The sequence below is a fragment of the Lipophrys pholis genome (assembly GCF_963383615.2).
Source record: "Lipophrys pholis genome assembly, chromosome: 18".
Taxonomy (NCBI): Eukaryota; Metazoa; Chordata; class Actinopteri; order Blenniiformes; family Blenniidae; genus Lipophrys; species Lipophrys pholis.
In genome coordinates this window covers 20,842,257-20,981,907 of record NC_137646.1, presented here as the reverse complement: position 1 = coordinate 20,981,907, position 139,651 = coordinate 20,842,257, and the positions used below count along the sequence as shown (strand labels likewise).

Sequence of the window (139,651 nt, the reverse complement as noted above, 5' to 3'; positions counted from 1 at the left end):
GTAAATATTGACCCAGTGTCAATGTCACCCTGTGTGAGGAGCGTGCGCCTGTCACTCAGTGAGAAGCTGCAGGAGTGTGGGGGGGGGGGGGTTGTCATGGGCTGGAGGGCACACAAGGACACATTCTGCATGTTATGACATCTGCGTCTGTACCGCATGTCCTCTGCCGGGCAGATAATGTCAGCAGAGGAGGCGAACAATGCTGCGCCAGTGACTCATGACATACGCAGCATAAATCTCAGCTCATTGGAGCCGCGGAGTGGCCCCCGGTTTAGACGGGGTCGTCTCTGGAAACAAACATTCTCCGCTATCAGCGTGCTTGGTGCTTTGGAGTTGGGTGGTCTAAAACTTGTACTGCATGTACAAACATGCTGTTATTAAAATAAAAGGGATTTATTGAAGGAACACAGTGAAAAATATTCCACTAATTAAAGACCCACAAAAGTTTCCAGATTGTATTTCATGTTTATGGCTGAAACATGTAACAAAGAGAGTCGAGATTCCAGTTTCGGTTTATTAAGATGTATTTCTATTACTAAAAGACTTTTCTCAACTTCTCACAGTTTATGTTCACTGTACAGATAATACTGTGGGTTCAGACAGTATCTACATCACAGGGTTGCATTGAATGTTTTAAGAATTAACTCGATGACAGTGAAGTCAGATTTATTAACCACATGTGCTGTATATGGCCACTATCCATCAATCCATTGATGGTCGGCTCAAATTGGCTACAGCACCCCTCAACCCTAACCTTTAAAAAGTTGTACAGAAAATGGATTGATGGGCATTTCAAGGTCAAACTAAAGTTAGGGTTCGAGTAAGGGATTTGAGAGAAACCCACCGACACGGAGAGAACATGCAAACGCTCCCTGAAAGCCTGTTTGGCAATCCGATTCGAACCGGGACATTTTTGCTGTGAGGTATCATCAGTAATACCGACTGCAACAGTAAGCTGTCTAAAGCTCTTTAGTCATAAAGAGTGGAAATGTGTGTTATTTTACCCGATTGGAGATGTTGTGGGACTCTTTAACTTAAAATAGTTGCATTTATTGATAATGAAAACACAGATAAAAGGCCCAAGCAAAATAAAAGAATTAGAAATTGTATGAAAAATGTAATCAAACTGGTGTGCCGGTGTGTTTCAGGTGTGACAATACAGTGCAGATCCAGCAGGTCCCGAACTCTGACCACTTTTGTCTGATCCTCCCCCCGAACCTGAAGTCTGCCATCGCCGCAGTGACATACATGGCCGAGCAGCTGAAGAAGCAGGACACGGACGACACGGTATTTGTTCCGCCTGCTCCTCCCCGAGCACAGTGTGTTCCAAACATGCCCCCCGGCCACGTCCACGTGTCACTGCGTTCATACAGTGGAGTGCTGAGTCAGTGCCTGCTGTAAGTGCTTTGTGTTCTCCCTGCAGATGACGGGAGACTGGCAGTTCATCGCCTTGGTAGTGGACCGCCTCTTCCTCTGGTTGTTTGTCATCATCACCACCCTGGGAACACTCGCCATGTTCCTGGACGCCAGCTTCAATTACACACCCGACAACCCCTTCCCCTAGTGGACATCACACACACAGCTGGAGCTTCATGCACCATGTCGTCGTCACTCCATTTGTACTCCTCCTTGGTGCTTTCCAAGATCACCGGATCTGACTTTCCATAGACAAATATTCCAAAATGCATGTGGTCAGCGTCTGACATGTTTCGTAAGGTCACCTCTGCGTACAGAGTTGATGCACGACTCCTCTGACACACAGCAGGCATCATGACAAACATCTTTGTATGTAGTTTGGTGGAGGTCGAGATAACTTTGCATTGTTTCCATTTTCATGTATCTACAACTTTGTGATTTTCTTTGTTTGAGTCTAAAATTTTGAAATACATGTTTCTCAAAAACGACTTTGTTTATTCATTATAATGTTGGACACAAATGGAACTTTGAATTTGCCCTGCGACACAGATCTATGGTCCCTCTAAGTGCCTGTAGTGGTGAATTCTGTCCAGGAGGGGGCAGTGACATGTTGTTAAGGATAAAGATAAACTCAATGTAGGCATGAGAATCCCATGCAATGAAGACATAACATTTAAAACGTGATCAACATGCTTACACCTCTGGGATCTCAGAGAGCGTTGCTGTAAAACAGAGCTGTAATTTATGTATGGATGTGAAGTGATATATTTATGATTTGTACTGACCACACAACCACATTTGCACAAATAAGGTACATGGTGTTTTAGGTCACGGAGGTTTAAAAGTAGTATAAAACAGATCTGTAATGTGCAACATAACACTTCAGTTCAAGCAACTGGTATGTTTCCATCAATTGACACATTTTCCATTTATTCATTTGTCATCTGCATCTGATATATTCAGGTTCCGGGTCACGGGGACACAAATTAAAGTCACCTGTGCGTGTGTTCACTTTGTGCTGAACTGAAAACTTTTTCCAGGTTGTACCAGACTTTCGGACCAAGTTAAATTCAGCTCCCTGCATGGTGGATTAAATCTAGTTGAGAAGCTGGATAAGTCTACACTTTCAAAATTCATTCATTCGGGCTCGTGCTGTGGTTTCACAAGAACTACATTCAACAATATAGAATTTGTTATCATTTCCATTCAATCTCATAAAATCAATTATATACTCCTATAAGAAACACCCACCCCCCAACATCAAATTCTGCATAACAATTGGTTGTTCAAGCTTAGAAGTCTCAAAAATAAAACTACAGATTGAGCTTTCTTAAAAAGTGAAATCTAGTCTGAGTGTTGCAGGACAATGTTTTAAAGTAGTCAAAAGTACATGCTTCATTGATCAAACGGAGTGTGGTTGTTTGCACCTTGACATCCAGAATATAATTAGGTCTCCTTGTTCATGCGTGGGTTTTCTCTGAGTATTCCAGTTTCCTCTCACAGGCCCAAGACAGACGAACGTGAGCATGAGTGGATGTCTTTCTCTCTGCGCCTCATCCATGATCACGACGCATAAAGGGTGTACCCAGGGCCATTTCTGGATACTCTGGGAGCCCGGGGCAAGAGGAACCTCTTGATGACAATTCCCCCCCAAAAAAATTATTTCCTCTTTTTAGAAAAATAAATACAAACAATCCACATTAAATGTATAAGAGCAAAAAAAAAAAAAAAAAAACCTCAAGAGCATTTTCTTTTCTTTCCCTTCGAAAGTTACACTGCAGGCACTTTCATGCTCACTGACCATCAGCATGAAGCCGCAGAGTTTGCCACTGTGCCTATTGTACCCAAGCTGTCCAAATATGTTGCGACTCTGCATGGAGCACCTGCCAACCTCTCGAGAGAACCTCTCTATCGTTGCCGCCGACGGAGCACGAGAAGAATGAGCCCACAAGTCCAAGAATGGACAAAAGCCAAGCCTGCTTTCGTAAGAACACCTAAGGTCTGGAGGACAGGCGGACGCAGAGAGTCGGGCGCCATCCCCCTCATTTGCACGCCCTGAGCCTTTCAGGGAAAAGTCGCGGGGCCAGTGTGTTTTATTGCTAATGCCTCAGTGACTTCCAAGGGGCACTTAAAGGACTCCAATCATTGGATTCGCAGTCCACTTGCTCACTTCAGAGCCAGAGGAGGCCTCACTAACAGGAGGGAGAGCCCCCGAGAGAATGTTGTTAGTGCCCTTCTTTGGCTGATTTAGCTGTTTTCTTCTTCACCTCCCATTGAGAGGTGAGCAACGGCTAAACCAGCATAACAAATGTGTGTTTACGCCTTTTTTTTTTTTCTTTTTTTAAAGGAGTGTCAGAAAAAAAAAGAGGAGCCGCAGCAGAGGGTGGGTAGGGGGGAAAGTAATGTTCCTTTTTGTGTTCTTTGCCAGCCCGGGCCGAAAGCAGCCGAGAGGACATCGTATAAATCAGGTTACTGGTAGCAACAGCACTGGTAGCCCCGAGACTGACCCTGATCTCTCTGCTCATCCTCTATTCCAGCACTTTGTGTTCACCTTCAGAGTTTTCATTCGTCCGTCCCTGCCCACCTTGATCCCAACACTGTGTAACCTCACCGTTCCTTCCCCCTCCTCCCCATCATCATCATCGAGTTCTATATTAAACAGAGGCAGATTCTTGAGGCTCGGGGGTCACTCCTCCCCAGCAACAATGGGGCATTTGTTGGCTCCGGCAGCAATGACTCGAGGCCCATCCTGAAAGCCTGGATACAGTACAAGAGAAAAGAGTTATAGTGAGAAGAAGAGAGGTTCCTGGGAGTGGGTGGAAAGGGTGAGAACGTGAGAAAATGAAAGGCGGGAGGAGGCGTGGAGGAGGAGGGGTGGCAGAGCTGCAAGATCGGTCCAGCATGATTACATGTGAAATAGGTAATCCAGCCAGTAAGTGAGCACATTCCCATTAACCTGGCAGTGGGGATAACTTCCTCCCGGCTTATAGGTTATTACTTCCTCTCCCTCCGCTGTAGGGCTATTGTTTAGCAGCAGTGTGAAGTCAGACGCACTGCGGAGCCAAGCTGATCTCTGACACGGACAATGACTGTTTTGTTTCTCAGTTTTTGTCCATTCACTGAAGGAAACAGTTACAATTGGCCTGTTATAAAGTATTACAGAAAATCCCTGAATTTATCCATCTTAAAAATTGGCTTGAAAATTATTACTTTGATTTAAAGTTCCCCTGAATTTAATTGTATTATGTTTTCATTGTTTGTTGATGCCACTATAGAGGAGAATGCAATAAGTTTAATGAGTTTTTTTTGTTTGTTTTTTTTTAAATCAATTGACTCTTCTGGACACTGATTGTTGGTGTGATTACACGTTTGTCCTAAAACAAAGCTCTTGCACTCCAATAAGTCTTTACAGCACCAGTCATTGACAGAATGTATCCCCTATTCACTTCCCTGAACCTTACTATCACAACTTAATGGCTGACCGAAATCTTGAATGGATTGTGATTTAAAAACCCTCAAAACTATATCAAACATTGCAGGGTCCAAAATGTTGTCGCATTCTCAAGCGTTCATCCCCACCAACAGACTAATCAAAGACACCTCACTCATACTCCGAAGCTCTCGTGTTTACACCTTGTAGGGACATTGCATTGACTCAGATTAATTCCCTGCAGACTGACTCAACATCCAGCCATTATTACAACTTACTCTTCTGTCCTTAACATGTCCATCCTAAGCATAACCTCGATCCAACCATAGAGGCTGTCTTCATTTATTGTTTGAAATGTCTCTCTCATGGGGAATTGCTTTTTGTCCTTTCCAGGATGACGACTCTCATGTGAGAGTGTTGACAGATTTAACATCTTAACGCAGGGGTGTCAAACATATGGCCTGAGGGGGAAAACTCAGCCAGCCACAGGATCTGTAGGAATACCTGGAAAATTACAAAAATCAAGTGGAAAATATGAACCGCAATTCTTAAAAAATTTAAAGTAATCAATTTTTTTCTCCAGGGCGTCACAGTGTTTTTGATCCACTACCAAAAAACAGCAGTTTGACTAAATTTTGCAAAATGAATTGGATTAATATGGAAATCATACTATTAGACTATGAAGGTGAATTTGTGCAGACTGGAACAATTTGAAAAAAATGCTGGTTCTTCAAATAATATATTTAATAAAGAGTAAGTGAGCTGTTCATAATGCTGTGGCACTATTGTGCACAAAGCAACTGGAAGTTGTCAATATTTATACAGGATTCTTCAGATCTTTGCTTTGCTGGTCTTTTGAAGTTTGATGAATCCTCCTGACTGTAGCACATATATGTGCATCCATCAAATCATATAGAGTGAAGCAAACAGTGTGTGCAGGTGTATGAAAACTTTTTTTTTCTTGATTTGGACAAGCAAACATTTGATCCTACTCCAAAAAATATTAAAAATAGTCCATAATGGCCAAACATATCAACAGGCGTTATATTATTTGGTGGGACAAGTGAATGAATTGTTGACTCAAAAAGGTAGTACTGCTGTAAGTAACAACAACCTTCAGCAGGCATTATTCAGAGATGTCCTCCAGGTTTTCACACTGAACTGCTGAAATGTTTTTGACCACTACGTCATGCAAAATTCCTCCATTTGCAAGATATGCCTGTTTCACATTTCAATATATCAAGAAAAAGAACACCCAGGGTAACAGAGCTACCCTACCTACCCCATCACTCTACAGGAGAATAGTAAAATCTATACTTTACACACGGTCAGGCAGATCTGTAGATGGACGGATTTAAGTATGCACGAAAAGGTCCTTTCACAGTTATACTAACATATTATCAATTTGCATACACAACCCATCAAGTACAACAAGTATGCACAAGTCAGTTTCCTAAAGCATAATAACTCTATAGGTCTCTGATCAGAAGAGGAAATAAATAAAAGCTTTAAAGGGCACCTATGTAAAATTTAAGTCATGCACCAGTTGTACATCAGGTGGTGCTGTTGAGTCATTTTAGCACGTCTGTCTTTCACCTGGCTTCAGAGTTTGGGCTTTTTACTTCTTTTTGGTTGTAAGTAGAATCACATCAAGTGAGTGAATCGTGTCCAATATAGACCGAGGGTTATCAAATATTTTACGATGAAAATGTTGAGTATTACTACTATGAGCAACCTGGACATACAGTAGCATCGAAGTGTATCATCATCACAAGAATTGGCTGGATTTAGCTGAGAGGATTAGAGATGGCGTGGAAACACAACCTGTTGCTCTGCTGAAGGCAGGGGGAACATTTCAGTGCAGATGAGAACTGTGTGTCCATGAATCAGCAGGCAGATTAATGTCACACCCCCTTAACACCATCACCCACATCTTGGACGCCCATCCCCGTACAGACCCCCGACACACAACTCTGAGGCGACACGGACACAACTCATTGCTTTTTGTATGATTTAGTGGCGATCCCAGACATTTTTGAGTGAAGGTGATATCTATACGGGTTCTGTTTAGACATTTATTTACAGAAAGGGGGGGTCTTTTTAAAAAATATATATATATTATTTGAAATTACATAAGGATGGCCAACTCCGGTATCCAGCTGCTGGGATTTTTCCTCTCATTAATTGGCATTGTGGGACTGATCATCGGGACTGTTCTGCCGCAGTGGAAGATGTCAGCATACATCGGGGACAACATTATAACAGCAGTGGCCATGTACCAGGGACTGTGGATGTCATGCGCTTTCCAGAGTACCGGACAGCTCCAGTGTAAAATCTACGACTCCATCCTGCAGCTCGACAGTAAGTGACACGTTTTCACCCCTAAAGCGGTCAAGAAATGTAGGAACTACTTTTTCTTCTTTGCATCAAACTGCTTCTCATGCGTGTTCAGCACGTGGGGCGCTCACCTGTATCTCAAAGGAGCGCACCGTTACCACCTTCGCGCGCGTAATTACGCACCATCTGAAGCGGCAGAAAGTAGCGGTCTCGAACTTCATATTGTTAAAAAATTTTTAAAGGAACAGTAAGGAATTCCAGCAGAGACAAGTTTGTTGAGAAGCTAGATGTCACTCCAGGAAAACTCACCCCTCCGCCTTCTGTGACTCTCACATGACGCATTGTTCTAACGACTTTCTCACCAAAGTCCCGAGTCCCATTCTCTAATCACTGAAAAAGTATATATTATATATGGTATGCGACGATGTTTTTCGCAGACTAAAAAAAATACACACAAATTGACATTGAAACACCATTTTATTAACCACCTGTTGTTCAGTAGTAAATAACTGAATATTATGCCAGAGGTTTTCAGACTTACAGAAATACCCCTTCAGATAATATGGGGTTTAAAGCTGGTTGTAAAACACATTCTCTTAGTAGAATTGTGACTTCAAAGTAAAGTTTTCCTGAAACTCTATGGCTCATATAGTCATTCAATGCATTATGTTTTTTTGCGGCATGTTAGCTTGATGTTGAGCTGATCAGTTTCCATTAACCTTGTTTTTTATGATTGAAAGAAAATTATTTTACAAATTTCATGGATTTTACATTTTCTGAGTTGAAATGGATTCAAGATGCATTGATCTGGGCTGTAATCAGAAGTCAACCTGAATGTTTCACCAGATTTGAAAAAAGAAAAATATATATTATAATTTAGAAGGTCAAGAGAGCTGTAAATCACTTAAACATTTGGGAATATTTCGGAGATCCAGCTGAACTTCAGCCATCCAATGAAATTAACAATTGAAGGAAAATATAACCGTTCTAAATGTTAGATGTGAGGTAAGAGTATGGGTGTCAAAGAGATTATATGTGTGAGCCATGTGATGGACTGGAGACCTATCCAGAGTTTTATACTGCCCTTACCTGATGATAGGTGGGATTGACTCCAGCTTCCTGTGACTTTAACTTAGGTGCAGTGGGAATGCAAGCTGAGGTAGATGATTGGTTCAAGTGATTGCACATGACATGAAACAAGTGATGAAGCAGTTGAATTATCTCATTCAGTTTTGACAGTTTTACTGGTTTGGCTCTTTCGGTCCACTTTGTTCTTTAGTGTGTGACAGACTGAATGGAGATCAGTGTGATGTGACTCCAGACCAGGATACTCGGCATCCTGCTCTGGATTTAGTGTATAATCCAACCCATTGTTTCCCATTTCTCACTGCTTTATATTCCGTTTCATATCCTCTGAATCCTCGGTCTCTCTCCACCCATCCCTCCATCCTTCGCTGTAGGGGTGTTGTTTGTTTTGTTCAGGGCAGGGATGGCCTAGACTGGCACAGACTGGTTCTAGGTGGACAGTGGGGGTAGAGTGAGAGAGGGAGAAAGAGGGGGCTCCCTCGCTGATAGGTTTATAGGGTGAGTAGAAGCGGGTGGGGGATTCTGACAAATAGGACAGTGGTGTTTCAGCATGCCTCCACAAACTAGGGGGGGGGGGATTCAGTGAAGGTGAAAGGCCGTGAGATGTTTCTCCTCTGTGTTTGTGTGTGTATCCCATGGTTTCTCTTCCAGGAAAGGCTCACATTAAAGTCTCCTGACAGGCGAATGTGAATGTAATTCACAACCAGCGGACACACACATAAAGCCTCTCCGATAGTCCGCAGACTGTTTATTAGTCTTTGTGTATCATTTCCTGGTTTGTCCTTGCAAATTCACCTCTTTCTAAAGGGATTATGTGACTTTGTAAGTTTGCACAAATAATTTTTCTTAAATCCTGCGATCTAGAAAACAAAAGGCTGTCGATTCACTGTCTGCCACAAAAACAACAAAACAAACACATTCTCCCCTTCCACGCTCTACTTAGCTACTCAGTCACTTTTCCCTTTTTCTTTTCTTCCTCTGCACACAGGTTCGCTCCAGGCCACTCGCGCCCTCATGATAGTTGGCATCATCGTGTCCATCGCAGGCCTGGGTGTGGCCTGCATGGGAATGAAGTGCACCACCTGCGGAGGCGCCGATAAACTGCGCAAGTCCCGCGTTGCCATGACGGGAGGCATCATCCTGCTGGTAGGAGGTGAGGAAACCAGAATTATATAGCGCCACATAGACTGACACAGATTTAGGTTTAGGTAAGATAAAATAAGTAATATTAATTAAACTGCCCATAAATAAAAAGTCCAGGTGTGATGGTTTATCAGAGCAAAGTGAGCTTAACAAGCGACACAACACACATTATTTACAAGGAGGAGTTATCGAGTAATCAAGGATCTCCCATGGTGCTCTGTTGTGCACTTTGGCGGAATGAGTCTGTTGCTGAAGGAGCTTCCGCTGCTGGCCAGGACCTCATGCAAGGTGAAAATAATTGTTCAGGATGGATCTCAGTTTGGACCTGATCCTCCTCCCCGAGACCACCTGTACAGAGTCCATCTCCACCCACCACCACATCGCCAGCCTTTCTAATGAGTTCGTTGAGCCTGAAATCATCCTTAATAGCTGGGAAGCAAGAATATCTTCCACAATCACTTCAATCCATGTTCAGAGCTTTAATGAGAACACTTAATCTGATGCATCATTGGTTTGAAGTGATGTGTGAAGTTGGGACACGTCATTGTCGAAGATTAAACTTAATTTGAACAGGAAGTGTAGGACTAAAGTTTCCCGGGCTTGATTTCACTTCAGGCGTGTTTCTTGTATGTTTTTTTCAGTACAATCTGAAACAAATGTTAGACTATATGATTTCTGACAAAGCTGCGAGGGTTCTGCTGGATATCGAACAATCTGCATCGGTGGGCCAGATTTTTAATACAACACTGTACCCAAGGGGAAATGTCACGTTCATCCTGTTTGCAAAGCAAGATAAAGGTATAAACACACAAATTGAACTGTGAAGATGGTTATTTCCATCACCTTGAAACCCCGAGTTTCAATCCAGCCCATAGTGGAACTTTTTCTACTGTCAATGCATGAACTAGAAAGTTAAATCAGGCCATTTCCAGGGAGACAAAACCCACAGTGTAGGAAGGGAGCAAGTATCTGACGATTGATGCATTCATATTATGTAATTTTACGAAAACACGTTTGCTTGGATCTCCCACACAGCGTACAATAAGTAGGAGGCGATTTGATCCCCAGTCCAAAAAGCTTTGCTCCCACACGCCGTCCTGCAGAGGTCATTAGACTGAATGAGTCCGGCCCTCCTGGCCTTGCTTCCAACATGAGAGGTCTAACAGGATCTGAAGAGCGGAGAAACACTAAAAGCTAATTGTGCCGGAGTCAAGAGGGAGCCGCCCGGTGACTATAAAGGGGATAAAAGGATGTCTGCTCCCACTCGGGTTTTGATGATGTGCTGATGGACTGATTGATCTTTCAGGGCTCTGTGCCATCGTGGCTTGCTCCTGGTTTGCTCACAATGTCATCCGGGCTTTCTACAATCCCTACACTCCTGTCAACACCAAGTAAGTGTCTCTAAGAACCATGTTTTGGTGGTGGTTTGCTGTACTTCAAAGCTTTAAAGTTAGTGGATAAATTCACTATTTCAAAATGGTCTAAAACCGATGTTATTCACAATTATTCTAACAGTTCTGGTTCAAAGATTCTCTTAATTCACCATTAAATTTGCTAATGCATTATTGAGTGCTACTCTGCAATACAATATCCTAAAGGTGCACTTTTGCACTTGCAGTGGTTCTCTTAAAGTATTGAAAGATTTTTCAGATAAATGCATGAGTCTCGTGAACTAAATAGGAGCAGAAGAGGCTTTGACTTTAGGAAGGAAGGAATACAACAACATCAACAGCAACAAACAAGAACGAAAATTCCAATTTGCAATTGTTAGTTTAGAAGAAAACCTGATGAGACGCACAAGTTGCCTGATGAATTTTCTATCATAGTTTATCGTTTTGAAATATTTTCTCTTGTTTGCCCGTACGGTGTAATCTATTGAAACAGACTTACAATTCATATTAAATTCATACTTTCATGTAATAATGAAATGCACTTTCAACAGAGATTACCACGCAAATGACTTTTTATGATCTGCAGCTCAGCCTCTGACTTTCTTATCTATACAATGCAAGTTAATATTATTATTACAAATAGAAGAGCAACTCCTCCTATACGATGTGAAATAGATCCAATAATTTGCTTAATAATGTTCCTCTGTGATGATAAAAAAAAAAAAAAAAAAACATGTTGCTAACTTGACTGCATGGTGTGTCGACATTGATCTTTTAATATCCGAATCAATTCTAAAACGTTTGCTGTTGGGAGCGTCAATAGTTTCATATCGATCCGCTCATCCATCACAGTTTCATCTTGTGTTGTTTGGAGTGGGAGAAATTCTTTTCAAGGGTGCAAATCGTAGCATCCTGAGTTCACTTAGATTTTACACATCATCCTAACCGGTTTGTGGAAGTAACACCGGCCATCACGTGGCACAGAAGATCCGGAGGACTGTTACTTTGTTGCCTAATCCGAAGTCCATTTTGTATTTTTATCGCTTATATTTTGATTGAGTTTACTGAAATGTTGAAAATAGTGTTTTGTTTTGCCTTTTCTTGTTGGAAAATGTTTCTCTCTACCTGATGAAGGATTCTCCTTTGCGTAAGTTTACTTTGTGACTGTCATTTCTAACCAGATTTGAGTTCGGCGCTGCCATCTTCATCGCTTGGGGCGGCTCCCTCCTCGACGTCCTGGGTGGGTCCATGCTGGCCGCTTCCTGCCCGAGAAAAAAGCAGGTGTCCAAGTACCCGTCCATGGGCAGCTCCCGCTCCGGCCCGCCGAGCAGCGCTAAGGAGTACGTCTGAGCTCTACTTCGGCAGGGAGGAGCAGTAACGAAACAACAGAAATCACAGGCAAGGCAAGAAGTACTGAGAATGGGACTTTTTTTTTTTTTGTTCAGGCAGGCCTTTGATGACCCCCTTGATTATCATGCAGCACTCTCGATTGTGTCATGAAGGATGTCTCTCACCCCGTCCACACATTCCACAATTGTTTACAAGTAGTCCTCACGAATACATTATAATTGGATCCCCTGACCTAATAGACAAGCCCTCAGGGTGCGACCTCTCGAGTTGTAGCCTAAATGGTGGACCCCTTCCAACACTTGCACCCGCATGTCAGAACCAGCATTTATTAGCGTTTTGCCGTGTAATTGAAAGTAATCAATTTGGCTGCGACCCGTGTCCAACACAGACGTATGGCGACAATGCAGCGTTTTATATTAACTCTTGTTACTAAAATAGATGTTGCGATGAGCAGGGCGTGACTTCACACAGGGGACTCGGTGTGTAGGGCGACCTTACGACACGGGGCTTTTACTACAACACTCGCTACAGGCACTGCAGCTCTTCATACCAGTCTGTTACAAACCCTGCTCCGATATGAAATATTTCCTGTCACAGTCAATCTGTCATTATCAGCGCATTTGTTTCTGTATCAGCCACTTTCCTATTCAACTGTCTCTATTTATTTTTGTCAAGGGTAGATTGTTGCTCCAGTTTAGATGCACCTGAGTGATAGTAAACATTTGTAGCTTCCAGAGACGATGGACTCGTTTTTTTTTTTTTATCAAGATAATGCTCTGTACAATGTCTTCTGATTGTTTTTTTTAAAATATAATAGTTTTATATACTTGGCTTTTCTAGCAGACCATGTCAAAATGGAAAATATTTGTCCTGCATTTGAATAATAAAGATACTGCAACATTGTCAACCCTAACCCTGTTTAATTGTGTAACACCAACATAGTTAAAAGTGGTAAATAATAGCAAAAAAAAAAAATGTATTTATGATTTCGCTTGCTGGATTTTTACACTTTTCACTTCAACGATATAAGGTTTTATGAAAGTATAATCTTGTATTGATGATTTCCTGATCCACTGAACTGATACAGGCGAGCAAAAACCAAACAGAACATCAAACATCTTCCACAAAGATTCATAGTTTATTTCCCGAGATGCATCATGAAAAACTCCACCATTTCCATGCAGAAGAAGTTAGTCACAACCTGAACATCGACCTCTGGAGCCAGAGAAAGAGCTTGTGAAATGCAGCGTTTCCTGGAAAAAAGTGAACTACTAACAATTTTCACAGCCAGCGACGTAACATGACATCAGCACGAATGTCTCAGCCCAAAGGCTTTAAAAAAAAAAAAAAGAAAAAAGAAGAAGTAAGAAAACCAGCGATTGTCTCAGCAGTGATCTGCTCGTTTTCATGATCTCATACTGTCATTAGTGTTCGACACCTCCCTCAATTAGACCAACCTCAACCTCAAAACACACCATTATGTGCTCAGAAAGCAGACTGAAAAAGAAATTGTTTTTGTTCATAATTACAGCTCGGCATGCCAGTGAGAATTACAACGCATTGTCATTTGGCATTTCGTGAAATAAATGAAACTGTACATCATTTTCCACACAGCCGGGCGGAGCCAACAGGGAAACCCTGCCATTGAAAACAGACAAAAGCCCCGTTATTCATTCAGTAGTTGTCCAGTGGTTGTTTTTTTTTTTTTCCATTTGTTTTTTTTCTTTAGTGCTGAGTCTGCAGCTCGAAGCTCAGGGAAACGATGATGCGGCATAATCTAGTAGAGAAAAACCACAGTGGTGGTGGAAATACTACTTTGTAGCCCTTAATTAGCAGGATCACCGGTTACGTGTGTTTTTTTTTGTTGTTGTTTTTCGGGAGGGGGGGGATGCTTGGACAGACTTCATGCATAGAATTCTGCAACATGTCACTGCACATAACAGGCATTCCCACAAAGTGCACCATCTGGAAGCGTGAGAGGAATTCTCCGTAATAAGAGGACTCGAATAGCGATATCCATTCAGAAACAAGTAAAAAACATGTAGAAGCCATAACAACACAAGAGTCTCATTTTGAAACAATAAATAATCAACAGTTTCTTTTTTTTTTTTTCTTCCTGTAACTAGCTCGCTGTCCATCTGCTGGATTTAATAGTACACCACACGCACCGGGTGCGGCGGCACAGAATGATAGTCATTGCACATCCAAAAAGCTTAACATCTCACCCGCGTGATACACATTAACAGGCTCGTGTTCCCCGACGCAACCGACCCGCAGACAATCAGTGACCCTCACCGGGGGAAAAACAGGCGGGCGGGAGGCCGCTTCTCAACTAAACCCTTCCATTTTTTTTTTTTTTTTTTTTTTTTTTTTTGCTCAGTGCAACTTTTAAGACGCGTTAGCCCTTGTTTAAGAAGCTTTGAAAAATACAGACGCTCCTCAAATCTTTCCTCGAGTCCTGATAGCCGACTACTTCCGAGGTATAGAGTAGAGAGCAATGCAATATGATTCGTTCACAGTCTGACCAAGAGGTTTAACTTTAAATAAAACACTATGTACAATCAGGAGGCGGACGTCGCTCGGCGCTAAACGGGCCCCGCGTTTGGGAGCCTTTTCGAACGAGCCGTCAGAAGAAGCTTCAGTAGGACACTTGACAGGACCAAGGCCAAGATCACTGACAGGGGTGGGTTCGGCGTCCCGGAGAAGGGGGATTCAGTAGACTTCCTGTTCTTTTTGGCACTTCTCGGTGAACTTTAGGAGATGGGCGACAAGGAGACGGGGCACTGCCCGTTGTTGTTCATGATGTCATCGAGATCTTCATCCTCCAGGTCCACTGAGGAGGAAGAGGCAGAGGGACACTGATACCAGCCGTCTCAAAGAAGAGGTTTCCAGAACAGATATTTGATCTAAAAAGCACATTTAATCCTCAAAACGTATTTCAAATACCACATAAAAATACATAAAGTACAAAATGTGGGTGCAGATCTTTTTCAGCAGTCCTCTAATCAAAGCCTAAATGAACTCACGGAGTAAGTAAATCAGTATTTTTCTCAATCCCAGACACAAGACGGCACTTATACACTGATTTTTTTTTAAAACATCTGCTTTATCTACAACAATGACTTTCACTTCTTCAGCTGATGCTACCTATTGTCGGCTTTTATTGCTTGAATCGTTTTTCATCATTTAAATATAACTCAACTCCGTAACAAATTACATCATCCTTTATTTTTCACCTCCAGATGAAGACGAGAGGGACGAGGAGTTTGGGCCACAAGTTTGAAGTTCCTATTCTAAGATATTCTTAGATATTAGCCGCATTCAATTAGTTGTTTTTTTTCTTTCAAATGTCATTAAATAGTGAGAACCGTCAATTATTGCAACAAAAAGAGACAAAAATTAATCAGAGAAAAGGAAGTTTTAAGTGTTTCAATAAAAAAAGACCAAAAACAACCAATAAAATACATCAGCCGTCACATTTTTTGCACAAACCATTGAAAAGCTTAAAAAGCCTCTTTAATCTCATTTGTTCTCATGAAAAAAGCAGTGTATTAAAGTTGCATTCTCTGATCTGTACAATCTGTACAACCACATTATCTGACTTTGCAATCTGATTTGAGAATTAATGCCCCACAGAAGATAAAAAAGTGTTAATGTGTGAGTTTCAGTAGTGCTTTTATGTTGATTCTGAAGCTTTCGGACTGAGCTAAGCAGGCAGACTTACCCTGTTTTCAGTTTTAATGCTAAGCTAAGCAAACTGGCAGGAACAATATGAGAGGGTGTTTTTTTTTTTATCTGGGCAATAAAGCAGAAGTGGATATTTTTGGAAACACCACTCTAGTTTAGGGATCTAGGCTGACTTCCTATTATACTCAGCTGTGTCATTAAATGTTAGAAAGCAGTAATTAAAAACACGTTTTTTCATCTCTTTGTGGAAGTCAACATAAATATTAGTTTATTTTGCCTAACTCAGTGGTTCATATGTTGAGTAACATTTCTATCTAAATTTGTGACTTTATTGTCTAACATATAATACAATTAAATAGCCTACTTCACTATATGAGGTCTTGCACATCCTCCTGTAACTTCATTAATAAAGAGATGTCATAGGCTATAAATGTTATATTCCTGTTTTTTTTTCTTCACTTATATGAAATCCACCCCATCAACAAACATTTCTACATTTGTAAAGGGGAAATAATAATTATATCATTGCTGTGTTTATTATCAGTGGTTCATAAATAATAGGTTTGGGTCTCAGTTCTGATCAGAAACACGGTACGTTTTTATTCTGGACTGAAAAAACCAAGACTTTTTGATTTATGGTGTGATTATTTACATTTCATGGACAAACAACCGATCAATCCAGATCAATCACAATTATCGGCAGCCCTGAATAAAATGTGATATGATTCAGATTTACCATTGTAAATGTGTTTACCTTTCGCCTTTTATCTGGAAAATATCAGTGTGATGTTTCGTCTGGAAACAGTACACCATTTACTCCACATGATGTGAAGTACATCACTGGAACAAACCCACAAACTACAGCTTCTAGAATGAGCCTGAGTCAAAAAGTGCTGATTATGGTCTGACAATAATGGTATGTCAAAGGTGGACACAGTGTAGGCGGCTGCATTTATAATACAATACACAATTGTTAATTTTTGTAAAACTGATATCAGCTGTCTTTTTGTTTTTTACTGTTACTGTAAATTGATATTGAGCCCAAAAAGAAGAAAATGTTCCTCTAGTCAACAAAGGTCTTTTTAAAAGGGAGGGTTGCACCAGCGATGGTTAAAACACTGTAAAATCTGTGAGTACTAAAATTAAGCTTGGTTTTTAGTAGTTGTGTGAAAATAACTGGACTTGTTCCATTATTTTTTGTAATGTGAGTCGATATTTGAATAACAAAGAAAAAAAAATGGAAGAGATCTATTATTTTCTCCCCATTTCTGTTAATCTGCTTACAAAACTTTACTTAAAGCTACAACCACTTCCATATCCCAGCACATGGAGCCTCTAACAAGTCATTAAAGGTGGGGCTGTGCCATTATTCAACCACCTGTGACTCACTGAATCAATGGCCTACATTCACAGAGACTCAGCAGCGTCATAAAACCCAACTGTGTAAAATCTGCAGTATCTGAGAAAATGTTGTATTTATTGAGACAGGTGAGTATTTCTTATAGGAGCATAAACACTTGTGGTTGGCATCACAAAAGTTTCCGGAAACCCCAGTGTGCACCTGATTGATGCATGATTAGAATTAATCTTGATCAGATTCATGCCATTAACAGACTTTATTTAGTATATATGGTGCTTAAGGGAGTTTATTTTAAGTTTTAAAAATGTGATGTAACATTATATTGAATATTGTGTTCGTTAGGGTAAGGTTTTAGTGTTACAGATTAATATTTAAACTAGCGATACAGTAGAAACTAAACTGAAGCTGGACTTTACTGATTGAAATTCTTAGAAATCACAAAATGAATGATTGTAAAGTGTTAACAAACATTCTATTGGTGCAGAATTACACCAAATTGACCATTTCTGGCATTAAAATGGAAAACTTTCTCAATGGATTTGTGTAAAAGATTGGCAACACACTGTTGAGTACCACTTTTGTAAAAATAAATAAATAAATAAATAAATAAATATATATATATATATATATATATATCAGAAATTGGGCTTTTGAACAAACCATGTTAGAAAGGGGAGACTTAAATATAAACCTAAATATATCAATTCAGTGTGTGTGGGTGTGTGTGGGAGTCGGGGTTAACATTAACAGCGACATGTTTCTCAATGTTAAGCTTATTTGGTTTACCTTTTATTCTTACAGGTAATCTTGTCGATTGTATCCACAATGGTCCATTTGAAAGAGACACGTTTAAATGTCACTTTTTCTTTATTTGAAACTGCTGTAATGGTTTTATGTGGGATCATTTCTAAGTTAAAACCCTGCCACTCTCCTCTCACCTTTCTTGGATCGGCCGATCTGTCCCAGTTTGGGGGCCCTCTGACCGAGTCTCTGCGGGTTGCTCTCTCCGCCGTGGCCGTTGACCTGGGGGTGTCCCGGGTTGAACTGTCCGGCCGGGCCGGGCTGCCTGGGCGGCCCGCTGGGCGGGATGAGCTCGGGGATACCTGAAGCTCCGTACATCGCTGCAGGAGGCGTCGCTTCTTTACTTCTTTTTTTTTCTTTCTTTTTTTTACCGGATCGGCCGCTAGATGTCCGCACAGTCCAGGCTTTGCGTCGTGTCGAGGAGCCTCTTACTTCCGCAATGGCATTCAACAATGAACGTATGGACAAACAGACGGGGAAATGTTTGGGGAAACGACGCACGGGAGCGTCCTCGATGCCTGTCAATGAAAGTAAACACGTCCGTCAAAAATAGCTCTCACGCGTCACGGAGCGCGCAGCTTCTGGAAAGTGCGCACCGATACTTCTCCGCAGTTTTTTTCTGAAACAAGCGCATCTGTTTTCATCTCTATTACTACTAACAGGTGTAGCAAACGCCTTGCCGGCCAACACAACAGCACAGCGTTGACAATAACGTGACAACGGGTGCGATCAACGACAACGTGCTTCTCCAAGTGGCTCGAAAAGCAGCGAAAACGGACTTTATTCTCCACGATCGCTCAAATATACTGTCTCATAAAACAAATATGACCTCACCTGTTTCCTTCGAGGCCCGCAGTAAAGAGCTGAATCCCGTAAAAGCTGCTTCTGAGAGCCGTGTTGTTGTTTATCAGCGCTGTCTCTCTCTCTCCCTCTCTCTCTCTCTCTCTCTCGCTCTCTCTCTCTCTTGGCTGAGCACCGAGGAAGCGTCGATTTAAAGGGCCCTCCCGTCGTTTTCTCGGCCTTGGGGATTTCCTCGTATTGTGTCTTGCCTCATAGCGGCATGTGGACGTCACTGTGCGGTTGATATAAGCGACAGTGCTGCTGACACTTTGGATTACACCGTGGAGGTGTGCCAAAGTTTCGAGGGCGCACTGCGTAATTACGCACCTCCCGTAACAAGAGAGAGTGACTCCGGCGCCAGCCAATGGCGGGCGGCGTTCAGTAATCCGCCACACATAACAGGAGGAACGCTTTGTGTCAGAGTTGGTTCACGCTTGTTTGGCCACTTTACTGTTAACCCGAGGCCCTTCTGGGAAATTATACTCCAATACAAAAGAATGATGTCATAATCACATGAGTCAAATTGGTCACTCCTTCTCTCGTTTTGTCTCTTTCCACTCTTTTTATATTCTTTAATCCCTTCATTCTTTTTTCTTTTTATTGACTTCCCCTTCTCTTCCTTCCTGGAATCCCTCATTCTCTCGTATTTCTTCCAATTCATTCCTTCTTTTTTCACCTCCTCCTTTCTTTCTTCTTATTCCTTATTTTGTTCCATGTATTAATCCTTGCTTCCTTCCTTCCTTCCTTCGTTTTTCTGTGGACTGAGTGATACTGAACCACTTCCTGTATATCTAATGTCTTATTTCTCCCATCCTAACTTGTTGTCGTTTATTCTTTCATGCTTTTACTGCATCAAGCATTGAGTAATGTTTATTTGTGTGGATCCCGGGGGGAGATAATGTGTGTGTGCGTGCGTGTTACCCTAACTAACACAGTAGTAATTTATAGTAAATCGAATTAAACAGTGAATATGTAAATACAGTGATGGATTGACAGTAAATAAACACAATATATACACAGAGAAAGGCTTGAAACTTGAAAAAATACCAGCAAACTTGTAGAGTTTAATGGATCTGTAGTGTTTTATGGTTGAGTGTGTTGCTGCTGTAGATAACGACATCATGGAGGTGGGGGGAGACACCGTTCAGAACAGACTTCAATTTTTACCTAAACACTCAACTTACTCAGTTATCCCTGGATATCATTTATTAAATTCTTTTCCCAGGAGGGTAAATCCTCACCTGTTCAACAGCCTGACAGTCCGTTACTGATTATAATCACATGCTGGCAGCCCCCATAACTTTCAGAGTTTCAGCAGCATTCGAAAGATTCTCCAGATATCACACATCAGGGAATAGAATTGGCTTTTGTTATCATTGGTTTGAACAGACATGATGTTGTGCAGTTGCTGCTGGAAGTTTCTGTTTAGGGGTTGAAGCCTTTTTCAGTGTATTTGTGAAGCCTTTAGGAGTCAGTATCTCATTCCAGAAGACGGCAGGGAGAACAGGTCATGTTCAGTGTGGGTGAAATTCTTTAAAAGACGACTAACCTTCCTATGCAGTCAGCGTAAATGTCTCTAAAGAGAGGGAGGCGTCTGCAGGTCATTCTGGTCTCTAAATTTCTACTGATGGGTGACATTTCAAGTAGAGGTGAGCTGGGATGTAAAGGCCAAATGAATTGAATGTTTCCCGCTTCTTAAGTCTTGAATTAATTCCTCTGTCTTTGTGGTATCATCAGTTTGTCAGAACATCTTGCTCCCGTCTGTAGTCCGTTTTCCTGTCGTTTGATATGTCTCCTGTCGTGGCGGTGCCATCGACTAATGTCACTATAGTGTTGTTGGTGTGGATGAATGAGCAGTACACACTCCAACCAGTTTTCATTTTTAAAGCATCTTTTATATAATAAAATGATGCACAATATGTTAAAAACAGATCTTCTCCCATCCTTCCACAGACCCAGCACAACAAACATCGAGAGGAAACACGATCACATGGAGCCCTCAGCAAAAAAACATAAAACACTAAAATGTAACCAAAACAGATTCAATGAAATAGATAATAATGCAACACAAAATATATAGACAAGCTAAAGTGTATTTTGTAGAGAAGAGTTCAATTAGAAAGTGACAATAAATATTATTTAAGTCAACCGAGAGACTAACGTGAATAAATTTACATCAGTCAAATAAAAAAACCAAAGACATCAGTTAAAAGCCAAATTAAAGAAGTGGTTCTTGAACCTGTTTTTTCCATAAAATATCTTCAGTCGGTCCAACAGGCTGCTTCATAAACATGGGGCATGATGTTGGAAAGGTTGGTTGGTGGGGAGTAATTCAGGGATGGTGCAGGTTTACGTTTCTTTGAAGAAAGAGAGCATCTTTTTAGTCTTGTGCAAAAGTGTGCGCATCGTATACCTTTATTTTGAAGCTTGATAAAGAAGAAAACACGTCCAATTCTTCTTGTACAAAATATAGAATATGCATGGAAGATGGTATCCAACAATGTGGAAGGATTTTCTAATCTTTTAAAGAATAAACACAGAGAGAATAACCCAGTGTTGTATTGTCCTGTTCTTAATAAAGGGCTTTGGGGGTCCATCTGTACAAACTTAGTATCATCAATGAATTAAGACAGGATACAAAAATTGGACATTGCTGTGGTGTTTGTGAGAGAAAAATAGGATGACACAAAAAGTATTTGAGTTACAGCCACAAGGAAAAAGTGTCACAACTTCCAACAATGTTTGTGCCATTTTCATTTCTGCAGACTACACAACATCTTAGGATAAGTTCCTGTTACAGGCTTCTGAAGGACCCCCCACCTGGTTTCTACTGAAAAGATGTGACTGGAGCACATCTGATGGAGCGAATGGTTCATTCATTTACGCCGTTGCGGTAATAATCGCTAAACCGACTGGAACTCAGGCGAAAGTCCATCTATGCTTTTGCGCCACACTGCACCTCCATGCAATGTTATGTATTACTGAATGTTATCTCCATGTCCATCACATTTTAGGGATGAATCCATGCATGTCTGGGAGAATAATCATCACCACCCTCCTTAAAAACAATCCCCTTTTAGACAAGCCAAGACTGATGCACAAATGAAACCCTGCAGACCCACATGAATGATTAACTGATATAAAAGTATGAGAGTTTCTCTTTTCTTGTATTTCAACGCTGAGCTTTCGATTGGAGACATCATGGGCTCGTCCAGGATCGTCGGCGCGACTCTTCTGCTCATCATCCTGGTCGACAACTTCCGCGACAGCATGAGTAACAAGTTGTTTTGAAGTTATTCTGCAGAGATTTGCTGCCCCAATCTTCTTAGATACCAAAGTGATGTGATGTGATTTGTGTTTAATCTTATCCACATCAATGACATCTTTTGTTTTTCAGCTCTTTCTGCTGGATTTCCAGTAACTGCATTGGAAGTCCGTCGATGCAGATGCACACGTAGGTATTGTCTGGTTCCTCTGTTCTCGAGCTGCTGTCTCTCCCTGCTTCATGCCAACTGTTAGCATTAGTTTGTTTTTTTAAATTTAATAAAGATGATTCTGTCAGAAGCGTGATCATCTTTAAATCTATTTTCTTCTTATCTGATGTGGAGAGCTTATAGTTAAAAGCATTAGACTGGTGTATATTCAGTAAGTACGTATTTCTGGTCTTTCTACTATTTCAAGCAAACACGCATGAAAAGCTGTCCACATTGGAGTTTCACAGCAGCTTTCTGTTCTCATTCCAGATCATTTTAATGGAAAAACATTTAGAAAATGTCCCTCGCCGCTCGTGCCCACAAACAATAAAGAGAGAAAGCGCCTGATCAAATGCATCTGCAGCAACATGAGGCGACACAGTAAGTGAGATGTAATAAGATGTGGGAGTGAGCTGGAGAGAACTTCTGTTTCGTGCACAGCTTTGTTTATTTTTGTGTTTTTTTTCTTACCTCGCAGACCTTTCGCGGTTTCATGCGATCTGCACAGCCTCGATGATGTATAATTTCAATCCGATCCCCCTGATGTGAACCAGCACGATAATTCTGAGGGTGGAGACCTCACATCTGACCCCTCGCGTCACAGCCACATCACCTGAAGGGCACAACAAAGCAGTTCAAGTCACCTGACCATTTCACGAAAGAAGAAGTAACACAAATGAATGCATATCTTCTTTAAGTTGATTGAGACATGCAAATGCTACTTTTTTTCCATAACACTCACATACAGGGTGACGAGCAAATACAAGTATGACTGCAGACACATGACACACGAACATTGCAGTAATCACAGTTCTGCAGAACTTATAATACCCTTCAATACAATTTTCGTTGAGATTTAAACGATACATTAATTTATTTAGGAGTTGCAGGGTGTTGGGTTGAACAGCCTTATATTGAATTTGTGCAGTGGCTATCAATAGATAAGATGAATTATTCAGAAATACTACACGATTAGGTTAAGCATTGAGTGGGTCAGCTGTTTTTTTAAGGTGAAATCTAAGGAATGTGCCAGCATCTACAAACCTTGTTTATTTTGTTCACTTGATGTATTTGTGTCATAATAGCAACAACTGAAATTATATGGCATTAATCTCTATATCATTTAGCCATTTCTTTTCTATGTTGGTAATCAAGTCATGTAGTATTGTATGATTTTTGTGGACCTTGTGTGCTGGTTATTGGGTCACTGTGTTATATTCATGCTATAAAATGGGTTTGTTATACAATGAGGGAAAATTGACGCGCAAAGCTGAACTTTCAGGACATTCTCGAAACAAAGCTTCTAAAAATGCCTCATGTTAACTTGCCAAGTTTATCATACTTCACGATGATGTAAAAAGTCTCAAGTTACTTGGTTGTGAGATTGTGTTGAGGTTAAAAGTTAAAAACTGTAAAAGTTTCTAACAGTGCTCCATGTATTTTTTTTTTTTCCGAAAGTGTATTGAAATTAAACGTATGCATGGATACCAGTAAAAATTGTGGACTGTGTTTATTGCCTTTGTATATGATTAACTATTTAACAGCCATGAAAGCTTAAATTGTCTTGAGTCATATCAGATGAGATAATGAAAGAATGAACGTTCGTTTGCAGGTTGGATGATGTCAGATTTCTTTATAGGTTGTATCAGGTGACTGGGAAGTTGAATATACTGCATATATCAGAGCCAGGTAGCGTCCCTCTTTCAATCAGATGCTCAATCCAATCAAGAAAACTACTTCATTCAAGCAGTTTTTAGGTTTTAGGGTTCCAAAGTGTTATTGGACTCGATTCTGATTGGGAAGGACGTTAATGTGCAGCTTGTTTTGCAGCTAAAAAACAAAATGAAAATGATGTTAATCTCCCGTGCCATCAGGAGTGTCAGCAGCAGCCCTCATGGAAGATGTGACTGGGATTGCTTGATAGGGGTGGGATTCATTTGACTGCCCTGTTTTGCTCACTCGCAAAGGGACTGTTGACGACGCATCGCTCAAGAAAAATATGTCGGCACTCAAACAGCACCGTCCAAAAAAACAAAACAATGGCAGGTTTGTAGACAATTTGTACACAATAAAATCTTAAAATCATTCCTAAAACAAACAGTGACGCCTCGGGACAGGATGATGTGTTTGTTCCTAGGAGATACCGTTAAAGGAAGCAACATTTTAGAACAACAGCCTCATAAATACAAATGTGAGAAATGGAATTGTAGTCAAGTCAGGAAAAGTCAAAAGAACACAAAGTCAATTGGAAAATTAAATTGAAGCAAAAATTAGATTTAAATGATAGTTTTGGTTCTTTCTTGTGTTCATCATTGACTTTTACAAACTGTTTGGATCTGGAAAACCTCCAACCATAGTGGCATCGGATTCACCCCTGGACCAACGATCACGTCTGCTTTGGTTCATCTCAGCTTCATTTGGTTGCAAGAAAGTGTAGAACTGAAGCTCAGGACTTCTACAGAAGTCAAAATACTTCTAGATTGAAAAATCAAAGGGGGCCGAGAGTAAAACCATGGGGTACTCCACAGGGTGGAGGACAGACTCATAACATGGATTGTGTCGGTTTGGATATAGTTTTAGATAACAACCAGCAACCTGCAGGTCAGCAGAGTTGTCATGGGAACAGAGTGTCTTGTTTATTGACTTGACAGTTTCTTATTTATACCAAAACACTGCAGTTTCACAAACAGCTCCGACATACAGGTGTAGGTAAATGAAGGAAGACGAAAAGAACGAGATGAGTTTGTCTCCGGTGCCTGGATAGATTAACTTTGCCAGGTAAGTCTTCTCTTTCACCAGTGGTGGTTAAACATTCTGAGTTAAACTTCGCTGTGGACCAGAGCGCCGATGTAAATCATTCCTCTGCGGGCTGTTTCACAATGCGAGAGAGGCGCTCTGGTTAAAGAGGCCAGAGCCGAAGAATAACTCAAGTCAGGAGACGGCAGTGTTTAATCCTTTGTGAGGGAGGGGCGTGGAAAATTTGCTCTCAGCTGCTTCACTGGACTTTCTCTCTTATCGTCCTCACTGTCGTCCGCCGGGTATCTGTACTGGAACGATAGTGCAAAGTTTGATGACTTCCGGTTTTCTCACTGGTGCAGGGATTTATGTGCAGTGCAGGTACAAGCAGTTCAGAAAACAGGATCATATACTGCTAATTTAAATTGCCAGGGAGGCTTGTGTTAACTCCCTCGGGGCCTGAAACATGGGTCAGACGAGTTTTTGGTTAAATATTTGTAAAGACCATTTCCTGTAGCTTGTGTCAACTCTGAAGTTTTACGAGTAAACCATCTCTCTAATTTTCTCCAGACACTTTGAGACGTCCTAACACAGTAGCGAGTATATTGCAGCTGTAAAGAAAAGTAAGAAATCAGTTTCTCATGGACAAAGTCTTTATATTTCACAGTAAATTGGTTAATTCTATTTAATAGGGTGCAATATTTCAACTTTATCCTATCATCTCCACTGAGGATACTTTATTTTAGACAAACACGTGTGTTGTTGAAATGTTTCTGTTCTGATGCGTATGGGAAGAAATCATGGGAGGACATGTGGGTAAAAACAAGTAATTGTCCCTTTGTTTATATTATGCCCCCTGTCTGGGTTCACGGGCAAAACATAAAGTAAAGACAGAGAGAGCGGAATACATAACAAAATCCAAAGTATTCATAGAAATTCACCAATGTAAACAAACAGGAGAAGCATAACTTGAGGAAACTTTGTATTTTGAAACATCCATAAGAAAAATGAATCATCTGTTAATAATATAGAGTAGACTAAGATTTTATTCCCGTCTAAAAACAATGCTGCAATTCCTTCATGCAGCAGCATCAAGGAAACATCTGACTGGTTTCAGATTTGATCTTTAGCTGAGTGCAACGACCCCAATGTCAATAATAATTCTACTTGATAAGGAGAAATTATTCAGACCTTTATTTATTAGCGTTCTTACTTCAGACCATTGTGCGACGCTGTCTGTTCAGTTACAATGATCTTTGATACTTTAAATGTTATTTTCCCTTGGAGAAAAAGCTGCCATTCTGTACTCCTTTTCACATGGTGATCAGATTTGTTGTATTGTAAGTTAACTTTTTGTGATAATATCTATCATATGAGTCACTTAATTCAACGCCCCTACTTCCTCTATGGTCACAGATTGACAGTCATGTCCCGACGGCCGATCCAGACTCAACCGCAGAGCCGATTTCATGAGGGAGGTCAGTGGAGCACCGGCCTGTGTGAGTGCTACAAAGACATCGGAGACTGTAAGTGTGTCTCAGGGGTCATCGACTGATCCACTATGGCTGGCTGTTAGAGGGAAGTGTTGACTAGTTGTCTCGTTTCTGCAACCAAGGAGTTAAAGTGTGTGTTTGTGTTGTCTGCAGGCTGCTTGGCTCTGTGCTGCCTCCCTGTGTTCACCTGTAAGGTGACCAGTGCAGTGGGTGCTTGTCCCTGCCTGCCTCTGCTGGACTGTATTGGCTGTGTGCCGCCGGCCTCCCTCGCCATGAGGGCCTCCGTCAGGGAGCGATATGGCATCAAGGTACAGTATTACGTCTACCTCATCAATGACTATTCTTCATCACCAATTCATACGAGTATCACACCATTGGACTTGGGGCTGATGAATCTGAATCACAATATTTGTCCCTTTTGTGTGCTGACGATAACAGGATCACAGTGTGATCATTCACACTGTCTGGTTTCCCACATGGGGGCTGTTTATATCCTCAGTGGAGTGTTTTTACTCATTTTGATTACTCTAAGCAGCTCCAAATTCTTAGTTTATTGGTCGTCATTCATTGCTCAGTTAGATAGATTGATTGCAGTTATTGGTATCATCAGTTCCTATAAATATTGGGTAGCAAGGCCCATCCCCATTTTCTAATAGGATAATAACAATATATATGAATGAGGAAATGCAATCAACTTTAATTTTTCTGGCTCTTTGGCTGAATTTACACAGCAAAATCACTAGATTAGGTTCAGATTTCACTATAAAAGCTTGTGTAGTTGTGTGTCTCATTATGATGGACTGTACATTCACCCAATGCCAGCTGGGATATACCCCCCTGCCCCTCTTCAAGCCTAAGTTGGATAAAGCAGGTATAGAAGATGGATGGCAGGAACTGCTGAAGTAATTTAGGAAACCTAACAAGGCATTTCAGTCTAATTAAAACAAATTACAGAGCGACCGTGGTTGCAGAGCTTCAATTAAACTTGCCTGATCAATAGTGTTAAGATCTGAATGGGACCTGTTATGTTTGGTGTTATTTTCTCCTACATACTGTTTTTACATTGTAATCTGATTTTACCATCTTCTGAGCAGGTAAAGACTTGGACTCCTTCTTGTTATTCATGTCAGCTTTGACAGCGAGTCCTGCATCCCAGGTTGAAAAACATTGTACAACACTTCCATGCAGTTTCATAACATTGTTGTGCATTGCTTGATTGGCGTTATATGCCAGTTTTTCAAGTTTTTTTTCGACATGCTACCGCGTTTTAACCGTTCATTGCACCTTGTATGGCAGCAACTCAATTAGATTTCTTCGTACGTTTGGTTTTCTTTTTCATCTGAAACTATATGACAATATCACAGAATGGCTATTATATACTCCAGTGACATGAAGGATTTGACAGTTTTGTGAAAGCAGAAAAACGTAAGAATCCACAAAAGTACTTTAACCTGTGGTGTTCATGTCATTTATAGCGTAGTAAGGTGTCTCCTGTAGTCGTGATCTCGTAATAAGTGCCAGATCGACTAATTCCTTGTCACTGGACCACATTCTGCCTTCAGCTAAATTAAACAGAGTAATTATAATCACAGCTGAGGCGATAGAGACATCCCAGTGATGCAACACTGTGAGAGTACACATGGGAAATAGCCGTGACATTTATAGAAAAACTCAAAGGTACTATAGCAATGCAAACTTTGTTAAACCCAAATCTATTATTAACACTGCTTTTATTTTGTTGTCACACTCACTGAAAAGCTCAAGCTTCTCCATTTTTCAGCTTCTCACCTACCAACGTTCATGAGAAAATGCTCACTCTCTTCTTGCGCAATCAATTCCACTGTCGTGATAAAGAGATACGGTGCCATGCACCTCGCCTATCGGTGGTCATTATGTTATGACGGATCTGTGTACATCCACACGAAATCAGGTAGTAATTACAAGGATGGTCCTGAACAAGAGCTGTAAATAATCGAATGAATAAACCGCAAGCTGTTGCTGCTCTGCTTTCCTGCTGTGCTGTTTGTCCACACGTTCACCCACGTGCGTGACTACACATCAGGTCTCTGTCACCCATCAGTGCTCCTCTAACTCAGAGCAGATGTTTCACATGCAAACGGCACATGCCAGAGCGAAAGGTGCGAGCTCTGATGGGCCGGATAAGCTCTGCCTGCCCGTTTCTGGGCCGCCGAAGAGAAGCACAGATAAGGGATGGAGGTGGTGGGAGTGGTTGGAGGCCAGGCAGGCAGAGGCTGGAGCGCTGCCATCAGAGAGGAGGCGGCTGGTAATGTTGTCCTCTCCGGAGGTGGAGTGGGCCGTGGATCGCTGTCAATATTGCAGAGCATGAGCTCGGAGGATGCCAGAAGTTCTTATGAAAACAAATCACAGCATGTAGGTTGTTGTGGAAGGAGCTAACGCTGCGTAGCGTTGAGACTAAAGCTGCAGATTCGGGCCAATTAGATAAAAGTTTTCGCAATCCCTCTGTTGTTTCGGTTTACTTTTCAGGTCTCTATGTTTTTGCAATGCTGCACGTAAATAAAACCATCAGGGTTACTCGTACTTTTGTGTGTTTTTTGTGTCTCTTTATGCTCCTTTGGTGTCTATATATGATTGTTTTTGGGTGCCATTATACAAATTTCTGGTGTGTGTGATTTTGATATTTTTAAGGATAATATCTGTTTCTTTTGGATCCCTGGTCGTTCCCTATTCTTCGTTGTGTAGATGTTTTGTTTCTATGTGTAGTATCTGCACGCCTGTTATTTCTTTAGCCTCTATCTGGCCATCTTGCATCTTGGCTGTCTCTTACTGTCTTTTTGTTTTGTTTTTTGGTCTCTGGGTGGTTGTTTTGCAGCCCGTTGCACTTATTTTGTATGTTTTTGTGGATTCTTCTTTACAACTCTTGAAGTGGTCAACTGACACATTGCTGTGTTTGTTCATTCCTTTTGGATTGTTTGGGGGGGATGCCATTTGGGTTGTTTTCCATTTCTGCAGGGGTATTTGTCTCTCTTGTGTTTCCTTTTGGTCTCTTTGCAATTGTTTTGCATCAACTTGTGGCTCTTGTAGTGGTCAATTTCAAAATAGTTCTACATTTTTAAACAACTGATGGAAAACTGCACAAACCAGGAGGCTGGTCTTCTTTTTTTTTTCTGGGCTGGGCTTCTACAATCTTCTTTATTTATGTTAAATGTAAATGCAGACTTTATATCAAGATCAAGCCTGCAGGTTGCATACAGATATATACATACAGGCCTGTTCACAGGCACATACTGATCATTTTAGTCATCGTTGTCACCTTCCTACACTGAATCCACAGGGGAGCCGGGATGACTGAGAGAACAATACTGTATCTTTCAATAAAAATCAGTACACCCATTATTCACATTGTACTTTTTCAAAAGATGGGTATGTCTGCAGTCATGAACTAAAACCAAATTAGGTGTTTTGCATAAGGAACAAAAGGGACTTCTTATAGAAGAAGGCTGAGACAACCAAAGACCCGACAGGAAATGTCCCGGTCTGTTGGAGACAATAAAGAGTAGCTCTTCAGTAGCTTCTGCGCTGATGAAGGTCCTACTATAGCACTTAACACACAATTGTATCAGAATCATAAAGCCTTGTAGGTGGAGAGATGGTAGTGTGGATGTCACCTCCCACATTGAATTCACAGCATGCTTGAATGGCTATTAATCACAGTGCTGAAGCCCACAATTACAATCCTATCAAGACAAGATTAAAGAATAATAAGTAACGCCATCATGAAGAAAGAAGAAAGATCAACTCTTGGATATGTGCTGACTCAGCCTCATGAAAGTCACATGCTGGAGCTGCGCATAGAAGATTTTCTACATGCTGCTTACTGTGTCTCTCAGACTTTATTGATTTATCAGATCTCACCCACCAATGTTTTCCAGCCCGACACTAACTGGCAAGAGTTGTTTTTTTTGTTTTCTTTCTGTTGCTATGAGCAAAGACTTGGCTGCCTGAAACTGGCTGTGTCCAGAGGGTGGATCCTCACCGAAACACAAGAAAACAACTCTCTGTCTTGAAGCTGCTTGCTTCGTGTGTTTTACACTTATGGATTAGTGGTGGCTTAAAGGTCGTGGAAACAAGCTTGTCGCTGAAAGTTTGTAAATCCCACTGCCACGTCGAGGTGTCCATGAAGATTTCCTTTAACCCCCAAAACTGCTCATCAGGGAACCAGATCACATGAAGAAGTCGCAGAAATACACACTGCATGTTTTTTTTTACATAAATTACACTCTCGCACACTGTCTGCAACAATATAATGTGACTTTTCTGATCTGTTGTATTGCACATCATTAACAACTAATAATGCAATAACTTTATCCATTTTAAATATAAAGAATAACTTAGCAATAGTGTTATGGCATATTTGAGCGATTGCTGTAATAACGTTTTGCCAATATTATGATAAGTTATTCCATTAAGGAGTAGCATTTCAAGAAAATAAATGACTGAAGCCAAGATGGTAATGATACATAAAGAGGACTGCAGTTTGTTTTAATAAGTTTGGGGTTTTTTGCAGTTTGCAGAAAAGCTATAGTAGATGACAGTTGTCATACTCATTAAGTGAGGATAAGTACTGTGCAGCAGTTTGTTACATTATTGGTCGCTACACATGTCAATAAAAACATCTCCTTTGCACTTAAATGCAAACGTTCATCTCTTTGTTTCAAGCCTCCCACCTGAGTTCAGGCCGCTCTCTGCGTCTCTTGCAGGGCAGCGTGTGGAGCGACTGCCTGTACGGATGCTGCTGCTACCCATTATCCTGGCTCCAGATCTCCAGGGAGCTGAAGAGAAGAGCAGCAGCATCCCACTCCACCTCCTCCTCTGCATCCTCCTCCTCGGTCAGGTACAGCGCTCTGACCTCCCTGCAGGGGGCGCACTTGGTCTAAACACCAGCAGATCTTGGTCCTCCAGAGTACAGGAGTTGGATTTAATCACACTTCCTCCAGTCTGCAGCCACTCCCTGTTACCTCAGAGGACTGAGCAGACACAATGAGTCCTGCAGCGAGGAGGAAAGTTCAGTTTGTTCCAAGATGAAGTGAATGAACTTTGATTAAAAAAAATCTAAAAAATCATTCCAGAGCTCTTCTTTAATGGGCTCTTTTTAAAGAAAACAAAATCCCATTTCATGGGTTCATTCAGCAGTGAGAAGTAATACAGATGCACAAAGGATTCATCAATAATTAGAGATTTTAAAGGTGAACAGAAAGAGTCCAAACTCTTGAGCAAAATCTTCCAGGAGCATATAGGAAACTTTTCTGAAGTGATAATGCAAAAACGATGTGTTTTGACTTGAAATGTCGTCATGTAAATGGGGCTTTGGCCTCATATAGCACACTACAGTCAGTTTGGTGAAATGAAACATTCCATGTTGGCAGGGGGAACAGTTTATTTACTGGCACGGCACTGAAGTTATTATGGAGGGTGACTTTGCCAGCTGACCTTCAATATTGTCTGTGGCTGACTCTTCTGTTTTTATCCCCTCTTGCAACGCTTGTGTTGTTCCTCCTTTTAAACTTCCTGTGACGAGCAGACACCTTCTCCCACATGTATTTCTGCACACATAATCCCCTTCATCGCGCTCAGCATATTAAAAAGATTACTGAATCCAATATTTGTTCAACATCTTGAAGTGCTTAGAGTTAAATTGTATGCATTTTGTTTTCTTGATAAACCTTATTAGGCTGAGGATGCCATGAATGACCACTGGATTTCAGTTGAATGTACAAAAGGGTTTTATTTACACAACTAAAAAATCTAATGGGACAGTAAAGTTGTTGTGGTGTATACCTCAGCTTTTTGGATATAAAATTATATGCATTCCCATTTCATGCTATGCCTTCTGTGTTTTTTTTTTTTCCTTCATTAAGTCCCTCTGGTCAAGAAATGTTTCGTTTTCGACTCTAATGCTTCGCCAAAAAAAAACCCATAGCTGAATCAAAGAAGTTTGTTATCGCCTGCATTTGCTCGAAGGAGAAAGCTGCTTTGAACTCGCTAAAAAAAAAAGTGAATATAAATATCTTGAGGGTCATTTCTGGCCAAGTCTTCAAACCTCCAGGCCACAAACACTTGGGATGAACTTTAAACTCCATAAGGACAAAAAAGACAAGAGAAAGAAGTTGTTGTTTTTTTTTTTGTTAAAGTTGGATTTCCACACTGCTAAATGATTTCAATGACATTCATGTTCATGTTTGTTTTTTCATGTAAGCAACAGAGTGCTACTTTTCAACTCGAGGTATTTCTTAAATCATCCCCTTTTTTATCGGTAGTTGTACATTTTGCAAATCCAATTTGCACTATTGCTACATTTAAATCCATCATCTGACCACCTGTGGAAATTAAAGATCCAGTATGGAAAATTAGTGCACTGTCAATTTTGTGCACTGGGTGTCAGTAATACGGAAGAGTTTTAGGGCCACTGAAGAAAAAAAATAATTCGGAGACTACAAAAAAAACAAACCTTCGTAGCCCCAGAAAAAGTCAAAAATCAAAGTCGAGATTTTTTTTTTTCACGGTGGAAAAAAAAGTCTGTCCATCCACATGCCAGCACGTGTGACTGCTTCCTCAAAATGCATATCAGGCGGTTTAATGAAGTGATGAAAAGATGCTCCAGGACAGAATCCCGCTCATAAACACGGTGCAGTTATCATCAGTATCAGGACTAGAAGAGACGGAGCAGCCTGCTGCCTGGTTCCGTCGCGGAAGTTCGTCGAGTACGAAGGACAAAGACACGGATCCCGGGCTGCTTATTTAAATGTTCTTATTAATCAAGGAAATCCTGTGTAAAATCACATGTCCATAAGCAGTGAGCAACCCGATATAGTCAGAATTAAGTGATTTAACGTGAATTCACATCTACGGGCAAATGATGAGGGATGGATAGACGTCTCTCCGTGAAGAAAAAAAATCTCGACTTTGATTTTTGACTTTTTCTGGGGCCACGAAGGTTTTTTGTTCTTTTTAACCTCCGAATTTTTTTTTTCTTCAGTGGCCCTAAAACTCTTCCATACTGTAATGAGTGACTTTAGCACCCAACTTGTTTTCACTGTTGTTTTTTATTTGTGTTTCTGTTCTTTTTACTGTTCAGTGTGCATTCTTTTTCTCATCTTCAGCATCCGTACGGACAAGACAACAAGTATCCCATGATGAAACATTCCTGTCTATATCATTAAAGTGGCGCTGCAGCCTAATTCAACACTATTTCTGCTGAACTGTTTGAATGGATTCTCCAAAAACATTCAATATTGTGATAATGATGATGTGCAAACACCAGACTGATGAGAATTGAAGGAAACGTCTGAATCAACAACATCTCCGTGAACGTGACGGTACACTTCAACCTTTTCACACAAACAAATTGCGAGCATAGTTCAGACGTGACTTCATTTCAACTTGCGATATTGTCTGAGATTTATAAAAGGACGCGAGAGGGACAGATGTCTGATGTTAGATGTCTGGTGGCTGACATTTGGTCCGGAGTCAGACTGGAAAGACCGGTCGGTGTCGTGTCCCTCCACTGTCCCGTCTCGCTTAGCAGCAATACAAGATGTTCCATCGTTTGTTTTATTTCATGCAAGACAGTTTATTAGTTGCACGACTGCTTGGTTATCTGGTGATAGTCTGCTTAATCCATGTCCGAAAGAAAGAAAATATTTGTGAAAACTCAACGTAAGCTGCAGTTTTGGTGTATAGTCCAAAATGATGGATAAACTTTATAAATTATATAAATGATTTTAAAAGTTAAAAGATGTTCTAACGAAATAAATCTACATGAGAAATGAACAGGGGGAAAAAAACAACAGCAGGCGAATGAGCAGCATGGTGCAGACTGATGAGAACAGACAGCTCCGACTACAAAGTTAATGAGGCATCCAGCGAGAAGAGAGAAGAGAGAAGAGAGAAGCAATGAATGACAGTTTGAAAAGAGAAAGTTTGTTTTACTGTGCAATTCTCAGCAAGGCAGAACTTCTGCAGTTATGAGGCAATGATTTGAAAAAATTTAAATAAAGGGCAATAACTAATTGGATTTTTATACATTAAGCATGAAATTATCCAAAATAATGTCTCTTGGAAGATTGACATTTGTTGTTGTGGACAATAAATGTATTTTTATAGAAAATGAAGCAAATCTAGTCTAATCAGAAGACTTCGGGTGATTTAAACATCCCCCGACAGTCTTTGTTTGTGTGGAAAAGGGAACTAATATCATCTAAAATCAGTTTGAATATATTAATTTTGTGCTGTAGTCATGTCGGATAAGATCAATAAGACGGCCATGACCCAACCCCGGCCCTTCATCATGTCGTCCACGTCCAACGAGTGGTCCTCCGGCGTCCTTGACTGCTTCCAGGACCTTCCCCACTGTGAGTGCTTTGCTTTGTTTTCATGCAGAACGAAAACCCGAGCACATTTGACAAAGTCCAGGACATCAGACGACATGTGGACGCAACGCTTGGTACACGTGCAGTGGTTGAAATGCACACTCTTGTGTCGGTGAAACCTGAAGCTGACGACACCCTTATCACTTTGTGGAATTTTAGCATGCTATTAAAGGGTGGAAAGGTGGCATGTGGGTGTATTCAAGGATTTGTGCTGACCCCCAAACCATTCTGCATTCTGACTTGTTAACAGAGTCCAACAGTGATAAGGCGTCTTTACGAGGCCCAGAAGCTCAGCTTGGGATGTATTGTGGCTGATATTATCCAGCTGTGATCTCTAATCAGCACATCTTTGTCTCAGGTTGCTTTGCATTCTGGTGTTTACCCTGCTTCACCTGTATAACGGCTCACAAGGCCGGCGAGTGTCCGTTGCTGCCAGTGCTGGATGCTTTCGGGGTCATCCCGCTGATGACCACGGCCCTCAGGGTGTCGGTGCGCCAGCGATACGGGATTGAGGTGCTTACACAGCGAGGCTTTATCAGTGCTGGAACACCAGCATCAGAGTCACTGCCACATTCCGTCTTTATCTGCGATCAGCCTTCGACCTGTTCACCACAATCTGTATTCACGCTTCCCACAAACATCCAGCAATTCATGTGGCATGGTCGTTAAAGGAGGTCACACACACTGTGGTCTTCTCCGATTAAAGACTGGGAAAATATAACAAATTTCAGGCCATGCAAATCTCTCATGACCACTGAGAGGGTGTTTGCTGCGTCATGCAGTTTTGCATGTTTACTGTGTTTTGTGGACTATGCGTCACACTTTTAAATTTTCTTTTTTAGGTTTTTGGATGTCCGTGCAATTGATATATTACTGGTATATACCATCTGGGACCACTAGGTGTCACTGCATTACAACAGAATGATGCTACGGTGCCACTGAAAAAAACATAAATTATCCAACTGACAGAGCAAGTGAAGCTACACGGCAGAAATAAAAAAAGAAAAATAAAAGAAAACAGCCCCATTTAGACAAAGTCTGAAGTGAAAATGCTTCGTTGTTGTTTCAGAATAATTAAAAGTTTATACTGTTTTGAAATCGATGTCCGTTTACACCGAATCGTCAGAAACGCTGAAATCAGCGTAGAGCCCATCTTGCCACCCCGTCCTCTAACTGTGACTCTGTCTTCACAGGGAACGGTCTGTAAGGACTGCGTGTACGCCTGCTTCTGCGGGCCCTGCACCTGGTGTCAGATATCCAGAGAGATCAAAACCAGGACGAAACCGCTCACTGCCATCAAGAATTAACTTAACTTTTATATGCAAGCAGTACAAAACAATTAAAGAGGTTCAGGGACTGCAGCTCATGAGTCATTCCGGGAACTCAACAGTTAAGTGTTATTAAATATGGAGCTTAACTGTGCTCTGCTAAAAGGTAAACGCATTCTGTAGGAAGGGACTCAAAAAGATGAGCTGAATAAATCAACCATGAATGTGCTCACAGACCTTTGCAAGCTTTATTACCCCTTTTATTTTAAATTTGGTTTGATTTTAGGGAATAAAGTTGTTTGTGTTTTTACTGACAATTTGTCCGTCTTTTTATTTTCACTTCAGCGTGATATTCAACTTCAATGTCGTACAAACTAACTGCATTTCTCGAGTTGCATCACTGAGGTCTTCCACAAACAGTTCCAGTTTAACTGTTTTATTTCACTTTCAATATGAAAAGGTAAAAAAGAGTTTGCAAGTTCTGGAATTTAACTATTCTTGAAATTGAATCCCCAAGCTTGTGTACAAAGTTTTCCTTGGAATAATGTTTGATTATTTACATTAGTTGAGCTTAATATGCTATAATTCCCCTCTTCCATACTTCTCTGTACGGACCATCATGACAGTAACGCTGTTTTTCCATTAGTTTTTGTCGTCGTGCAGCGCTAATTAATTTGTGCATTATCCCTCTATAATAAAGCAACTTTCTATGCATGAATGCACATAGTGGTGCCATCTGTAAATGAATGTTATCCATGTAAATAAAGGAACAATCTTACCTATTCAAGGGTCATTCAAGCTTATTAATGCAATATAAGCATGCAAGAGCCAGAAGTCAAATTACCTACATAGAACTATTTAACCTCCGGTGTGAGTTGGTACAAACAAAGTTTGAGTAAAAACAAGAAAACCACTTGAAAATACCCTCAAAGGCTTGACTTCAACTCCAGCGTCAGGGTTGCTTGAAATTCCAACATGTGTTTTGATTAATAGTAAACAGTATCTGAGAAAAGCCTGTGAACACCGTCATGGGGATCTAAATGAGCCATATCATGACGCGGAACAATTGGAGGAAGGAAAAGCTCTGAAACCAGCAAACGTCTTAGCAGCTTTGTTCACATGTTTGTGGGCAGGAGGTCAGCTTTGAAAGGGTGCAATGAATGTAGAAACAGCCCCATGAGACACACAGCGATGCCTGTTTTTTTATTCGGGCCTTCCTGATTTGAGTAATCACCATGGCAACGGACGTGTTTGGCAGCAATGTGCAGCTTCAGTCTCTCAAACCCTGACCGGTTGTAATTTAGATGTCTCCTCCAGAGCATAATTTCATTTGGTTTTATTTCATAACACCTTCTCATCCACCGGTGTGTGCTTGTATTGAGAAAGGTCATCTGAGTCTCGCCTTTTCATGAATGAACATGTGGTGCTTTCATGAGTAACTGGGACCTGGGAAAGTTCCCAAATACCAGTGGGAAGATTGGATCTGAACCTAGACAAAGGCATGGTTGACACACCCTGATTACATTATGGTAAAATACCTTTTTTATATATATATATATGTATATATATATATATATATTAATGTAGTGTTTAAATGTAGGATAGCTTTTTTTTTAAGCCTGGTTTTCTTTCATAGTAACATCTTTAAATGGGTGCCATTCCTTTAACTTACATGAAGTAGTGGAATCAGATTGAGCTGCACGACAGAGGATGAACTCCATCCTTCCTATTGGTTGTTTCCACTCTGACATGTGACCAATCACATGACTCTAAAAGACCAGCTCTTCTGCTTTATTTCACTGTAAGTAAGATCCGGCTTACTGGCTTACTCTGTGGTTTTGCCAGAAGACTCATAAAAAATATGCTTCTCTGCAGCTCATTCTCATCGTGAATGATGAACACAGGCACTGATCTGCAGTTATTCTGCCAAACAACAGCAGTTTATTAGACAGGAGCTGCATGGCTGCGATTCTGTGAGCTGCTGTTACCTCGAACTGACTCCTGTTCCCTAGTGCACATTTATATAACTCCAGAAAGGCAGAGGAGAGCACGGGGGAAGGCTGCGGTTCACTGATATGACTGTTGAGCAGTGGGTCGTGGTGTTATTGTAATCACCACTTTATTTTTCCTCCACAGCCCGACCTTGCTGTTTCCTCCTTCACTCGTTCCCCAGCCACGCCTGTCTCACACTTCATGGAGAGGGTTTCTCGTCCAAAGTAATAATTACCCCAAAAAAAAAAAAAAAAAGTAACCACACTGGAAAACCCTGAAACTGAGTAATAATCTCAGATTTATGGTGGGAACCTTAAAGTGTACTGCACACAAATAGACCTTGAACAAGAGGTAAAATCTGATGACTTGATTTTACTTGAGTGGATCGAATTATTCAAGGTGTAGACTGACATAAAAAAAACAATCCCTCTTGAAATATCACACCATCGTCAATCTCGAACCAGTGAAATGTGACCTTTGTTATGACACAGGAGGCACAGACCTTTGAGAGTTAATTCTGATTTACGTGCTGGACTCTGACCTGTTTGTAAAGGCCCTCTGTGTGTAACAATTGTGTCCGTGTGGCAACAGAAACATCACATTAGTGTCAACTCAAGCGGAAGGAGGTGAGTTTTCTCTCTTTAATTTCCAACAGCATTATTTTTACTTTTATTGTCTTGCAGTCACGCCTACTGTACTTTCCAATAGTGTGTTGTGTATGGGACAGCAAATAAAACAATGACATGAGTTCACTTTGATTTCTAATCAGTGTCATCCAACATAATGTAATTGCCAACAGCTGATCAGGCAGCAATAAAAAAGAAAAAAAAAACATGTCAAGAAAAAAATCTACAGCACACCTTGGAAAATGTCTTTCATATGTTGATGAGAGTTGTTGGATTTTTCATCTGTAAAAATGCCTTGAAATTCAGTAAAAAAAATTTGTCCAATCAGAGAGCAGGTACTTAAAATCACTTTATAATTCAAACTCGCTTCAACTGTTGTCATTTCATAACGATTGGTCTTTAAAACTCCTAGTTTAAAAGCTCGTAACTACAGAGGACAACTAATGTACGATCACATTGTGTGAAGAAAGTACGACTGGTTTGAGAGAAACATTTGAGAAACCGAGTGACTTTCACGACTCTCTGGTGACTTTCTTGCCAACGACCCACACAAATACTAATGTTGCTTTCCAGTTGAAAAATAAATCCAAGCTGTTGCCAAGCAGAAGTTATACAAGAACTGCCTCCTTTAGTTTGATATCCTGAGGATATTTCTTGGGACAGCTTCAAAAAGCCAATCTTTCTTTTTCACGATGGCTGTGCAGAATGTGGTATGTTAACAGTGTATTCATATTTTCACAACACAAATAGATATTTTCAATGACTCTGCATGCAGGTCTGCAGCGATATTGATTGTGTATAAAGTTTATCTGAGACGCTCGTATTGTTGTCTGCCTCGCAAAGCAGTGATTTATCGAGTGCGATGAAGTGACATCATGCTAAATTAGGGAATGAAAACATCAAGGGCAACTAGAAAGCAACATATAAACATAACAATGGGAGGCAGTTTCAACCACACGCCCAGGAATTACCAATCCCACCACTATAAATACTGAACTCCAGACTATTTGGTTGAATACCATAAAGTCTTCTAGCTGAGATGGGAAATGTCTTAAACTTCAAGTTGAAGCCATAAGGATTATAAATATACACCATTAAATTGGAAAATTGCTCTAGTGAATATCATGAGAAGCAAGAATGGATCAGGAAGTCTTTTTAGTGAAAATATTCTAAATATAGTCGAATACTATAACTAGTCAAACTAATTTGAGAAGACCCGTTGAGTTAGGAATTATTGTCAGTTCAAAGTTATCTGACCTTTTATGGAACATATTCTGGTGCCTGCTTTTGGTTTTTAGTGGGATAGTTTTGCCCTAATTGAAAACTACACCTTGACAAAGACGTCTGTCTGGACCAATGAGGAATGTACAGGATAGAGATAGAAAAATGCCTGAGAGAATTCACCTAGTTTGAGAGTCGTGAAAAAGATATGGCATGGAGAATGTGGGTTTCCAAAAGAGGATTTATAGGTGATTAGGATGGATTGAGTGAGAATAGACATCTCTTAGATCTGCAGGCAGATGTCTTGAAATGATCACATCTCATGTCTGTTCCTTTAAAAAAAATCAGGTTGACCTCAAAACTGTTCTCAGAGATAAGAAACATTTGCATTTGTAGCCCACCTACATTCAAATGTGATCACTGTATTCAGAATCAAGGGTGCTAGTGAGTACCATTTGTAAACCAAAAAAAAAAAGAAAAAAGAAATACAGTATATGCATGTAATTTGTTACATTGGGCTCAGAGGTGCCAGACACTGTTCTATTGATTTGCAGGTATAATATTAACTTTTTGCCGTTTCTTCTAGGAAATGTCCAACGCACTCCTTTTATCCCTGACACTGCTCTGCCTGCTGTTGCTCAACCCTCCCTCCTGCAGCGGTGGCAGGATCCTGGTCGTGCCCGTCGATGGCAGCCACTGGATCAACATGGAGGTGATCCTCCAAGAGCTGCACTCCAGAGGCCACGCCATCACGGTGCTGCGCTCCACCAAGAGCTGGTACATCCCCAGCAACTCCTCCATTTACACGTCCATTAACGTGCCCATGCTGGAAGATGAAACAGACAAGGAATACTATAATAAATTACTCCAAGATGTTATGCAGTGTCGCAGTTACCCTACTTTCCTACGTACGTTTTGCCAGCGGCGCTTGATCACGAATATGTTGGGAATGGGACACATGATCCTAGCGAGAGCAGTTACCTCCATGTTAGATGACCCAGTTTTATTGAAGAGACTACGAGACGAAAAGTTTGACTTAATGTTAACAGACCCAGCTTTGACAATTGGAGTTCTTCTGGGTAGCTACCTCAAACTGCCAATGGTTTTCAATGTGCGCTGGATTAATAGTGGAGAAGGTCATCTTACTGTCGCTCCCTCACCTGTCTCTTATGTCCCGGTATCAGGAAGTGAGCTCGACGACCAGATGGATTTTCCAGAAAGGACCACGAACATGCTACACTATGTCTACAGCGTGTTTGAGCAGTATTTTGTAATCAACCCTTCCTATTCAGACATATTCCAGCGACATTTCCCTCCTGGAACTGACTTGCTGTCACTGCAGCTTGCAGCTGACATCTGGCTGCTGCGGACAGACTTCATCTTTGAATTTCCTCGGCCCACCATGCCGAACGTGGTGCACATTGGCGGTTTCCAGTGCAAAGAGGTCAAGCCCCTACCTGCTGAGTTGGAAGCCTTCATGCAGAGTTCTGGGGAGCACGGAGTAGTGGTCATGTCTCTCGGGACAATAGTGTCTGCGTTACCCCGGGAGACCACAGAAGCCATCGCGGCTGCTTTCGCCGAACTCCCTCAGAAGGTAGTTTGGAGGTTTGATGGCAAACCGCCCTCATCGCTAAGCAATAACACCTTGCTGGTGAAATGGCTCCCTCAGGGTGACCTCCTAGGACACCCCAAGACTCGCCTATTTGTAGCTCACGGAGGGACCAACGGCATGTATGAGGCCATTTACCACGGCGTCCCCGTTCTGGGTATACCCCTCCTTTTTGATCAGTTTGACAACCTACACAGGCTGAAGGTGCGCGGTGCAGCTCGGGTAGTAGAAGCCTATTCACTGTCCAAAGAAAACTTTGTGGATGCTTTAAAGGAGGTTCTTGAAAATCCCTTTTACCGCAACAACATCCAACGTCTCTCGCAGCTACATCGCGACCGACCGATCTCTCCTATGGACAGTGCGATCTTCTGGATTGAGTATGCCATCAGGAATGCAGGAGCACCACATCTCCAGCCTGTTGGTTTTAAGCTGCCTTGGTATACTTACTTTTGCCTAGATGTAGCCGCTTTCTTTATGGTCGTGACTGGAACCTTTATCTGGGTTTTAGTCTTTGTCTGCAGGAATGTTTGCTGCCGGAGTTCCAGGAGAAAAATGAAAAAAGAGTAATTCAGCCAAAGAGGACTCATTTTATATGCTGCTAAAAAATCATCCAATGTGTTTGGAGGTTAAACTCAAGTTCAAACTTCAGGTCTTTAATCTTTATATAGCAAATGAGATCTGCTCTGATATAAGAGGTTTTAAAAGCAGGAAAGTTTAAACAATAGTTCATTCCAGTGTTTTGGGTAAACTTTACCACCCTTGCCAACCCACCATAATTGTTGTCATGCCTTTACCTGAAAGAAACATATTTGTGTTCAAAATAATAAAACTGTCAAAATTTAATCTGAAACGCTTCTCTACTATGATTTACAATCATCTTTGTCACGTCTGCCTACTCTCTTTTCTTCAGAAAATAAAGGCCTTTCTCCATGTTTGATTTGCTGTGAAATCTTTAATTAGACACAATCAAATCATCGTTTTGACTCATTGCTTACTAACAGGTTTCTATATCAAACATTTATGCTTAATCCATAATTCTGGTATTCATGAGCCGAAAGCCAAACAGCTGCACTAAACCAGTCCGCATAACATTAGTTGTTCTACTTTTCTATGTTTTACTTCTATGAACGTGACTGCCAGTTCCTCAAAGTGTGGCTTCCTGTTGCAGGATACTCTACTGGTGATAAAAAAAAAAAAAAAAAAAGAAAGAAAAAAGCTCACAGGCTTCATTCTCATCTCTCCATGCGCAGGCTGTCTGACATGACAAGATTATATTTGTGCAGAAACAGAGACAGTTTATCGGGCTGCCTCTGCTATGGGACCCTCTGCAGGGACACTTTCCTCTCCAGCCGATGTGTTCAGGTTCAGCGAGACTGACATGAAAAGAGCCCCGGAGAGCAGATAGTGGGAGTGAAATCCTCAGTGGACAATTTAATTTTATCAGGAACCCTCTTGGGTCATTTAATAAATAAGAGATTTGTGGCATTCAAAGGAAGTGAGTGATTGGACCCTCCTCCCTTTGAAACCATGTGGTAAAAATACTGACTAACACCTATTGTCTTTAAATCCCCATTCTTTACTCAAACAATTTGAATTGTGTTTCACTTTTCCTCCTTGTCGCGCTTCAGAAAGGTTCTCTGCAGTTAAATTCACCACACAAACTGCAATGTTGCTTTCACAGAAAGAAAAAAAAGACACTTCAAAAGATTCCTGTGGTTTTAATCTCATCAGTCAACATTGACTTGAAAAGCAGATGCTACAGGCCCAGAGCTACACACACTCGGACATACACATAAGTTTGAATCATTGTGAGAGATTTTGTCACTCGTTCGGTGACCTTATTCAACCCTAACCTTAACTCTGACCCGACAAATCATATCAAATGTGTCCTCAGCTATTGTTGCATTTATTGTTTTGGCTGCCATTGTTAGCGCCTGATGATAATGTGACACCATCTTGTGGTAAGTGATCAGTATGTCTATACTCAAATGGTAAATTTGTGAGAAATAGCTCATTTGATGCATGCAGGCTCCAGCGGAGAAAGTTTTCTTCGTATTTGCAACCACGAGAAATGGTCACCGCTGTGAAACAGAGTTCACTTCTTCTTTTGAACTCCTAAGTGTGTGTTTACTTGGATAAAATGAAGTTCGTGACAACAAACAATCCTGAAAGCATGCCAGATAATCTTCACTCACACAATCACATCAATACTCAGCTTTCTATCTTTTAGACTTTTTATCCAGGTTAGTTCGAAAGGGCTGGAGCAAGTCATTCTAAAGCCACAGCTCAAGTCATGAATCTATGCATATGAATATGGGGACTTCCACATTTGTCATCAAAGTTTGTACGGTTTATTCTCAGTCTGTGGCCCCACAAAGAAACTGATACGAGCCATAGATCTGTATGCACACATGCACACAACTCCATGCATGACTTATGCCAATTTACTCACCCTAAACTCAGCCAAAAATAATTGTGTGTATATGCATATCTTTTTTATTTTTAACTCTTTAAGAAATGTTTATGTAAAGAGACCAAGTAAGGGATAAAGTGTGTCATGGATCAGAGCCAACAACAAACAATCTAAAGGGCATTAGCGCACACTATACATCAGTTCCTCCCCTCCCTTGCCTCTCTCCATCCTTAATCATGGTGACTACTACTTCATCACAATAGAGGGGGGCACAGAAAATAAGAGTATGTTTTTGTTCTGGAGCAGAAAGGCGTTCTCCTGTCTCAGGATGTTGCCTTTAAAGCTGAAGAAGTGGGTTTCCTGCGGAGGAAACGATCACTGAATAGACGAGGCTCTGTCGAGACAAATTGTTCCCAACATTTGGCGAACACAGGTCGCCCAGCCACAGCGGAAAGCACACTGTTTGAGGCAAAGTCGGTCTCAGTGCTTTGAGGGGTGAGTAAATTTTGTTTGTTTTTTGATTTGCATTTTCATTTTCTCGTGCACCTGTTGACACTGAAAGTGCAAGTCCTGACTCCATGTGCTTTGCAGGTGTTTGTTTCTGTCGATGGAGCCAGGATCCTTTGAAGAGTTAACGGTTTCCATGAGGACACACACTGAGGTTTTCCACGGTGGAATAGATTCATGAGTGTCAAACAATGGACTCAAGATAATCAAATGCATGAAGCTCACAGCAGAAGAGACTTTTTTTTAAAAGGCGGTGGTTCTTTGACAGTCAGTGCCTGGTTGAGGTCACGTTTTCTCATGTCAGGCGCTTGATCACCAGAGACATGTCCAATGACACCTGTGACCTCCCTTTGGACACGGACACATTTGGCCTGACTTGTATGTATGGCCTCATCTTCTCTTTGGGACTCCCCAGCAACCTGCTCTCTCTCTGGGGACTGTACCACCTGGGCCGTTCCGGTGGGGGAGGCTGTCAGCTGGTCTACATCCTCAACCTGCTGCTGTCGGACCTCCTCCAGCTGCTCACGCTGCCACTGTGGATCCTCTACCTCCAAGGGGCGCACCGCTGGCCTTATGGACAACTCACCTGTGAGCTGGTGGGCTATGTGTTCTACGTGAACGTCTACGCAAGCGTGATGTTCCTGTGCCTGATAGCGCTGGATCGCTGCCTGGCCATCGTGTACCCACTGAGCAGCCGTGGCGTGCGGACCGTCAAAGTGGCCGCCGTGTCGGGTATAGCGGTGTGGACTCTAACCTTTCTGTTCTGCCTGAGCGGCCTGCTGCCGTCTGTGTTTGACTCTGAGCGGCTGCTGTGTTTGGAGCAGTACCCCGTCAGCCCCAAATACGCTCACTTCAAGATTGCCACCGTGCTTCTGGGCTTCCTGCTGCCATGTACCATACTTGGGTGAGCTTAAAAAAAGAATTCCTTTTAATGTATTGTTTTGTTTGTCCACATACAATAAGAGGCTGTGTTACTGCAAGATATTTTTTAATGTTTTAGGTTTTCCAATGGTATCCAATAAGACTGAAGTGAGGACAAATGTTTAAAAATCCCTTGGTCACATGTTTCCATGTTTACAAGTGATAAAGTTCAACAAGGAAGCCTCAACCTTTCCTATGTTTGATGGATATTGAGTATTTTAATATATCTTTTCTAAGAAGGTTCTGCTTTCCTCCTCAGATACACTTCAGCCCACATCGGCGTGACACTCCAACGATCCCCGTCCGTTTCAGATCAAGAACGCCACAAAATAGTGGGAGTCCTCATCGTGATCACCATCAACTTCATCGTCGTGTTCGGACCCTACCACCTCATGGGCGGATACAGATTTGTGTCCCTCCTGTTGACAGACGAGCCGTGTGGATTTGAAAGATCAATTTTCCTCGTCTACCGCCTGTGCTATGGCCTTACCAGCCTCAACACCTTACTCGATCCCCTCTTCTACATCTTCCTGTGCTCTGATGCTCGCCTGGAGCTGCAAAGGTCCCTGCCCTGTTTAGGAAGAGGGCAAACTACCCAGAAGAGCCTGACCCTCAGTACCAGAGCGCACCCACACACCCAGAGGGAGAGTGAGACAAGACACAGCAGCCTCCTGGCAATATAAGTTTGACTTGACCACAAGTCTGACCCCTGAAGTTTAGTCAAAACAATTGTGCCACCCAGTGGAAATATGTGTTCAGTTTATACACAATATAAGCTCTTCCTTTCAATAAATCCACTATAATGCCTGAGAATGTTTCCAAAGCCTCATCCAAAGAATTCTTCTCATACTATTTTTTTATTTTTTTGATCATCTTTATGCTGAACTGTTTTGAATCAACAGACTTCAAGGTGGGAAAAACTTTGCTTGCCCAACAGAAAGATGAAAATCCAGGTTTTACTTTCTGTCAAAACTTCACTTACCAGCCCATAAGAGTATGAAAGATGTTACTTATAATATGTATTTATTCTTGTCTGGTCATTGCATGGAAATAAAGAATTGATTGTGGATTAAACCCACTTTTGACTGGTATGTTTACAAATGTATAAAATGTATTTATGATCAGATTTTTGGAGTCAGTTACTTTAAGATAAGAATTGCTGTGCTTCGTAGTGCCTCAATGTTGAGTCAGCTCAGCAACGTCTTTGCACCTTAATTTTATCTGTTAGTGTGGGACTGAGGGGGCAATGGCAGGCGTTATTGTATGTCTTACTTTGTTCATTACAATGCGTGATTTGGCAGAAATATCATACCCAGGTTTTTTTAAATGAAGGACGACAAACAATCGGCTTTTAGTCATTATTTATTATGTTATATTTTTTTATGCTATTTCCAAAGTTGCTGAAATTGATCTGATGCACTGACATGAATTTGATGCGACTAACAATGAGCAAACAGCCTCAGGACTGCCAAAGCAGTGAAATTTTGCTATATAAGTGAAGTCCATTTGCATGAATCCCTCACTTTCAAACAGATTTCAATTAGTTTTCGACTTGTTTTGCATTATTCCCAACCCGTAACGTTAATAGATTTTAACTCTTATACTTGGTACATCTCAATAAATTCTAAAAGTCTTTTCAAAGTTGTTGCTTTGTTCTTTAAAGAGTCTGCTGAGTTGAAATCCAAAACAGGAACACCATGTTTGCAGTAACTTCACACGTTCACAAATGCTAAATTTAAGGTAGATGGTAGAACTACTCAAACTATTCATGCTTGAATATCATCATTTCACTGACACTCAAAGTTGCATTGGTTAAGCTTCGGGTGTGTCCAACCCGCTAAAACCATGATGGAATGAAGCAATAGGGAAAAAACAAAAACACACATCAGCATAACAAGGTCATATTTTTCAAAGTGAGTTATAATACAGGAAAAAAAAACAGGAGGCATGAGAACTAAGCTCTTTTACAAATAATTTTGCATTTGACGGAAAGAAAAGCTTACATTTGCCACTATTACAGCTTACGAAGCACATTTCATGTTGCTGAGACTTTCCTCCTCTGTTTCCTGAGTTGAAGTTACAAGAGAATTCTTTTGCCTCAAAGCAATCTCGGACATCTTGACGGAGCCGCGACTTGAACTGCGGCATCGTGCCAGCTCAGCCAGGTCTTCAACCAGCACGCTCTCCATCACTGCGCTGAGCGAATGTCTTATCGTACTGCACAGGTCGGGGCAGCTGAAGACGTACAGGACGGGGTTGAGGACGCTGTTGAGGAAGCCGATGGTCGCCGACACCGGAAGGGCTTTAGCTACAAATGACCTCACGGCGTGCCCGCTTGGGGCCATTATCTCCATGACGATGAACAAGTGGTACGGAGCCCAGCAGAGCACGAAGCTCACCACCACAGCCACCACGAGCCGGACGAAGCGGTACGGGCGTCTGCAGCCTCTGTGCGCCAATCGCACATTCACGGCACCGTAGCTAAAGATGATGGCGAGCAGAGGGATCACAAATGCAAGAAAGAGCTTCATGAATGCTAAACCCTGCTTGCGCTGCTCACATAAAGTTTCCAGGTTATTGTTCCCACTAGGTGGGAATTGAGCATAATTGTAGTAACAAAGAATCCTGCCATCGGCGAGGGGAATGGTGTCACGGAACAAGTAGAAGGGGATTGTGCAAATCACGGCCAAGACCCAAATCCCCATACATATCCCCTTGGCGAGCTGGATGGTCCTGTAGTTCTGGGCCCAGACGGGTCTCAGCACCACGAGGCAGCGATCCATCGACACGACGGCCAACAGGAAGCCACTGAAAAACATGTTGAAGAAGAAGATGGAGGAGTAAATGCGACAGAAGGTCGTTCCCAGAGTCCATGTGTTGCCACTGGCCATGTAGAGGGTGAAGAAGGGAAGAAACCCGGTGGCCAGCAGGTCGGAGGCCGCCAGGTTCAGGATCCAGATGCTGATGACAGAGCGACGCACGTGGAAACCCACAACACCGAGGATGAGCAGGTTCTCCACGATGCCAATAGTCGACACCAGACCGTGGAGGCAAATGGTAAAAATATTCAGGGAAGTCAAATTGGCTGCGTGGTTTATGGTGGGACTGGTGATGGAGGCCGTCTGGTTGGAAGGACAGTAAATCATCGTGGAAAGAAAAGGTTCCTGATGTTTGTATTGACGGTGTGGCTTCACGGTGGAGATCTGTGGAGATGAGCACATGCAAACTGAGGCAGGTGTAGACGGGTCTCTTCAATCAATATAATTCTGTAGCAAAATGAATGTCTATTATTGAGGTCAGTTCGTCTTAATTCACAGAGTAGGTCAGAGTAATATAAAGTCTACAGACGGCAAAAGTGGTTAAATTAATCATCATGGGCTGTTTTTGTCAATTTGGGAAAATGACTTCACCCTGGCTCAACTGTATTTTATTTTGTTTTATGCTTTACAAATATCTTGTGGGTGTGAACACGTATTACACCTTTAAAAAATTGTATCTCTAAAGGAAAATACTGCAAGAAATGTCTGCAAGTATAACTGACGTCTTAGAAATCAAAAACAGTCAATCCAATGACCTCAAAGTTACAGCCCAGATAGAAGTGGAAAATGTACTGCTGTTACATTAAATCATTCCATAGTGTCTCAGCTGAGACAGCACACCTTTAATGATGAAAAGCCCATTGCCACTTAGAGGAGGTAATTCATTTATGCATGCTGATCAGTATCATTATTTACTGGGAAACTTTATGAAGTACCCATGAGTTTGTCCTCCAATGACAAGTCAAACGCTTCTTGAAATGGACGGTTGGCGTTTTCAGATTGTCTCATTCAACTTTAGAAACTTGATAATGATAGAATTGTAATATAAAAATATATATAATCCCTTTGATTGTAAAAATGGGAGATGAAAACACTTGACCAGAAAAGAATTTCTTACCTGCGCGGGGTGTCGGACAGTCTGATATAGTTGTGTTTAGTCTGATGTTATGTTACAGACAGAAAGATTACACAGCTCTCCATACAGTAACAGGAAACACAAAACCTCAAAACGAACCAAACATCTTCACAGAAGTATGTGTCAAACCAGGCGATATGAATTTTTTTAGATTCGCCTGTTAGTAGTTTAATGCAGGTCATTTATGAATGACCATTGCACATTACCTCAACAAAGAAAGTAAATCACTCACAATAATGTTTGAGTCGGTTGAGTTATACTCTGTTATTTTTACCAGATTGTACCAGATTGTGATCTCTAAAAACTTAAAAGCTTGGTGTGGAAACGCATCCATGCTCCAACAGGAGCTCTTCAAAAATTGCCCTAATGTATGCAGCAATCTTTTCATCATCTCATCAACCCGACTGTCCCTCCTGAAGAAAAGCATCCCCACAGCATGATGCTGCCACCACCATGTTTCACAGTGGGGATGGTGAGTTCATGGCGATGTGCAGCATTTGTTTTCTGGATGTTCATTAGGGGTATCGGAGTAAAGGGTATGAATGCACGCCACACTGGAGCCCATGGCACAGGCTCGACAAAAAAATCCTTTATAAGGATGACACCTTTGATTTCCACCCTAATTGCAGAAGTTAATGTTTATATTTCAACAGGTAGAAGTCTCTCAATGTTTAAATCAATTGATATAATTCTAAAAATGTATCTACAATATGACTACTTGTTTGGACGAATTAGCCAATAGCACGCAATGAGGGATTCAGGTATTGATTGAGTTATCATAAATGTTCTGGACAGCCGGTTTTGCAGCCTGTGGTCTCGTTAGGAACAGCAGAGTTGCATTGTTGATTCACAAAAAGAGGATGTGCCAGTCAAACCAGCTTTTATGATGGAGAGGCCTTCATATATATATATAAATAAATGAATATATATATATATATATATATATATATATATATATATATATATATATATATATATATATATATATATATATATATATATATATATATATTTATTTTGCATTTTTGAAGGAACCAAGAAGTTTCCTCCTAACTTTCGATAAAAGATTCAAACTGCTCTATTTGTTATCTTTTACAACTGTTGTATCATAACCTTTTCCATTAACACAATGTGAATGTGACTTTGTGCATATGTCTGTTTTGTATGATTACCACCTGACTTTTTCAATATACTGTTTGAATATTTTTAGAAAGATTGGCATGAGCCTCACAATGTCGAAGACATCAGATATACAGACTATAACCACCAGAGAAGCTACCAAACACAAGTACGAGTGAGGTTGTGCATTAGCGTCAAAGATTATTTTTATATCTAATACTTAAGAAACTGATGTTTGTGTGATACCCGGGCTAAGGATGTTAAAAAAAACAACCCTCTGTTTTGGCTGTGTTTTACATCTACAGACACAATGTTATACAGCGGATATACGAAAGACTTAAATATTTCCACTTCCATGTGCATCTTATTCTGCTTTGACATGGTGAGAAGAAGGAAGTTATCACTAATAATGGTCGATGGTTTGTTGTTGAGCAAACAGCAAGGGGCAAACTGCTTACTTCTGCTTTTTTGTTCCACTGTGTTTGGCCACGCGGGTGGAAAATTAGAGTGAGAGAAGGAAGGGCCTTCTCACAGCAATTTGCTCATTAAAGAAAAATACTTTTTGTTTATTTACCTAAAGCTCTCAGTACGAGCATCCTAACGTCAGTTGCTTTATTCAGTCGTGCATACTAGATCTGACAACTTTGCCGTGTCTTGTGGTTGGCATGGTGTAATAAGTAGGAAGCCAGAGCTTCCCTTAAGCCACCCATTCTCAGTAACCCTTCAACACTGCCACATACTGCAGTTCTACGTTTTGCAAATGCATAACTTCTTTAGTTTTGTGCTTACTGTGAGCTACTTCCCCTTTTCTGGTTTTTGCTAAAGTTGACTTTGAAAGTCTGCTGCCTTTCTCAGAAATAGTCCTCATTTCAATGGGAAAAAAATGCTGTAAAGTTTTGCTTTAATAGTCGGCACATAAGGTTTCAAACTCAAGGAGCCACTGCTTGCACTGTTATCTCAATAGAGGACCAACTCAGAGTTTGACTTGTACAACAATATGTACATTTATTTATTTATTTATATGAAATATCAGAAACTGCTAAGCAAAACCGCAAACAATGGGCACAGATCCCATGCTGGTGGCTCAAAGGAGGACTCAAGATGCCACCATAAATGGAACAGGAGCTCAACTAAATGCCAACTTAAAAAAAAAAAATTATAAAATAAAGTCCTCAAGATCACAGGAGATAATGAGGCACGACAAAGCAGGAACCACGAACACAGAGTGAAACTGTGTTAACACACAGAAACACAGACAAGCAAACAACCAGCGTACACAGAAGACGGCCAATATATACCGCAGCCCCCAGGTGAAGACAATCACACACTCAGGCACAGGTGAAAGACATCAGGGAACAGCAATAAGACATGACGAGGCAAAGTCAAAGAGCCTGAACGTCTTCTTTATTTCTACTGCTATTTGTTTGGTTTTTTTCTCAAATCAAATTCAAACTTTATTTCAGATTTTAGCCAGCAAGGGAAACACTGTGCCACATGTGTAACGTACTGTGTTTCCCGTCAGATCCAATCTATGAATGGAGTCTTTCTGATGGCAGAGTGGTGGAATATTTTCAGAGACGAAGCTCTCGGGTCACATCAGAGTGAGCTTTGTTCTGCTGGACTTCTGATGCTGGGAATCTCTCAAAACAGCTGAAGACAAGTAGAACGATTACTCCATGCCCCCCCCCCCCCCCCCCCCCCCCCCCCCAAAAAAAAAGAAGAATGTTCTTTAAAGATCACCATGTTTGACACACTAAGAACACAATAACCTAAGAGTACAGATAAATCCAAATTATACTGGAGAGAAGTACAAATACATCCTGAAATGTTCACGTTAATGCATTTTCCCCAAAGTGTGTGCAATCTGAATTTCTATGCGTTTGTGTTTTTGTCCTCAGTCTGTTGTTTCTCGGGATATCTGTAGCATTTCGCATGCATGTTTTCTCAAACTCACCCTCATGGTTTTTGGCTTTGGTGATAATGCTTGTTTACTTGTTTATCAACATCACTGATCTTTGCTGCCACCTGCTGTTCAGTTTTGGTTCCCAGCTTAGTTTATACTCTTGATACTGTACGATCACTTATATTTCACGACACAGATGGACATTTTTCTGTTTTATGTGTTATCATTCAGTGTTTAAGCACTTTTCCTAATATTGTGGTGGTTTTTAACCTTCTACCAGTTCATATTTCAAACCAGGCTGCTTTTTAACTGCTCACAAACAGCTACCAAAATGTTGTTTTAAAACTCCTATATATATCTCTGCATTGCTGTATGTGTTTTTCAGAGTCGTGAATCTGATCAGAAGTCTCCAGCTGAAGGTTCAGATCTTTATATGGGTCTGTTTATATGTGAGAGATATCTTATGAGTCTATGGAGGGAGACGGTTTTTCTCACTTGACGTATACTTTTATTTTTGTGGTGAAAGTTCTTAATCAGCTCCTCATTCACTCGCTAGATGGCAGCACGTGCTTCACATAACAAACTGATCCAGTGCTCTCCAACTAGTTCAGATAGTGAGACAGTGTGTGCACAGACCTATATTCGGACTGTCGTCCAAAGTTTGAGTGTTTGTGTACATGCTTTGTATATTTCACCCCCCAAAAAAAAGTTAATTTCCACATTTACTTCACTACACTCAGATTCTGAAGAATAATGAGGAACTGTTCTGTTATATATGATGAGAAGTCACAAATCACAGCTCAAGAAATGCTTATTCAGTAGCACTACTTTATCGTTTTTGATGTTTTTATACTGCACTTATAAACTGGTAATTAGCGAGAAAGTACAGTTACCACAGGCGAGCTCAGCAGTGTGAGGTCCAAATGGCTGATTTGAAGCAGTTAACAGTGGGTGTTTACGTTAAAACTGGGATCAAGTCACACGGAAAGTCGTGTGATGTCATGTAAATAATAGATCAATATGGATTTTTGGTCATTATTCAAAGTTAATTCACTCTTGTAGTTTTACCTCGTCACTTGCTTTTATTCAGGATGATTTTCTGCGTCGCCACGATGGAAACAAACTTTGGAAGATTCTCAGTTTGTTCCATCAATAATGTCAATCGGTGTCTCTAACAAGAGGAAACGAAGACTCTATCATCTTTAACGACCCACTCATAATCATTCCTCAAATATATAAATATATTGTTCGGAAATATTGTATTGCATCTTTCATCGTGTTATTTCTTCATGGACTTGACAGTGTGTAGCTGGTGGCTGTGTGTGACTCAGCAGTGCAGATAAGACTGCGAACATGCAAACAGTTCACTTCAGCAGCAAAGAGACAGAAACTGTTTATTTCCACTGCTTCTATCTGATCTGTTTTTTTATTCAGAACACTGAAAACTTTAATCCAAAATCAGAAGCACCAGGGATGATTCAGCTTCTTTCGTGTCCTTTTAGTTTCCTCTTCTTTATCTTAAAGATGCGCATCATTGAAAACAAAACTCCTCCAAATATGATGTGGCTTTAGTAAATTTATTCTATGAATCAGAGACAAGAAGAAATAAACTGAAACAGATCGGAAACTGAAATATAAAAGGGTCCATTTTAATCATGATTCACTGTGTGTCACTGAGCTCACATCATTCACGCTGATTGTTTTCCTAATAATCTGCCTCGTACGAGGGCCTGACACACGATTGCTCGTCTCAACGAAGAAACTACAAATCTTATAATGTGACTTAAAAATCCACGGCCTTATTTTACTGGTTTTTGAAATGTGGAGTATTTTTCTGAGACAATATAGTGATAGATGGAAATAGGTTGTAGGTAAAACTATGAATTATTCCATCTCTGATAATTGCATTCTGTCTAAGAGAGAAAAAGTAATGATTGACCTAGATTTGTCACAAGCAAAAATGTATATTCCTCCTCTTTTGGCCACTGGTTGAAGGAATCAACGGCAAGTTTAGCTCTTGAAAAACTTACCAATATAGTAGGAAAGAAGCCGGCAGAGTTTGCCAATATTTGTGAGACATTTCTGGACTTTCTCAATAATGGTGTAATTGGAGAAGCATTGGAAGAGTGAGGCTAAATAAATGATGCCAACAAAACACATTTGTCAATGTGAGACAAATGGCAATTTAATTGTCTATATATTTATATTTTATTATATTTATTTGTTTATTTTGTATGTCCATTTGAAGAAAAAGTGAACTATGCAAACATAATGTAGCTGACTCTGTTTTTCTGACATATGATAAAGGATGCCATGATGTTATCATTTCCAGATATTTTTTTTTATTTTTATTTTTTTAACCCAGACTCTAAATACCCCTGGTGATGAAATGCAGAATGCACATTGTGTCCTGTCAGCTCATATCCAGGGTCACCAGCTGGGAACAAAGAGCAAGGTCGGGGCCACCGTGGCTCTGCATCCCTCCTCCTCCTCCTCCTCCTCCGTGTCCTCTTCCTTTAGAAGACTCACAATAACTGTGTCGTCTGCAAAAATTTCTAATATGACGATTTTGTATGATGTGTGACATGAACTCTGTGGCCACACAGAAAGTGGAGAGAGAGTGCACACACCCACACACACACACACACACACACACACACACACACACACACACACACACAAATTCAAGCCCTGAACCTCCACTTCAAAAGGGGTTTCCTGGCATTCACAAAGAAGCTTACTCAGCACACACACACACACACACACACACACACACACACACACACACACACACACACACACACACACACTGAAACACATTTGCCTAATTGGTCTCAATTGAAAAGCTTGTGAACAATGTTGCACCTCATAAATTCTTTAAAGACTTTGTAAGGGGAGGAAAGACACTACCAATTTGCACATAAATACCAACAAACACAGTGACATGCTGCGAGCGCACTTTCTCCACATTACACTCTGGGTGGCTTTTTTGACACTTTCTATTGTTCCCACGACACAAGCAGCATCACATCGATCTAAACTAGAGAGACCTATGTTTGTGCATGCTTGAATTATTATGTGTGTGAAATCTTTCAGCTGACTGCCATGTGCAGACCGCTGAGGCAGCAAAACTTCAAAATCGCACTCTATAAACAAACAAAAAAAAAAAGTCACGGGGAGAGATGAAAAGAAAGGGAAACAGCAAGACAATGAAAGCCACAAGCCCTCAAAAGAGGAGGGAAGGAAATTAATAAGAAAAAGGGCACAGAAAAAAGAAGAGAGGTGGGTGGGTTGTGAGAGATCAGAGGAACCCGGGCGTACAACAGCCGCACTCCACATGTTCTGGTACAAACAGTCTGACTGAGAAGAAGGCGACAAAACTACAATTCAGACTGTATAGGACCGTGGCGATTGAAGACGTAAAGGAAAACACACACACATGTGCACATTCCTTTTTGGTTTTGCCCTTGAGCTCCGATTTGAACACAGCTTCACTGTTTTAATGAGACAGAGAAGAAAGCGGCAGACAGAGGGGCCTCTCTTGCTCTCCTTTCACCCCCACAGCGAGCGCTCTCTCCGGGGGCTCGGAGGCAGCACGAGGGGGCCGGATGGAGAGACGAACAGAGGCGAGAGAAAATGGGGGGGGGGGGGATTCTCCGGCATCCATTGTGAAAGAGTGAATTTGGCAACTTTGAGTTGAAGATTTCCACTGAATTCATGTTGAGGAGTGACACAACTCGCTGTCCCTCTAGACAATGGTTCATGTTCATACAGAGGTTCCTGTCAGTCTCGTATGTCCACCGTCACTATCATTATTTCATTCTTAGTCATGGAGCTTGGTCATCCACACATACACACACACACACACACACACATATACATATACACACACACACACTAGCCTAATCAGTCTCCCGCCATTCCACCCCCTCTTTCAACCTTATACCATCCGGGCCAACCCCGATGCGAAATGACTTCATGAGGTTGTGATGTCACAGGACTTCCACATTCAGGAATTACAACTACAACGCTGCTTTTGTCTCTGAGGAGAACTCAGTCGGACCTTCAAAACTGCATGCTGACTCCCCCCCCCACACACACACACATACACACACACACACACACACACACACACACACACTTCTCCCGCTCGCCTTTAAACTCTCCCTCTGCTCCTCAATAGCGTCGAGAAGTTGAGCCAACGTGTGCCAATCTCAGAAATTTGTTCAGATGGAACAACAGCAGCCTCTCTGTCCCCCAGTGAGGTCAGAAGGAGCAAAAAGAGCTAAAGCTCCTCTGTTGGACACACTCCTCACTAAATGTCACAACCGCTGCAGATTGACTGGACGGGACCAGGAGCTGACAAAAGTGGAATTGTTTGTGTTTCACATTTTCATCCAGTTCAAATTCTGGAAAAGAAAAGAAAAAATTCTGGTTGGCCAGAAGATTTTTTGAAGTTTTAAATTCCTTGTTCATTGTTGTTCTTTATGACTCCACTGCACAAACATCCTTATCTCACTGTGGTGACTCACTGGCTTTCCTATTCACTGTTGTCTGTTGACTGTATTTAATCTTATTTATTGTCACAGCCACCGAGGAAACAGACATGAAGTGATGTTGTTTGTTCTCTGTTCGTTCCGCTCTGTGATCTTTCAGTTGGTGTACTTATTCTTCTGCATTTAGGAGTGTTACTGTGGTTTACTAAATACAACTTTAATGTTGTCAGCGTTTATTTTGAGGACATTTCTTTTACTCTTGAGGGACCACTCATTGAAATTCTTAATTTCACGGTGGTATTGGGGAAAAACTTTCACATTTTAAAAGATGTCCAAAATGAAAACTTTAGATTAAATCTTTAGGTTAAACAACATATATATATTTTTGGAGGTCTGTACAGTGTTGTAGTGGTTAGAGTAGTCGTGAGCACGCTCTGGTAATCTAGTTTCCTCCAACTGTCCAAAGACATACGTTGAGGTCAAATGGTGTCTCAACTCTGTGAGTGTGTGTGTTTGTGTGTGACTTTCTTTGTTTGCCTTCTGATGGACTGATTAAATATGTCCGGGGCGTATCCTGATTTCTCACAGGGTATCAGCTTCAGCGCCCCACGACTCCAAGATGGATTAAAGCTCAAGAGAAGACGAATGGATTGGTATTCATACACGTCATCAAAAACAATTTATTTGTCTTACAATAAGCAGTTTAACGTTATTGCCAAAAGCACTGTAACACTGTTCCACAATATCATTTGCAAAAAATCGAAGTTCAACTCTATAGAGTCACGAGGGAAATATTTACAAATGAACATTCTATTATGTGCACAATGCATTTGGTCTCGTCATTTATTTTTTTACCCATTTTAAAACATATACTGCCTCTCAATGACACGTCTTCTCTTTGTATTGAACATTGTTTATATATTTCTCAAAAGCTATTTACAGATGCTGTTTTTATTATTTTCCTTTTTCCATTGTGGTCCATAAGAACTGTTGTAACTGGTCTAAAAGCGCAGTCATATTTTTTCATCTTGTCTCTAACTCACTCAGGATAATATTAGTGCTGTGACTTCCTGTTTTATTTGCAATGTCCCATTTCCTTTTTTTTTTTTTTTTTTTGCTGCAGTCTGCAGGAGAGAAGAAAAAAAAACTCTCTATTTGTCTCATAAACTGAAATATATATTTCTGCTTCCTGTCATTGTTCTGACTGGTCGCTGGACCTCAGAACTGTACGGACCCAGAGCGGAGCAGAAAGGCGAACAAGGGGCTTGGTTCATTTACCGTGAATAATCGTCTCTCTCTTGCCAACTGTGCTTTGCGAGAACTGAAAGGGGAAGTTCGTGTGTGCGGGGAGAAGTGTGGAGGTGGTCAGCAGACTGAACAATTTATCTGAGAAGACAAATGGTTTTGAAAAACTTTCTTGTCGTTCATGTACATTTTGCAGGTGTAACCCACAGCGCCAGAGGGGATTTAAATGTCTGGTCCACAAAGCACTGAAGTGGGGTCATGAATGAAACTTTGCCTTTGGATTCCACGGAGTGAAAGAAACTCTCTCAGAATGAATGGGTTTGCCCACGCAGAGCTAAAAATAACAAGCGGTGGTCTGCGGAGTGAGACAGGAGATGGTTTCAGGTGCATCAGACGGCAGAACACGTCATGCCTCTTCAGATGCACACAAGAAGAAACGTCTCGTATCTTGCGCACCCTCATCTTGAAACAGAATGCGGAAATGCGACTTTGTGTGGCATGCAGCAGTTGCTTCACATTTTCACAATTTAAGTTTTCCCAGCGAATTCAGTAAACCACATCAAAACAATAACAAAACACACATTTTCTCAAAGAAAAAAAATGTATTTCACTACTACTACTACCAGGGCCTTTCTGTGTGGTCTTTGTATGTTGCATATGTGGGTTACTCTGCTGATTTGCTCTCACATATCCACAAACATGCGTTTGAGACGATTTGGCAACTCTAAGTTGTGTGTAAGCCTTCATCCATAGCCAGCTGGGATCAGCCAGTCAAAAATTGGATATTATTAAGAGTCTAATACAAAGTGAGTAAAGTTACCAACAAGTCACACCTCTGCTCTGTGAGAAACTCGTGTTACTAGTAACACAAATGCGCCCGCGTCCGCAACAGCTGAAATGTGCCTGTCATACTTATCTACATCTTTTTTAAGTCAAGACCTCACCAGTTGTCAAACACTTTTTCCGTTTACCTGTCCCACAACGAGCTATTGAAGAGCTTCTTATTGCCTCAACTATTCTGAGAAAACCCACAGGAAGTGATCTGAAACTACAATGTCATAAGCTTTCAGTATGAGCGCAGAAACACAAAACCAGACCAAGAACAGGCCACATGGCTGCAAGGGGGCAAAATGTGACAAAAGATTAAGAGATGACAGGAGAACTTTGAGACATCTCTAAAATGGAAACTCTGAAATCAGATTATATGACACTTAAAAGGAATAATTGGGGACATTGTCTATGTATTTCCTTCCTGAATTGAATGTGAAAACTGGTAAACTCTTGTAAACAGGTGTAAAAGCTGAAGCTGCAGCCAGCAGACAGTTGGGCTTTACAGTCAGGCTCGGAGTCATCGTGCAGTTGCTGTAGCCGACAGGAAGTCAGTGCTCAAAGCAGGAATAATAGTCCAGCACATAACATCCTGTCACACCACACACCACAAGCTGCTATTTTAACACTTCCAAAATGAAGCACACAGCACATAACGTGAGGCTTGGTGAGCCTTAAAATATCTTTCAGGTGCAAATGTCAAAAGCTGTTTCCAAGTATACAATAGTACACATTTAACTGGAGCTTGTTTTTGTGTCATATTGAATGAAGAAACTGGTAAATTAGACAGGATAATGTTCAGAAAATAAATTTTAACCTTCATCTCTTTCTTTGCCACTTTGACCTAATTTCAAAGTTATTATGTAATAACTTTGGGTTTCATTCAAATGCCTGAAAAAGCAGCATGTTTCCAGACTTTGCAGGTCAAACTAATTATAATAGTATATATTGAATTATGTGTGTTTTATTCATTATTTTGTCATTGAGAATTAGGTATAATTTTATATTAAATGGGTTTGTGATGTCATACAATCCTTATATATGTGGGAAATACTGTATATGTTAATTTGATATATAGACATATACATCTGGTGTGTGTGATAATTAAAAAAATAATTAGGTGATAACTAAAGGGAAAATCCCTGATTTCAGTGTAAAAGCACCAGGTTCAGCTTTGATAATAAAAAAAGCTATTGAAACAAGAGATCGTTATCAAGGTTTCTGCCATTCATAGTTAATTTCTTGACCACAAATGCTGAAAGGTAATCTCTAAACACGTATTCATGTGGCTTTGGGGCTTTTTAATGTGTGTTCAAAAGTGAATAAAAAGAAAAAAGTAGTATGTGTGCTGTCTGTGTGCCCTTTCCTCACCATGACCTTTTTGTTTTCAAGTGAGTTCACTCAGAGTTTAATGAGAAAAACAGAGGGTTTCTACTTTCTGTTTTTCTTTCTTTTTGCTGCCTGGAGGAAGGAAGAGAGATGTTTGGAAATTTACCCTCAAAATGTAATCAAGTTACTTCTCCTGTCCAGAGAGTACTGGGGCAGCAGGTGTGGGGGTGGGGGTGGGGGGGTAAAACAGGCTGAAGGGGATCAAAAGCAGCAGCAGTGGAGGGAACAGTGTGTACCTGTTAGCAAGCCAAGCAGACACAGACAGGTTCATTCAGCCAGCATTCATTATGTCAGCATCTTTTTTTGTGTCTTTTCTCCCCCTTTCTTTTCCCTCTTCTCTCATCATCATCATCATCATCATCATCATCATCATCAGCAGCAGCAGCAGCAGCAGCAGCAGCAGCAGCAGCAGCTCAGCACCAACACCCACGTGTTCCTTTTTCCCCTCCGTGCCGTCACGGTATCTCTCGGCGGTTAAAATGCACAGCGTGTCCGACACAAACCAGCCGCCATTGAATGTCACCGGAGCGACCAAACAACAGAATTAATGCGGGGAGGGAGAAAGAGAAGAGAGGAAAGAAAGGGCTTCTTTGTTTTCAGGTTGTCGGGGGCTCGGCTTTAACGGTGCAATGAAGTGGTTGGAAACGGAGTGAAACAACAAAAACAGAGTGGAGGATGAGGACAGGCTGTCTGTTCGGTCCAGAACTGAAAAACACAAATACTGCCAGATGATTGGCTCTTTGCTGGGGCGCACACAGGAAGTCTTGTTGTTTACAGAGTCACTATGAACAACAGTGTAAAGGGTCTTCAAATATGTTTTATTATTAGTTATATTCACAGACAGCACAGCTGTTTATCACACACATACAGACACATTGCCGGGGATTGATTAGTTTCTTCTTTAGTTTGTCTATACATAAAAACACGATTCCAAAAATATAATCTTCAGCTGGAATTTGCCTTTTAACGTTCAAAAGAGGACCATCAGACCTTTTATGACCCATTTATGTCTGTCCGAAATGGGGTCTTAAACTTTTCATGCTTCTTACAACCCAGTGGTAACTAAGGATGTTTTGTTGTTGTTTTTTTTTCATACAGCTGCTCCTCATATGCAGCCACGTCTCTTCTCATAGTGTCCCTGGCTGAGAATTCCAATCCAGAAAACACAAATAATGGAAGAGAAATAGTCCAGACCTGTCGAACAGTGACTCCTGGCCGTCACATTGCCTCGGATTTCATAGAAACAGAAAAGCAGCAGTGCAAAAAAACATGTTTCCCCATCACAGCGGCCAAGTCACCATCTCAACTTGTTAAAAGTATAGTCTGGAGACCGAGTCCTTTTGGCAAATCCATGCCCTGTGTGTGTGTGTGTGTGTGTGTGTGTGTGTGTGTGTGTGTGTGTGTGTGTGTGTGTGTGTGTGTGTGTGTGTGTGTGTGTGTGTGTGTGTGTGTGTGTGTGTGTGTGTGTGAAGTGGCTGGCTCTAACCACCGTGTGGCTTGGGACACCAATTATGGTTTTGTCCATGCAAACACTCACTCTCTCTGTCTCTCTCTCTTTCTTACACACACACCCACACACACACACACACAAACACACAGAGAGTTGCCCTACTATTGTAGCAATCCATGTTGTAAGACGCAGCCATAATGCCGTTTTCTCAAAGTTGTGAGCTCATCCACTTTTTGTCCATAGATGGAGGAAAAAATTAAAAAAACTGACAGAAGACACTTCCAGCGAAATAGTCCTTTTTTCAGATGCCATCAATTATTTTAACCTTCCGTCTGCGATTCTGGAACTGATCCAAATAAACAAAGCACAATGTCAAATATCTCCCAAGTTGTCATAAATGATATCGGGCGATCTGAGTGCCAGATTTGGATTTGCACGCTTCTGTTTGGATACTTTGCTGTACAGCTCCTTTGTCCCTCCTTTGCCATCTCCACCGCCCCACCCGTTGTTGTTATTGTTCAGGTTACTGCCGGGACCGCCATGTTTGCCAGGGGGAAGGGGCACCGGTTCCTTCCGGGTGAAAAGGCCCCTGCCCGTCCTAGTGGTGTTGACGGGCTTAGGCCACCGCGGCGCAGGCGGCTGCGGAATGCCGCGCCCCTTGCCTGTCTGTGGAGGAGAGTATTTATGGTGGTCCAACGGTTTCCCCAGGGAAGGGGTGCTGTAATCGTCGTTAGGATCCTCTTCCTGTCTCCAGTGGTTGTGGGGCTCCAGGCGGGCCTCGTCGTAAATACTCATTGCTGGGTCAGAGGGCATGGCGGCGTTTCCTTTGGCGCAACCTTCTGGCTCATCGTAAATGTGATCCTGTAAAGGAGCAGCGGGCGATGAAGCGCCCTCTGCTCGACCTCCTGGGGGTCGCCTGTTATGTGTCACCCCCCTGCCTCCCCCCGCAGCGTCGTTCAGACCCAGTGCACTTGCTTTCTGGCTCAGCTCCAGGCTGATCTGGTCATACACGTGCGAGTACAGGTCAGGATGCTTCCTTTGGTTGTTGCCTGCGTGGTGATGGTCTCCCTGGAGGCCCGCTGCCGAGGTGTCGTCGCCGACTGGTCGAACGCGCGGAGTCGGCACTGGGACGTTGCTGGTTTGGTTCTGACTCTTGAGAGTGTCCACTGGATCTGAATAGAGCCCGTCGGTGCTGTGTGGAGGCAGGCGGACTGAATCTACCGGCTCTGAATAAAGACACGCGTGCTCGTCAGCATTGGCGACGCCTTTCCTGCTTGTCCCCCCTCCTCCCAAAACCCCCAACATCGCTGGAGGTTCTGGCAAACTCCTCCCTTTGTGTCCCGATCCACCACCTTGCCCCTTTAATCCATCTCCACCCTCCCTCCTTCCGAGCACACCATCAGCGGAGCCGGGTTTGCTGCCTCCCGAATCCCCGTCCGCCTCCCGGCTGCTGCAGCTGCTGCTGTCCCCGCTTCCTCCCGCCGGGCCTCCGGAGGCTGTGCTGCGTGCGTGCAGTTGCAACGTGGAACAGTCTGGCTCAAGGTTCATGGGGGAGCTGACGTGTTGGTCCTCAACCAGAGCCTTCTGTGACTGGATGGCCTTGTCCACCAGCGAGAAGATCTCGTTGCCTTGCTTGGTCTCAAAGGTGAAGTTGCCGGGGCCTGAGTCACAGCGTCGGCCTGCCTCGAATGAAAACATCACCTGAGGAGAGAAAACAAAAGAATTGAAAAAGTGTTTTTGGCACCAAATACTTACTTATACTAAGAGGGTCAGTCTGGTTAATACTTTATTTTTATACTACAAAAATCCTCACTTCCTCTTTCCACTGAACGTCAGTTTTCAGTTTCCTGATTGACTCTTTCTAAAAACTTACCATCTTGCAAAGTATAAACCCAACACTACCTCTTAACGGGATGTATTGTAAATGTGACACGGTCATAGAAATGACACATAATACTGACATTTTGCAATAAACTTTTAATTTTCATAGTTTTCACATCTTAAAATCACATTTTGAATTAGATTGATGCCCTGGTGAAGATAATTCAGACCTATTTGCCGATTGGCAGGATTAAATTTACCTTTTTAAACCTTTGATATTTGGGCTCTTCTCTTTGCTATTGCAATTGCAATTGCTTTAACATAAGTTGCTAAACTGTGAAGAAAATTATTTGGATTCAAACTGCTAACTTCTTCATGATCTGCAAATGTAGCCCAGGAACCTTTTTATCTATATGATGTGTATTTAAACACTTTCAGCTGTTGATTTTTATTTGCATGGGGGTGAAAGTGGCATTTTCTGTGTAAAAGGGACGCAGACTTTTCACCATGGAACTTGACTTTTCTTTTTTTTTATAAATGACAATCATTCCATTATAAGTGTTATTTGTTTGACATTATATATTGAACATGGAAAAAATGATGACGGTCTTCATCTTCCGTGTAGACGTCTGAGCCAATGTTGGTTTTCACACTTTGAGAAATAAACATCATATCCACACAAACGAGACAAACCCTTTAAAGGTCATGTGTCAGTTTTAGTTCCTTAAGTCGAGCTTTGAAACATCACAGTGACACAGAAACAGCCACAATCTCTTGAGCTAAATATACTTGGACACCGTTGTGGCTTCGACCGCATGAACACACACACACACACACACTGTTGCTGTGTGAACTTCCTATGTTTGATCAGTTGTGCAGTCTGAGATTAAATCGGACTAGTGAGCACTTCCTCTCCACAAACTTGTAAACGTCTAAACCCCACAGATGATTCACGTAAGCATTTTTCTTTTTTCTTTTTTCACTCACCCGGTCCCTCCCGTATCTCCTCAGCAGCTTATAAGGCCACACCAGAATTTTCCTCTTGGTCTTTGGCTCCCTTAAGATCAGGACGTCTCTCTCGGCTTTCAGCCAGTAGTTTCCTGCAAGCCCGCAGCGGTCCGAAGCCTCGGTGCGTTGATTGCTCACCCAGAATTCGTTTACTGGAGAAAAAGAGGTTTTTCATGTTGGTAAAAACTTCTTCTAGAATGGAGCTCATGTACTCTGCTTAACTTAAGTGTGCTCACCATCCTCCCTGGAATAGTAGATGAGGTTTTCAGACATTTGCAGGTCCTGAGGTCCTCCATTAGAGTCTGCAGCGCCGCCGCTGCTGCCTCCGCCCTGCAGATCAGACCAAATCGAATTTGTCATTATGAGTTCATGCTCGATTCAGCTTTTTGTTTTACGTACTGTATGTATGGAAGGATGAGGAACTGTAGACTTTCCAGTAGTACCAGTGGAAGAACTGAGTGGGTAAATAGTTATAGAAATGAAAGAAGAAAAGAGTTTGAGAGACTGAACGTTCAACTGAGAGGAAAGGGGATGAATTTGTCCTAATGGAAACTCCCTCCGGCTTCCTCTCTACAAATCTGTGTCATGATCATTTTTGTATATGAGTATGGAAGTGCACACAATAGAAGTTTTGGACCGCACAGACCCTCCAGGGGCATGTGGGAAAATTTGGACGACTCGCTCATAAAAAGAATTTGGCAGCGTCGCATCATTCAGTAAATTTGAAGCAGCAGTTCTTGAGCTTTTTGGTTTGTTCTATGTAAATAAAAGTCATTGTGTTCAGGCTTGAAGAGCCTAAGCCTAACCCAGAGAACAGAGAGTCATACGGGCAAAAATATCCAGTTGAACAAAAGGCCAAAAGATTTCGGACACGTAAACCTTTTAAAGTCATCAAGTAACCTATACAATCACATACTGCCATCTCTGGACCCTGAAGCAGACATTCTCAGTGTGGGAGAATGGAGAGGGGTTCAGTGCAGTCAACTCTCCTCTAGCAATATTTTGCACAAAGTGGTCATTTTAAAAAGATTTTAAAAAAGACTCCTTGATCTTTTCACGGAGATATCAATGTTAATTGCCGTGGGGATATATAGAAAATACATCATTCTTGTGTGTCTTTTTATAAAGCCTGCACCTGAGGCTTGTTTTATCATCCTTATTGATCTGCATTATGCATCTAAATAAATAATTAAAAAAAAGTTTTATTGTGTTTTTTTTATCCTCCAGATATTAGTTTATATATCTTGATCAAAAATCAAAGGAGGGAAAAATCCTGCAGGGAAAAGGCATTCCCCTGCCCCCCCCAGCTCTCTTGCACCGCCCAGAGGAGGCCCGTCCCAACACTTTGACAGCCAATGTGCTCAAGGTAATAGAGTACTGGTCAAGGGGCAGATACCTGGAACGCGATGTCACACATGGTGACCATCCACTCCTTAGCGGTGTGCCTTTCTGCCGCGAACACGTGCGTCTTGTCGTTCGTCTCCACACAAAACGCTGCCATGTTTTCTTTGGGGCAGCTCTCCGTGAGAGCGGGCAGAATGGAAATGCACTCAGACAGGCGGATGATCTTCTTGTCCAGCTTCCTGGTCTTCTCATTGGACAGGCTTCCCGAGCCGCCGCCGGCCCCGCCTCCTCCGCCCGAAGGTGAGTCGAAGAACTCCAGGCGCGCGATGCCGTTCTGGCTGGCGGGGTAGAGGACGAACCAGTTCTTCTTCCATTTCTGGTGATTGAAAACAGGAAGTGTTACTTTGGATTTTTTTCTGCATTATGCCTCAAGAATACACATGTATTATTATTACTGGAAAGCCCTTAAAAAAAAATAAAAACAAAAGCACTGTTGCTTTGGTTTCATAACAGGCAACTCCAATCGGTTTATTCAGTCTCAAACTCAAACTCAACTAATTCCAGCTGCAGCTTGTTTGTAGTGACCAGACAAACCCTCACATATTCACCTAAAGAGTCGACGTTAGACTTTGTCTAGTGCAGGGGTGTCAAACTCATTTTAATTCAGGTTTCACATACTGTGCATTTGATGTCAACTAAACCAGTTCAGGATAACAGTGAGCCTCATAAACAGAGAGAACTCCATTTCTTTCAGTTGTTGTACACACTGAAAACTTTCCCGTTCAACTTTCTTCATAAACTCAATGAAATTTCTAAACTGCTTCTTCATATGTAGTTGGGACATTTATGTAAAACCTTTTTTTGTGCCACACACACACATCGTCTCGTTAACATAAGCTAAAGAGGGGAGAACGAGATCTGCATGTGGCTTAGTTAAAGCAGCATTAGGGGCAAAAGGAAGTACAGAGTTAACCACACATATTAAAAACTGACGGTGACAGAAAAGGGGAAAATGTTAACAATCCGAGCTCCGCAGAAAATCTGAGTCAAAATGTGTGCATGTGGTGATAAATCCAATGTGGTCTTGGATTTGTGGCACATATCACTGTTTCCTCTCCATTCATTCTGCAGCCGTGGGCCTAAACAGTCTCAGCTTTAGTCATTGCTGCTTGTACAGGAGAGAAAGGTCCTGCTCTAGATTTTTTTTTTTCCTACATCATGTAATGTCTGTCCAGATTAGCATGGGGCAAAATCTTTAAGTGGTTTTCATTATAACATCATCATAATGTGTTGTGCCCTGTGACAGACTGTCGACCTGTCCCTCGCCCACAGTAGGTTGGGATCGGCTCCAGCACCCTGCGACCCTGAACTGGAACAAGCGAGAAAGAAGATGGATGGACAGATAATATGTTGGATAAGATGGTGAGCATTCACATTGTCAGCGTGGTGAAATAACAAAGCTGACAATAGGTACTAAAAGTGCCTCCGTGTCAGTATCTCTGTTTTACAACAGGTTAGGAGAGTGTCAAATGAGTAGGTTATTGTGTGGCACAGCCCTTTAAAGGTTAAAAATACAGTTAAAAACGAGGTGACGGGTTTATTGTTTCTCCCTGCAAACAGCAGTGAGGAAGTAACAGCTCACAATGATCTCTTCCTTTACGAGGACAAACTATGTGACATTCAACAATGAGGAGCGCAGCAGGTGTGCAACAGCCAACATGCTCGATACGAACAATTCACATCACGACACGCTCTGAATATCAGACTATGAGTAAACGTATATGTTTAAAAAAAAAAAAAACCTGTCATCCTGTGTTTGCCTCCAGAAAGACATTTGTAGGATTTGCTGTCCCATCACATTATGCCTCACCATAGTTACATTCTCCACTGTGTGTGTATGTGTGTGCGTGTGTGCTTCTGTGTGTGTGCTTCCCCTACATTAACTGAGCAACAACAAGCTGAGCTTGTGACAGGAAGGTCAGCAGTATTAAACTATTGTAACCAGCGGGGAAAGTCCAGCAAACGGTGATGAACTGGGACCACACACTCGCATACGGAAGTCCTCACACTGATCTGTACTGATCAAAATTTGTATTAAAGATAAATAAATAAATCATCAAGTACATCTGCGCAAATAAATAATGTGTGTTTGATTACCTGATTGCCATTTAACGCATGTATTTGGTTGTAAGTATTCAAAAACTGACCTTTAAACATGGTAACTGAAAATTAGTGTTTGACTTCAGTTCCCAGTTTAGTTTTTTTTAAATGTAGTAGTTACTTCATTTGTTTCTCCATGAAAACCCACATGCACTCATATCGGTATTATAAGCACTGATTTGACTCAGCCAACGTTACAGCAGTTAGTTGGACGTGTTACACATGTTCTTCTGGTCTTTTTTAGTTACTCAGACATCATTAAAGTCCAATAATTTCATGCACAAGTTTCATGCAGAATTTGGCATAGCAGCACGAAGAAGCAGCAGAGATAAACTATCAACGTGCAGACAGCTCCAAGATACGGAAGCACAAGTTTATTTCAATCCGTGGACACGTCACTGTACTATGGAAAAATAAAGCCAACAGGGCAGAGAGAGACAGTAGCAGATAGCAAGCTGTGATTCTGGTTTTATATGAGAATTACACTATTTACTGGTTGAGTCCAAATTAACACAAATGTTTTACCGCATCTTTGTCAGTTCCTGTATTTCTACACTGTCGCCGGTTTTCTCTCCTCTAAATCGTGAACATTTAATTGTGCATTTCGGCGTCACGTGCTTCCAGTTACGCTGGCGGGTCCGAGTTTGCTGTAACTGGTGTCATTAAAGAAAATAGAAAACAGTTGTGAGGCGGCGAGTCGACTATGGGCGAAGGCGGGTTACACCCTGGACAGATCACCGGTCCGTCGCAGGGGAAACACACTCACAGACTCACCAACTAACCTCAAATGCATGTATTAAAAGACACACGTGCACAAGAAAAACAGCATAGCCGCTTGAGACCGGGTTGTTCTTAACAGTGGTGGCTTGCACGCATCCCGTCATTCAGCCGCGTTCAGAGGCACACAGGTGCTTTTAATAAAGTTTATGATGGCTTCATTCTGTTTCACTGTTGTAGGAAGCTGTGATGGTGTGCCAGCGTGCACATAAACAGGACCGTAAAACCCAAGCAGCTCAAGCGCTGTTATCATCAGTTTAGTTACTGACACCTCTGCTCTTCCTGTGCATGTGAAGACGGCTGCGGTGAAACGCCCAGTGAAAAGTACGATAGGTAAAATAACTGTAAAAGCAGATATACAAAATAGTATTTATTGAGAGTTATAACAATCAAGCCAATTAGACTGCATTAACTTCTCCGTTAATACATGTATCTGATGTGAAGCAGATTGTTAGTATTCAGGCATTTAATTCTCACAGACAGACAGAAGTGTGACAGGAAGAATTTTAGAAGGTCATAATTTGACAGGAAATACAAAAAACACACCTTTTTCTAAATGGTTTCTTTTGACCTTGAAATGTCAAACGACAGCACATATTGTGCTACTTCAACTAAGAAAAACCAGCTGCTTCAATTACAGAAAATTAAAGCGACGTTACCTCATCACGCTGAACTAATCCGCCTTCACCGCATCGTTGTGTTTATCCTCCTGCAGTCGATTTGACCTCAAACCTTCAAACTGGTACAGTCGTCACTTTATTGTATTTCCAAAGAACCGACGGAGAGGAAAGACTTCAGGCTTCTTTTTAGGCTCTAACAATTCGAAACATGTTATTTAGTTGTGAAGATTAAAACATGTATGTGTTGCATACTTTTGTTGAATTTTCTTCACTCTAAAGCCTGCTGCGTTAGTTCAACTATAACCATTTGAGGACACTGGTTGCCTTAAATTGTTTGGGTAAAAAAACTATATATGTAACAATTTCATTTGAGTGCAGGTAACTTGATTGGTAAGTTTAATGATCAACAAAATCAAGATCTATGATTCATAAACTGAATGAAAATAAAAAAAATAATAAAGTTGTTTAACCATAATTTCCTGCCATAGGGCAGAAAGTCGACCTGAAAGATATAAAATAAGGCCAAATTTAAGTGTATTCAAGTCAGTTCAGTATCATAACAAAAGTAATTTGGGGGCTGAATTACATCAATGCAAATGAGTTTCCTAAGTTATCAGTCTTTGTTAATCATTAACATTGATTTTATTATGGTGTTCTGCTTAACTGTGGGTTTTTTTTTAATCTTGTGATCTCGGCCACACGGTGATCCAATGGCCAGCGCTCTCACCTCACTACATGGAGTTCGCACGAGTATGAATTTTGCATGTTCTCCCCTCCCCAGGTGCTGGAAGTTGTCGTTAACAAGCTAATTAAAGGTTTTAAAATGCATCTCAAATGTTTGGATAGCGTGACGACAGCAAGAGTGCAACTAAAGAGGCAGGAAATCTGCAGGAGGGATAAGCTGAGGACACTGCAGACTATAAACTGCATATAAAACTGTACGTAAGCGTGAAACATCTGAAAAGTTGCACTGTTGAGCGTGTGTACAAACCCCTGCCCACTTACTGGTATCTAAAAGTGTCAACAACAGCTCTTTATTCAATATGTTATCATTATATTAATAGAAAATAAAATGCTTGTCTTCATAAGTACATGAAGTGATATGAAAAGACATTCATATTCAAACTATAAACACACACAACTATCGTACAGTAGTTTTATTTTATTTATTGCATGCATCATGCATATTTGCCATTCCAATTGAACATTACATCGAATATTGCACTGGTCGTAAGGCCGCCTGAGGTAAACACACGACTTGTGATTCGGGGCCTGAGGCAAACGTCGGCTTCATTGATTTCTTGCTCCACACACACACTCACCCAGTTTCATAAATCAGCACACACACACACACACACACACACACACACACACACACACACACACACACACACACACACACACACACACACACACACACACACACACACACACACACACACACACACACACACGTGCACACCCTACAGGCTGCAACTGCCAGAAAGGACAGGAAATGTGTGGGATTGTCATTACCCAGGATTCTCTGAGCTTCTTTCTTCTGCATCCAGGCGTGTCTCAGTATACGTGTGTGTGTGAAGATATATACGTTTGTGATCGTCCGTCTGTTTGGGTTATCATTCCCCCCCCGGGGGCGTTCTGGACCATCTGTAGCTGCACACACTGTGAACGGCCGTCCCAAGTTCAGCACAAGCGTGACATTGTGTGCTGTATATATGAACGGGGTGTAAAACTGTCAAAACTTTTGCAATACGTGCGTGCGTGCGTGCGTGCGTGCGTGCGTGTGAGAGCTGGTCCATATAAGGCAGCAGACCGTTATCAGCCGCTGGTACAACAAGTGGAAATTATGCAAATAAGATCCTGACAGAGAGACACTTCCTCACTGGTGTCCGAGAACCAGAGAGAAGCTGCTGCGATGGTGCATGCGTGCTTCTCATCAGCACACCAGCCTTTACTGTCAAACTGTTTCTAAACATTGACATCATTTAGAAAGTCAACATTTTCTTTTTCCAGATTTAACATTTTGGGACACTTGCGCGTTTATGAATTTAGATATCTTTTCCCTGCTCGTCGATGCCTTTGAGCAAACTGTTTAAGGCAAAAACTGGTGTCAAATGTGACATTTGTTGACGTTGGGTAAAATTGTTGTGTTCCGTATCGAGGCGATACGCACACGTTTTAATTTCTTTTCTTTGAAATGGTTTCTTACCACAACTTAATTCACAGTCTTTTTCAAACCTGTACTTTAACTCTCTGTACTTCACAGACTAAGAATAAATGTTGTTTAATGAGTATGTTTATTGGTAGGTATTCTGTCTAAATGACGAGTGTGTTTCAGCTTTATTTACCTCAGTAGTACCACTAAAATGTGATGATTTTGGCGATAATGATGTTGCTATAAACATCTTTTTTTAACAACTATCTAAAAAAAGTCCTTCTTTCCGTCTAATGTGAACGTGATTTACCAACTGCCAAAACTTTGTTTTGTGCCCATTTACATGATAATGGTGCTTGAAGCAACTTAAAATGCAACTTTTTGAAAATTTTAGCAAATGCTCTGACTCTGTCTAAAGGAGGGAAAAAGTAACTTTCTGGAAATTCTTTGGCTGCTACTAGTTCTTCTGCACATCCGCGACAGATGGACAATAAGAACAATGTTTCCTCCAGAGTGTCATGACTCCCAGTCCAAATTCTCCTGGTACTTGGTGGTTTCAAAGTTGAGATTCATCGTAATAGCGATCCAACTTGGTCGTCTGTCCACTAGAATGTTGGCGTACTCGCCATCATTATTGCTTGTAGCGTATTGTCGTCTGCGTGCATTAGTGTAGTTTCATTACAAAAACAAACAACAGCACCGACTGGTGGCCCTAAATAATGCGTTTACGCTTGAAATGTTGTCGTGTAAACAGGGCCTCAGTCGAAGCACAAACATACACCCATCTTGAGAAATGCTTGGTTCAGCATGGCTTTGGATGAGTCTTGTGATGTTCGAGATGAAGCCCGTTTGAAAATCTCATGGCTGAAGTGGATGAAGACCTGCCAAGTGAGCTGCTTCGCTGCATTGTGCGGCGGTTCTCAAGAAGTGATGTGCTTTCCTGTTTGTTTGAAGTTGTGAAAACAGTCAAGCTCTTCCTGGAAGAGAGGCATACGGTCAACCCTCAGCTACATGGCCCACAATGTCTTGATGACATTCTGCATCATCTGAATAAGCCAAGCCCAGGGAAACTGAAAATGCTACTTGACCTTGTGCAAAGTGTTTTTGCATTTGCCAACAAACTCCCCCATCTTGAAAAGAGAGACCTGCTTTATTTTCCCTCCATTTTCCAGGCTGAAATCAATTTGAAAAGAAGATGCCACAGAGGTTTGGAAAACGGTGCCCAGCGACAGATACCCCAAGAAGCTAATGTTTTTGATCCGCCAATGTATGTGTATCAGTCTTCCCTTCGCTAAAACAAGTGAAAACACGAGAAAAGACTGCCAGTAAAGATTTGAAAATACAATGAATACGTTTTAGGTGCAGGCCAAATATTCCATGAGCTACTATAGCTGTGTAAAGATAATGTATGTGGCTTTTCGCAATACTGTTGAATTACATTTTGCCTCTTTATGCTCTTTGTTCTTTACCAGTGGACAGTAGAATAAGAATTCCATTATGGAGGGTAACATATTTTCACTTGTGCATAGGACGATAATGTTGAACTTGAATCGTGCATGCGTACGTGCGCAGGCTGATACTGTGTGAGCAATGATAAAGTGACCTATGATGTCACTGCTCTAGCATCCATGCTATCTGTCAGGATGCTACGTCACTGAAGTCACCCAGTCAGGAACAGTGTGTGTGTGTGTGTGTGTGTGTGTGTGTGTGTGTGTGTGTGTGTGTGTGTGTGTGTGTGTGTGTGTGTGTGTGTGTGTGTGTGTGTGTGTGTGTGTGTGTGCGTGTGTGTGTGTGTGTGTGTGTGTGTATGTGTGTGTGTGTCTGTCAGAGCATGCCTGTTCTCATTAATGTGTGTTAAATGGAGACAGAAGGAAAACAAAGGCAGAATGTGTGTTTTTATGTAAAAAGGAGTTAAAAAAAAAAAAAATAGAAGTGTGTTGTGGAAAGAGAAAAGGCCCACAGTTTTGACCACAGGTCTGCTGCCCAAACCTCAACCCGCTGCTGTGTCCACAAAACAAAACATTGAAATAGAAGCATGCTAAAACAACAGAGCAAGCCTGAAACACACGTTTCAGCGACCATCTTATCGAACACAACATGTTTTAAATGTATTCACACCTAATAATGAAATGTGGTCTTGTTCTCAGAAAAGGGAAGCACTGGGCTTTCACAAATTATGAAGGTCCTAAAACTAGTGCAAAATGTGACTTGGAACCTGGACTACGGGTCAAACGCTGAGCCTTTGCTCGACAAGAGATCAGAATTAGTAACTGGTGTTGTTTTCTTCTCAACTAACAATTTCAAACAAGGGAAACAAATTATCTCTAAGAAAAAAAACATCTGTACAGGGTGTTTTTGTAGTGTTTCTTAAAAAAACACAAACAATATAGTATCTGGACCATTTGTATCACTAATTTCTGGCCCTAATTGATGTATTTATCTAAATAATTTTGAAAACAGTGCTCGAATGTGCAATACGTCACATTCAGTCCACTATTTTTAACTGTAAACTATCATATTCTGGGACACTGAGTCAATCATGACCAAGCAGTCTTTAACAGAGTGAGAATTTTAATTGAAAATGATAGACTGTGTGATTTTGTTTGGTTCTATTCCATTTTGCCAGATATTTGTTTATATAACTGCCCTGCAATAGTGTCTTTATACTGAATTTAAAGTCCTGAAGTAGAGAAATATCCTTCAACACCTATTGTTAAAATGTTCCATTTGCTCACATTACTAAATTCGTTTCTAGATGGTATCTTACCGGGTATCTTGATTAATGAATAACCTTAACATGCATTTACGCAAACAACCGAACTCTATTTCAACATAGCCTACAGGCGGTGATGAAGCCAAACGTAATCACTGATTAAAAATACTGATTCCCTCATCATTTCATCAGTCACGTCCACTGTTTCCAATGAATTGTCGCCCCTGATGACATAGCGAACGGTTGTAGGAAAAGGCTCAATCTAAGCAAACGCAACAAGAAATAGTTGACAAACACTGGCAATCGATGTTTGATACGAACAGAGGAGGGTTAGCCGAAATAGAAACAGCGTCACAGGAAATTAAAAGATTAAAATAACCGATTGACTCGATTCGTTTAGTCCAAATAAGGCATCAACAACTAACAGAAAAAAGTCCAGCTATGGTGCCTTCCTAAGTTCAAGAGTCAACTTTAGGAGAAGATAATCCACAGGGTTAATATATTGCTAATCTATGCTGCGGCTGCCGACTAACAGAAATGAGCTTCTTCTCTAAAAAAAAGTCCTAAAAATTTCTAGATGTCAGTAAATGATGTCTCTGGTCACTTAGTTTATTTCAACATGTGCATATAATTTGAAATGATGATGGAGGAGAAAAGAGAAACACCGTGGAAGACACATAAAGGGAGTTAAAAATGTGGTCTTGCCGACTTTTTTGAAGCTGAGGTCTACCTTGAGGGCACAAAGGATGAAGACATGTTGGTAATGAAACAATCTTTAGACCACAACACCATTGAAGGCCAGGATCATTCCGTTAGACTGATTTCCACTCTCCAGCTTAACAAGGACTTGGCTGTGAGTGTTTCAGGACAGAAAAGCACTGACGCTGAATGAAACAATTCTTCCTGAAATTACATACTTATAAGTCAAATTACTTCCATTAATTATAGATTAGGTGTGATTTACGTCGGTGAGGCGCCGCTGTGACGAACAAATGAACAGAAAGAAGCTCCGACACTAAGAACCGTTAATCCATTCAGCAGGTGTCAGACGTGAATCATTGTAGGAGAAATATAGCCGCCCCAGGGAATGCGATTCTGCTTAAATCTCCTGGCCGAGCCCGTCTTTAGCGCTGATAAGGAAATGACTACAGAGCCATGCCCGCCTCTGCAGGCTTCACTGGCAGCAGGCAAACAGCTGCCAACATCAAAATGAAAGTCTGCTTCAAATTCCATCCGTGTTGGAGACAAGTAGATGCACATGCAGCCACGGCTTCAACGGGTCATTAAATCCATCGCTTTTCTCGGCTCCACGAGTTTGAGCCACATTTTGCATGACAGCAAAGTGTTTTTACCCAATTGAACTCCCGGCCTGTCAACAGCGTGTTCAAGTCTCGGCTGATGTTCGGAAACCAGTCCAACGTCCGTCTCCCCAAAAATACCTGTCATACTTGACACAAGGGCTGTGCTTCCGATTGGCTGAGGACTTCACATGCTACAAATACCTTCACGCTTCAACATTCAGTGCAGATAAGGCAGATTTGTTTTTGCTCCATGGCATGTAAGGACATTAAAAACAAAATCCAAATCATTGTGTGGAAATGCTTTTTTTCTGTTTATCGTCTATCCGTGAGAGAAAACATGCATGTTGACCTTTACCTGGACTATGATGTCGTATATTGTGTTTCTCTAAGCTTGCACTGCAACACCTGAGCCCTTCTTGTTTCAGCTGAAAGAACTTCAAATATGTTTTTACAATGAACACCTCACAAACTAAAGTCCAAGTTATACATATCGCCCAACAGAGCTGGGCTACATCCAAACCCTCTTGGGTTGATATTTCTGATTTATTTCCACCAAAATGATTTAACCTGCTGTTCACACAGCTGCCAGTCAAAGTCTGACAGATAGAAGGTGGCTAATCATTTTTATCAAACGTGTTCACACTGACGAAGCAAGGGGGAGTTATGATTGATGGGTTGCCAGGTGAGCATGAAAATGGCAAATAAGTTCTTGTCATGTGACACCAGCATCATCGACTTGCCATTTATTGACATACCTAATGCAGATGACACAGATATAAAAGAGGGCGGTCCTGGAGATCACTTGCGTGTTGCAGCAGAGATCCACCTTAAACATGCAGGACAGAGGCTGTCCAGGACCAGGACTGGACCCCCCCTGATATATCCAATAATCCCGGATGAGGTTATATATACGTCCACATCAAGCCAGTCATTTACTCTATGTGGGTGTCCTCATTATTTGACTCTTTGGCCTGGCTAAACTGATTCAAGCCCTTAAATTACATATCTACCGTCTCTATTATATTAGACAGGATGGACAATATTGTCGCTTTGTAGTAACTTTGCACTCTAATGTTGGGGTCAATGCCTCAGTGTCAAGACTGTAAATCCAGTGTATATGAAATGTAGCTGCAGCTTCATGTTTTGCATCTTCATTGCATGCTGCAAAGGCCCTTGCCTCGCACGTCACAACACAGCAGTCTGAAAGAGAAATTGAGATGTTGCTCCCCTCTTGAGTCACTTTTTCCAGAACCCTGTGCATGAGTGAGTGTGTGCGTGTGTGTGTGCATACGTCCACTGACAGCTCGGACAATTGCATAATTCACCCAGCAAAACCTCACGCCCGTTTCAACACTCTCAGATGAGCCGACGTCGAGCTTCCTGTTCTGCTCTTTTCGAGCCGCCGTGCTGTTTTTGTCGCTGTCAGGCTGCTTCTGTTCTCCACAAAGATAACACATCGGCTCGCTTGTTCACTTTCTGCTGAATGCAGCGTATAAAAGGCATTGAAAGTGTGTTTGGGGGCGAGTGAATGCTTATTGTGGAGTGGTGATTTCAGGGCAGGAAACGGGGCCAGAATGTTTTGTTGTTCCATGTCATATGACCACAAGAGAGACAAAGACCCTCTTACAAATCCTGCACGACTGTCTGAGTCCTTATCTAGGACAAACACTCACACAGAAGTGTTACCACTGACATTTAACTGCGTACTGTCCTCCTAACTATCAGTGTCTGACTCTGACAGTCCTGAACTCGAAGTGCATCTACCCTCTCTTCTTCTTTCTCCCTGTCTTGATTAAGGGAAAGCAGCTTTAATCTGAGTCTTGTGTTTTAACGGAAATTATAAAGCTGAGCTGGGGCTGTTCAGCTGCAGGTTTACCTCTAGCCACCACATCAAAACAAGGCCAGATGAGTGAAGCAAACAGCGCGTGTGCAGGTACAGCAGGCTCGTCTTTGAAGCCACTGGACCCAGTTGCTGCTCTGTCATTACACCCTGTTTATTTGTCATGAGGTGGAACGCTCCCCATCTGGTCTGAAGCTGCTTATGTTTGAAACAAATGCTGACTGAGACGTAAAACTTCACAGTGATCCCAAACACAATAAAAATAAAAAAATAAAAAAATAAAAAAATACACACTCGTATTCATTCCTACGGGCATTTCAGAGTCGTCAATAAGCCTGACACGCATGCACAGGGAGATCGTGCAAACTTCACACAGAAAGGCTCACAAGCCCCAACTATTATCATTATCTGTGACTGTGAAATCTTATTTACTCCGATGAAATCAAGCCTGACTCAGCAATGGAAGTGACTTTTCTTTGTGTTTCACTCACCTTTCCAAACTTCTGATGCTGCACATAAAGTTGTCCCTCCTTGATGTGGGTGTCCATTCCCCCTTGAAAACACACAGGAGCCCTCCTCCCTCCACAGCGGTTTGGACTTGAACTTGACAGAAGGAGAATAACTTCTTTCAGGGTATATTATTCCTCTTTTTGTTTTCTCTCTCCCCCCCCCCCCCTCTTCTTTCACTACTTCCCCCTCCTCTCACTTCCGCCCTCAGCCCTTAAAGTGTATCTGTGGTGTGTAAAGTCTCTCATGGTGTAAATGAGAAAAGGCTCCAAACACACTCTGTCCTGATAAAGCGCAGTAATGTCCGAACTGATGAAGTTTGTGGGTCGTCTATCTCCCGCCTCTCTCTCTCTCTCTCTCTCTCTCTCTCTCTCTCTCTCTCTCTCTCTCTCTCTCTCTCTCTCTCTCTCTCTCTCTCTCTCTCTCTCTCTCTCTCTCTCTCTCTCTCTCTCTCTCTCTCTCTCTCTCTCTCTCTCTCCCCTCACTACTGCAAAGCTCAAATTCACACAACACGCTTCCTCTTCGGATGTGCCTGTCAAAGTAAAACACTTGTGAACGCACAGCCACACAATTGAATTGTACTGTACAATTGTTTGCATAAACTACTAGGTTTCTGTGTTGTGTCAATCCTGGATCTAAAACTCCAGAGCCTATAATCTGGATGTTTTGGGTTGAGAGCGACTGTGGCACAGTTGGTCGAGTGGTCGTCCTTCGATAAATTTCCAATCTCCACGGTCCATTGTTTTGAGGGACAGTGGCGGCCTAGACGTTAGAGAGGCGGACACGGGATGGGAAGTTTGCCGGTTTGATCCCACAGGTTACCAGTGTCGATCCCTGAGCAAGACCCTTGACCTCCCTGCAGCCCCGTAATGGCTCTGCACCTAGGCTAGCCTTTGAGAAGGACAGTTTTTGGCCCACGGGCCTTATGTTTGGAAACCTTGAGCTAATGCCTAAACCATGAAGATCATTTATCTGTCGTTATCATGCACGTTTCTTCTGGGACCGGAAGTGCTCTCCTGTGTGTTTGCGCACCACGCGGAGCTTGACGCTCATCCGTCCGCGCAGCAGAAGCGTTGCAGCAGCGCGTGGTGCTCACACTGAGCCGCTCCTCTCGCTCTCTCCCCTCCCACCTCCTCACTCTTGTGTAACTTCTGACACACGCACACAACTTGGTAACGCAAATAAAAAAACTACATGTCATACATCAAGTGTCGTCAAGTAACAGGGACAGTGATTGTATTGGCAAAATGCATCACTGCAGACCTAAATCTTACATAATCCCCACATTATTCCTCGTGAAGAAAAATGCAAGTGATATCAGGTTTCTGTAAACTCTTAAATATCCCTAAATGCACATTAAGTATAGAACTATTGGAGGTATTTGGAGCTGAGCGGCCAATGTTGGCAAGAGGACCGGGGCCCCAGATTAATGCGTTGCAGATGCCTCCTGCTGGCTCACAGTGCAAATTCTCTGCTCTTTGTTTTCAACCTGAAACAAACGCAGCTACAAACTCGTCCATACATCTATCTTGTGTGCCGCTTTATCCAATTCAGGGTGGTGGGACACATGGAGCCGACCCCAGCTGACATTTAAGTGACCTTAGAGTTACAGGTCAATAGTCCATCACAGGCTAGACACACTGACAGACAGTTACGCACTCTCATTCACCCTTAAAGAGGTGCAAATTAATCTCAAACACAAAGAGAACATGCAAACTTTACCCAGAAAACCCAGGCCCAGATTTGATGACATAACCTTTTTGAGGCAGAAGTGATGTCCACAACATCGCTATTCTTCCAAATATATTCTTGTATTACTCCTGAGGATAGAATATTAAAACATTGTGTGAGATATAACATGGGATTTAATGGAATAAACTTCCACTCCAGGACCAAAGATTCTTGTTTTTCCAACCATTTATCAATTTGTAATAGTATGAATATGTGAGATTTCCACGAAATGAACTACGAGTTCCATATTCACAGTCAAAGCATTCCTTCACCGGGTTTAAAGAGGATACAAAGACAGCGACACACCATACACACCTCTACCTGATCATAATATGCTTTTCCTGTTGCGTTCCTCTCTGTATGTTGCAGAAAGTCTCTGCTGCCCCCTGTTGGTAGTTGACATGAGGATGTTGGATTTCAAATCTCGCGATATCTGCGCACTGGTCACAGGACCAAAACAGGAAGTTCGACATGGCAGCAGTGTACGGCGGAGTAGAGGGGTAAGAATGATTTAACAACATACTACAAAACTTATCCTTGTTTGTTTACCACGTATGAATCTGTAAACTGATGTGTTTTGATGTTTTTGATGCTTTTCATTGAAGTTAAAGTTAGATGAGATGAAATGAAGCTGTGTCTCGTGACACTTCACGTGCCCCTCCCCTTTTAATTCATTTACTTTTCTCTCGGCATCAATTTATCCAAATTAATTTATTATATCGCATGTGTTGGTTGAAAGGGGGTCTTTATACACACGTGCTCACGCCTTTGCTGCATAGAAAATGTCCTTTTTAAATAGAGTTTTGTGAATCCAGATGTTGTTTTTGGTCGTAAAATAGTTAATGAGTCTCTTCTTGGGTGTTTCCTGTGAACTTCGCTCAGCGGAGGGACACAATCTAAAGCACTGTTGGTGTCAGGGGATGGAAAGCTCCTGGCAGAGACAGAAGGACCATGCACCAACCACTGGGTAAGCATAGAACGTTCACAGAACTTCACGTTTTCTATATTATTATTTGTAAAAATAAGAGAAATCCCAAATCACATGCACACATAACCTTGCACTGTTCATCATGCTGAGGGAAGACTTGTCAGGATAGAGGGGAAAATGAATTTAGCCATGTACAGAGATTAAAAAATAAATTTAAAAAAACCCTGCTCCAGAGCTTTCTGGATCTTAGACTGGAGCATCTTTTAGTAGGACAACTATCTGCGCCATACAACCGAGATATAAAAAGAGCCTTAGAAAAAAAAACTAAATGTGGAAAAGGTGTTGTGAATACTATCCTGATAGATGGTGATGGAGCTGTGTTTTATTTTTAAACTGAAATGAATCCTCTTCTACATTTTGTGCGTGTCTTCGTGTCAAAGCTCGTCGGAGTGGACAAATGCATCGAAGCCATCAACGACATGGTCCAAAGAGCGAAGATCCAGGCGGGGTTGGATCCAAACAAGCCAATACGCTCACTGGTTGGTCGAATTTTGTGTTTTATACTGCCTGATAGAACGCACAAATGGAAATTAATACAAACAACTACTGATCCCAGTTCAACAGTGTAAACTTATAAACGCACTAACCTCCTTTTGTAGTTTATTGATTTGTATATTTTTTATTTCTTTCCAGCAGTCAGCCGTACAGTACCTGCATGTCACTCGACAACATTTTCAGTGTCTAAATCCTTCAGTGTCCATACATTGTTTTTATAAGTAAGAAAAAGGTCAATTAAAACAAAAACACAGTTGCATCAGTAAATAATCTGAGGTAAACAAAAAAAAAAAACAGTCATCTTAATGGTGTGGCACGTTTACATTCGCATTCTTCTCTACTTTTTTTCTACAAGTAAAACTTATTCCTGAACGTCTTTCTCTGTGTGTGTGTTATTGTTTCTTTTTAATGCAGGGTATGTCTCTGAGCGGAGGGGAGCAGAAAGACGCCATCGACAAGCTGATCGCTGACATGAAGCAGCGTTTCCCCACTCTGAGTGAACACATCTCGATCATCAACGACACCATCGGAGCCATGGTGACAGCCACCGATCAGGGTAACCTGTCATCCTGTGTTTCCTCGACTGCAGTAAATCCTCATCTCAAATCTCAACTACACATATTTTTTGTGAAATGTCTGACTGAGGAATCCACTCGTGCAAACATGTGTTTTTTGCAAAAGTCTCTTCATAGCTTTTGCTGCAGTTTTGTGTATCTCTTACTGAAATATAACTTCTTCAGCCTCCATTCATCTCTTTGCTACTGTACACTGGATTCATGTTCAAGAAGAAATATGGTTCAATAAACCCAAGCTATTTTGGTCTCCCTGCAGTACCTCCACGTATCCTGTTGAAGATCTCTGCCCAACACAATGTGTCATTGTATGCCATAAACACTAATAATATCAATTCCAGAGTTTGCATATTATTTGTTGTCATTGGGCACATCAGGCTTTGGTACATCTATTTATTTGTTATTTAGCCAATGTTCAATTTCAAAGTCGCCAGTACAACTGAGGTTACGACTGTGAAGTGGCTCTTTACTCTTTAAGGTGTGGCAGGTTAAAGTAATTTCACTGTTTGTGAGATTTTTCATACTTTTAGATTTAAAAAGCTCAACGTTATCAGCCAGCTCTTCTGTCTCTTGTCTTCTCCGTCAGGTGGAGTTGTCTTGATATCAGGGACCGGCTCCAACTGCAAGCTAGTGAATCCTGATGGCTCAGTCGTCGGCTGTGGGGGCTGGGGTCACATGATGGGCGATGAGGGATCGGGTATCCATGGCAACATATATGAATAACTTATAGCTGTGTGTGCCAGACTATATGCTTGACAAATGGATCTCACCTTCCAGCATTCTGGACGGCTCGTTTGGCCGTGAAGACGGTGTTTGATGCCAAAGACAACATGGCCGCTCCTCCTCACGACGTCACTCGTGTTAGAAAAGCCATGGAGGAGTACTTCCAGGTCAGACTGTGAATTATTGATGAAAAAAAATTGCTAGAATTTGGATGCGTGTTTTGGGAGCATGTTTTTCTTCTTGCCTCAGGTGTCCGATCTGCTGGGCATGCTGCCACACCTGTACAGAAACTTCCAGAAGTCCCACTTTGCAGGGTTCTGCAAGAAGGTGGCTGAAGGTAGGAAGCACACCACATCCTATTTGGTTTTTAATCAAGAAAAGTTAGAGAATCACAGAGAATGTCACACTTACAGCTTCTACACATTTGATTTATTTGTATAGTTCATTATGAAAATCTTTCGTGCGTTAAAAGGCGCTGAGGCAGGAGACGCTCTCTGTCAGTACGTCTTCACTCAGACGGGAAGAGTGCTGGCGAAACATGTGGAAGCGGTCTTACCTGCAGCGCATGAGGTAACACACATTCACCAACTCCTGTCCTGGTACGTATGAGATATTCTTCTAATCCCTACGTGTGGTTTTCCGTGGTAGTCTTTATTGAGCGGCGACCTCGGCCTGCCCATCCTGTGTGTGGGCTCCGTGTGGAAGAGCTGGGAGCTTCTAAAGCCAGGTCAGCATCTCAGAAACCCTCCACCTCATGCAGGATCAAGCAGTTGGAAGGTGTAGAGTCTCCTAACAGCGCTTTTATTTTCCCAGGCTTCACCGAGATGTTGGACCAATTGGCTTCGTCTGACAGGTTCAGGGGTCGTTTCCGTGGCTACCGCCTCCTCCTTTTGCAGCAGTCGTCAGCCCTCGGCGGGGCCTGTCACGGCGCCCAAAGTTTAGGTGACACCATAACTATGGATTATGCAGCTAATGCCAAAGTCTTCTACAGTCATACCTTCAGCAGCAGCTGATGAAATCGTCTGTAACGTGCCTGTAAGACCAATAATAAAAGTGGTTTATTTTTTCCATTTATTTTCACACTGTGTGCGTCTTTATTTGGAGAGTTCATAATAATCAAATGTGGGTGTGAGGCTTCTCACAGGTGATGTTGCTGATGTATATACAGTATATAAAAAAAAATAACATACGTTGCAAGTGGATATTGTAAAAAGCTGCATCTGTAAAATGAAATGGTTTATTTGAAATTGTATCAGTTTTTCTTAACAATACACATATAATTTATATAATACAAAGAATCAAAATGTATCATCAGGAAAACTTAAATAATTTACCTGTTAACTGAAGAGGACGTATTTGAATATCTTAATACATAAATTTCATGATGCTGCTACAAGCAAAAGCTGCCAAATGTATCAATATATCAACGCTTTTGCTACATGTATTACTTTTTATTAATAGTGTAAATAAATATAAAGAGGTGGCCTTTAGGTATAATGATAATAATAATAATACATTTTATTTCTCAGCAGCTTTCAGGACACCCAAAATCTACATATTAATGAAAATATCCAGGATTTAAAGATGATATTTATATTACTGATATTTATTTTTCTTAAATAGGAACACATTTCTAGAATAATTCACCAACATGTCTACAAGGCAACAAATAGAGTGCACAGAAAAACAACATATACTCTTACCTGCCGCTGGTTCATCTGTTTTCATGCTGTTGTTTTTTTTCCCCATTATCAGCACTGCCACAGCCCTCACGCCCCGTCTTTCTTCGTCCTGGCCGTTGAACCTCCTGCTGCTCCAGACAAGGTTCTGGACGGTGGCTCTGCCCTGACAGAGGTCAGGACACCGGGAGCAGCAGTTTCCACAGAGCTTTCTTTCATTGGGAGTAGGAGGGGAAAAGGTCAGCAGCACTGTGTTTGTGGCGAAAACACAGAGTTCTGCTCCTCAGGACGACACGTAAATAATGAGGTCGGCAAGTTTAGAGGCACTCGGCAAATGTGTTGAAACAAAAGATGAGCCACAACACATGAGTGATATCGTCTACGGGGAAGGTTAGCTGTGTTTATTCCACTTCACGAGTGTTTAATTTGATTCAGCTGCTGTTTGTGCACTTGACCCAAAAGTGGAGGAAAAAAATAAATATAAATAATGTAAATACCTTTCACTTTCACTTTCAGGCGCATCTAATAGTAGAATTTCCTAAAATATCAGTTATTTTGATGGGTATTTTCTACTTTCAAAAGATAAAACAAACAGGGTTTTTTTGTAATTTCATTGTGTACCTCAATTTTAAGAAATTATTCAATTCAATTCAACCTTATCTATATAGCACCAAACACAAGACAGTCCTTTCTAGGTGCTTTTTACAAAGAGAAACCCAACAGATCTACGTGACCAAGCAGAGCGACTGTGGAAAGGGAAAAGTCCATCTAACAGGGAGAAACCTTTGCAGAAACCAGACTCCAGAGGTGGCGGCTTTTCTGCTGGCCGGTTGGGGTGAGGGACAGGCAGATTATAATTTGAGATGATATGTTTTTGTTTTAGATGACTCAATAGCTGGAATGTCAAAGAATAACACAGTAAAGACTTGAAATATTTCAGTTCCTGTATGGACGTTTCACAGTTTGAATGAAATAATGTATTTTTAGATGCGTCTCTACAGTTGCATAATTTCACATTATATATATAAAAAGTTTTTATTCTCCTTTGACTATAAAAAAATATCTGTGCTAAAGTGGTGAGAGTGCATTCCCATGTGTTTTTGACTGTTAAATATTTACTGTATTTATGCACTTGTGTTATGTTCTTCCTACACTTTATTTTCTCCACAGTCCATACATTTGAGGCCAATTGGTGAAAAAAAAAGAAAGTGATGGCCTCTACACTTTTTGCTGAATTTGCTTTTTAATGTCTCTAAGGACTAAAAAAAACTGTAACTGTGCTACATGTGAATGGATGCTGAAAAGCTGGAGACAGAAGGGCTACTTGTGGGGATTGTGCTTGAATACATGAGCGAAGATCGACAGCCTCCTACAAACTGCGTCCAGACAGTTACAGTAGATGAGCCAATAACACGTCTTCACCTTCTGAACCAACCTTAAAAAAAATTAAAATAAAAAAAAAGAACCCATCAAGTGTTTTTTACTTGGCTTGTATAACAAAATCTGAATACATAAATTCCAGTATGAATTATATCGGGTCATAGTTGGCCTGTAATGCTGAATCGTCGCTGTTATTTGCTGCCGAGCGTATTTCTTACCTTTATTTAGTGATAGCAGTGAACAAGGGCATGTGTGTTCACCAGAAGTTAGAATGAGGATGAGAATAAAAAGGAGAGACGAGTGAATTTAAGATTTTCTTTGTGCAACACATGCACACGTCAGGCAGGAATATAAGAAATCCTCGGCCTGCGTCTGGGATTGTCGGTTATGTGGCTTCAGGACACAGAAGCTGAGGATGAGTCACATCACAGCAGTAAACCATCTGCTCACAGGCGCACAGAGGAGGCAGCAGAAGTGTGTCACTCTTGTGTTCAAAAGAGATTTCAATGTGCATGCAGACAGAGGAAGCCTTCGCCGCTTCACACAGGAAAATAAAATGCAAGTACCAGGAAACAAGTTCCTCCACAGTTTGAATTGAGTGTGTGGCTTTTCTCCAGGTGCTCTGGTTTCCTATTATATTCCCCCCCAAAAAACATGCATTTGAGGTTAATTTGAGGTTCTAAAATTATCTGTAGGTGCAAATTGTGACCATTTGGTGATGTTCAGAGCCCCGCCACCCCAAACTGGATAAAGCTGGTTGGAGAAACAAGCATTGTTTAAAATGTATCCCTGGAAATAGAATTTAAAAAGAGTAGATTTCTAAAAATAGATGGGTATACCGCCCAGAAAACGTCTATTGTCGATTACCTCTGGGACTTCTTCCGTTTCTGATGGCTTCAACTGGAGATTTGTGGCGAGGCGTGTGATGACACAGGAAGATTGTCCTCATGTGCTCAAATGGAGGAGCTCATAGTGAGAGGAACCAGACGCCTCCGGTCTTTGATCTCGAGGAGTTATTACTACGTTTCGTCTTTGCTCATCTGTATTGTTCAAACTTCTGCAGTGTTCAAAGTCCACGCGTCAGTCCTCCAGGCTGTTTGCAGAACTGCAATAGGAGTGCTGACCGTCTAGGACAGCACCGAGTCTGGAGCTGGAAGGAAATCCATCACAGATCACACCGAGTCGTGACTTGCTTTGGTCAATTTCTTTGCAATTCAAAAAGGGCAACAACAACAACAACAAAAAAGCTATTCTGGTGCTGCGGAACTATATTGCATTTGCCCCAGACACCAGCAGAGGTCAGCATGACCTGGACTGTCTAATAGTTGCTTCAGTTCTCCAAGTGAAAGTAGATTTAGTCTGCATTGAATCTGAATTTCTATCCAGGATATCTTCTCCAGTGAGGCTTTGTACAGGGTGGGTGAGGGTTAAGGTGGATTAGACGGTTAACCCAATCAAGAAAAAAAAAGAATGGAGGCGTTTTCCTGATGAAAACTTATTTTAACTGATGCAAAGAGTTTCTCATAGAATTTTGACGTATTTGAAAGTTGAATAAAAAAATTTTGCGCTTTATTGCTCTTTTTCAAATCCTACAGCTAAAAGTGTGACAAGTCATGACTTTGAGAATCTGACCTCAAACTTTAAAAAAAAAAAAGCGTGAAAACAAAACAATCAGAAGGAAATTGTCTTTAACATCTTTATTCATCTTTTTTCATCATTTTTGTTTGTATTGAAATCCATACTCTGTCTTCTGAACCTTTTTTTTCCCCCCTCTCTTACGACGTCTGTCAACGAACTCAAAACAAATCACCAAAAATAATGTCATGTACAATCCACCTGGCGGACATTCCTATTGGCTTCACCAGGGTGCCATTCCGACGGCTGTGGTTCGACGCTGTGAGGAAGTTCCCCTTTAAACCAGCACTTTGCTCTGCTGTTTGGGAACACACTGAAAAGAGGCAGAAAGGTGGACAGAGGCGCTACCTGCCACTCGCATAGAACTTTTAATGTACAGTGCACCACAATCTGCCCAACGCCCGTCAAATGCACCAGATAGGAGCACTGTCGGGGAAAACAAATGAACTGTGGCATCAACCAGACTTGTCCAGATTACAAGGTCTTTTATCTAACTATACTGCCCCTGCATTTTCAAGCCAAGACAGCCAACACCGAGCAGAACTTGACTTGAAAATTCCCCATTGCTGCTCATTAGAATCTGGATTTCCATAAAAGCATCCTCACATATACATTTTCTTATTGGCTCATACTTTAACGGATAATATACTGAGGAACGATGCTTTAGGGAAGCCCAGAGCACAACAGAGGTTTGTGGTTTAAAAGTCAAACTTCCAATTCTGGCGAAGAACAGCAAAGAAACAATACTGACGCCACACTTAACTGTTTAACCGGCTGTAGCGGTCCCTCTCCCTACCGTTTCCTCCTACAGACAGGACTGAATGGACACCACAGGCTACCATACCCAATAGAGACACAAAACGCCTCCTACTGAAAAACATGAAGAGGGAAAAACAAACAAAGAAAGTAAGAGGAGAGGCTATTGATCGGATGCTGGGGGGGAAAAAAGCTCTTCTGGCAAAAAGAGGCAGTGGCTGCATCCCACACCAAATACTCCCCCTCCCCTGTAATGAGGCTGAACTCCTAGTGATTCCAAACTGAATCAAACATTGATGCTGTCATAACAACAACAAAAAGATCAACCAAGACTCAAAAACTTTTATTCTGGGTTTGATGCATAACTGGAACATCCACCTCTCTGCTCTTACACAAGGAGCAAACATAAACATGGACTTCCACATAAACTGGGAAAATAATAGCTTGTTGTCCATGATTACACCTGTCCACATCTGTCCTGATCACTTGGAAATAAATGGGAGGCAGGTCGGGGACTGTACTTGGTTTGGAAGGGAGCTGCTGCAGGTACAAAAAAAAAAAGAAAAAAAGAAAAAGAAAAGCAACAGCATTTTTTTTGATGCACAAGAGCTGTGATTCACAGGGAGCTTGTGACATTAAAGGAGAAAATGCTGACGGGTTCGACTTGCTGATGAGTTTACAGAGCATTGGCAGATAGCCATCGTGTCCCCTGAAATGTTAAGTCTCTCTAACCTCAACCTCATGGAAACCCTCAACCAACTTTTTTTTTTTTTTATGACCGAATTCAAAAAAGAACAAATTAGCATGTTTGATTTTTTTTATTTATTTATTTTTTACTTTTTTGATTCAATTTGAGTCCTGGCATCGCTCCTGTGTAGCTGCCTCAGTTTCCAAAGGAACCTCGATGACATCCACGTACTCTGTAAACTTCATCCGAAATGCGACAATGAGCTAGCGCCCACAGTGGGGCGGTGCTGGTACTACACCCCTCCCCCACCCCTGTACCCAACATCCCTCAGTTTACAAGAAACAGGAAATAAAAAGGTTAAAGAAAAACCAAAAAAAAAAAAAAAGAAAAAAAAAAAAAAAGAAAACACCCCGAGAAAAAAAGAAATCCCCCCACCCCCCGACTGGGCCTGCCAGCACGCCGTTGACTTTAGGTGTGTAGGTGCGTGTATGTGTGAGAAGAATCAGTGTGTTTGCGGTCGCGGCCGCCAGAGTCTCTGAGAATATGTGAGAACGGGTGTGTGTGGATGTGTGCATGCGCGTGGAGGCTCCATGGGGGTGAGGGGGACTCCTAGTATTTCTTCCCCGGGACAAACTCCTTCGCTTCGGGATTTAAGACGCTCTTCCTCTGCAAGAACAAAACACAATAATGGGAGCGTATTAGCTTCACGTAGAAAGGATGCGAAGGAAAACCTGGCGCGTCTTGACTCACCGCCACTTCTTCCAGGTTGCTGTGGTGATCGCTGACCGACAGGCCATTGAGCTGCTGCTGCAGCTGTCCCACCCCCTGGTTGTTGAGGTCACGTGAAGGGATGAACCATTCCTGGTCCTCTTCCTCCAGCATTTCCTGGAAGCAGCGCTCCAAGAACTCCTGCTCCAGTAGCTCCTCTTCCACCTGGCAGAGGAGGAAGAAGAAAACAAACAAGTAAGACAAAAAAACAGGCCGAAGATGAACCCTGCAACAAACGGTAGGGTCTCCAGTTCAAATCCAAACTTTGCTGTGATTTTCTCCTCTCTTTCTACTCACTGGAGTGGATTTGCTTAGTTCCAAAATACTGGTTGACCGACATGCTCCAATATTCGGTTCATGCAAAATAAACACGACGGTAAATCATAGAAATAGAATTCGCTTTGTATTGGGCATTGTATTGGTAAACAGTTATCCGAATTGGTAACAAATGTCGGAGCAACATTTTCCTGAACTTCCTGCATGTTTTGATGTTGCTTTTTATGTCTGTGCTCCCAACGATGTGAGACCAGTTACACGACACACACACACAAAAAAAAAAGGCAGAAAAATAATAAGGATAGTACTCTTTGCGCCTTGCCACCATGGCAGGCACAAGAATAACTTCTAAGTAAACTCAAAAGTTGGTTGATGGAAACGGGTAAATTGCTCGGTCAACTATATTGTTCTTATACGGCTCATGTTTTGACATGACCAAAAGAACGATACTGAATTTGTGATATTAAGACTTACATTTTCTACACAGCCAAAAACTCAAATTTAGATTAGCAGATGTACAGTACATATGTGCGAGAAGGGGGAAAAAAAAAAAGACAAAGACCACAAAGAAGGTATGAATGAGGTTCAAAACTGATTAAGAGATGAACAAATCATTTCAACTCATTTTAGTTTAGGGGGTCATACTACCTCTAGCAGCAAAATGGCTTGTGTGCAATCAAAACTAAATTGTTCCTTAGCTCACTCCAAAGTAGTACGAGTGATGGGTGTGACTAGTAGGATGAACGATTGAAATTCTGCTAGTGTCTTATTCATGTTCAGTACATGGTGCTTTGATCGTCATGCAGCCACCAGCTACTAGTTGGGGCAACAGCATTTTTCACAGCACGGTGGCAAATGAAAAGATACCGCCTCACAAAACAATTGCAGTTTAATACAAGGTCAAATGTAGCTGCGTCAGAAAACAACTGGCGCGTCACCACTCTATTGTAGCGACACACAAACATTTGAATAATAACGACGGTTAATTCTCCGGCCAATTTGATTGAGGAGATACGTTTCTTGCCTTTTCTACATTACGCAATGTCATTATGATGAATATATGCCATTCAAGTGTGTGTTAGGGTGCATGCGCGCACACACCTGTCTGTTGTATTCTTCCTCATTCTCCATCCACATGTACTCAGCAAACGGGTTGGCGTCGCTGCCCTCTCCGGCGTGCCCATTGGCCACAGGCTCCTTGCCTTCCTTCCCCGGAGCCCCGCCTCCCGGTGTCTTGGCCACTTCTGGACCGCTCATCTCAGCTGGCTCTGTCAGGGTGTAGAACAACACAGGTGTCATTTATGTATAAGCGGCATACTACACACATAATGAATTTCTTCAGTACCCCACAGCTGGGCCTTATTGGCGGTTATATTTACATGATCTCCAACATTTCAGCCGGGGATCCAAACTGAGTAAATTAACATGGTTTCAATTACATTTCAGCCGCAGCTGGAAAACTGCCCCCATGGGTAGGAAAGTCTTCAGCGAGTCTCACATCTCATAAACAACAATGCCAAAACAACTCTACACCTACTGATCTGAATGAGAAAGTGAAGACTAACACTAGCAGTTACACTGTTATGCTGGTTCAATGTTCTATGTCTACCAATATTCTTCCTGCAAACACTTGAATGCTTTTCGCAATTTTTTTTCCAGAAACGGTTAGCTGAATCGTGAATTCAAATAACTAACGACAGGAAACAATGCAGATCGATAGAACCAATAAAACCAGCATATGGCGGTAATGCAACCTTATGGATGCAAACTGCCGTTAAACCCACAAGAAGAAGAAATAAAGTCTTGGTGAATGACACTGCTGCTGTGAAAGGCTGCAGAGGTTTAATCAAACAGGAGCAGGGAGCCTTGTAGTTGTTTAGTGCTAGGAGCCAATTAAACGATGTCAACTTCCTCATTCCTCGGCCAAATTTAGCATCAGTGGCTATGTGGAGCACAACTATGCAAGATTTCAGTGGAAGTGAAACGGCGCAAGTTACATGAACATCAGGAGGCAGCATAATCTGGAGTTATGATGCTGTTCCAGCTAGAAAAAGAGGAACTCTCCTTTAGCCTGTTTGTTGAGGCATGTTTTCACAAAGGTGTGACTGGGACGACACTCCACCTCATCGTAAAATAATTTCTCATGAGTGCAGAAATCAAAAATTTACAGCCTACGGTTGTTTTTAAAGTTTGCATGCAAACACAACTACAGCTAATATTGGGGGTTTTTTGGCCAATAATACACTTAACAATTCAAGAGATTATTCTTTAACTGAAATTTTGTTGAACTGGCTCCTAATTTTATAATTTGTCAGTCTCAAGTGTTTAAAAAGAAGAGGGCGGATTGTAGTCAATAAGAAAACCGCTCATCGTCATGATTTGTTTACATCTCAGGAGGAGAAAGTGATTGAATGTGAGCCGAAGCACGAACCATTGTGTGCTTAATATTCTGCAGCGCGCGGGTGGCTGCGCATGAGGCAAACACAGTGAATTGTGGTACGTAAAGCTTTAATGTAAAAGCTGCAGGCTTAACACACACTGATATCCGTCCTGCTGTTTATTAATGGATTTTAAAGAAGACAAAGGCGTCTGTGTCATCTGCATTCATTTCAAAATTGTCATGACTTTCTCACAGTAGAGATAAAAAAAAAAAAAAAAAAAAAAAGGTATTTGTGAGGTTTTCTATGGGTTATGCAATTCCTCGAGCGTTTTCAATTAAATAATATCCAGAACTAAAACTCAATACAAACCACAGCAAAGCAGTGCCATCTTTGTGCATTTAAGTTCCTCAATTATGAACCCTGTTAGTAAAGAGGAAATACTCAAAGGTTTCTGGACTCTCAAGACTTGGAGGGAGTAGCCTAAAACGAACCCAGAAGTAAACCTACTCACTGATAAATCTCTGGAGGAAGTGAAATAATATTCCCCAGCTACATATCAGATTTTATATTATCTATAAACTTCCTCTTTTCTTCAAAGGGACAGTCCGTGGTAGAATGCAATATTCCAAGTGAAATTCAAATTCCAATGACTAAACAACATCCACACCTGGGCTGAAAATACACTGCTGCCCTGCTGTGCGTTTCTCACATTTGTTTCTCTGCGCTGCTCGTGTACAATCTAAAACTGGAGTTTGTCAAAACCGAAAAGGGAGTCTCACCGCAACTCTAATCCGGAGGGTGCAATATAACAAGTAGAGTTTCCAGACCTGTTAGTTCACTTTTACTTTAATTACAGGTCTACAATATGACATCAACTTAAATAGTGTTCATGCTAATGGGCCTGTTTGCTCATATGAAGAAAAGTAGGGAAAACATTTTTTTTAAATAACCATCGGCGTTGTGTTTGCTTTGCAATCCCACTATCATTTTCAACATAAAGCTGGAGACATAACAGACGTGAAGGACAGCTGCTTCTGTGCTAAATGCATCAGAATACATGTTTAATTTTGTCCCGTTTTCTCATTCCAGATAAAAACTTGCAGACAGCCGAAAAAATGTACGAATGAGTCAAAACATCAGAAATTAATTTGTTTGGCACACCAGTGATCATAAGCTAAGCGAACGGAGTGTTTCTAAAAGAAGAGTTCAGTGAGCCCTGTTTACAGAGATCAGAGCATTTTGAAAAAGTTCAGTTCTCAGCGACTCCGAGCACCGCCGTAAACAGAATCCCATAACACAATAAAAGCTTGCCGTTTCCACTTGAAAACATGTTAAACGGGGCCCAACACCGCTCACTTCAAGAAACTCAGGCTCACTTTATGCGAGCTCAAAGAGACAACAGTACTGATGCCATGTTTTACTCACATTTCACAAATAACCAAGTATAGAGGCAGTGCCACCATTTAAAGTGTTAAAACAAATGAGCTTTAAGAAAGTCTCGAAGGACACACTTTCACCTGCTGTCTGAAAATGTTATCCCACCCAAAAGTTAAATCTGTGGTCTCATTTCTGTTCGTTTTAGGGGTATCAAGATAAATTGATTATACTTTATGCAAAAACACATTAATCACCATCGGAGCACCAAACAGAAAACTATGGTGAATTGATTATGGTCGAGTACTGTCCATCCTCGCTCCTCTGACACATGCACAGGATTTCTACTATGATGAGACGCTTCCACCATAATGACATAATCCTCAGACTGCCAGCCAGCAGCGAAAGACTCGCCATGACTCAACTGCAGCCTTGCAAAGGGGAGGGAAGAGAGAGGGAGAGGAGGTGAAGAAAAAAAAAAAAGAGTAAAATGATGATCTCAACCGACACAGCTCCAGGTCAGCCTCATGTAATACACACAAATACACACACAATGACGTTGTAATGTTTGATTTTCAAAGACTGGGCTTCAAACAGCCTGAGAATGCACCCGCATAATGCCCCGATCCCCCGTCCAGGACACCGTGTTGTTTGAAGCCTCTTCCTGCCATTTGTGTCTCTGCCAGCAAAGCAAGAATCAACACGTGTGAGCAGAGTTTCACCCCAGGCCGAGTGCCCCTCACTGTACGGACACACCGTCCTTCAAACATTCAGGATCTAAGTAGGTTATTAGAGACAGGTTTGTCTGAGTCTGTACATAAAGATTAAAAAAAAGGTCTAATTATGTAGAGAGAGTTTATATAGGAGGTTATTAAGATATAAAAAGACTAGGCTAGAGATAATTTAAATGTGCTTCTGCAACAGACTATAAAGAGAGTGGAAACAAAAAGATGTTAACATCGACTACCAAAGTTTACAAACAACCGCCAGAACAAAAGACGAGTCAGACAGAAGAGGAACGGAGTTTACACAAGATGCTCATCAGAACATTTTAGTCAAAGCTCCGTGTTTTTACATCCACAAACAATTATTCAATACACTTTACTGTCTGCAGCTCTGCATGTCAACATCTTCTGCATGTGATATCACTTCAAACGATGAGATGCCAAACAGTTCGGGGTTTAAGAGTGCGAGACAAAAAAGCTTTCAGAAGATTTGACCTTCTCTATAAAGATACCGTCACTGGTACTTTTACATTTTTGATATGTTAGATGTGTCTAAAGGAAAGGAAGCAAAATAAACCAATGTAAAAAAATCCTCTAAGATATCTCAACTGTATTACATCTAAAAATACCCATAGGATCCAACCGTCAACATGCTTGTGCCGAGGCTATGCTGGGTGAACCAGGATAAATGAGTGCACCGAGCCACCATTGTGCTATGATGTCCTGATGGCGTGCAGCACTTAACATGTTCACGTTGCATAACTGTGTGTTGGTCACCATGTAATATTTAGTTAGCACAGCCTCGACCTCCGTGCGGGCAGACCATGATCAGACTCCTGACATATTTGACAAATAAGTCAAAAAGAGAAATGTGCAGTCGACTGGAGGCTATGCAGGAGCACACCTTCACCTAAATGCTGACAAGCCGAGAATTAAACCCATTGTGCGAAGCCAAAAATGCTAAACATGCTTCTTTTTTGCATGTCCAAGTTACTTCAAACGAAAAAAACACCTTAATTTAAAGGGTTTGTTTTGATTGGATAACTGAATTATGTTGAGTTTTATGGTGCGGGTCTGATAAAACATACTTAATAAAAAGCTTCTGGAAACTCGCATTCCAGGCTGATAAATTTGAATAATTTTGAAACTCAAATTAAACTTATTTTAATAAGCATTCACACTATATTGCTTTATTCAAAGATAATATACTTTTGAAGCTTGGTAGGATAGATGACCATTTGTAAACAATTTAATACTATAGCAACAACAAAAAAGGGAAACAATTCTTCTCGTTTCTATAACTCTTTTTTTTTTTTTTTTTAAGGTTTGAACCATATTGATAAACAATTTGAAATCAGATTAAACAACTAATATAGAAAGGCTTAAGATTTCGTGCTCCAATAAGCCTTAAAATAGAAGATGGTGTCTATGACTCAGATTGAGACTATCAAACCTAATTCTTGTAAATTGTTGAGACGACAACCTAAATACTTTAGTTTGCAGTTTAAAGCGCTGTAAACTATTAACCTTATGGAGAAACTCCATTAACAGCAGGCAGAGAGAAACGTGGCTTCAATCTCATGTGGACTTTGTTGTGCAATTCCTATAATGTGTGAATCCGAGGATGGGGGAAATAAAAACCGAGAAATCCATCCGGATGCGGGACAAACACGATGAAAAAAAAAAAAAACGTGTTTGTGATGTCAAGCACAAACTGTACACATTGAGTGCTTTGAGAATAAAAAAGGCTTCATAAGCGCTTATGTAATGTAAGAGCGAGCGCTGTGTATGTAACAGGAGCCGTGCCGTCGTGGCTTTACGGTCTGCTAACGGGCTAAACCAGGTGTCCGGGCCTACCTGGGGACTCGGTAAAGGGATTGGGAAGCTCTGAGCCGACGTAATGCTAAGTGGCTAGTTCACGGCGGCTGCAAATAGCCCGTCAGAGCCGTGCTGTCAGTGAACGGGCCCGAGGTGGAAGCTATCCAGCAACAACAAAGGGCAGCGGGGCTGGCGGACTGGAAACACCCGCAGCAAAGTCGAGAAGCTCGCTTGCATAAGAAACCCCCCACCCACCCCCGCCAAGTGTGTGTACATTAGCGGGCGAGACGGACGCGGTTAACACGCGAGGCGGCCGTCGAACACAAGCCCGTCCTGAAACGAGGCCAAACAAAGTGGGCTCGGCTACGAAAGTTAGCACGCTGCTACAGCATGGCAGCATCCCTGAAGCAGGTCAACAAAACAAGCCTCCGCTCCGGGTCGCACGTCCGCGCGCTCTACCCCCACACACAAGACACCGCCGAAACACTCGGGTTACCTGGCATCGTGCTCTCGGCGTTCGTCTCAGCGTGTGCCGTTATACAAGGTTACTGCGACTGCGAGTGTGCGCTCGGCGTCTCTCCGCTTTGGGTCTCTTTTAGCTCCGCGATGCAGCGTAGCTCCGCTCAGCTAAACCCCGTTAGCCACCGTGCTTGCTAACAGCGGAGAGCCGTGTCCGTCACGTGGTCTGCTGATGCGTTCAGGTACCGTCGGCGATGCCGGATGGAAGTGAAATCCAGTGCAATAATTCTTCAGTGCAACATCCAGCTTCAATATTTTTGATGATGCATCTCAACACTTTATTACTGTTGTAATGTGTGTGTTTTTATGCTTTTTCTTGTTTTTGTTTTTAGACACGTTTTAAAGCCTAAGTTGAGCATGTTCCAAAACAAGTTCATTCCTGTATGTGCAGATGATGTATATTTTTGAATGACAATACATATATCTATTCTATTCTATACATCATTCTAATCATTTAGATTAGCTGTGCCAATACTTTGTAAATTTCTAAAAGTAACTGGGTAGGGCAAGGTATACCCAACTTCTTCCTATTCCATTTGGCATTAATGAGCGCCGATGGGTTTCCATCCATCCATCCATCTTCTATACCACTTCATGCTGTTCAGGGTCGCAGGATGCTAGCTCCAATCCCAGCTGGGGTACACCCTGGACAGGTCACCAGTCCATCACAGGGCAAACACAGAGAGATAGACAACTACACACACACACACACATTCACATCAAGAGGCAAATTTAGGGTCACCACTTAACCTCTCATGCATGTTTTTGGACTGTGGGAGTAAAGTCATGCCCACATGGGGAGAGCATGCAAACTCAAAACAGAAAGGCCGACATACGAACCCATAACATTCTTGCTTTGAGGCGAGAGTGATAACCACTGCACCATCTACATGTTGGGCTCATTCAGACCCGGCATTAGCATGCATTTTGGTGGATCTGATCGCATGTGGCGAGCCCAGATGCAGACTATTTACACTTGTAGGTGTCATGCGTTTCAGGCTAACCACTTGAGATTGGATTGTGTTACTACCGCTATGTCTCATCCGCTAAATGGTGCGACGCACAATTATAAGTCATTCAGCTTGCGCTAGATGGTGTCCTCTGCCAAGGCCGCTATAAGGCAGACCCCAAGGCACAAACGCCTCTGTTCTTTTCCAAAGTTTTTTGGGAAAGTGGGAAAGACTGTAAACTCTGGTGCATTCTCTTAGACGAAAACACTGCGCGCACTGACAACGTTTACGTATGACATACTTTCCTGTCCCGGGACGCATTCGCATCGCATGTTGTTCATACTGCAAAGCTTATATGGGAAGTGGCTTGAGTGAAAGTGCTTTGGTGCCTGTTCATACTTGTCTTCACTAAAAGGTATGTTAGTGCTAGGCTGTAGTCTGAAATGTAAGTTTTGAAATGATTGATTTAAGTTTATTTCTGAATTGTTTAATGTTGGCTTATTTTCTTTCTTTGAGAGGAATTGTTACTTTTTCAGGTCACAGTAAACTATTGCCAGCTGAACCATAATATAGCCAATAATAACCTTCAATTTCTCTACTTCATTTAGGAGTTCTTAATGAAACTGCTAAACGACATGCTGAAATAAAAATTCCACTATCAAATAGTAGCCCTGAACTAATGCAATGAATGCAGAGTTTACCATTTATCATTTATCCATTACTAAACAAAATAAGAAATTTTATATTCAACTATTTCTGGAAAATTATGTTTATCAATGCACTGATCAGAACAGATGTTTTGCTGATCACCGACATGTGTGAAAAGAGTACCGATCAACAGCATGGCCATTTCTATTTGGAAACATATGCAACTTTGCAGGTGGACAGTGCATGTGGCGAGAAATTGAAAATCAAAGTGCACTGATATCTGTTTATTGTTGAGAAAACTCTTTGCAGACGTGCAGAAAAAAACTGAATTTCCTATTGCAAGCAGCTACAAGACAACATCTGGCTTGGACTTTGCACAGTGTTTCCATTACTATCCCCTCCAGAGGCTAATCGTGCGTTTTTAGATGATTAATCCAAACAAGATCCAGCTATAATGCGTTGAGAGCAGAAACACACCGAGTCTTTTCGATGCCTTTCCTTTCAGATTTAAAGCAGGAGTATATGGATTGCACTTCTCTTTTTTTTAACGTATTCTTTGTTACCTATCAGTCAACAACAGGCGCAGTGATGTGAATTAAACACCGCCTCTTTCTTTCCTGGTGACAACTTTTCCAGCAGATTAGTCAAACGATTAGCAGCAGCTGCTGAGTTTTGCCAGAAATAAATAGATTCTTAAGCAGCAAGTTAATCGCTTTGCCACGTCTTATTTTTTCCTTGCACTTCTTTTTGTGCACGAGTTGTTCTTTCTGCAGCTTGCAGCTTGCAGCCTGCCCTGCTTTCACAGCATCAATTACAACAGACTCACCTCTCAACTTCAAGTGCAGCGTTGTTGGGGGGGGGGGGATCCGCAAACCAGCTGTCGGCTCTTTTCCGGTCCCAAATATCACGAAAAAAAAACACACAGTTGAGAATTTATTGCTCCAATCTCCAATATGCAATACAAACAAGCGTCTCTCGGGTCAGTTTGCGCTCGTTATTTGCCTAAAATACGTATAAATCCACAGTTGTTCCTGGCCAGACGCTGACAGAAAAAAACGTTGTCTCGCGGTCGTGCTAGTCCAGTTGTACGCTTCAGTCATTGGTTTATGGCCACGTCACTCAACAGAATACCGCGACGCTATTGGTTCACGTTCTCACAAGCCCCGCCCCACAGCTCCATTCACGTAAGTAAACAAAATACAATCCATTTTTTTTCCTGGCTGCGCTCGTCTTTGCAATCGACAGGACTGGTTAATATTTGACCGGGGGGCCGTTTCAACGAGGTCTAACTCCTATTTTACAGACAAAGATCCAGTTTTGTGTTACTTAAGCGTGTTTGGGACAAAAAAAAAAAAGCGATAGTTACACGAGGAGAGGAAAAAGTAAAAGTGAGCAGTGGCGTTCACATACTTGTCAGGGGCGAATGAAGCCCCCTTGTCCCCCCTGTTTGAGTCCGTCAATCCTAGTGATTTCTAAATAACAAGAAGTATGAAACAGTTTAGATTAGTGGATTTTGCACATTCTCCATATGTGTGTATGAGTTTTTCTCCAGATGGTTAATCAGTGACTGTAAATCAGGAGTGTCAAACATAAGGCCAAGAGATGCCAGGAGACTTCAATCTGGAATACAAAATCACTGAGGAAATGGTAAAAAAAAAAAAAAAAAAAAAAAGGAAAACACAGATTTATTTCTAACACATTTCTTGCAGACGTAACACAATACTGACACCATCTACCCACATTATCAGGGTGATTTTGTAAGAACATTCATATTGGGGGGGGGGGGTAATTTTGCTTTATTTTGCACCAGAATGTTAAATTAAAATTGGATTTATGTTGCGGTTGTAGTATTTTCTTGCAGTAATTGTTTGGTTCAGTGATAATATAGACATTTTCATCACGTATATTCTGCTCCACGACAAAAGAACTCAAAAGTTCAAATTGAAAGAATATTATGGCATTATTTTACCGACCTGTAAATCGGGCTGTATGTGGCCACTAAATTAAAATGTGCTTGACATCACTGCTCTTCGTCGGCTGAGATTAGAAGACGGACGGATGGATGGAAGGATGGACAACACTTCATCTTGCACCCTTGCAAAATGATGAAATAATCACACAAGGTATGAATGGTAATAATTCAAATTAATTAATTGAACAGGAATTATTATGCAAAAATGTTCTGCTTTAAATATAATACAAATAACAATTTCTATGATAACGTGCAAACATACAAATTAAACACTGAAGAGGTAGGTACTACTCACTTTACTAGTAACATAAAACAGTAAATCTGGCTGAGATGATACACCGTTTTTACCTCTGAACCTCCAAAAGTGCTATAAAATGTGTTTCAAAACTTCTCAAAGTTCACACAGAGCAGTACGATGCTCAGAAACACATTTTCACTCAGCAAAACTTCACATAAACTTATACAAACGTTGCAGTCACGGCCTTAACATACACAACGTGCTCTTACATCACAGAAGACATGTTCACTTTGTGTACGATCCTCAAAAGAATAGATCACAGAATCATTCAGTAATTACACAATAACCACACTAAAGAGACTGAGATCAACAAACACATTTATCAACAAGACTTTGCACTATTTTCAACTTACCATAACAAAATTGACTGGTGTGTCAGTTGTCGAGACCTATACAACCAATGTAATTGTTTCCTTCAGCTCTGCCCCCGACAACACTTTTTTAGTTTTGAAAATACAGGAAATCATAACGTCAGCCAAATTTCACAACCTGTGCTGATTGTGAGGTTTCACTTTTGACGCGTGAGAGGTGACAGCTCTATTTTACTTTGATTTCAAAGCACACGTTTTATCCATTCTCTTGGTGGAATAGCAAAGTGTTTAGACAGAAGAGAATGCAATGGACAATATTATTAAAAAAAGAGTACAGAATAATGGAAATAATTTGAATTGATTGGGTAGTAAATTCACGAGAGGCAGAAACTGTGACTGACAATTAGTTTCACTAAAAAGGAACATTACTTTTGTGTAAAAAGTAGTCAAGCATCATATCAGTTTCAGGGGGAAACATCAGGCTGCCAACAGACGGACACTGCTGCTCCTGATCTGACTCCTGTGCAGTTTGTGATACAATCAGTGTATTTCCACTCACTTTCTAAGGTAGCCACTCTCGCCTGTCACAGCTTTCATTACTCGCACTCAGTGGCAAAGTAAAAGGCTTCACACCAAAAAGTGGTGTTCACCTAAGATCGCTGTGAGGTTCAATTCCATTAAACAGGAAATGTTGTTTTCTCGGTGTATTCCAACACGACAGATAAAGAAACTTTTCCCAGTAATTTCACAACATAACAGATTCAAACGGTGCGGTGCCAGGCTGTGCTACTCTGCTACCATCTGGACCAAATGGTTTATCCATTCTGATTCTTCACAGCAGTCATCACATTTGCCTCCAAGCCTTTAATAGCCTCGGCCTATTTTTGGTCAACAAACGCGGCCTTACCTGTTTCCTCATGCAGATTTGGAGAGCTGAGAATATTTTTGGGGGGATCAGAATACAACGGCATTTCACTCTGAATGTCTATGGTTCTATCACATTTGAAGAGGCACTGTCCCTTTGTAGAAAGGAGGTTACGGATAAGAGAAGATATGCGATGTAAATTTCAATTCCTGTACTGATTTTAAAAATAAATAATTTAATTTGGGCTACTGTCTCTTTTTCTCAAAATGTTTATGCTTCCATCTTTTTCTGTTTTCATTCTTTATAATTACTCTTGTGCCCAGTGCAAAGTGGAGGAAGTTTCATACAGAAAGATGATGCAGCTTCTCTGTGCTGGGTGTCACGTTTGAGTACTAAATGTTACTCAATAGGAAACAGTTCCCACATTTCCTAACACATAAAAACCAACATCACAAATACCAATTTTATCGCACTGCAGTGAGAAAGCCAATTTAAAAAAAAAAATGGAATGAATCCAGATCACACCAAAGTCTTTGGGAATATTAAACTCTCCTCTTGCTACTCCTAAAACTACCAGCAACCAGCCATTAACAAGGCTGTTTGTGAAATCAATATAGAAAGAAAGAGGTTTGTTGTAAACTAGTAAACAAAAGGAACATAGTATCTTAGAATATGTCATCAAAGGAAAAAATCAAATTACAGTGATACTTCTTCAAGTGCTCATCTGCTGAAGTTAGGGGCGGAGAAAGAAAGAGGCACACAAAAATCCACAAACACAGATAATCTTATATCCACAGAACATAAGAATATGGGTTACAGTACCTCCAGACTATCAAGCAATTATGGTGCAGTAAGCCACTGTAGCACATAGTCTGCCTACAGTCCAACGTAGGCAGCAGGTTAGACGACCTTCCAAAAGACACGTTACAAGACAAGAGGAGACTCTAACAAATATTAGAAAATCTAAAAAGTGCTAAGTATTCTCCATTATTGGAAGGTTTATTTGCAGTACCCTTTTTCAGAATATCCCATACACTCCTCTTGGCGTGGGGCAGGGATGGGCAACTTTTTATTATTGTAAGGGCCAAGACAGGCCACTAATTTTATGAAAGATCTTATTTAAACTTACTTTTAATGTTATCATTACAGAATATCAACATAAATATCAGGTTCAAGAACATGGCTCTTCTTCACCCAGTGGAACTGCTGATATCTCACTGACAGCATTGTGTACATTTCAGCTGTGTCGTGCAGCAGGAGGGTGCATTACTCTCAAATGACAGTGGAGGGCGACTCTCGCCCACAGTGTAGTTAGGCTGTGTGGTTTAGCCACAGCCTGACACATTAAGTTGGTAATGCTGCAAATTAGAAAACAAGAAATACATTTCCTCTGTAATGCCTCAAACGGGTACAGTTTGCTATATTAGAAATACTGCGTTTCACAAGCTGGCCCTCCTCTGTTTGTTAATTTTCCAAAAGAGTCTCGAGCTGACATGATTGTTCTCTGTACTGGGTCATTTCTCATAAGTTTATTTTCTTGCCTGCAATAATAAAGAATCAAATGTTTGAATACTCAAGTGACAGTCGACACGTCACCACTTCTTGCTTGTTCGGTATAAGTCGACCTTATCATAAATACCCACAGATTTCCTCAGCTGGATCCATGGACATGCATACGAGTTGAGAAGGAGATGGGGATTTTAAATCAATGTCCAAAAACACCAGATGTTCCCCCAAATGACAGCATCAGTGTGTGTGTGTGCTTGTGCGTGTGTGTGTGCGTGTGCATGTGCGTGTGCAGCTGATTTATGCACACTATATCTATGATACGTGTCCTTGTGTAACACAAGAAGAAACATACAAACGGTTTACGTCCTTGCTATTACACACATGTACACGCAAGCTATATTAAAACAAAGACCTGAACTTGGCAAATATGCTTTGCAAAGTTTAAAAGGGGATTTCCACACGGCTCACGTGTGACCGAAGCAGATTATGCCTGCTGATTGAAAAAAAAAAAGATTAGCCGTTGAGAGATTTAAAGGACAAGCTGACAAGTTTATCGTGCACACTAAAATATGTTAGATTAGCCATTTGATAAAAATAAAAAAACTGGCTTTTTCTTCATTCCTTTTTTTTATAAGATACATTTGAACATTTTAAAGCTGTAATAGTTTTTTTTTTAGCAGATTCTTCTAAAATAAAGGTTATGTGTTTTCCCAAGACTCTGTTCTTGTCAATATCAGTAAAAGGCACATGAATAAAACAAAGAATTCACTTTCTTCTCATATTTTATTCCATCTGATGAACTGAGACTCCTAAAGAATCCTATCATCCATCAAGACCAATTTTAACCAAATGGATGGGTCCGTGATCCATGAAGAGAACGCAACCGTTGTTCAAAGGCAACCTTCTTTTTTTGTTGTCATTTTACTGAGGACAGTTTGGAGCCTGTGCCAGTTTTATGCATTCATTTTTAGGTTTTTAAGAACTTCAATCTGTTCTTCTTCATCATTAAAAAGCGCATGCAGAAGAAGAAAGCTATTTTTTGGCTGGTATAAACCAGTGGAATGTTCACTTACTGTTGTTTAATAGAAGCGATTTCTGAAGAAAACTAGACACAGTCAGCAAGCACATGTTATATTGTCATGGGAGTTTGGAGTAATATAACTATCCACACATGCACACACACTATTTACTTACATACAAAATATGGTATTCAAGTTCTTTCCCCTGCTCTCTTTATTGCTGCTACTCAACACTGCCCCCCCCCCCCCCCCCCCCTCTCTCCCTCACTCAATCCCGTCTGCTATAAATTTCCCCCTTCGTCTCTCCAATTGAATCATAAATCAAAAGTTCCCTTCCTGTACTTTGCTGCCTCTTGCTCCCCCTCTATATTCAATACACAATAGCCTAGACCTTCTAACAGAGGGCGGCCATGTTTAATATCATGTTCAGTGTGTGTGTGTGTGTGTGTGTGTGTGTGTGTGTGTGTGTGTGTGTGTGTGTGTGTGTGTGTGTGTGTGTGTGTGTGTGTGTGTGTGTGTGTGTGTGTGTGTGTGTGTGTGTGTGTGTGTGTGTGTGTGTATCTTCGACCACCAGGCTTTCCTGTAACTCCTGGTCTCCACCCCAGGCAGTACTGGTAAGTTTGTTCAATGCAACACACACCCATTCATAGAAATAATTCACACACAACACACCCTTAGCGTGCACATGAATGGGAAGGGAAGTGGCACGTTATGGCGCACACTCACAAATACACACTTATACAGTATAAGCGTGTATTTGTGAGTTGGGTATAAGTTATACCCACATGCAGCCAGGAGGGACAGAAAAGCCTCTATCATTTTCTGAACAATCTCGGTAATGGTGCACACACAGGTGCTTATAGTCTGAGGTCCTGTTGGCACTCACCACAGAAGTGTTGTTAACACTCAGCCTGCACAACGGCAGCAGAACTACAGTTTGCTCAGTTTTAACAAGGACTGTGAACATGGAAATATACCCCTGCTGCACATTTGTTCCGCTGACCACTCAAACTAAAAGAAAACAGCAGTTACACAGTACACGCCAATAGTTCTTCTTTACTCCCTCTCTTAAGGTTCCCCTGTGTGTTTTACACCATTGCTCCCAGATATTTATAGAGACTCAGGGCTTTATGTTTAGTTAACACTTTTCCTTAGTTGTCTTGAGGAAACTCGTCAGATTTTTACATTGTTAATTTATCTCCATATTCAGGCTCAGTTAGTTTGTTTTTTTTAGAGAAAATGAAAGGATCCCACCCTCAGTGTGTCTTGTGTTATCAACAGATAGTTATCGTACATGAAATATTCGTCACTTTTATTAGACACTTATTTTTTCTACTAATAAACCAATGAAATCTCAATTGGGAAACTTGTGCAGACCCAGACTGTAAAAAAAATGTAGGCTGCTGCAACCACGTGACTGCGGTGCTCTGTCTGTTTTGATTGTTGGTAGATCTACGAGAGGCATTCACATTGTATTCCCCAAAAATTTAGGAAAACTACAGTCAATACTCACATGACTCATCATACCATCATCAGTCAGTTCACTTTGCTCAGTGTAGCACAAAAGCATGTTAGATTGTGAGCTTTAGAAGTGCGACTAAACTGATTCCCCTCTGCTTTAATGTTCATCAAAGTTGGCTGCTGACAGTTTATGCAGACTTGTTTCTTTATCATATTTATCCAACAACAAAGTAGGATGAACTATTGGTACTTCACGACTAAAGAAACTGCACAATCCTGTATTATCAGCAGCATTGTGCAGTTAAAGGGTATCTTGGGATGTAACAGGTTCTCATTTATAACGCAGCCGAGATTGTGGGCTATTTAGAGGAGCTGTACAGAAAACTGTGTGTGTATGTCAGAGTGTGTGTGTGTGTGTGTGTGTGTGTGTGTGTGTGTGTGTGTGTGTGTGTGTGTGTGTGTGTGTGTGTGTGTGTGTGTGTGTGTGTGTGTGTGTGTGTGTTTTATGGGTGTGTTTCCACCGCTCGAGGACTTCCAGGGTCCTAGAGATAACGTGAAATTCATGAGAGGAATGCTACATAGGGGTTCCTTCCTGTCACCTGACTCCATCACTTCCTGTGCTGAGTTTCCTGCCTCTGGACCTCCAAGGAGGAGGAGGAGGGTGAAGCTGATGAAGGATGAAGGTGGAGTATGGATGTTTCATGCGTTGTTGGTTCCAATCAGGTTTAATGCTGATTAGGTCGAAGCTGATTGTAAAACACACCCAAATTACTGCCCCTCTGCTGCAAGTGCTCATCAAGGACAAGGGATCAATTAAATCTAATTAAACAGGAAGAAGAAGAAGAAGAAGAAGAAGAAGAAGAAGAAGAAGAAGAAGAAGAAGAAGAAGAAGAAGAAAGTTAGACCTGCAACAGGGAGAAGAGATGAAGTATCAGAACAATAAAAGAAGCAATAAAGAGAACGGCAGGCGAAAGAAAGAGGTGATGGCAGGATCCATGGGGCCTCTTGGTTTTTGGGCAGCAAGGGGGGGTCGGCATGCCAGGTAATGGCTTCCAGACACACACACACACACACACACACACACACACACACACACACACACACACACACACACACACACACACACACACACACACACACACACAACCTAATTTGATTTGGAAATCTGACAGGACAAGGAGACTGAGCGTATATGGATGTGTGTGTATATACCTGGGGCATTTTCTTTCACATACTCAAGAGGTCCAACTTCCTCTGCCCATTGGGAGTGGGGCCAGTTAGTCTTGGTGTGTGTGTGTGTGTGTGTGTGTGTGTGTGTGTGTGTGTGTGTGTGTGTGTGTGTGTGTGTGTGTGTGTGTGTGTGTGTGTGTGTGTGTGTGTGTGTGTGTGTGTGTGTGTGTGTGTGTGTGTGTGTGTGTGTGTGTGTGTCCGCGAGCGCTGGGGGTTAATGTATGCTTTCAATCACAGCCCAAGAGGGAAGAAATCAGATCCCTGCAGCGTAAGAGTGAACCTCACGATCTATGCACGCACACTGCGTAACAAAACAAAAGTTGGACAATGAAATCCAGTCCGCTTCTTTGCCGGTGCTGTAAATATGAAGTTATTCGTGTAGGTTAGCCTTATGAAAGGAAATGGAAGCAAACAGAAGTTGACTAACCCGCCTCTGATACTCACAAATATCCCTTTGAGGGCTTGAAATGCAGACGTGGTTGTGTTTGGAAAGTGCCGAATGAGCAACTTTCCAGATCCAAAGGCCATTCATTCATCATTCATAAAAACAAATAGAAATCCACAATGATAAAAACATCTTAAATAGACTTAATTGCTGTTTTTATTCTTGAAGCCTTCGGAATAGTTTCCCGTTGCTGTTGATCAACTTGCTTGGGAAGAACGCATAGTCCAAACAGTAAAGTATGACGGCGGCAGCATCATGGATTTGGGCTGCTTTGTTGCCACAGAGGAATCATCAAGGGGGAAATGAGTTGAATGTGGTCCAGGTCTTATCAGCAACTTACAACAAACATGTTTTGTGAAATTGCAGACAAAGGACATTCAGCCAGTTATTAAATTTAAGGATTCACTTACTTTTTCCACCACCTTGATAAATGTTTAATGTATATGTTCAATAATGACGGGAAATATTAGAAAACACTTGTGTAATATTAAGTATAACACTTTATGTTCATAGTAATGACTTGAATACAGACTGAATCATATTGTTTTTGTCTGGTTGCCAAGTTTATCCTCAGTAACAAGGCCATTTTTCAAAGCAGATCAAGAAATAAGGACTGAATCATTTTTCTATTCGACTCTGTGAGAGGACACATCCAGAGGCGGGGTTTTTTTTAAACACCTTGCCGTTTCCTGCTTTTGTGAGAAAAGGTTATTACAGTGTGAAGAGTGAAAGAACAAGGGGCCCAAAAAATAATAATAATCTACACGAGAAACAAAACAGAGAGGACAGGAAGAGCTAATTAAACGGAGCAGGCGGAGATGTGGAGGAGTGGGAGGGGAGTGAGAGGTCAAGATGACTTAACCGAGATCCACCGCCTGCTCCAGATGACTCCACCCTCACTCTCCAACACGTACCCTGCAGTTTACATGGGAGGTAAATCCCCCAGCAGCCCCCCCCCCCCCCCCCCCCCCTCCTCCTGTGTGCTGTCACAGCCCTCCCACTTGTACAACCGCTGTGTGTGTGTGTGTGTGTGTGTGTGTGTGTGTGTGTGTGTGTGTGTGTGTGTGTGTGTGTGTGTGTGTGTGTGTGTGTGTGTGTGTGTCACTACTTTTCTCTGGCATTCCTGTGCAGACGGGAGAGACGTTGCAAACTGCTGCAGAGGCACAGCTCAGTAAATCCAACTCAGAGCTCCACTCGAAAAGGATTTTTCTCTTCGCAGAGAGGGATCATTTTCTCTTTATGATTCCAGCTTTTGGAAAATCTGCCTGCAAGTCAGCCGGGAAGCCTCACATTTTTAACAAGAGGGGGGGTGTGGGGGTTTTCAAGGAAAGCATCCTTCTTGGATCACAGTTTTCTCCTGGTGCTCTTCTCTCCATCTCCTCTCCTTAGAGGGTGAGCGGGTTTACTCCAAGCCTGAAGAGATCGGTGCTGCAGACAGAAGAGGCCGAAACTACAAGGATACTGTGGCGATACCTGCACATAAAGCAAAGTGAGTTAAACTTACAGGTAAACTACATCAAACCTCATGCAGAAGCACAGACGATTTTGTCAGCATGTTTATGTTGGGACTGTTTGCATGGAATTTGCTATTATTAACTGTACAAAAAGAGAGCTACGTTCTAATGAATAAGTGCTCATACTGCAAGTGTCCATAATTTCCCAATTAACTTCAAGGTGGCAGACATGTCCGATGTGAACAGTGCACAAAAGCGGAGTTTGTTGCAACACCTTCTTTTAAGCTCTTGTTCTGCTGATCTCTTGATTTTAAATCGTCACATTGAGCTTAAAGCGATGATTAAAGGAAGTGTATAAATATATAGCTATAGAGAGATGTGTACTTTCGTTCTCTCTCTGGTTTTAACATTAAATAGCAAGGTCAAGTTCCGGGGAAAGGGAGTTGAAGGTGCACACACACACATACATGCTCGTGCGCGCACGCACGCACGCACGCACGCACGCACGCACATATACTGTATTATTTAAAAGTCTAATTCACATGCTGGAATAAATGCGCGCAGATGTTGCATGCATGTATGCAATGAAACAATGTCGAACTGACTCTTTTTCTCTCTATTCTCCATCACACACACACACACACACACACACACACACACACACACGCTCTTGAGAAAAATTTAAACAAACACATCTTTGTCTCATTTCACTCATCTGTTTAGTTTACTCCTGGCTCAGATCACAGTCTGAACCCAGTGCTGCAATCAATACACACACACACACACACACACACACACACACACACACACACACACACACACACACACACTGGACAGGTTGCCAGTGTATCATAGGGCAGACACAGACAGACAATCTTTGTTAGAAATGGGATGTCAAAACAGAAATGCAAGAAGAAAAAAAAAAATTGTGTGATAATCGTTCAAATTTTCTCATTGCATGAGCCACAAATATAAGGTAACACGTCTCACACTCTGGAAACCGCTCTCCTCACTAAAAGCATCAGCAGGTTACAGAACAGTTTCCCCCCAGAGTGGTGCACAAGCTGCATAGAGTTACAAAAACAAAAACACTCACTCGTCCTTTCACACATCACTGTCGTCACATCTTTCACCATTATCACCTTTGTGTAGTCCAACAAACGACTGTGCAAACTATTACTGCACAAACGTTTTTTTTAAGTGTTTAACTTTCCGTATGAATTTTTCAACTGCTGCTGTATTACTGGATAAGCAATTTCATTGTATATCACATCATGACTTCACTTCTTGACTTGAAAAAGTGCACTCATGTTGGTTGTGTCTTTCTCTCTGCAGACCCTGGCTCCAGTAAAGATGGCTGACATGGTGCAGCCAGACAACCACAGCCTGCAAATACCAGGTGAAGCGCACACACACACACACACACTTTTCATAGAAACCTGGTCAAAATGACTCACTTCTTGTTCATGTTGACCTTTACATGTTCCTCTCCCACATGGGAATATCACTCGCTTTAGATTCTAATGACATTCCAATCATTCCACTTCTTTTCAATCAACCAGCCTGACGTCTAGCAAGCTTTGGTTCGAGTGTGTTTCCACGCTGACCCATTCTCCGCGGCGGAAAATACGGTGTTTTGTATGTACAGTAGTTATCAGCCAACGGCAGCCCCACATTGCCTCTTCCCTTATGATAAGAGAGTTTTCCCATGACCACATATCGCTGCGAACAGACTGATTCAGCTGATTTCCTCCTAATCTTTCCCAGACATTAATCAATTCATTATATAATAATATATTGCGACACTACTCTCTTCCGATCTCTCCTCCAGGTGAAAATGCATCCACTCCATCTTCTCCTGCCACAAGTAGGAATGAATGCAGCATCACGCCGCTGACTCCGTCGCCCTCGCCGGTATGCAGGCAGTCTCTCGCCACACACACTCCTCCACACCCCTTCCCTCTTTCTGCTCATTATTCTCTATATAGAACTCCCAAATGAGACCTGCGAAGCCACATCTACCCCTAACTGTTATTAGTGGTTTATAATAACATTCAAACTCATGTTTTAAAGTGAAGAGGAAATCAAGCGCCCAGTAAAAGCTACAGTGTGGTGGAGAGGCATGGACGTCTTGGCTCTTGCAACGCTACAAGAGCAGAAGAGGGAAAAAGGAGTGGATGAGGAAAATCATGAAAATAACATCTCTTTTTTTATTTTTTATTTTTTTTAAAGCCAACCTGCTAATTCTATTTGTTTCCACTCTGAGAAGCCTGTTATTGCAGAAATGTTAGAGGCAGTGGGTTGAATCACAACCTGCCTTCTTTTACTGGAAGGCTTACTCTGCAGTTTTTGTCGCAGCGTTTTCTTTTATGTCGACAGACATGCTTTCAGCGGGTTGAACCAGACATGCCTGCGAATACAAGAAGGAAAGTTTATCCTCTTCTGTACACCTGATTCTAATAACGGGGTTGTTATCAATCTGCCGCAGAGCTTGATGACAATCCCTTCATTCAAATGAGATGTGTTGTTGAAAGAATATGTACAAGGTGGTAGGTCTCCCACCAGGCCAAAGGGGCTGCAGCAAATTGCAAAGGGCATTTGCGAAACGGTCTCCTGAACATCTCGAGACATTTGTAGGTGACTGCAATTTCCTCATGTGAGTCACAAACATGTCACATGAATTTTGAATATTCAACAATAAAATAAATTTGTCATATTGAAGTTAAATCCAGTAAATTGGACATTTATATGCACTTTTATGCAACATAACTGATTGAGTGCCATTGAAAGATTTGAGCAGTTTATTACGTGCCTACATTGGCATTGCTATTGCCTCCAAAACTTCCAAAACTTGTAAATAAAACACAAATTTCACCCATAAACATATTTTAACCCTATAAATGGAATGTTAAAGCAAACCACATTTTTGATGCAAAACATAAATAAATATACTTCCTAAAGATTGTTTACATTTTGACCTATTTCCTGAATGCAGGCATACACAAAAGATTAGTAGCAACTGGTTAATTTCCATTAGTTTTTAGTGGGTCAAGTATTGTAAAATACTCTAACTTATTATTCTTTGAGTATAAAATGCACACCTTTAAATCAAGATTCTAAATATTAGATACACGTTCGTTCTTTGATACTAATTTAATCATATTTTTGTAACTCAAGGTTAAAAATGTGTGAAGGCGTCAAAACAGGAAGGGGAATTCTTCCGCAGTGCACATCAATTCCACTCTGCAGCCAGAATACTCATTGAAACCAATCCACCTCCTGTTTGTGGTCTGCTGAGAGCTTTTTGATGAGGCGCTTCAATCAGACTTCAATGCCACTGAATCAGAGTTGTTTGAAAAACAAACCGAGATCTTCTTTTCAAACGAACTCAGTTCACCGGTTTGGTTTGCGCCACAGTTCAAGCTGGTGGGATTTACACTTCAGTGTAGATCAGGCCGAACCTGACAAGTGTAAACACACACTTGAGTCGATGAAGGTGCCGAGTGACAACCCACATTCTCTCCCTCTCTCTCCCCAGAGGGTGGAGGTCAGACCCAAAATGACCTGTCCGTTCTCAGTAGTTGTTGCAATAGACTTTGGGACGACTTCCAGCGGCTACGCTTTCAGCTTCACACAGGACTCGGAAGCTATACACATGATGAAGTAAGAGTCCGTTGCCGTGCTCTCGTCCATCACACATTTGTTTCTTTACCTTAACGTCAGTTTTTAACTCTCCCGTCTATGCAGACGCTGGGAGGGCGGCGACCCCGGCGTGGCCAATCAGAAGAGCCCGACCTGCCTGCTGCTGACTCCCGAGTTGCGGTTCCACAGTTTTGGATTTGCGGCGCGAGACTTCTACCACGACTTAGACCCCGAGGAGGCCCGGCACTGGCTTTACTTTGATAAATTTAAAATGAAGATCCACAGCACAAGCGTAAGAGAGAGAAGGATTGCTGATGACTGATGATATGTCGATGGTTGAAAGTGAATGAAGGCTTTCAACAGTTGTGATTGTTTTCAGGACCTCACGATGGAGACCGAGCTGGAGGCCGTCAACGGTCGGAGGGTCAGAGCCATCGAGGTGTTTGCTCACGCTCTCCACTTCTTCAGGGAGCATGCTCTCAAGGTAAGACATCGTTCATTGCAGAAATGACAGTCCAGCCTGCCATGAAGGGCTGGCAGCATGCAGCGTGCATGAGTTATGGATGATGTGTCGGTGCGCCCCTCCCTTTCCAAGTTCTCTGGAAAGTTCATTAGTCAGGATTTGCCGTTTATTTAGCATTTTCAGGTAATTCGTTATGAAATCAATCAGACTGCAATCGAGACGAGGAGAGACGAATCTCACACATTACACTTGTTTCTTTTTGACGTTTTCCTTTAAGGAGGTGAAGGACCAGTCATCATCAGTGCTGGAGGGAGACGATGTCAGATGGGTGATTACTGTCCCCGCTGTGTGGAGGCAACCTGCCAAACAGTTCATGAGAGAAGCTGCATATCTGGTGGGTACATGCCGTATTCATATCCAGGCAAAGAGATCGATGCTTTTTTTTTAGTCTGACCTATTGTTTTTGAAGTACTTTAAAATCTGCCCCGACTCCTGCCATCTGTCTGTGTCCCACCGAGACAAAGATCAACAATGCTTCAAAGGGCTTCAACAGAGAGACACATATGCAAACTTTATACGCACGGTCAATTTAAAGTCTCCAGTGAACTTAACATGCATGCCTTGAATTTGTTCCGACTTAGTAACCACTGAGATATTGTGCGCTGCTTCCTTAACATTGCTTATCCATCCACACACATGCTGTTTTCTACCCACTGAACACTGGACGTATTTGCACATGTTGCCAGCATCAATGCTGCTTTAATTCATCCAGCGTTTAACCTTAAATTGAATTTGTGCAAAGCTTTACAAGCTAAATGCATGGGTCATTTCACGTAACATCAGCAGAACTGACACAGAAAAACAAGAGACTGAACCAAATGTCTTTGCTGTTACATCTGTAAAGGCACCCAACAACAAGAGATGTGTGCACATCTTGGATTTTGTATCTACTTCTCTTTCCAACATATGGAGGCATTGAAAAAAGTAAGCAGTTCTGTAAGTCATTACTTTTGAAATGCCTGCAATTCAAGATGTATAAGTAACATTTCGGCTTCAAAACGGTTCCTAAAAGCCTTACACTTGGTGCCGAGTGGAGCACATCTGTTGGGTCTCCTTCGTGCCGAGTCTGATGATCGTTGATGCTCCACTTGCAGCAGCTGGCAGGCAGTTTAAACGCTCGCCACTTTAGGAAAACGACTTGGTTTGAACGCTGAAAGTCAACACTGAGGATTTAGTTAGATTGTAGGAAAAAAAATTTTAAATCTGGATGTTTGAAACCTCAATGCAGTTTAATTCATGGTAACATTTTCACATTAAGTGTATCTGTTAATAAAATGCTCTCTCTGGTGATCTAATGTTTTTATAGTTTATTTACTTTAACAGAAAGACAATTTGCACTTCGGCGTATACTGTATATTGTACATCATCAACATTTTCTTCAAACATTTAGTGCAATTTTCTCCATGTTATAACCAGAACATGGCATTTGTTTTGAGAAGTTAGAGACGTCTTTATGAGTAGATGACTTCATGTTTCTGGCATCTGGAATTAATAGCTTAAAAGTAATAACTCAAGGTACTTTAACTTTTTCTGCATGCCTCATTTTTTAGGGGAAATGAGTCCCAATTCAAAGCTCCTGCGCCTTGGAACTGGAAGAAGTTAAAGATTGAGTGCGCTGTTTATTGTTTTCAAATCATGAAACCAATATTGATCTTTTCAGGAGGTCTCTGCTTTTAACCTCTCTTACTTTACTTTGGGTAAAAGTTTCGTACGACCCTATAGAAACAAAGAGGCGTGTCTTTGTGGGTATGAAGCAGTTTAGAAAGACTTGTAGGAAGTGTGCGTACATGGAGAAGAATGTGTGTGTGTGTGTGTGTGTGTGTGTGTGTGTGTGTGTGTGTGTGTGTGTGTGTGTGTGTGTGTGTGTGTGTGTGTGTGTGTGTGTGTGTGTGTGTGTGTGTGTGTGTGTGTGTGTGTGTGTGTGTGTGTGTGTGGGTCAATGAGAAGTTGTAGTGGAATGACCTTCTATTTGCGTTCTATGTTGATGTTATGAATCATAAGAAAACTGACGGTTCACTGTTACTATCGTCCCTTCCTCATTGTCACCATGAGACATACACAGATTTATTTCACTCTCCATCATCATCCCACGGGCAAGCGCAGTCTGACGCTTACACACTTTTGCACATCGAGCCGCTCTCACCCTGCGACGGCTACCCCGACTGAAGCCGTCGGGGCGTGGGTGCTTCCTGCTGGTGATGATGTCACCAGGAGCGAACAATACGGGAGACCGGCGTACAAACACAGGAAGTCTAGACCAGACCCCCGCCCTGCACACACACACACACACACACACACACACACACACACACACACACACACACACACACACACACACACACACACACACACACACACACACACACACACACACACACACACGCGCACACACACAGATTGTTTGAGCCCTTCGCTTTGCTCCCAGTTCATCATGGCTAATTCTCATAAACCTGTGCTCCTCTTTAAAGTCTTTTATCCCAGCAGAGTCATATAACTTCTGTCAGCTTCACTCTCATTCCCGTCTTTCACCACGTGTCCATGTGTTTACATTGTACAGCTGTCCCTCAGTGTGTGTGCTTCTTCCTCCTATTTTGTCTTGACCTTCATAACTTATCCAGCCCTCTTCTTGAAATGCCATCATGAAAGTCATTTTTCCTTCTGATGGCATCTTAACCAGGTTTCTTAACAATGATGGGCAGTTACGACATTTTGTACTGAAACTGTATGAACTGCTCGTTTGACATTTGGCGTGGGAAACACTTTCAGGCCGGTCTGGTGTCCCCCGACTGTCCCGAGCAGCTTCTCATCGCTCTGGAGCCCGAGGCCGCGTCCATTTACTGCCGGAAGCTCCGTCTTCACCAGGTGATTGACCTGAGCCTGCAGCCGCTCACAAACGGCTTTGACCTGGACGGGTCACGGCCGTTTGACTCCAGCTTCAGACAAGGTAAAGGACTTCTATATGCGTGCGTGTGTGCATGTTCAAAGCATGACCATGAAACCACTCCGTTCCTGGAAATGTATTTCAGTAGGGGGTCGCGGTTCATGCAAATGACGAATCTGTCAAAGATCCGGTTTCAGATGATGCTCGCGGTTTGCCTCAGATGGCTTTGCAGTTGTGTGAGGACTTGGTTGTTGGACGCACGAGTGTGTTTCTGGACAGGCTGTATGTGTTGGAGCAGACAAAGACAAAAGGGGGTGGGATGGAAACATGAACCACAGAACCGTAGAAACCCCACGAGGGTGAAATGTTCTGCCTCTGAAAACACATTTTAGCGCTGTAGCTTTTTAAAAAAAACAACAATATTTTAGCAGAGCAGAGCTTTGTGCTCAGAATTTAGCCTCGTCATATTAATTACAATGCTTGATGACGTGCAGTCGTTTCACGCTATTCATCGCTCAAGAGTTGGATGCACAATCATTCTGATCTAAATTTAAGATATATTGAAATGTAAAAAGGTTTATTTTCTTGTTCTTTCTGTTCATCAAACCAACGACTTCAAACACATGGATGCGGATGGTAAACATGTTATTGATTGAAATCTCCTCCACTTGTTTGTGATTCTGTTCCTAGGACGTGTCTGAAATGCTCTGATCGATACTCAAGCTCTTTTCTGTGTGTTTTTCACCCATGAAAGTTTTGATGTTGGGAATTCACTCAATCATATACAAAAACATTTGCAATTCTTTTTTTCTTATTTTCAAAGAGCTGCGGCGGTTTTCTTCAGGTACTCAGATTTCTTTCCCACAGTCCAAAAATATGCATTTAAGGTTAATTGATGAGTACTCAATGCAGATATTTGTGTTGGATAAACTTAAGTACCGGTAGAATTATCTTGATTTACCCCTTTCTCTATCATCCTTTTTTTTTTATTATTATTACACTCAGGGGTATTCTAGCATGCAGGGTTAATAAATGGTTGGCCAGACAAACACAGCTGAATTGTCTAATGTAATAATGTGCCAGACAACCGAAACAATGAGCCAAAAGATATTAAATTGCTGGAGAAAATCCAACAAGGAGGGGGATGACTCTCTCCAAGTTCATCTAAAAAAAAAATTTTTGACACACATCCATTAGCGTAGGCACAACAAATCAACAACTGAACAGAAACCAGATAATGCCTCAGAACTGCAGCAGTTAGCAAAAAAAAAAAAGAAAACCCTTTTCAGTCTGGGAAAAAGAAAACATAATTCAGTGAGCGAACATGCCGTCCAAAAATCCCCTGCATAGGCCCACTTATACATATGCATTCAATGACACACACACACACACACACAAAGGAGATTGTAATTGGAACAAGGTGCAGCGAGACCATGATCTCACCCCCTCCTGGCCTGTCATTTTCCCTCACTCACTTTCATTTTTCTTTTTTCTTGTTTTTGTCCCTCCTTCATCCCTCCAACATTTTCACTCCCTCTCTTCTAAATATTTTTTATGCTGGCCCGTTTTTTTTCTTTTTCTGCAAGAACTCTGCAGACACAGCTCACCACACGTATTTATACACACTCACACTTTTTTGGCATCACTGTCATGGTTTTGTACTATCTTTAGTTTTTTTTTTCACCTCATTTAGCCTGCAGAGTTATCACAGAGGAACACACACAACACACACACACACACACACACACACACACACACACACACACACACACACACACACACACACACACACACACACACACACACACACACACACACACACACACACACACAAGCACTTTCTTTTTCTGCTGTTTCATGCAAATTGTTTCCAGACTTACGTTTCATGTATCACCCTCGTACAAACATACAGATGAAATCAAGGCCTGTATGATTGTGGTGTTCAGTGTTCAGCTTCATTTGCAACACACACACACGCACTCACACACACCCTGTTTTCATTGTTCCACTCTATCACAAACTTTTTCTGACTCCTCTATTGCTTTCTGCGTGTTGCACCTGTGTGAATCAAGTTTAAACGACTTTCGAAATACTTTCAAACTTTTCCGTGGGAGAGAAACTTCACACGAGTTCTCCGCAGTCCTGCCAAAAGGGAAAGAAATATACTTCTTTTTTCAAATCTCCTGCTCGTTCCATTCTTCTCATCGCTTCACGTGTTGTTCTCCGAGCTGTTGCGTCTCATTCCCTGCACTCGCTGCGTGTATGGAGGCATTTAAGTGCATCTGCTCTTTTCAAACAGGCTGTCAGGTAGGTTGTAATTCTGCCAGCTGTGGTGTGAGCGCGCTCTGTTTTCCTTGGCCTCCGTCCACACTCCTAACCTGCCCGTCGCACACTTTACATGCCAGGAACGAATACAAGAGTGGACACCCCAGCGTATTCTTCTTTTCCAGCAAATTACTCCTGTCAGGAAAAATACTGTTGTTGGGGGGGTTTTTTTGGAGAGAAAGAAAAAAGGCTTGAATGCAGGCAAAGCGGTGTGAGGTGGTGATGACTCTGACGACATGAGCACAATTTGGCGGGGGGGGGGGGGGGGGTCCACAGCAAAGCAGAGAATAAATGTCAACGTGTGCCATTGTCGTTGTTTCGTCCCGAAAAAGGTTTGTGAGAGAGAAATGACATTGTCCAAATGTCTGAAGAAGAAATGTACCCTGCGTGTGTGTTTGTGTTGCAGCCAGGGAGCAGCTGAGGCGGTCGAGACACAGCAGGACCTTCCTGGTGGAGAGTGGAACCGGAGAGCTGTGGTCCGAGCTGCAGACAGGTGAGGCCAGCTGTGAGTGTGTGAGAGACGGGCCGACCCCACATGTGGCACATATGGATGATTTTGACCTTTAACCCCAGCAGATGGACCCGTTTCACCTACAATGCCCCCCCCCCCCTTTTTTTTTTTTCTTGTGCGGCCTGTTTCCTTTGCGTTCAGCCATTGCGGTCTCCTCTCAGATCTACTGTGTCTGATATGTTTGCAGGTTCTGTAAACAAGGAAATAAATGAACTGCAAAGTGATGAGTCAGGTGCTGCGGTTGATGCAGCTGTGTTTGAGCCAACAGCACGCCGGTGTTGATCTAATACACGTCTTCTCTAAATTATCCATTTCCATTTCACAGAGAGAGAGAGAGAGAGAGAGAGAGAGAGAGAGAGAGGGAAGAGCACCTAAACATCTAAGTGTTCCCTTTGAAAGTTACCAAGAGAACAAGTGCGGAGGTGCATTGATGTGTAGAGATTTGGATTTTTTCCCGACACAGATGAATAGTTGAGGCAATCAGGTTTGTCCAAACATCTGCTTTTAGTGATGACTCAGGAGTGTGCAATTTGCTTGGAGTGTCTTTGCTTCTCCCACTTATTGGATCACTGTCATCACCGGCTTCACGGTGATTTGTGCTTTTCAGGAGTGGGCCTTAAAAAAAAAAGCACACAAACAATAAAAACATTTTGAAAACTTGCGATGTTCTGAAGTTTGACTCGTTTTTGAAGTTACGAGGATTTACGATTATTTAGTTAAATATTCAAAGAAAGACGCTTGTGCTATTTTGTTTGATTCGCTTCAGACGAGCTGAAAAGTTTCGGCAAATATTATGAATAAAAATAAAAATAGAAGAAGTCTCCCTGTGTGCCGATTTCATATGCAAACGGTTTCTGTCTGTTGAGCCGTGACAACGATCTGAGGAGCCACGCGCCCCTGCTGACCCTTCCTGCTCCCTTTCCTGTCCACACACACACACACACACACACACACACACACACACACACACACACACACACACACACACACACACACACACACACACACACACACACACAGGAAGGACCCAGCCCATGGGACTCTGAATCTGCACTGTAAACATACCAAAAGAAGTAGAAACCCTCTTTTGTCTCCCTCTCCTGCATTTTTTTTTCTGCCCATGTCTTTTTCTCCACATTGTCTCCCTCCCTCTCGCTCTCCAGGTTTTTATGTCCTGGTGATGGCCGACCGAGGCCAGGCAAGCTTCACTGAGACCTGAGGTCTTATCTGTGAGCCCATCGTAAACAGAGGGCGAGAGCAGCAATCACAGGGGCCTGGAAGTTGTTTACATTTGTGGGGCTGCTTCAGTTTCAGGGGAAGCTAAAAGCACACACACACACACACAGTAAACATGACATTTTCGATAGCCCGCAAAGATGTAGACGCAATTTTCCTCCGAGCAATTTCATCAGCTCTTACTGTTCTTGCTCTCTCATATTTCCTTTCTCTGGAATCCGGCCGATAAGTTTTGATGGGTGTATAGCTGAAAAAAGAGTGCAAAATGTTCCACACATCCGTACTCATGTGTCTGTTTTTAAAGGCGACAGGTATGTCGTGGCAGACTGCGGAGGGGGAACCGTTGACCTGACCGTCCATCAGATTGAACAGCCGCAGGGAACACTGAAGGAGCTCTACAAGGCCTCGGGTACGATCTATCAGGTTTAACACTAGTTGTTTTTAATTCTACACTTTCTTATACTGTCGTGTGTTTCCCCCCCCCTAGGGGGGCCCTACGGTGCGGTCGGCGTGGACCTCGCCTTCGAAGCCATGCTGTGCCAGATCTTCGGCGAGGACTTCATCCAGAGTTTCAAAGCCAAGCGGCCGGCAGCCTGGGTGGACCTCACCATCGCCTTCGAGGCGAGGAAACGGACGGCGTGCCCGGGCAGGGCCAACGCCCTCAACATCTCCCTGCCTTTCTCCTTCATCGACTACTACAAGAGGCACAGGGGGCAGAGCGTGGAGGCCGCACTGAGGAGGAGCAAGTGAGTGGGGAGCGAGGTGACGGCACTGGGTGGCTCGCCTGATGAGAACAACTTTTAATTTATAACACTTCAAATGCCTCCTCTTGTGTTTGTCTCAGCATGAACATCGTGAAGTGGTCTTCTCAGGGGATGCTGCGGCTCACACAGGAAGCCATGAACGAGCTCTTCCAGCCCACCATCATCAACATTGTGAAACACATTGGTGAGAAACGTACAGTGTGAGAGTTAGAGGCGGGGGGGGGTGTATATATATATATATATATATATATATATATATATATACATATATAACACACAGTTCATTATGCTGAAAAAAGAAATAGAGCTCCTCTCTTGTATCCCCACCTTCTAAAAAGCCATCTAATCACGATGAGGCTGCCACCATACCGCAGTGAATCCCTGGTAATTTGACACCAGCCTCACCATCCTGCAGGTTTAACATGGATGGGTGTGAAGTGGGTTCACGCAGCAGGCCAAAGCATCAAGAGCACCACTTTGAAAGCTCAACAATGTACTGAAGTGATATACGAGAGGAAGAGCTCCAGGGGCTTTTGACTCTTAAGTCGCATAAAGTGGAATTGAAGACGGACGGATGGTAGAGAAGAAAAACAAGGAACACAACAGGCCCCTTCTAAGCAGCTAAATTCTTTGTGGTGCTTGGTAGTTTTTAAGAGTGTCCCCGAAGTCAGGGTTAACCGAAACAATCTTTATAGATCATTCATTAGAAAACAATTATTTTCACATTAGTCATATGATTTGAACTTTTGTTACTACAGAATAGAACAGACAGAAATACAGCATTAAGCTATGCAAACAAAACTAATCTACAGCTTCCCATTCAAAATGACCTCATTTTAAGTTGTGATTTAAATTCTTTTTTTTTCTACGCTCATCAAGACAAAAGTTAAGGCAGGAAAATGTTGAGTGTCTGTTTTAAATCAGACACATTCCAGTGGTACGTTCAAAACCAGGGACTGGTTTTCCTTTTGCTGGGCGAACGTCAGAAAAGAGAGGAATAAAAAAAAAAAAAAACGTGTTTTCAGTTGGAAGATAAACTTTTAAGTATGTAGTATGTAGCTGTTTCCCAAGTCAGAGGACACGTCGTCTGAAGTTGTGTCACAGAAACACAACCATGATGGGAGGTTTGCAGCTGAGAATGACAGATTTAGTTCCCTGAAGCCACAAAAGATGGGAGTTTTTGGCTCCAAAAACTGGGAAAAACAGCAGATCGTTATACTTTCTATTTTCGAGTGAGAATCTGAAGAGTTTGAAATGCCGAGCCGTCTCAAATGTTTTATGTCTACCTGTCGGGTTCATATATTCAAGCCTCTTAGTCTATGTAACCATCAACGGTCTGGTGACCTTTGTGACCGCTCTCTGCCGCTCCTCTTCCTGACAGAGGAGCTGATGGCGAAGCCGGAGGTGCGTGGCGTGCGCTTCCTCTTCCTGGTGGGTGGATTTGCGGAGTCGCCCATGCTGCAGAAAGCGGTCCAGAAGGCCCTGGGAAGAGCGTGCCGCATCATCATCCCCCACGATGTGGGCCTCACCATTCTGAAGGGCGCCGTGCTGTTCGGGCTGGACCCCACAGTGGTGAGGAGCTGGAGAATCCCGGCGAGCGTTCGGAGGAAGGATTTCTTAACGTCCCTCTTAACGGGCTTTCTGTCGCAGGTCCGCGTGCGGCGATGCCCGCTGACCTATGGCGTCGGCGTCCTGAACCGGTTCGTGGAGGGACGCCACCCTCGCGATAAGCTGCTGGTGAAAGACGGACGCGAGTGGTGCACCGACATCCTCGACCGCTTCGTCTCCGTCGACCAGTCGGTGGCGCTCGGCGAGGTGGTGAGGCGGAGCTACACGCCCGCCCGCCTGGGCCAACGCAAGATCATCATCAACATCTACTGCAGCGCCACCGACGACGTCACGTACATCTCCGACCCCGGCGTCAGGAAGTGCGGGACCATAACTTTGGACCTGCCCGAGCCTTTGCCGCCACCGGGAGCGGTGGGAGGAGCCGGCGCAGCGGCAGGAGGAGGCCCAGAGAGGAGGGAGATCAGGGCGACCATGCAGTTCGGAGACACAGAGATCAAAGTCACGGCCATTGACATCATGTCCAGCCGCTCCGTCCGAGCCTCCATAGACTTCCTGTCAAACTGAGGAGGAGCAGGAAGGGCGGGGACACAGACATGGAAACACACCAGGAGGATTTTTAGAAGAAAAAAAAACGGTACTTTGAGAGGCGATGTCAAGAAACTTTATCCACTTATCAGACTTTTGGGCTTTCATTTCACTCATTGGAGCTTTTTTGTTTGTTTGTTTGTTTTAAACTGATCTCCTTCTGTAATACTGTCACTAACTTTTCCTGCCATGAGAACATTCGGTAAATTGTGTGAACCCTGTGAAACCGCTGGAGGCCGAGTACTAACAAAACACAAACCTCCTCGCTGAGCTTCAAGAAAGAAACTCTGCCTGACAGAGTTATACTACCTAGAGTGAGAGTCACTCATCCTTCAGTATAAAGTTACATTTCTACTCATATATTCAACAATACCTCATTTTATCCTCGTCCCACCGCCTGCAGCTACATGGAACAAGAAAGAGCTCCATCTAGTGGTGACAAGACAAAATAGAGGCTGAAATGCTTGCTTGTTTGGACCCGTGGACAATATGCAAAACGCGTAGAAATGCCCCCAAACCTGAACTCGCTCCCTGAGGAGCAAGCTGGAGCTGAACTCACTTAAAGGCGAGCGGGTAGATAATTATATATCTGAATGTCTCTTACAATGTTGTCTTTAATGATTTCACGCCATACCAGCAACAGAAATTGTGAAAATGTTTTATCATTTCAAAAATAATTGAGAACTGCTGAAAAAAAGTGATAAATTCTGCATTCTTTGATGCAGAGCACATAGGAGGGTTCAGCCTGGCTTCTTAGCTTCATGTCTGGAGTCAAGGTTACCATTAGTGTCACAGTGAAGGACATTACAATGGACAGTTTCTGGGATTTAGATGACATTAAGAAAATAAGTCAAAATCCAAATATTGACATTAAAAGTCCACCAACTCTCAATGTAATTGAGATTATGCATCTTTATAAGCAAATCAGTCTGGTGCAACAAATGGGAGGAGTAAATGTTTAAGAGACACGTTCAAAACTGGTGGGCTAATTTCTTTAATGAGAAGCCAAAATCAGTCTTTGTATGAGTGGGAAACACCGATTATTGCAGGTTTGGAGTTCCAGCACCGAGTGGAAGTGTCGGCGCTACACCCTCATATCTAACGTTTTCAATATGTAATTAAAGTGTACTCACATTTGAGTATAAAGTGAAAATGTGTGTTCGTGTCAGCAATCAAAACAAACCGAGCCAAAACCGATGACTAACATGCAGGAAGAGAACAGTCAAGTTTGATTTCAGCTGTGGATTTATTGATAAGAATGGTGCAATAAATAGTTTCACACAGCGCGGCGGTTCAGAACAGCTCAGCATCCTGTCAGTGCTTTACAGTCCACGTTACTCGTCAGTAACACGAAATCAGAACAGAAGTTGGAAACGGCTCCTTCGGCTCAGAGGAAAGATTCTGACCCGAAGGTGGCAGGAGTGTTTCAAAAACCAAAAGGAAGAGCTGTGGTCATCCTGCTTTCACTGGAAACATGTTATATTTGAGTGAGAAAAACAGAGAAAATACTAGAAACGTCATACAGAAACATTTTCGTCGAACTGCCTGATGACCTTTTCAGCCCCTTTTGGGGTTTTTTCACACCTGCTGTTTAGCATCGCGTCTGACTGCTGCAAAAAAAACTAATTTTAACTGGAATTCAAATCCAAATGAGTTCAAGTGTAACAATGAAAGCACAATGTGTCTGCATTTGGATTTTAATGCCGGGGTAAAATGGCGTTTTGCTTCCTGCTTCCTCTTAGTGGGCGTGGGGTCGCCCGCGGCCTCGGCCCCTGCCGCCGCCCGGAGGCCCGTCCATGCCGCTGCGGGGGTTCTTGATGGTTTCGTCCACAGACAGGATGAGGCACGCCGCCTCCGACGCCGCCGTCAGCGCGTTGATGCGCACGATGGCCGGCTCCCACACGCAGGCGGTGAAGTTGTCCGCGATGTCCTCGTTGTTGATGTCCACGCCGTACCACATGCCGCCCTGCGGCGAGAGAGACGAATGAGGCAGAGTCCTCTCACAGTGCGGGCTCTGTGTGTGTGTGTGTGTGTGTGTGTGTGTGTGTGTGTGTTGCCTTACCTGTGCGTGTTTGGCGCGCAGTTTGTTCAGGATGTTGGTGGCGTCGAAGCCGGCGTTGTCGCACAGCTGCCGGGGAATGATCTCCAGGGCCTTGGCGTACGCTCCGATCAGAAGCTGCTGCTTCCCCGGGATGGTCCGGGAATAATCACGCAGGTACTTGGACAGCTCCATCTCGATGGCTCCTCCACCCGCGACCACGGAGTCATTCTGGAGGCGGGAGAACACGGTTACGTCTCTGCAGACGGTTTGCACAGATGGCAGATAAATTAAGACAGAATCTGGGCAGTAACGACACACGTCAATCCTATGGACTGAATAACCCGAGTGAGATGGAGCGGTGTCAATTCATAACTCTCATTCTGCTTCTGCCCGACAACAACAAAAAATACTTTTCTCAAGACTCTACAGCACAAGTAAACTCTAACAGATTGTTTGGGTTTTATAAAATTTAACTGAATTAAAATACAAAGCGGAGGTGAAAGTCTCTTCTGACCTTGATGGCTCTGCGGACGATCATGATGGCGTCGTGCAGTGATCGCTCCGTCTCCTCTGTGAACTGTTCGGCTCCGCCCCTCAGGATGATGGTGCACGTCTTCGCCTTTGGACAGCCCTTGAAGAAGTTGTACCTGCAAAGTGAGGCCAAAAGAATAGGCGTGAATGTTTGAATGGATCCAGATGACCGCTGAATGAAAGGAGGTGAAAACTAAACCGTCGCTCTCACCTCTCTCCTCCGACCTGGACCTCTTCAAACAGTTCGCACTGTCCCAGGACATCATCTGTCATCGCTCCGACAGACGTCTGGATGGAGCCGCCGCAGGCCTGGAGGGAACGTCACACACTAATTTAAACATTCATTTTACCTGGTTTTAACTCAGGATGCTCACAACAGTCAAATACTAATATACTGAAGATTCATGTGTTCATGTAACTTAGCCTACATTATGCAAGATTAAAAACCGTTTCAACCAATTAAAATTTCCGTAGTATTAATAATCCAAACTACTTCTAAGAGCTTGGTTTGCTCTGAATAGTGAAAGGTTTGTGTGTCTCACCATCATGGTCCTCCTCAGGTCCTCCTCCTGCACCCTGCCCGCACAGAACAGGTCTCTGTCGGCAAAGTACTGCGTGGCCACGTCACCGATGGGCAACTTGGACAGAACCACTTTTGCTCCGGATTTGTAGATTTTCTCCAGTTTGTCGTACAGGATGTTCCACTCGGCGTCCACAATGGCCTGGTAGTCCTGCAGGACAGCACAGAGGATAGCACCTCAGGTTTACAGGGTTTTGGGCGTCACTTAGGAGTGTTGAGGTTTGAGCCTGTCACACTGTACCTCCACAGTTTTCACGCGAACCTCTGCGTTGTCCTTCTCGGCCTTCAGCTCCAGCTCCACGTTGAGCAGAGCGATCTTTAGGTTCTCGTAGCGTTTGGGCTGCATCTCAAACCCGGCGTAGGAAAACGTTTTCTTGAACGCAACCCCGGAGATCAGCTGGGAGTCCTGCAGATATGCAGCGTGGAGTATTTTGTTGATAAATTAAATAAAGCATATGGAAAAAAGAGACGATTGAACATCTTTTTGTTCACGTACCTCGAGGCCTCCTCCCTGCACCTTCTTGACACCGATCATCTTCAGAGACAGCAGCTCGTCCAGAGACATGACGGCGTCCACCACCATTTTGGAGAAGAAGCCTTTCTGACTGGCGATGAGCTTGGAGTTCAAAGCTGTGGCCGCGCATTTCTCCAGCAGCTGCCTCTGCTCTCTGAGACGGCCGAGAAACAATTATGAGCTCAAACTGTTGCTCACTGCACCGATCACGAACGGAATCAAGAAAACGGCAACATAAAAAAAGAAAAAAAAAAAGCACGTACTGTTTGTCGTCTTTTTTCACGGGGACTGAGATCTTTTTGATCTTGTTGACGGCGAGGTTGGTGGCATTTCTGAAAGCTCTGATGATGGTCTGAGGGTGGAGGCCCTCTTCCACGTACGGCTTCAGCTGCTTCAGGAACTCGGCGGCCAGAAGGGTGACAGAGGTGGTGCCGTCACCGACCTGATGAAGGAGTAGAAATCTGGCGTCAGGGTGAAACTTGTGGCAGGTTTTAAACGTCCGCTCAGGCCTCTAACAACCCGTCTCACCTCAGCGTCCTGAGAGCGGGCGATGTCCACCAGGGTCTTGGCTGCAGGGTGAACCACATCCAGCAGCTTCAGGATGGTGGCGCCGTCATTGGAGATCGTGGCTTTACCTGGAAAACATATTGATATAGTTGTGCTGCTCAACAACCAACAGCTTTCTTCTAACTTTTTCCAATCCCTCGTTTCTCTCTCCTCACCTCTGCCATCCACCATCAGCTTGTCCATCCCCCTGGGCCCCAGAGTGGTCCGGACAGCCTCGGCAATCACCTGCAGGTCAGAACATGACCGACACTTTCAGAGCAATGGATGGCACACAGGGGAAAAACACACCTGCAGGAAATAAGAGTCAGCTCTGACCTGGCAGGCATTGATGTTGCTGATGAGCTGAGGGATGCCCTGAGACGAGTCCGTCCCCTCCTTCAGCAGGATAACCGGTGTGGGCTGGAGGGCAAAAGAGGAGAAAAGGTGAAGAAACCAAGTAGACAGCACAAATAATAAGAGTAATAAGATTTATCCGTTAACAACAGTTTTTCACCAATCCTCCAATGTCTGTAATCATTTTGGCATGTAGACGTGTTAAATAAAAACACATCAACGACAACAATGTGCAGCTTCGGAGTAATTTCTGAACAGAAGACGATACAATTTGGTAAATTAAGAGAAAACGATCAACACAGCTAAAGTAAGATCCATTCAACAACCCAGAAGACAAGTTTTGTAAAATAAGATTCGAGTCATGCATACAAATGCAATCATGGACCGAAACATATAAACCGGGGTTTATCAATCTTCACATTAGTTAAGTACACGTCAGTATGTTTTTGCTTGGTCATGCCATCGAAAGCAATTCACTATTTTCAATATGGGCCTGGCTGCATGAGACCATCGTATATAAATGAAGCTACTTTCTGCGATGAAAATATACAATATTTAGACATTCAGTCAACAGCAAAATCATCATTTCCAACAGCCACATCTCTGTGTATTACAGTGAACTGCAGGCCAATATTGTAGTGAGGATTGCCTAATATTACAAGAACACATTTTAAACATCCATAACATTAAATAGGAATTAACTCCAATCAAGCCGTGTTGCAATGAGAGGTGTAAACAAACTCTAGGTTAATCAATCCACAGTGATTTTACTGTGGTGGGTGGACACGTATGTAGACATCAGGTGTGTGAGGGTGAATGAAGATGATGACCCTGCTGGGTGTCACATTTACATCTCTCACCTCTCACACACAGTTACTTCCTCAGCTCCACAGCCGCAGCAGACATACAAAGAAGCTAAACACACCGCAGCTAACTGCGCTAACAGGCGGCGTCAAACCACACGTACAAACACGTCTGAACCCGGTGGCTGTTAATAATTATAATTTGCAGCCCACCGCCTCTTGTTTGAGGAAGAAACATCACTTTAATTCACGCCACACGCTGACAAGAGCATCGCCGTTTCCTCCGTTCACGCCCATTGATGCTGGCTAGCAGCACAATGCTAACACAGTCACGCTGGAAAGTAAAGCTTTAAAATTAGCTTGACACGAAATATGCGTTTTCTCGCGCAGCCAGTGGGTCGACGTCACGTTTAAGAGCAGTTCGGATGTTTCTCGTGAGTGATAAAGTGGAGGATGGAGGTGGATTGGACATTAGCAGCGGGGACATGGAGGATAGCCGACTCACCATCATCTTTGCGGTTCCTTCGAGAAGCTTCACACCGGCTTTCACTCCCACAATGCCTTGCGACGGACAAAGCTGCTATAGGCGCGTTCAGGGACGGTCGGAATTATGATGAGTACTCCTATTAAGACTTCCATAAAATACAAAACGTTTCATTACTAACTGAAATAAGCAAGTGACGTGTGATGTCATGTCATGTGGTTCTTTCTGATTTATTATATGCAGAAACCAAATGTTCTGATTTAGATTTGCTTTATTTTGTTCACATTATGAATATGTACTATCATGTGTGTTAGAACTTTTCACAACTTAACGCACAGTAAAAGCAGGCAATTGTTTCTGGCCCCAAAGAAGAAAGGTTAAAGGTCAGCACTCAGTTTGGCTGTATGTCACTCAGGACAATAAATCAAACCACAAATTTCAGTGCCAGTATGGACTCAGATCTGAATTTCAACAAACACATTGAGACGATAACAAAATCAGCTTACTGCCACCTGAAAAATATTGCAAGATTTAAAGGATTTCTGAGAAGCAGAGACACTTGTTCATGCAATTCTTTTCAGTAACATGGATTATTGGCATTGTGTGTTTACAGGTCTCTTTAAAAAACATTACACCTGAGCTTCAATCTCTGCACTGGCTACCAGTGTGTCAAAGGAGACACTTCAAAATCTTACTTCGACTCTGTAAAGCTTTAAGTGGTCTTGGGCCTAAATACATCTCATATATTGTAGAATATGAAACACTCGGACCTCTGTGATGTTCTCAAAGTCAGAAGCAAACAAGATGAATCAGCTTTCAGTTTCTACGCTCCTCACCTGTGGAACAAACTTCCTGAACACCTGAGGACTGTTGACACAGTCATTTCTTGTAAATCAGGCCTTAAAAGATGAATTTCCATTGAACAAGAGTTTTTAATTATTGTATTACCTTAATCTTAACAAAGTTTTGAATCTTTATATTCTTTTTATATTGTTCTTAATCGCACTGTTTTAATAAATGTCCTTCATTTCCTTGTAAAGCATTGTGTCTGAATGGTGCTACGGAACGGAATTTTCCTTCTTCAATAATGGGGTCCCTGAACTCATCTCAATTACGTCACTGGTAACTCGCTTCTGATTGGTAGCCCTCATCCGAGGCACTGCCCTGGAGTGTGTTTGATGTATAAATCAGCATCTCCAGCCGGGGCGGGAGATCTCGGATTTTGCAGCTCCGCCCGCAGCTCGTACTCGCGTTCAGATACAGCGAGCGGCAAAACAAACGCTGACAACATTTTAGCGCGGCGATTAGAAATTGTACACAGTGGCACTGGCGGGACATTATGTAAAGAGCAACGCAGATCGACGACAACGTTTGGCTTTTTCAAGAGTACCTGAATAAAGGAGCGTGGAAGAAAGAGGTTGAATGGTGTTTGGGCTTTAAATACGGTGCTGGCAAGATGGAGGATTTCGGAGTTTATGCGGTTTTCGGAATGGACGGCCCGCCTCAGAGGCTGCTCAGGTAAGATACAAACGAAGCGCTGACTTCGGTGTTTGACAGGAACGATCGAAAGTCGCTCACAAAATTGAGTTTAGTTGTATCTGAAGTGCATATTCAAGCACGTTTACGTTGCTTTTTTTCAAGCAATAAAACTTTATTGCCCCTCTTTCGCGCTCTCTGATTTATTTTCTTTAGAGAATATATCGGTCTTCTGTCACGTGTGTGTAAATAATTTAATCCGCAGAACCACATTAAAGAAACGTTTTTTATTCATGTTTTATTTCTTTTCTCGAAGCGCTGACGGATCGTGCAGAGTGTCCGTTGCAGTCCCACCAAGCATCCACCAGGTGGTGCTGTTTAGCAGCGGTCCGTGGGGGCAGCGCGTCTGCGTCAACGTTGAGCTCAATGATGCTGACCGGTTCCCCATCACCATTGGAAAACTGACTCCTTACAACAAGTAGGTCCACTCTGACTCACCAGAGGTCTTAATAAAACACTGTTTGTCCCAAGTGACCAGGTGACTGTGTTTATTTGATTCAAACATGATTACGTCGAAGAATATTAAGATTATGTGGTAGTGTTTTTTTCTCTGAATGGACCCTGGTTCTCCTTCAGGTGTCTGTCATGGGAGCAGTGGGAGGAGGAGACATGGAAGGACAGCGTCACCCTGAATGTCACTCTGGAGGGAGGAGACCTGGTAAATGTCAAAATAACCTGAGGACCGAAAGCAGAGCGACCAAAACACAGATTGAGTGTTGTTAATATCGGGATAGAAACGGCCATGTAGAAGTGTCACCGCTCTCAAAGTTGATGTCTTTCTTGTTTCCATCAGTCCACAACAGATTGGACAGAACCAGAACTCATGACTGTAGAGGAATACACACCAAAGGTAATCTGACAAGAACAAGTTGTTACTATCAAAGGAAACAGTGATATTAAGTTCTGTCATCAGTTTTTATGCATGTCAACAATTAATATTTAGCTTATTTCTCATGTTTACTTTAAGAGGGTTGTTGTTTTTTTGTTCGTTTTTTGGGGCACATTGTCAGGTAGCTGCTATTGGAGTGTTTATGCTTCTTCAATGGAGATCTAATGAGTCTTCGTCGTCAGCAGCTCGCCACATATTTCACTTTTATTTCCCCCAGGGGCAAGTGCTCAAGGGCAAGAGGAAAAGAGAGCAACTGGGAAAGGATGAATATGAGGATGCTGGAGGAGAAGAGAACATTTGTCCGAACGCTGCCGAGGAGAAAACCACCATTGGGAGGAAGGTGAAAGGTCAAACCAAAGGCGGCCAGAAGCTTCGAACCAGCGGCTCAGATGCCAAAAACACAACGGCAACAGGTAGGAAACACAAAAATATGTCGTTTTTTACAGCAGAAAACTTAGAAATAGTGGCATCCCAGGAGGTTAGGGACACTCCGGTGGCAGGTGCTTGCACCTCATGGGCCACATGTAACCGCTGACAGATTTTCAACGGCTGCCACTTCAGCGTCTTCACCTGCCAGCGCTTCCAGGATAATCCTGGCCGTCCTTGTTGTTTTTCTTTCTTTCTTCTTTTTTTTTTTTTTTTTTTTGCACATGGGTGTCTTTGTATCGTGCTGTTTTACTTTCAAGGTGTTTTCCCCAGTGTGACCGTGAAGCGTGTCTCTCCAGAGACACTTGCTGGCTGTGGAGGCGTGAAGCATTTCTCTGTTTCTTGTTTCATCCTATTTTTCTCGCAGCTAATGGAGCTGGACGCGAGGCGCAGGGGATTGTGGGAAGAACGCCTCCTCAGAGTGCAGCCCGGACCAAGAGTAGGCAGGCGAAGACTCCCACACCGACCGGTGCGTTTATATATATATATACACACACACTGCACGCCAGTTTCGTCGTACCTTTTCGTCATGTGTACCTGCTTGTGAGTCTCACAGCTGACATGTTGATCCACATCGCCCACCTGAGTTCACACAATGATTGAAGGTGTTGGTTCCTACTTCGGCAGCGAGATGCTTTCACAAACTTAGATGCGTGACTCACACGCAGGCCGTGGCCCATCCAGGTATTTGTAGGACGGAGCTACCTGAGGAGCGCAGCCGGCATCTTCTCTTGAATCGTAGCCCAACGCTGGAGATAAATCTCTGACGTGTTGTCTTCCTGCAGCCCAGCTGGTCAGCCCGTCCGGTCGCTGGGGGCAAACGCTTTGCCCCATCGACGCCCGCACGGCAATCCTGATCGGAGGGCAGGGAGCCAGGATGCAGTTCTGCAAGGATCCGATGTGGAAGCTCTGCACGGGTCAGTGGAAAATCAGAAAACATAAAATAACGATGAGCATGGAAATAACCCAAGACCGCTGCTTTCTTGATTCTCGGTTTGTGTTCTTGTTTCTGGTACCGTCTGTCCCACAGAGGACCTGTCCTGGGTGGCTGCAGAGACACTGGCGGAGGGTCCGACCCCCGAGGCCAGGATCGGCCACACGGCCGCGTACGACCCCGACTCCGGGCGCATCTTTGTATTCGGAGGCTCGAAGAACAAAAAGTGGTTCAACGACGTTCACATCCTCGACACGCAGAGCTGGAAGTGGACCATGGTGGAGGTGTGCGCTCGTGGCAAGTCCACATCCTGTGAGGACTTTCTTCCCGTTTCTCACATTCCTGTCGTCTTCCTCCTGCAGGCTCAGGGTAAGGTTCCCCCCCTGGCCTACCACAGCTGCAGCTTGTTCCGGGGGGAGCTGTTTGTTCTGGGGGGGGTGTTTCCTCGCCCTAACCCGGAGCCCGACGGCTGCAGTGACTCGCTGTACATCTTCGACCCTCACCTCTCCATCTGGTACCAGCCCATCGTCACCGGGGACGCTCCCTCCGCCCGCTCAGGGTAACCTGGCGCCAGTCAAACCCCTCCCCCAGTATCCCAACACACACACACACACACACACACACACACACACACACACACACACGCCCAGCTCCTCACCTCCTCTTCCTCCTCACTTTCTTCCATCAGCCACTCGGCGTGCGTGATGCAGGAGAGGAAGATCTACGTGTTCGGCGGGTGGGACACTCCCATCTGCTACAACGACATGTACATGTTGGACCTCGGTGAGCCCGCAGAGGAAAACGTGTTAACGCGCGTTAATGTTCTCGCTGTTCGTCTCGTGTGACATGTTGCTGCGTTTCACAGGTCTGATGGAGTTTTCTGCTGTGAAAACTAGTGGGAAAGCCCCGTCTCCACGAAGGTACACACCTCGAATACTTTCTAAAGTCTGACTTTAACAACATTTTTATGTCTTTACGATATAAAGAACATTTAGTTTGGGTCTTGTGTGTTGAAGGCCGGGTAATAATAACTCGTGCTTTTGATTTGGTTTTGATGATACAGGCAGAATAAATGAGTCTACGTTTCCTTCCTTTAACTTCCACTGCAGTGACAAATAGTTTGTTTGTAAAAGCATCTCTCTGAGGTTTACTGCAGTGTTTTACTTTTGGTCATAGTTTGATGTATTTTGGACTTTGCTTTGGATGAAAATGATAATCTAATGTGTCGGCCAAAGCTGTATGTTTTCTATAATTTCAGGTTTATATGTTGTTGTTAGGGGGTTTTGTGTGTTGCTACTAAACACAAAAAGTTTAAAGCATATAAACAAAGTATTGTTAAAGAAACCATTTAGTTATTTGAGAGACATGATGTCAGTGCAACTTATTTACTTCAGTAATACATACAGTGTAATTGAATATATCATATTTTATTGTGACGTTGAGGTTTTCCTGCCTCGCTCTGAAGAATATCAAAACATCTGATGAGGGATTTTCTCTACATTTAGACGTAACTGCAAGGAGTTGTATCAATTAGTTCCACCCAAATTTAGTTTTTCTCCTCATGATCACCCTAACTGTGTCCTTGTGCATTTCAGCTGGCACGGCAGTGCTGTGCTCTCGGACACAAAGTTCCTGATTCACGGTGGTTACAATGGAAACGACGCCCTCAGTGACGCCTTCGTCTTCGACATTGGTGAGAGGCAGCTGATCTACTGAGGAAAGACGTGTACATTTATCTGCTTTGGTTGACACCTCGAAGCTTTGGATTCAGCCTTCGTCGGGAATTAAAAATGACTTTCAGTGCCCAGATACTTTGAAAAGTAACTCTTGCGTTACTTTTAAATCCCTACAAGGATGTCTTACTATTGTGTACATAGCGGGGATATTGAAGTGTTGCTGTGAGACATTAGTTTAGCAGCGTGTGAGTTCGTCTAATGCAGGGGTGTCAAACATAAGGCGCGAGCAAAAAGTAAAAATTCCAAAGGAACCATCAACTTTTTAAACGTTTTTCTTAAGGGTAGTGTGATCGTTTCACGTCTAAAATCAAAGGGTTTTGTCGTTTCAGAGAGCAACAGCTGGACCGAGGTGACGCTCCCTCAGCTCGCCGTCCCCAGGGCGGGCCACTCCATCGTCACCATGGAGACGGCCGGACTCCACGGCGCCTCGGCGACGGACTCGGGGAAAACTCTGCTGGTGTTCGGGGGCGGAGACAACGAGGGGACGTTCTACTGCGACCTGAAGACGGTCGCCCTGGAGGAAGTGCTGGAGGCCGCGTGCAGAGCGTGAAGCCTGTAAAGCTACGTCGGCGCCGCCACACACACACCTGCCCCCATTATTTATCTTTCCGGAGTTGGTTCTTGCTGTTTTTTTGTTTTTTTGTTTTAACAGTTTCAGTTGGGAGAAACTGCATGTGATGTGTAAATGTGTTGACTTTTATTGGAGGGTGAATTAGTGCCATCCAGAGACAAACCACTGCTTTCATTAAGTGACTAAAATAGATAAATCATTCTCCATACTGAGAAGATTAAAAAATCATTTTAAAATTTACCCACATATATGTATATATCTGTTGTGAATGTTGTTTTATTTCTCTCTATTTTGACTCATTTGGATTAAGGCACGTCCAGATTGCTGCAAAAATAAAAGTTTTTTTTTTAATGAAATTTACTTGCAATTCAGATTTTTGTGATCATGCACAATTTTATTCCTCTTCTATAACCGACCACTTCATCTAACTCGGGGACATGCTGCTGAGTTTAGGCTAACCCTGAGCAGCTGTGGGGGCGGTGTGAGGTGTCTTTTACACCAAAGTCATATCATTTATTCACACTTTAAAAAGAAAAAGAAAACTGAATAACCTCCTTTTTGGCCCAGTAACTCCACACCAGAATGAGTTGATATGAGATCCCAAAGTAACACGGACGTTATCTTCAAAAGGTTCTTTAATAGAGACTTTTCAGTGAAAGATTAGTGGAGCTTGAGATGATAATGGTGTCATGAATATGGCCATGTTTTAACGTCGTCAATGTTTTAATTAGATTCTACAGAGGCCCAATTCTAAAAGGGGTGTGGATGTGTAAATAATTGTAATTAAAATACACAATATCAAGGGTTGAAAGTCAGATATTTTAGCATTTCGTACAGATAATCAGCTCAGCTATATTTTTAATGATTTTAACTGGAAAAAAGTCAGTAACATTACCTGGTATAAAGGGGGATTTTTAGAGAGGCAGTCCCTCAGCTGTGTACAATTTTTTTTGTTTTAATCCTTTTTGACTTCATAATCACACCAGCTGATTATTCACACAATGTTCTGCTTTTAAATTGGGAGTGTGACTGAAGAGGTCTGCTCACAGGCTTTACTATCTACAGTCTGGATGGAGATAAGAAAGAAAAAGCAGCGAACCTGGAAGCTGCTGGACTCAGGAAAGCACCAACTTCCTCAATAAAAATCGAGAAAAACAAAATCCTCATTCACTTTGTCAACGAAATGTCTCCCCGTCTCATTTCTTTCACTGCAAAATCGTTTGCTTTGTTCTCGACGGGTAATCAAGCAATCGTGACTCGTAAGGTTGAATTTATCTATTTCAAAAAAGATTTTTTCTGTTACTGTAATTGCATCCCCACCGTGGTTATTATCGCTCCCACTGTGAGTCAGCACCTACACTGTGAGACAATGGCAGGATTTTCACCCTTTGTTCTGCTCTGACCTTCATTCTGTTCCCTCCGCCTCTCTAATTGCCACGTTATCTTTACCAACATAGTGCTGCTGTGCCACTTGAACTCCATCCATGTTTCCCAGTCGCCGTCCTGGAGCCCTCTTCAGCACTGCATGTACTAGATGTCTCCCCGCAGTGGGACTGCATCACTGCAGTTTCATCCCAAATGTCAACTCACTCGTGCGTTCCTCTAGAACATTAGTTGTCTTCTTTCTGTTTCAGCAAGTCCAAAATAATGCATTTGATGTTAAATGGTGATTAAATTGCCTTTCCAGCAACTTCCCAAATGTTGGTGTTCAAGCTTCAAAAGCCTCAACATCAGTGGTTCCCAGCCTGAGACCCAGGACCTACTTGGGCCAGCGCCAGAGAGCAGAGCAGTGGCTCGACTCTTTTCCTCGGAAGTTGTCGAAATTGGATTTGCACATAGAATTTGTGTGTCAGTGAGAGTGCGTGTGTCATGTTTAAGTCTTTCTTAGAGGCAGCCTGACAGCGCTCCAAGAAGAAAATGGTCGGGATACACCGGTCAAGATGCTGTTTGATTTCATGTCACAGTAGTACAGATCTGTTGAGCACACAGCATGAGTGAGGTGGATTTCAGAGATTAATCCATAAAATGCTGGAATGGTTTGCGATAGTCTTTGTACATCAAACATCCAATGGTCTGCACGGGCTGCCAGGCTCCACAGGGGACAAAATATTGACTGCACATTAAAAATAACTGTTATTACAGCCTGAATCCAGCCAGATACATTTGGCACCTGGAAATAGGACAGCAGAGATACAAAGACTGGTATGTTGTTGTTTTTTTCATATATTCCGCCAAGTGAGACCTAAAATACTCTCATATCTGCTGCAATTAACAGTCTGAGGTTCAACCTCCTACTCAGAGATTCTGCTTCAAAACAAAACAGGAGCGTGGCAGCCAAACACACTTTTCGGTCCAAAAATCTATGGGAATCTCAGCAGATAGATAGATGGGTAGATGTAATGTGTATAGGTGTCCTGCAGATGGCGACACTCCCTCAACACAAACCAGACACTTGTTCCAGCGTGACAATCCCTAAAAGGGTTGAGGTGTCACCGAGTTTACATCTCCATTGTCTCTTTAAAAATGGGTTAGCTGGGGTGCTTTCCAACATTTGTGACCGAGTATTGTTCACAGTCAGATGAATATCCCTCCTCCTGTGAGCCATCATCTAATTACTCATGCTCCAATACCCTAACAAGCCCACATCTTCACTGATCACAGGAGAGGTTCAAGTGGTTTGACGGCACCTGTGCAAATAATGAGTGCACAGAAATGTTATGCTATTAAGAGATTAAACAGAGATTATGTTATGAAGAGAATACGCAGAGATTTCACGTTAAAAACAAATGTGTTTGTTCTCCTGTGTTGGTGCACACATCCCCGAGTGCTCTCCCTCCATCATCACTGAGGTGATTTTTTATTTTTTTTTTTCCCCTTGATTCATCGGGAAATCCTGCCAGTTGGACGCTCTCCCAGTCGTTCCTAACTCGCCTTTCATACCCCTCCATTTCCTGGATTCTTCTTTTTCTTTTCTTTTTTTTTTGGGACAGAACATCCTCGCATTGTGTTGATGCTGAACTCTTCAGAGTGGCCACTCCACAGAGCCGTTTAATTGACAAGAGTTCAGACATCACTACTTCCCACAGGCAGCCATATTATCTCAGTCAGTCTACGGCTGTTGCTAAGTAACTTGAAAATGTCCAAGCCTACCGTCAGCGTCTCACAGTCCCAGTTATGGGTGGCATGGATATGTGTTTACTATCTATTTGCATAGCTATGGCAGCAAAGACAGTTCACCTGTTTTGGACCATTCTTACTGTTTGTGAATGTAAATATATAACTATAAAGAAAGTAATATGCATAAAAAGTGTATTGTAAAGTTGTTTTTTTTACATTTTACCCCACCTGCTTCGCAGTTGTTACTAAATTATGAATGCATAAAACACTTCAGTGGAGTAAATGGTCTCCCCCATCACCCTCACTCTATATGTCTAAGTGCCCTCTGGGAACACCTTAACCGAAACCTGCTTCCTGGAGGTCACCTTGCAGTCGTCAAGTCGTCACCATAGGTGTGATTGTGAAGAATAAAGTGATTCGAGATGACAACCCTTGCTATTAGTGTGTGATCTGATATTTATGAGGAAGAGATAAAATAACATCAGTGTTTGACAGGTGAGAAGAAAACAGAGATGTGCCTCCAGTGTTCAAATATCTGGTAAGTGTAGTAGGTACCTTAGGTATATGTCCTGTTTATACAGGGGGTCGATTACAAGGTCCGGGACCCATGTTCATTAAATCTGCATATGTTTGCAAGCATTGTTATTATTTTTTATAAACTGATCATGTGTAATATCTAAATCTGCAAAGCATCTGTCACAGATATAGCAAAGCACAGGTTTGAAACAAATCAGAAACACTAAAATAAGTCTTCCAAAACCACTCTTTTGTAATGGTTTGTAGTTGATCTTTGATCCCCATCAGTAAGTCTTGACACAGAGCACATGTGGGAACAGTGAAAAGTTCCCCATTTAAAGATTGAAGTATCAATGTTTTTATTTTATTTAACTAGTATGAAACAACAGTAAGATATTTTCAGAACCTTATTTCATATCTATTCACACCTGTAAAGCCTCTGATATTACCTATTTAATGTTATCCTGTCTTATTTGATATTAAACAATCTTTTCTATTTATTCTGTGTGTTATATCCTGTGTGGAGCGACACTTTTTAAAAGAATTTCCCTCTGGCATTAATAAAGTCTATTCTATTCTATTCTATTAAGGCACATTTGATTGAACTTTAAGCATCATGTATGTAAGTGTGTCAATATCTTTTAAGAGAATCAAAGTATATTCATTCTATTTGTAGGAGAAAAAAGAGTTGCTTTGAGTAAAAAGAAAATAATCAAGAGGCCTCAGTATAAATGCAGAACCTATCCAATTAGGAATGAATCAACACAATAACAAGCAAAAGTCACGTTGCATTTTGGGGTTTCAGGGTCGTTTGGATCATCTGGTGATCTCTTGCAAAACATCTGATCACAACCTTGTAATCTCACAGGTTGTGGAGGACATTTCCAATCTCCTGCACCTGCCATTTACCAACCTGGGAGGAATGGCAGTCAGTCGGATTCCGGAAAAGACCGAGTGGAGCCGAACGGAGAGCCGAACGCGGAGCTCTCTCCCCCCCCCTCCCCTCCCCGTCCTCCTCTCTCAGTCGTGGTGCAAGCAGCCATGTTGCCGCGAGCTTGTTCCGGTATCAGGGCAGGATCGTGCGCATAGACTGCAGCTCCTCGCCTTTCTCCCCCCCCTCCCTCCTCCCCTGTCGCCCGCGACACGCACCTCCCGAAGAGAAAGCCCCTCTTTACCGATAATGGATTTTACAACTTGATGATTCCTGGCTTCGGTCGGCCGCTCGCTCG

The 139,651-nt window shown here is 42.3% G+C and overlaps 14 protein-coding genes and 1 long non-coding RNA gene across 21 annotated transcripts in view; 10 read left to right on the top strand and 5 right to left on the bottom strand.

The window, feature by feature from the left end:
* The window catches only part of chrnb1l (cholinergic receptor, nicotinic, beta 1 (muscle) like), a 13,687-nt gene extending 11,791 nt beyond the window's left edge, over window positions 1-1,896 (top strand). The window contains exons 10-11 of the mRNA XM_080486540.1: window positions 1,149-1,287; window positions 1,424-1,896. Of these exons, the coding sequence (XP_080342666.1) occupies window positions 1,149-1,287; window positions 1,424-1,564 (280 nt within the window). The 3' untranslated portion in view covers window positions 1,565-1,896. The remainder of the gene's footprint in view (window positions 1-1,148; window positions 1,288-1,423) is intronic.
* Window positions 1,897-6,798: 4,902 nt separating this feature from the next.
* On the top strand, window positions 6,799-13,058 carry cldn7a (claudin 7a). The gene is made up of 4 exons (XM_080485826.1): window positions 6,799-7,207; window positions 9,258-9,422; window positions 10,719-10,803; window positions 11,985-13,058. Exons 1-4 carry the CDS (start codon window positions 6,985-6,987, stop codon window positions 12,151-12,153), a joined length of 642 nt encoding a protein of 213 aa, XP_080341952.1. The 5' UTR covers window positions 6,799-6,984; the 3' UTR covers window positions 12,154-13,058.
* Window positions 13,059-13,819: 761 nt separating this feature from the next.
* Window positions 13,820-19,311, bottom strand: LOC308123448 (uncharacterized protein). The gene is made up of 3 exons (XM_080485953.1): window positions 18,836-19,311; window positions 18,139-18,519; window positions 13,820-14,986 (listed from the first exon to the last, which is right to left on the bottom strand). The coding sequence occupies exons 2-3, from the start codon at window positions 18,317-18,319 to the stop codon at window positions 14,907-14,909; spliced, it is 261 nt and encodes an 86-aa protein (XP_080342079.1). The 5' UTR covers window positions 18,320-18,519; window positions 18,836-19,311; the 3' UTR covers window positions 13,820-14,906.
* Window positions 19,312-21,723: 2,412 nt separating this feature from the next.
* On the top strand, window positions 21,724-23,823 carry LOC308123771. Its single transcript, XR_013936251.1, has 4 exons — window positions 21,724-22,115; window positions 22,239-22,295; window positions 22,585-22,695; window positions 22,793-23,823. It is a non-coding gene; the product is annotated as an uncharacterized lncRNA (long non-coding RNA).
* A 1,173-nt stretch (window positions 23,824-24,996) lies between these two features.
* Window positions 24,997-33,898, top strand: LOC308124062 (cornifelin homolog B-like). Of its 5 annotated transcripts, none has more exons than XM_080486860.1 (5): window positions 24,997-25,092; window positions 26,467-26,576; window positions 26,697-26,851; window positions 31,283-31,416; window positions 33,683-33,898. In XM_080486860.1, exons 2-5 carry the CDS (start codon window positions 26,477-26,479, stop codon window positions 33,714-33,716), a joined length of 423 nt encoding a protein of 140 aa, XP_080342986.1. In that variant the 5' UTR covers window positions 24,997-25,092; window positions 26,467-26,476; the 3' UTR covers window positions 33,717-33,898. The 5 variants fall into 5 exon arrangements, with proteins under 5 accessions (XP_080342986.1, XP_080342984.1, XP_080342988.1 ...); XM_080486862.1 differs by having other exon boundaries at window positions 25,012-25,092; window positions 26,467-26,549; window positions 33,683-33,769; XM_080486859.1 differs by adding an exon at window positions 25,621-25,673 and having other exon boundaries at window positions 25,017-25,092; window positions 31,283-33,763.
* Window positions 33,899-34,287: 389 nt separating this feature from the next.
* On the top strand, window positions 34,288-36,534 carry LOC308124061 (cornifelin homolog A-like). The gene is made up of 3 exons (XM_080486857.1): window positions 34,288-34,933; window positions 35,310-35,464; window positions 36,145-36,534. Exons 1-3 carry the CDS (start codon window positions 34,819-34,821, stop codon window positions 36,256-36,258), a joined length of 384 nt encoding a protein of 127 aa, XP_080342983.1. The 5' UTR covers window positions 34,288-34,818; the 3' UTR covers window positions 36,259-36,534.
* Window positions 36,535-40,647: 4,113 nt separating this feature from the next.
* Window positions 40,648-42,234, top strand: ugt5g1 (UDP glucuronosyltransferase 5 family, polypeptide G1; the record flags this gene model as incomplete). The annotated part of the gene is made up of 1 exon (XM_080486716.1): window positions 40,648-42,234. One exon carries the CDS (start codon window positions 40,648-40,650, stop codon window positions 42,232-42,234), a length of 1,587 nt encoding a protein of 528 aa, XP_080342842.1.
* A 2,146-nt stretch (window positions 42,235-44,380) lies between these two features.
* Window positions 44,381-46,586, top strand: LOC308123987 (G-protein coupled receptor 4). Its single transcript, XM_080486742.1, has 3 exons — window positions 44,381-44,575; window positions 44,672-45,491; window positions 45,768-46,586. Exons 2-3 carry the CDS (start codon window positions 44,911-44,913, stop codon window positions 46,189-46,191), a joined length of 1,005 nt encoding a protein of 334 aa, XP_080342868.1. The 5' UTR covers window positions 44,381-44,575; window positions 44,672-44,910; the 3' UTR covers window positions 46,192-46,586.
* Window positions 46,587-46,854: 268 nt separating this feature from the next.
* LOC308123986 (prostaglandin D2 receptor 2-like) lies at window positions 46,855-49,504 on the bottom strand. Its single transcript, XM_080486741.1, has 2 exons — window positions 49,445-49,504; window positions 46,855-48,711 (listed from the first exon to the last, which is right to left on the bottom strand). Exon 2 carries the CDS (start codon window positions 48,652-48,654, stop codon window positions 47,530-47,532), a length of 1,125 nt encoding a protein of 374 aa, XP_080342867.1. The 5' UTR covers window positions 48,655-48,711; window positions 49,445-49,504; the 3' UTR covers window positions 46,855-47,529.
* Window positions 49,505-61,240: 11,736 nt separating this feature from the next.
* Window positions 61,241-78,475, bottom strand: dok1b (docking protein 1b). Its single transcript, XM_080486518.1, has 5 exons — window positions 78,123-78,475; window positions 66,118-66,441; window positions 64,958-65,051; window positions 64,701-64,873; window positions 61,241-63,593 (listed from the first exon to the last, which is right to left on the bottom strand). Exons 1-5 carry the CDS (start codon window positions 78,177-78,179, stop codon window positions 62,265-62,267), a joined length of 1,977 nt encoding a protein of 658 aa, XP_080342644.1. The 5' UTR covers window positions 78,180-78,475; the 3' UTR covers window positions 61,241-62,264.
* Window positions 78,476-80,298: 1,823 nt separating this feature from the next.
* nagk (N-acetylglucosamine kinase) lies at window positions 80,299-83,722 on the top strand. Its single transcript, XM_080485951.1, has 10 exons — window positions 80,299-80,369; window positions 80,752-80,836; window positions 81,238-81,336; window positions 81,767-81,908; window positions 82,511-82,621; window positions 82,702-82,814; window positions 82,897-82,984; window positions 83,120-83,217; window positions 83,296-83,374; window positions 83,461-83,722. Exons 1-10 carry the CDS (start codon window positions 80,341-80,343, stop codon window positions 83,658-83,660), a joined length of 1,044 nt encoding a protein of 347 aa, XP_080342077.1. The 5' UTR covers window positions 80,299-80,340; the 3' UTR covers window positions 83,661-83,722.
* A 3,674-nt stretch (window positions 83,723-87,396) lies between these two features.
* paip2b (poly(A) binding protein interacting protein 2B) lies at window positions 87,397-99,335 on the bottom strand. 2 transcript variants are annotated; one of them, XM_080486787.1, is made up of 4 exons: window positions 99,071-99,335; window positions 90,931-91,097; window positions 89,536-89,718; window positions 87,397-89,451 (listed from the first exon to the last, which is right to left on the bottom strand). In XM_080486787.1, the coding sequence occupies exons 2-4, from the start codon at window positions 91,084-91,086 to the stop codon at window positions 89,395-89,397; spliced, it is 396 nt and encodes a 131-aa protein (XP_080342913.1). In that variant the 5' UTR covers window positions 91,087-91,097; window positions 99,071-99,335; the 3' UTR covers window positions 87,397-89,394. The 2 variants fall into 2 exon arrangements, with proteins under 2 accessions (XP_080342913.1, XP_080342912.1); XM_080486786.1 differs by lacking the exon at window positions 99,071-99,335 and adding an exon at window positions 96,624-96,788.
* A 9,022-nt stretch (window positions 99,336-108,357) lies between these two features.
* On the top strand, window positions 108,358-124,141 carry hspa12b (heat shock protein 12B). 2 transcript variants are annotated; one of them, XM_080486368.1, is made up of 15 exons: window positions 108,358-108,525; window positions 108,744-108,843; window positions 110,144-110,207; window positions 110,640-110,722; window positions 112,347-112,471; window positions 112,556-112,742; window positions 112,830-112,934; window positions 113,191-113,307; window positions 115,740-115,917; window positions 118,586-118,672; window positions 120,231-120,335; window positions 120,414-120,672; window positions 120,771-120,874; window positions 122,072-122,262; window positions 122,341-123,993. In XM_080486368.1, exons 3-15 carry the CDS (start codon window positions 110,162-110,164, stop codon window positions 122,821-122,823), a joined length of 2,070 nt encoding a protein of 689 aa, XP_080342494.1. In that variant the 5' UTR covers window positions 108,358-108,525; window positions 108,744-108,843; window positions 110,144-110,161; the 3' UTR covers window positions 122,824-123,993. The 2 variants fall into 2 exon arrangements, with proteins under 2 accessions (XP_080342494.1, XP_080342493.1); XM_080486367.1 differs by having other exon boundaries at window positions 108,358-108,843; window positions 122,341-124,141.
* On the bottom strand, window positions 123,990-128,845 carry cct7 (chaperonin containing TCP1, subunit 7 (eta)). The gene is made up of 12 exons (XM_080486369.1): window positions 128,719-128,845; window positions 127,393-127,476; window positions 127,233-127,302; window positions 127,039-127,145; window positions 126,774-126,952; window positions 126,493-126,664; window positions 126,238-126,402; window positions 125,959-126,147; window positions 125,628-125,725; window positions 125,400-125,532; window positions 124,907-125,113; window positions 123,990-124,810 (listed from the first exon to the last, which is right to left on the bottom strand). Exons 1-12 carry the CDS (start codon window positions 128,722-128,724, stop codon window positions 124,583-124,585), a joined length of 1,638 nt encoding a protein of 545 aa, XP_080342495.1. The 5' UTR covers window positions 128,725-128,845; the 3' UTR covers window positions 123,990-124,582.
* A 1,107-nt stretch (window positions 128,846-129,952) lies between these two features.
* On the top strand, window positions 129,953-135,966 carry krcp (kelch repeat-containing protein). Its single transcript, XM_080486466.1, has 13 exons — window positions 129,953-130,215; window positions 130,490-130,651; window positions 130,810-130,891; window positions 131,027-131,083; window positions 131,340-131,535; window positions 131,916-132,017; window positions 132,334-132,465; window positions 132,579-132,766; window positions 132,845-133,041; window positions 133,171-133,265; window positions 133,348-133,402; window positions 134,078-134,175; window positions 134,548-135,966. Exons 1-13 carry the CDS (start codon window positions 130,154-130,156, stop codon window positions 134,766-134,768), a joined length of 1,647 nt encoding a protein of 548 aa, XP_080342592.1. The 5' UTR covers window positions 129,953-130,153; the 3' UTR covers window positions 134,769-135,966.
* Window positions 135,967-139,651: the final 3,685 nt, after the last annotated feature.

What these genes read in the sequence shown, in the direction of transcription:
- cldn7a (XM_080485826.1), top strand. Translation starts at nt 6,985, where the DNA reads ATGGCCAACTCCGGTATCCAGCTGCTGGGATTTTTCCTCTCATTAATT. An exon ending in CTCCATCCTGCAGCTCGACA is followed by an intron (nt 7,208 to 9,257) that starts GTAAGTGACACG and finishes CTCTGCACACAG; the next exon opens with GTTCGCTCCAGGCCACTCGC. An exon ending in CATCATCCTGCTGGTAGGAG is followed by an intron (nt 9,423 to 10,718) that starts GTGAGGAAACCA and finishes TTGATCTTTCAG; the next exon opens with GGCTCTGTGCCATCGTGGCT.
- LOC308123448 (XM_080485953.1), bottom strand. Translation starts at nt 18,319, where the DNA reads ATGTACGGAGCTTCAGGTATCCCCGAGCTCATCCCGCCCAGCGGGCCG. An exon ending in GATCGGCCGATCCAAGAAAG is followed by an intron (nt 14,987 to 18,138) that starts GTGAGAGGAGAG and finishes CTTCCTCCTCAG; the next exon opens with TGGACCTGGAGGATGAAGAT.
- LOC308124062 (XM_080486858.1), top strand. Translation starts at nt 26,477, where the DNA reads ATGTCCCGACGGCCGATCCAGACTCAACCGCAGAGCCGATTTCATGAG. An exon ending in CTACAAAGACATCGGAGACT is followed by an intron (nt 26,577 to 26,696) that starts GTAAGTGTGTCT and finishes TGTTGTCTGCAG; the next exon opens with GCTGCTTGGCTCTGTGCTGC. An exon ending in GGGAGCGATATGGCATCAAG is followed by an intron (nt 26,852 to 31,282) that starts GTACAGTATTAC and finishes CGTCTCTTGCAG; the next exon opens with GGCAGCGTGTGGAGCGACTG.
- LOC308124061 (XM_080486857.1), top strand. Translation starts at nt 34,819, where the DNA reads ATGTCGGATAAGATCAATAAGACGGCCATGACCCAACCCCGGCCCTTC. An exon ending in CTTCCAGGACCTTCCCCACT is followed by an intron (nt 34,934 to 35,309) that starts GTGAGTGCTTTG and finishes TCTTTGTCTCAG; the next exon opens with GTTGCTTTGCATTCTGGTGT. An exon ending in GCCAGCGATACGGGATTGAG is followed by an intron (nt 35,465 to 36,144) that starts GTGCTTACACAG and finishes CTGTCTTCACAG; the next exon opens with GGAACGGTCTGTAAGGACTG.
- LOC308123987 (XM_080486742.1), top strand. Translation starts at nt 44,911, where the DNA reads ATGTCCAATGACACCTGTGACCTCCCTTTGGACACGGACACATTTGGC. An exon ending in CTGCCATGTACCATACTTGG is followed by an intron (nt 45,492 to 45,767) that starts GTGAGCTTAAAA and finishes TTTCCTCCTCAG; the next exon opens with ATACACTTCAGCCCACATCG.
- LOC308123986 (XM_080486741.1), bottom strand. Translation starts at nt 48,654, where the DNA reads ATGATTTACTGTCCTTCCAACCAGACGGCCTCCATCACCAGTCCCACC.
- dok1b (XM_080486518.1), bottom strand. Translation starts at nt 78,179, where the DNA reads ATGGACACCCACATCAAGGAGGGACAACTTTATGTGCAGCATCAGAAG. An exon ending in TGTGTGACATCGCGTTCCAG is followed by an intron (nt 65,052 to 66,117) that starts GTATCTGCCCCT and finishes TCTGATCTGCAG; the next exon opens with GGCGGAGGCAGCAGCGGCGG. An exon ending in CTACTATTCCAGGGAGGATG is followed by an intron (nt 64,874 to 64,957) that starts GTGAGCACACTT and finishes CTTTTTCTCCAG; the next exon opens with TAAACGAATTCTGGGTGAGC.
- nagk (XM_080485951.1), top strand. Translation starts at nt 80,341, where the DNA reads ATGGCAGCAGTGTACGGCGGAGTAGAGGG. An exon ending in GGTGACAGCCACCGATCAGG is followed by an intron (nt 81,909 to 82,510) that starts GTAACCTGTCAT and finishes CTTCTCCGTCAG; the next exon opens with GTGGAGTTGTCTTGATATCA. An exon ending in CTGGGAGCTTCTAAAGCCAG is followed by an intron (nt 83,375 to 83,460) that starts GTCAGCATCTCA and finishes TTATTTTCCCAG; the next exon opens with GCTTCACCGAGATGTTGGAC.
- paip2b (XM_080486786.1), bottom strand. An exon ending in AGGAAGAATACAACAGACAG is followed by an intron (nt 89,719 to 90,930) that starts GTGTGTGCGCGC and finishes CTCCTCTGCCAG; the next exon opens with GTGGAAGAGGAGCTACTGGA. An exon ending in GCAACCTGGAAGAAGTGGCG is followed by an intron (nt 89,452 to 89,535) that starts GTGAGTCAAGAC and finishes TTGTTCTTGCAG; the next exon opens with AGGAAGAGCGTCTTAAATCC.
- hspa12b (XM_080486367.1), top strand. Translation starts at nt 110,162, where the DNA reads ATGGCTGACATGGTGCAGCCAGACAACCACAGCCTGCAAATACCAG. An exon ending in GTGGTCCGAGCTGCAGACAG is followed by an intron (nt 118,673 to 120,230) that starts GTGAGGCCAGCT and finishes CTGTTTTTAAAG; the next exon opens with GCGACAGGTATGTCGTGGCA. An exon ending in CAACATTGTGAAACACATTG is followed by an intron (nt 120,875 to 122,071) that starts GTGAGAAACGTA and finishes TCTTCCTGACAG; the next exon opens with AGGAGCTGATGGCGAAGCCG.
- cct7 (XM_080486369.1), bottom strand. An exon ending in CCCGCTCTCAGGACGCTGAG is followed by an intron (nt 126,953 to 127,038) that starts GTGAGACGGGTT and finishes CTCCTTCATCAG; the next exon opens with GTCGGTGACGGCACCACCTC. An exon ending in ACCTGAGGAGGACCATGATG is followed by an intron (nt 125,726 to 125,958) that starts GTGAGACACACA and finishes CGTTCCCTCCAG; the next exon opens with GCCTGCGGCGGCTCCATCCA.
- krcp (XM_080486466.1), top strand. Translation starts at nt 130,154, where the DNA reads ATGGAGGATTTCGGAGTTTATGCGGTTTTCGGAATGGACGGCCCGCCT. An exon ending in AAACTGACTCCTTACAACAA is followed by an intron (nt 130,652 to 130,809) that starts GTAGGTCCACTC and finishes GTTCTCCTTCAG; the next exon opens with GTGTCTGTCATGGGAGCAGT. An exon ending in CAAAAACACAACGGCAACAG is followed by an intron (nt 131,536 to 131,915) that starts GTAGGAAACACA and finishes TTTTTCTCGCAG; the next exon opens with CTAATGGAGCTGGACGCGAG.